The sequence below is a fragment of the Aethalodelphis obliquidens genome, unplaced genomic scaffold (assembly GCF_003676395.1).
Source record: "Aethalodelphis obliquidens isolate GAN/ISIS:26980383/991018 unplaced genomic scaffold, ASM367639v1 scaffold28, whole genome shotgun sequence".
NCBI classification, from domain to species: domain Eukaryota; kingdom Metazoa; phylum Chordata; class Mammalia; order Artiodactyla; family Delphinidae; genus Aethalodelphis; species Aethalodelphis obliquidens.
The window spans coordinates 16,831,903-16,960,057 of record NW_020837972.1 but is presented as its reverse complement, the minus strand read 5'-3'; the positions used below and the strand labels follow the sequence as shown (position 1 = coordinate 16,960,057).

The 128,155-nt window shown below is 50.5% G+C and overlaps 3 protein-coding genes and 1 pseudogene across 11 annotated transcripts in view; all 4 read right to left on the bottom strand.

Annotated features, from left to right (window-relative positions):
- Positions 1–11,477: 11,477 nt before the first annotated feature.
- On the bottom strand, positions 11,478–73,839 carry MLXIP (MLX interacting protein). Of its 4 annotated transcripts, XR_003436753.1 has the most exons (18): positions 73,331–73,837; positions 29,100–29,206; positions 28,352–28,437; positions 26,497–26,586; positions 26,029–26,070; positions 25,506–25,677; positions 24,758–24,847; positions 24,092–24,183; positions 22,474–23,128; positions 21,921–22,042; positions 21,603–21,819; positions 19,555–19,682; positions 18,902–19,003; positions 18,680–18,807; positions 18,360–18,483; positions 16,828–16,957; positions 15,973–16,242; positions 11,478–15,652 (listed from the first exon to the last, which is right to left on the bottom strand). XR_003436753.1 is itself a non-coding variant. In XM_027124892.1 (17 exons), exons 1-17 carry the CDS (start codon positions 73,741–73,743, stop codon positions 16,121–16,123), a joined length of 2,793 nt encoding a protein of 930 aa, XP_026980693.1. In that variant the 5' UTR covers positions 73,744–73,839; the 3' UTR covers positions 11,478–16,120. The 4 variants fall into 4 exon arrangements, 3 of the variants coding, with proteins under 3 accessions (XP_026980693.1, XP_026980695.1, XP_026980692.1); XM_027124892.1 differs by having other exon boundaries at positions 11,478–16,242; positions 25,506–25,650; positions 73,331–73,839; XM_027124894.1 differs by having other exon boundaries at positions 11,478–16,242; positions 21,639–21,819; positions 73,331–73,838.
- A 13,553-nt stretch (positions 73,840–87,392) lies between these two features.
- Positions 87,393–117,927, bottom strand: BCL7A (BAF chromatin remodeling complex subunit BCL7A). Of its 4 annotated transcripts, XM_027124887.1 has the most exons (7): positions 116,691–117,927; positions 116,152–116,247; positions 109,149–109,230; positions 105,514–105,691; positions 100,861–101,028; positions 93,570–93,754; positions 87,393–90,290 (listed from the first exon to the last, which is right to left on the bottom strand). In XM_027124887.1, exons 2-7 carry the CDS (start codon positions 116,241–116,243, stop codon positions 90,219–90,221), a joined length of 777 nt encoding a protein of 258 aa, XP_026980688.1. In that variant the 5' UTR covers positions 116,244–116,247; positions 116,691–117,927; the 3' UTR covers positions 87,393–90,218. The 4 variants fall into 4 exon arrangements, with proteins under 4 accessions (XP_026980688.1, XP_026980689.1, XP_026980690.1 ...); XM_027124888.1 differs by lacking the exon at positions 116,691–117,927 and having other exon boundaries at positions 93,633–93,754; positions 116,152–116,517; XM_027124889.1 differs by lacking the exon at positions 116,691–117,927 and having other exon boundaries at positions 105,595–105,691; positions 116,152–116,496.
- Positions 102,573–102,773, bottom strand: LOC113630090 (uncharacterized; annotated as a pseudogene).
- Positions 117,928–127,165: 9,238 nt separating the features above from the next.
- The window catches only part of CFAP251 (cilia and flagella associated protein 251), a 71,934-nt gene continuing 70,944 nt past the window's right edge, over positions 127,166–128,155 (bottom strand). For all 3 annotated transcript variants that reach the window (XM_027124881.1, XM_027124880.1, XM_027124882.1), the window contains one exon: positions 127,166–128,155. This exon is cut by the window's right edge and continues 2,373 nt beyond it. The gene's annotated coding sequence lies outside the window, so the exon portion shown is untranslated.

Here is a 128,155-nt window from a genome sequence, read left to right as displayed (position 1 = left end):
AGGAGGGCAGGAAGCAGCATCTCACCCTGAGGTGCTTGGCTGAGAGAGATCAGCAAGGCTGTCAGGAAATCCTCCAAGTCACTTGTCAGAGGGACCTCGTACCTCCCAGGAGTGAGGCAGCCTCGGTGTCCCTGCCGCCCTGTCACTGGCTGGGAGGGGCCTGTGGGGGACGAGGGCCCTGCGTGATGGGCCGCTGGGCTTCAGAGCACAGCAGCTGGGACCCCCAGTCCACTAGCTTTTCAAAGTAGGAGATCTGAGAGGCACATTTTCATGGCTGCCATGTGACCCAAATGACTAAAAATAAGGAAATGGCAAAAAAACAAAAAAACCCCTATTGTGTCTCTATAAGATGGTATTATGTGGCTATTCAAAATCATTTCCTCAAAGAATACTTAATGGTATGGTAAAATGCTCCAAATATGATGTTTATAGAAGCAGGATACAAAACTGTATCTATCATCATTCTCATTGAGTTTAAAAACGTGTGTATATACCTATATAGTATAGGGACAGAAAGCAAGACTGGAAAAAAGTATCTTTGGGGACGAGGATAATTTTCTTTATATTTTTATGGACTTTCCAAATTTTCTAAAATTAATATGTATTATTTTAGAAATCAGTAAAATAAACACATTTTAAATTTTGAAATAAATAGCTGTCAGAGAAGAGAGGATGAAAAATGGAGAGCTTTACATATATGGGTAAAGGTAAAATTCTTTGGCTGTTCACCACAGTAGTGGGCTTGTAGAGTTTGTCATTCCTTCTCACTGAACTCTGAAATTAGAGTTCCCTGTTCACAGCTCTTCATCTGCTCTTCAGACTCCCAGCTGAAGGGCACAACCGAAGCAGAGCATCAGGGCGGATTAGTCCTTGCATAGTATAACCGATTTTTCAGTGTAGCCAATATTACTTCTCTCAGCCCTTCTATGGACTCTCCAAAACTATAGTATTTTATAATGAGAAGGAATATTCAAAACGATACTTCTGAGGCTCTGTGACATCTCAACTCTGTTAATTTACTTATTCAAGGGCCCTGGAAACATTCTTCCCCCAACAGCATTGGTGTAAAAGCAGATATTCTTGGGTTCCAGTTTCTGGTCCTCTAGTTAGGACCAGATGTAACTTACATAAACTACTTCATCTCTCTAAAGTATGCAGTTTAGCTGTGTGTGTGTCTGTATGTAAGTATATTCACAGTAAGCAACCATCACCACAATCTGTTTCCAGAACATTTTCATCACCCCCAGAAGAAACCTTGTACCCTGTAGCAGTCACTTCCCATTCACCCTTCAGCCCCTGGTGACCACTAACCTACTTTCTGTCTATGGATTTTCTTATTCTGGACACTTCATAGAAATGGAATAATACAATATGTGACCTTTTTAGTCTGGCTTATTTTACTGAGCATAATGTTTTCAAGATTCATGCATGTTGTAGCCTGTGTCAGTACTTTATCCATTTTTATGGCTGAATAATATTCCACTCCATGGATATGCCACCTTTGGTTTATCCATTCATCACTTCAAGGGCACGTGGGTTGTTTCTGCATTTGGCTATTATGAATAGTGCTGCTATGAATATCTGCACACAGCTATTTCTTTGGAACATGTGCTTAGGAATGGAATTGCTGAGCCACATAGTAACTCTGGAGTTAACTTCTGGAGGAACTACCAAACTCCCCCACAGAGCCCACACCATTTTAACATTCCAACCAGCCTTGTGCAAGGATTCCAATATCGCCCGCCGCATCCTTCACAACACTTCTTATTCTCCATTTGCTTTGTTTTGTTTTGTTTTTATTATCACCAGCTTGGTAGGTGTGAAGAGGCATCTCACAGTGTCCTTTTTTTTTTTTTTTTGCTGTACGCGGGCCTCTCACTGTTGTGGCCTCTCCCGTTGCAGAGCACAGGCTCCAGACGCACAGGCTCAGCTGCCATGGCTCACGGGCCCAGCCGCTCTGCAGCATGTGGGATCCTCCTGGACCGGGTCATGAACCCGCGTCCCCTGCACTGGCAGGCAGACTCTCAACCACTGCGCCACCAGGGAAGCTCTCACAGTGTTCTTTTTTTTATTTTTTAATTTAAAATTTTTAAAAATTTTTTTGTAATAGGCAATGATAAAAACTATCATTTATTGACTGCCTAGTGTTTTACACACATTATCACACTCAATCCTTGGAACAATTTTTGTATTGTCATCAACATTTTATACATGAGAAAATCATGATTCAGAGATTTAAGTAGTTCTTTAGCTGGTGGTGCTACTCCCTAAGCTTAAGAAGCAGCTAAGCTGAGATCAGAACCGAGGTTTCTCCCACTACAGAAACCAGAGAGCTGAAACATTTTGCTCTATTGCCGAAAAAGCTTCTGAGGCCCTTTGTCAGCGGTTTATGGGAGGCTCTGCTTTTTCTCTCTCTCTTTTTTTTTTTAATATTTATTTATTTGGTTGCTCTGGGTCTTAGTTGCGGCAGGTGGGCTCCTTAGTTGCGGCTCATGGGCTCCTTAGTTGCAGCACGTGGGCTCCTTAGTTGGGGCATTCGAACTTTTAGTCGCAGCATGCGTGTGGGATCTAGTTCCCTGACCAGGGATTGAAACTGAGCCCCCTGCACTGGAAGCTTGGAGTCTTAACCACTGCACCACCAGAGAAGGCCCGGGGGCTCTGCTTTAGAAGGACAGATCCAACTAGCATCCCACAGTGACTTGTGCCCTCTGTATTCAAGTTCACTCCATTTTCACCTCTCAACTCTATTTAGGAGAAGATTTTCTTTTCTCCCAAAACCACCTCTTTTTTTCCCCCAAAAATATATAGAAACAGACCCACAGACATAGAAAACAAACTTATAGTTACCAAAGGGGAAGGGGAGGGAAGGATAAATTAGGAGTTTGGGATTAAAATATACACACTGCTATATATACAATAGTTAACCAACAAGAACCTATTGTATAGCACAGGGGACTATACTCAATATCTTGTAATAACCTATAATGGAAAAGAATCTAAAAAAAGAATAGATACATATATATGTGTTTAACTGAATCACTTTGCTGTACACCTGAAACTAACACATCATAAATCAACTATATTTCAATGAAAATTTCTTTAAAAACCCACAAAATATATATATTAACACATTCATATGAAGTGATCCTCCTGATTATTTCCACATCTTGTATCTCAACTTTCCGCCTCTGCCCCTCCACTTCTGAGGGATGCTACAGGCACGTGCTTGCTAGTCGTGGTTCTCCACGTCATCTCCAAATGGAGATAAGGTCAAGGACTCCTATCATTTGAAAAAGACTTTGATTCTGACACTTCTCTCTGATGTCCCCAACTTGAGAATCATTGTTTTATCACTCATGTGTATCTATAAAGGGCTGTCTTTCCTCATTTTTAAAGTTTTTTTAAAAATAAATTTATTTATTTATTTATGGCTGTGTTGGGTCTTCGTTGCTGCGCTCAGGCTTTCTCTAGTTGTGGCGAGCAGGGGCTACTCTTTGTTGCAGTGCGCGGGCTTCTCATTGCGGTGGCTTCTCTTGTTGCGGAGCATGGGTTCTAGGTGCACGGGCTTCAGTAGTTGTGGCACACGGGCTCAGTAGTTGTGGCTTGAGGGCTCTAGAGCGCAGGCTCAGTAGTTGTGGCGCACGGGCTCAGTTGCTCCGCAGCATGTGGGATCTTCCCAGACCAGGGCTTGAACCCATGTCCCCTGCATTGGCAGGCAGGTTTTTAACCACTGTGCCACCAGGGAAGCCCTCACAGTGGTTTTTAATATGCATCTCCATAATGACTGACTAACGATGTTGAGCATCTTTTCTTGTGAAAGATGGCCACTTATTGGCCACTTGTATATTTTCTTTGGATAAAGATCCATTCAAATCCTTTGTCTGTTTTTAAATTGTCTTGTCTTTTTATTATTGAGTTGTAAGAGTTTTTCATATGTTCTGAGTACCAGCCCCTTGTCTTATATATGATTTGCAAAGAGTTTTTCCCATTCTGTGGGTTGTCTTTTCACTTTCTTGATCGTGTCCTTTGACACACAAACATTTTTATTTTTGATGAAGTGTACTCTATTTTTCCTTTGGTTGCTTGTGCTTTTGATGTCATGTCTAAGAAACTGTTGCCCAGTCCAAGGTCATGACGATGTAGACCGGTTTTCTTCTAAGTCCCAACATCATTTACTGAAAAGATTATTCTCTCCCCACAAGAGTCTTGGCATCCCTCTCAAAAATCATTTGATAATAGATTTATAGGTGTATTTCTAGACTTTCTTTCCATTGATCTACATGTCTGTCTTAATGCCAGTATCACCCTGTCTTGATTACTGCAGCTTGGTAGTAAGTTTCTGAATTGGGAAGTGTGAGCCCTCCAACTTTGTACTTCTTTTGCAAGATCGTTTTGGCTATTCTGGGTCCCTTGCATTTCCATATGAATTTTAGGATCAACTTGTTCATTTCTGCAAAAAAAAAATATATAGTTGTAATTCTGATAGGGATTGCACTGCACCCTGTAGGTCACTTTGGGGAGTATTACCATCTTGGCAGTACTGTCTTCCAGTCCATGAACACCGGATGTCTTTCCATTTATTTAGGTCTTCTTTAAATTTTTGTCAACATTAAAAAAAAATTGAGGTGAAATTTACATGAGATTAACCATCTTAAAGTGTACAATTCAGTGGCATTTCGTACACTCACAATGTCACGTGACCACCATGTATATTAAGTCCCAAGAACACTGTCATCCTCCCAAACGGAGACCCCATTAAGTACGCTCCTGCTCTCCCTCCCCCGACTACATCCAATCTGCTTTGTCTCTGTGGATTTGCCTGTTCTGGATATTTCACTTATATGGGCTCGTACAGCGTGTGGCCTTTTGTGTCTGGCTCCTTTCACGGAGCACCATGTTTTTGACGTTTATCCATGTAGTAGCCTGTGTCAGTACTTCATTCCTTTTCATGGCTGAATAATACTCGTCAACAATGCTTTACAATTTTCAGTGTAAAAGCCTTAGACTTCCCTGATTGAATTTATTCCTAAGTATTTTCTTCTCTCTGATGCTATTGTACATGGACTTGTTTCTTCATTTTTGGGTTGTTCATTGCTAGTGTCCAGAAATGCAGCTGATTTTTGTATATTGACCTTGTGTCCTAGGACCTTGCTGAACTCATTTACTAGCTCTTATGTGTATGTGTGTGTGTTTGTGTGTGTGTGCGTGTGTGTGTATCCTTTAGGGTTTTCTATATAAAGCATCGTGTCATCTGCAGAGAGAGAGAGTTTTACTCCTTTTTTCCAGTCAGAATGCCTTGAGTTTCTATGTCTTGTCAATCTGCCCTGACTAGACCCTCTGGGACAGTGTTGTCCAGTCCTAGTGAGAGCAGGCGTCCTTGTCTGCTTCCTCTCTTCGATGGAAAGTATTCAGTCTTTCACCATTAAATATGTTCACTGTGGGGTTTTCGTAGATGCCTTTATCAGGTTGAGGAACTGCCCTTCTACTGCCAGTCTGTTGAGTGCTCTTATCATAGAGGGTAAGCCTTCGGTTTCTCCAGTGTAAAAAGAGGATAATTATCCCCACCATATGGGGTCTTTTGAGGATAACAACAGGTTATGTAAAGATGTCTAGCCTGGGGGCTGGCACATGTCGGCTGTTACCATTTGCAGGAGGTGCTATAATCAGACTCACCTGGGCCTGCAGCTCAGCTTCGCACTCCGTGATGATGCCCTTGGGCAAGTTCTGTGACTCTCTCAGCCTCAACTTCCTTATCTCTACAGTGGGGATAATCACAGTACCTATTTCATAGGGCAGGTAGCAGTAGATATGACTTAGATCATAAGCTCAGGACACCAAAGCTTTGTGCTAGGGTAGATGACTGATAAAACGAGATGTGGTTCCTACCTTAGGAAGAGGTGATGTTATGAACGCAGTACTGACATTTACAGCACCAAGCAAAAAAAGGTAGCATGTGACGTAAGTGACAGAAATGGAGCACCGGTGGTAGTTCAGAGTCCAAAGTGGGGCGGACCAGGCCAGGGCAGGCTACGGAGAGGAGGAAGCACCCGGCCTTCCGGGGGGGCGGGGGGAGTGCTCACGAAGGAACAGAGGGAAGAAGTGCGGGGTGTGACTGCACAACCACAGGGAGTTCGTTTTGCCTGGAACCTGTAATGGCAGACAGTGTCAGTGCTGAGCTGAAGGCCAGGCTAAGGGCGGGGCTTTGTTCTAAAAGAGCAGTAAGTTCTCAAGGGCTGGGAGGGGGCAGATTTTTTGACAAAAGGATGGGTGTGGTGGGAAGCTCCATGCTATTTCCTGAACTTTTCAGGCCAGAGCTGGGAAGTTTCACTGGGGAGTAGCTCAACTCTGACCCGTACCAGCTGGGCCCGCGGCGAGGCCCCGGGACCAGTCAGCGACGTTCTAGAGAAAGAATTCACAGCACAAGATCTGACAAATGAAAAGGGGGCGGACAGGATGCTGTGGGGAAGGAGAACTAGAATGAGTCCAGTGTCCTACAAAGGAGGATGGTCTTATACGACATCACTTATATGTGGAATCTAAAATATGGCACAAAGGACCCATCTACAACACAGAAACAGACTCATAGAGGACAGACTTGTGGTTGCCAAGGGGGAAGGGGGGAGGGAGAGGGATGGACTGGGAGCTTGGGGTTGGTAGATGCAAACTATTACATTTAGAATGGAGAAACAACAAGGTCCTAATGCATAGCACAGGGAACTCTATTCAATATCCTGTAATAAACCATAATGAAAAGAATATGAAAAAGAATGTCTACATGTGTATAACTGAGTCACTTGGCTATACCGCAGAGATTGGCATGACATTGTAAATCAACTACACTTCAATAAAAAAGAAAGGGAGGATGGTCTTAGCAATGCCTTAATAAAAACGGGGAACTTTGGAAGAGGGGACGGGGGAGAAGGTGGGAGGGAAAGAAGAGTAAGAGGAGCTGACACTGGAGATGCTGATTATAAAACAAGCACCCTGAACCCCTACAGTGATCCAGCGGGGCAGGCGGAATTACCGTGGGGATTTTTTTTTTTTTTTTTTTTTTTTGGCCGCGCCTCGAGGCAAGTGGGATCCTAGCTCCCCAGCCAGGGGTCGAACCCACGTCCTCTGCAGCGGAAGCACAGAGCCTTAACCACTGGACCGCCAGGGAAGTCCCCAGGCGTAATTATTGTCCACATCTTACAGATTTTCGGGCCCAGAAATGTTGTCACTCGCAAGGCAGTCGGGAGCTAAAGGGTGAGGAGTTTGGATTTTCCTCTAAATGCGGCAGGAAGCCTCTGGACCGTTAAGCAGGGGAAGGACGGTGAGTGGTAGGTGTCTTTAAAAGGATCGCTCTAGCTCTGGGGGGAACTGATGACAGAGGGCAGCGAGAGGAGGAACCTCGGAATGCACACTGTCCGGACGGGTGGTGGCAGTGGGGGTGGGGAGAAACGGTTGGGTTCGAGCTGGTTTGCGGGACCACTGACAGGACCTCCTGGTAGATCAGAGGTGGGAAGCGAGGGAAAAGGAAGAACAAAGGTGACGTGTGAGTCTCCGGCCTGAGCGACTGGGCAGATGGCAACGCCATGTAGGGAGATGTGGAGTATGTGGGAATGAATGCGTTCTAGGCCGGGGAGGGTGAAAGCTAAAGGAAGGCTGGTTATGAGGAGAGAGACTTGAGACGCTTCTCGGGGGAGAGGAAGGAGTCAACTGGAAAAAGAGAAAACTGCACGGGACGGAAGAGGCCATAGATGAGCAAAAGCCCCAGTGGAGAGGGAGGGAAGGTTCCATGCGAAGGCAGGTGTTGCGTCTGGTCAACGTTTCTTCCCATGAGATGTGCTCTTCCCTACAGGTCTTGCCCCCTCTGCATGGCTGACTCTTGTCCTGCTGGGTCCTGGCTCGGGGGCCACCTTCCAGGGGCCGCTCCCTGACCCCCTCCCCGCCCCCCCCAGCAGTCTCCCTGCCGCTCCTCTACGGCACCCTGGCACCCCGTGCTTCTCCCCACCCCTTGGTACCAAGACAGACTTTTGTCGTGTCTCCAACAAACTCACCGTGTGTCCCCTGAGCTGAGTACAAATTCATCCTTCAGCACATGTGTCTTGATCAAAGTCTGGAGGAAAGAGAGAAAGCTGGGGGAACTTGTGGCAGGTGTTCTGGCGGGGCACGGAACTGGAGGATCCTTTGTCTATGGCGGGTGGGGAGGGTGTTCAGTTATGCTGGGGACTCAGGAGACACCGATAGGTTAGAATCTGGGCTGCGGGACAGATAAGGGGACAGGTGGGAAGGCCCCATCCCCGCCACAAACCTGTAATGGTACCAACCAGCCCTGTTCAGTCACATCCCCCAGGAGCAACAGTCAGTCAGACTAGATCAAGAGGTTAGACTGTTTGCTGTACAAACCCATATAAGGCATGAAAGTACACACTTAGAAAGCTTTTCCCCTTCTCTAAACAATAAGGGTTTTCTAGCTAATGATTCAGTGAAACAGAAAAGCTGATCAACCAGAACTCCCTACGCCCCAGGTTTCTCATCAACTGTGCCTTGGTAGTTTTTCACAAAGCCTTCGGGCGTTTTCAAATGACCAACGTTGCAGGCGTAGATGCAATTCTGGAAACAAAAGCACATTTACTATTCACAGATGAAATCCATATGGTGTCTGGGATTTGCTTCAAAATGATGGCGGTGGGGGTGAGGTATATAGCAAACAAAACTGGCCCTGAGTTGGTCATCGTTACAGTGGATGATGGGTAGGTAGGGGTTCACTGTACTGTTCTACTTGTGTGTGTGCTGGAGATTTTCTGAAGTAAAAAGGTAAAACACGCATTGAGTGTAATCCCAGCAGCCTACACAAGGCTAAATTCAGAGCTTGACGTACAAAACAGAGCTACTAAAGGCGGCAGACTGTGTTCTATAGAATCAAGTCCACATCCAAGATGAAACGCTCTCAAATGCCATTTGGAGACTATTCTAATCATATCTACAACCTGAATTACTGAAGTTGATGTATTAAGTATGTAATCGTAGGAGCCAACCTTAAACCCTGCAGGACACCCACTTGAGCTTGAGCTCTGCACCTGCTGCTTGCCTGCCCCCACCGCCCCGTCTCGTCAGGCTCCCCACACCCTCCGCCTGTCTGACATGGAGGTGCTGAAGGGGCCGCTGGGCTGGTGGAAGGGCCTGGGGCTGAGGGCCACTGGGCAGGTGCCCTGAGCACCTGCCGTGCTGGTTCTGAGCTGGGCACAGCAGTGGCCATGGGCATCTTGTTCTGATGGGCCTCAGAACCTGGCGGGGAAGATAAATGATAATGACAAACATGACCAGCATCCGGAGGAAATACAGCTGCTCTGAGGTCTGACTTGGTGTGTGCACGTGTGTGCGCGTACGTGGGCGAGCGTGCATACACCTGTGTGTTGGTGGGAGGAACATTAGGGCTGCTTTCTGAAGAACTGACGTTTAAGGATTAAAATGGGAAGAAAGAATAGGAGCTATTCAGGAAAAGGGGTGGAGACGGGCAAAGGCTTGGGCAGAGGAAAGAGGCCTTGGGAAAACCTGAAGAGTGAAACAAAACAAAGCATGGAATGTTCAAGGAACTGAAAAGAGCAAAAATGAGCTTGGAAAGGCAAGGAGGGGCAGGATGGGCTCAACGGAGCGGGGTGGACTGACCTTTATCTGGAAACCCTTGAAGGGCTGCGTGGAGTCAGTGCTGTGGCCGGACTAGGACTTCCTCAAGCTCCCACTGACTATAAGGTCGAGGCTACAAGACAGAGAAGGGATGGACGACACCATCGTGTGAACTTGAGAAACAATGGCAACTCGGACTTGGGTGATGATGACTGTGGGGCTGGAGAAAAGTGGATGATGTGTTTGGAAGACATTTGGAGGACAAACTCGACAGGACTTGCTGCTGGAGGAGGGGAAGGGGAGGGGAAGGACGTCACGGATAACCCTCCGGATTCGGTGGATGGAGAGGCCCGTTACAGGATAAAAAATGAACCTTTAGCCTTCTGGCTCTGACCCATGCAGCCTCGCCACCTTGGAAACGACTTTGATTTCTTCCTCTATAAAATGGGAATAACCACACCACCCACTCGAGAACTGTCCAGAGTGGGGCATGTGGCCCAGTGCCCGACACTGAGGCAGGGAAGCTCCAGTGCCCTGGTCTGTCCCTCTAGACACTCCGCTCCTCCCTCCCCACTTCCAAACCCTCCCTTCTTCTCCTAATTACACCCCAACTATCTTTAAGGTCCCATACCTAACACGGGGCTGGGCTCAAAAAGTTAGAAGAACCGGGCTTCCCTGGTGGCGCAGTGGCTGGGAGTCCGCCTGCCGATGCAGGGGACGCGGGTCGTGCCCCGGTCCAGGAAGATCCCACGTGCTGCGGAGCGGCTGAGCCCGTGAGCCATGGCCGCTGAGCCTGCGCGTCCGGAGCCTGTGCTCCGCAACGGGAGAGGCCACAACAGTGAGAGGCCCGCGTACCTCAAAAAAAAAAAAAAAAAATTAGAAGAACCAACTGGACACCCACTGATGAGGTCAATGGAAACTGAGCTCCTTCTAGTCTCAAGGAGTCCATGAGCCACTCACCTCTCTCAGGGGGCCCTGGTTCTCACGGCTCCAAATCTGGCTTTGTGTCATGAAGACTTTTTTCCTCGGGGGAGGCGTGGGGGGTTGATCAAACAAGGGCCTGCATATGAACCCACTGCATCTTAGGAGATATGGATCCGGGCAGTTGCTCAGTGAAACAAGCCAGCAGCTCTGTAGAGGGGCCGGCAGCCTGAAAGGGGACAGCACGGCTCATCTTACAGTCACCCTGCCCAGCCCCAAGGAGCTGGGGGCACAGGAAGATGGTAGGACTGAAAGAAAGGCTTTTAGATTAAACAGAGATCATCAACATCTCAGCACAACAAAGGGACATCTCTGCTGGTCAACTTCCCAGCATTTTCTGTCTACAGTGTCGGGTCAATAGTCAGCAGGGCCCCCCCCTCCCGGGGGGCATCACCGCGACGCAGCCCCCCCCCCCCCCCCAACAGCTCTGTGCTGGGGCCAGTGCTGGCCACACTGGTGATAACCTGTGCTTTCTGGGCACCAGACGCTCGTGACTTCATGTGACCCTCGTGCCCACCCAGTAAAGAGGGCAGGGCGGCTGCTGCTTGCCCGAGTTCCACACGAGGAAACGGGTAGTTTTGTACAAGTACCCCTGGACTCTGTCCACCTGGGAAAAGCCTGGAGCACCTGGCCCTGGTGAGTTCACGGGCAGAATCTGTCCTGTCGGGCCTTTCGGCGGAGGCCTCTCTTTAGGACTGCAGTCTTCTAGGGCCACCTCCGGAGCCCCACTGCCTCAGGCCTGTCTCCTCACTCCCAGCCCTCGGCTCCAGGCTGCACCCACTTCCCCCAAGGCTAGCACGAGTGAGTCAGGCTGAGCATCACTGCTCTGATCTCAGTAACACCTCTTCCACTGCTCAGCAGGGTAGCAAAGACCACACAGCACAGGCTTTTCAAAAAAATACGGCTTTTTATTGTCTTGGATGCAAATATAGTTTTCGAACTGCATTGTAGTGTTGAATACAGCTGGTGGAAACTCGCTTTTCAACAGTGGAGCATGAAGGGCCGTCTCTGGATGGCGCAGGCCTGAGGGAGCCTCCGATTCACAAAACTCTCCTTGGGTTTTGTTTTTCTGCCCACAAGGGGTGACTGTCTCCTACCGGAGGCCTGACACAGTCACCAGAGCTCACAACAGAAAAAATGAACCATTTACACAATGAACTGAAACCCAAAAAAGGAAAAGAACGTGCTGTTTCAGCTGTGGCGTTACAAAACAAGCAAAACAAGCCGTGTGAACAGATTCAGATAAAGCAGCAGCAGGGCACCTCGGGCTGAGGCCGCGGCCCAGCTCCCTCGCAAGAAACATAGCCTGGGCTTCGTGTCTCCCTGGTCGAGCCCTTCCTACCTTTTAACTGCAGGATGTAAACTCTACAGAAATGCATCAGACTTGTTTCTCCCAACCCTCTCCACAACCTCAACTCTTGACAGTGGCGCATCTCCGTTCAGAAACCCAGGAGAGAATTCTTCAAATTAGTGACGCCCAGGGTTGACTCTGGAACCAAAAGTTGGACTGGGAGATGGAGCTGAATTTTGCTACATAATTATAAAAGAATTTCACAAAAATAAAATTCCATTAAGTAAACACCCACAAACACACACACAGGCTTGTGCAAGTGCACACACGCGCGCACACACACACACACGCATAGTGAAAGCCAACATTCAACAGGAAAAGTTCCCTTTTCTTTATCAAAGGCTTATTTTCACAAGCCTCGACAGGAAACAGCCCTGTGTGGTGAGCTGGGAAAGCCAAGGCGTCAGAAGGAAAAGAAAACAGGGCAGGTGATCTGTGTGGAGGCAGCCGGGGGGTCCTGAGGCTTCTCTCTGCTCCTGGAGCCCCTGCGATCCCCACACCTGCCTGCTGAGCGGGTCAAGGATACGCGACCACTGAAATGTACGTGTTGAAGGTCCAAGCTCCTCCACCCTCCACCCTCGCTGTCCTGTCCTGTCATCTGTGCTCAGACGTGGTGACAATCCTCTTTCATGTACGAGGCACCAAGGGCATGGAGCCAAGGACCCCCGCCCACTGCTGCCCTTGAGCCCACACTGGGGCGCCCCAGCTCCCCTCCTCAGCAGGCCCACCACCAAGGAAGCCAAGCTGCTCTGACAAACGGTGTTCCAAGCCTGCCCCCCTGCAGCCCAGGTGAGATAAAAGAACCGAAGTGGGACAGGTTAGCCAGCACGGGGCTGGGTCCACACTGAGCAAGTGTGCAGGCCACGGGCAGACGGGCCCCCTGGACAGCCCCAGCTCCACCCTGATGAGCCCTCGTTCAGCTGGACAGCGAGAACGTGTGATCTTGAAAACAACGACGAGCCTGCCGCTCGGACTCACTCATCCAGGTGGAGAGCCGGCTGTACAGGGAGGGGAGGCCCAGGCTGAGAGGAGGCCACCGCACCCCTTCACCTGGGGAGGGACGAGGGGTTTGGCCCCCACCCTGGGATGCCATGTCCCCTAAGAATCGAAGTTTCTCTTTCTATCGGCCAGAGCAGTAACAAGCTGGAGGGCTGAGCGCTATCTAGAAAGGGAGGCGGGACCAGGTCACAGGGACAGAGTAGAGGGAGCTGGGTGCATGGGGTCACCCGCAGCGCCCTGCCAGTCCCTCCCCAACGAGACCTGGTGCTCACATCGACACTGACTCCTGACGCCGGGGCTGCTTCTTCCCTTGTGCCCTGAAAACCCCAGCCAGGTTGGGGGCCTGGTGGGAGAGGGGTGACAGTTGGATGTCACCCACCTGAGACCGAGGGAGGGACGGGCCAGCCAACTGCGGAAAGCCCCACTCTCCCTGCATCTCCCACATGGTGTCAAACAGCAACCAGCAGTGGGAAGGGAGGTGGCGGCACAGAAAGGTTTCACAGAAACACTTTCAGAGATTACGTGCCAGACGGGCTTTTTTTTTTTTTCCTTCTCAGATTGATTTTCTTATTCTCCAAAGCATCAGCATTTTTAAGTCTCTTTTACAGGAGGAGGGACAGGAGGGGTGAAAGTGAGTGTAAACAAACTACAGCATCCACTGGAGGCGGTCGGCAGGGGGTCCCGGGGTCCCTGCACCCTGGCCTGGGGCCCCAGGACAGAGGTCCAGGCTAGGCCCCCGTCTGGCCAGACTCATCAGGCAAGAATCCACAACAGGAAAACTGCCGGGGCAAGAAACAAACGTGTTTGTAGTAAGAGATACGGCTCTGCAGCCCTACAGCCATGACGGTGAGCACCAAGAGAAACGAATGTAAGGAAACAGCTCAAAACAAAACATGCATCTAGTTAAACGTCTGCTGGGACACACACACACACACACACACACGCACGCACGCACGCACGCACGCACACACACACACGCACGCACGCGCGCACACACACACACACACACACACACACACACAGCCTTCAATGCCTCATACAACCTAACAGCCTTAAATATTTTAAAAAACAGAATCATGAACATTACATCAGCCAAAGGGAGGGAGAGGTAGGCCAGAGAAGGAAGAGGCCAATTTTATATCCCATGGAGCTAAAAAAAAAAAAAAAAAAGATTCCCAGCAAGGGGTGGGGAGAAAGCTAGTGATCTCGGAGAGGTCATGGCCAGGCCGAGCTCCGCGGCCACCACGCGGTTAACGAAGGCACAGGAACGGGGCGAGGCCGAGGGCAGGACCCTCCACAAGGCCTCATGGCTGGAACGTCTCTGGCTTTCCTTTTTCCCTATTGAGCCTCACGGAGTTCTTACCACGGTGCTCTTCCACTTTTGAGGGAGACCTCGTGTCCACTCCGGGGGAAGGCTGAGTTCCTGTCCCTCCTCCCAGTGGAAACGAAGGGCTGGCCCAGCCTCGCTGCGTGCTCGCGCCTCAGGAGAGCGATGCGAAGGCCTGTAAACACGGGTTCTGGGGAGGGGAAGGGGTGCCGCTGAGGCGCCCTTGACGGGGCTGGAGCACGGACGAGGAAGCAGGTGATCGGTCGTGACCCGTGGCAGGGGCAGTGGCACGGCCAGCGGCAAAGAGAGGACCCCGCCTCCGTCCTCCGACAGCCGAGGCTGAGGTGGGGCTGCCTGCACCCCCGAGCACCTTCCACAGGCCTCCGGGATCCAGCAGGAGCCTCCGAAATGATCCAAGCTTCAGAGGGTGGCCCGCAGCGGCCCCTCCTGGGGCCCCTGGGCTCCTGGTCTGCCCAGCGCTTGCCCAGTCTCCATCTCGGGTCCGGAGGACAGAGGTTGAACGGGAAGCCTGCTGGCCTCTGAACTTCACAGCAGGACGTGAAAAGCACATTCTTTCAATGAGGAGGTACCCCTGGCTGGGCTTCCTGAGTGTTAGAGAGCATCCTTCCATCTGGAGCTGCTCTTGCAGACACACCGAGAGGAGGACGGGCCCGGGACCGCCCCTCCTGCCGTGCCCTCCTCTGAACCCTTCCAAGTGCAATTCCCACATCCGGAAACAGCCTGCTGCCCCCTCCACCTGGACCAAATCTGAATACAACTCTTCTACAGTCTGGTCTGGAGCCGCCTAGAGACAGCTCCGAGGCAGCCACCTCGGAGCCTGGTGTCAACATTCAACTTCTGCCTCCAAACACGAGACAGACGCTGGGTGTGGTGGCGTCTTTGGTCCAGGAACTGTTATGATCTGGGGCTCCCAGCTGGACAATCCAGACAAGGCGACCAGGCCGATGGCAGCACTGTGGAGCCTGGTCTTTCACACACTGCACCCGAAGGGCCAGCAGCATCCATCAAACACGGCCGCCCGCCCGGCTGCGGCTCGGAAGCAGGTGGAGAACGAGGAGGCAGGGCCCCAGCTGAGCCCCGCCACGTGATTCTCAGACCGGTGTCACCACGGAGGTGCAACGCCAAGTGGAACCAGATCAGGACAGATCGAAGTCCCGCCCGAGCGGCCCTCCAAGCCAGCAGCAGCTCCGCATCGCTTGTGCTTCCGTTCCTGTCTGCGGGCACGCGCACCCACCACTTTGCACACGTGTGTTGCGGGGTTTCCCCAGCAGCCGGCCCTGCGAAGCCTGAGCAGACGTCCAATCTATCTACAAGGTCAGAGTCGGGGCCGGAAGGAGGATGCCTTCCAACTGCCCCACGGGCGCCTGAGAGGTGACAGGAGGCAGCGTGTGTAAGTCTCTAGACAGGAGCCGGGAAGGACCCTCACGTTTCCTAACTTGGGGGGGCGGGTGATGCCCCCTCTTGCCCCGTCTGCTCCCCGCACTGCCGCCGTGGCCCCGACATCCCACCAGCAGGACAGGACAGGACAGGCCAGGGACGGGCAGCGTTCCCCTTTGTTCCCCTTCACCCGGGCTACCCCGAGGGAAGGGGAGGTCGGTGACAGAGGTCGCTGAGTCAGAGTTCACAGCAAGGGGTTCCCTAAGCTGGGCTACTGCTCTGGGCAGGACCCGAACCTGCTTCAGACCTGAGTGCGGCGTTCTGAGCGGGCTGGGCCGCAGTCGGAGGGAGGCCCGGAAGCTCCGCATCAGGAGAGGTGAGGGCCGCGGCCTCCTCTCCACAGGCGGGAAGGGTCTCCACGGCTTCTCACGCGGCCACGTGCCCGCTAAGCACTGCTAAGACTCCCCAGATCTCTGGCCCATTCTGGTGACGGCCTCCGCCGCCTGCTCTGGCAACTGGGACGGGTCCGTCAGGATGGACGTGGTGGTGCTCAGGTGCCGGAGGGTGTTCAGCACGGCTGCAAGACAGAGGGGGTAGCCTGCAGACACGGCCGGGGTGCGAGCTCCAAGCCCCCAGAGGACACAACACGCGGTTACGTGTGTACATCCCGCGTGGGGATTCTCAGGCCCCCAAAGCAGGAGGCACGGACACCAGGAGAGCCTCTCGCCTGAGGTCTGGACACTCACACCTCTGCCTTTAAGACGACTCCCCCAGTCCCATCTCCTACGCTGCGGGTGGGCGGGGAACGCTGACCTCTTCCTGCTTGTTCCCCTGTCTTAGCATCACACCTCTACAGCCTTTATACATGGCCACAGCTCTTTTCGTTATTACGAGAATTAAACACGAAAATGTATCTGAAAATCCCTGATACGTGGCCTGGTAAGTAGTAGGTGCTCACTAAATGCGAGCTAGATCTGATCAAAAGGGCACACGGAGGTGGCAGGAAGTTGAGGAGAGGCTCTGGGAGCCCTCGCCCCCCACCCTGCAGGGGCGCCTCTGGCTCGGCCTCGCCTCCCTGCCCCAGCTGTCTGCGGGTCACCTGCAGCAGAGCCTGGGTTTTCGGCAGCCCCGCTCGCGTCCAAGCCCACACGGCCCCACTCACTCGGCCTGAGAACCGGCAGGGAGCAGTGCTCGTCTAGCCAGCACAGCGCCGTCCGGTGCAGCTCCTCCAGGCTGCTGCTGGACACCACACCCTTGAAGGACTCAAACAGCGGCTTGATGATGACGCTGAACTGCACAGCACGCAGGTTAAAGAAAAGGGAAGCGAGCGTGGAGAGAACGAAGTCCAGTCACAGGCTTGCCCGTGACCAACTCCCCTCAGGACTGGCAAGTAACTGTGCATAGTTGTGACGGGGCGTGGGGTGGGGAGAGGGGGAAGGAGAGGGAGAGAGAGACAGAGAGAGAGAGAGGGAGGGAGAGACAGAGAGAGAGAGGGAAGGAGAGACAGAGAGACAGAGGGAGACAGAAGCACAGAGAGAGAGAGGGAGAGAGAGAGAGGGAGGGAGAGACAGAGAGAGGGAGAGACAGAGAGAGAGGGAGAGAGACAGAGAGAGAGAGGGAGGGAGAGACAGAGAGAGACAGAGGGATACAGAGAGAGAGAGAGAGAGAGAGAGAGAGGGAGAAACAGAGAGAGGGAGAGACAGAGAGAGAGAGAGAGGGGAGAGAGAGTGAGGGAGAAACAGAGAGAGGTCCCTAACTGTTCCTGAGCCCAGGTGGCGACCACAGTCACCACACTCAGCCTGATGCCAAGGAACCTGCGACTGACCACAGAGGTTCTGACTCATGCCAGCTCCACTCAAGGACCAGGACCAGAGCAAAGTTGGGGGACTGGAGCTGGTGTCTGCCGTCTCTTCCTTTAAAACCCGCCCTTTAGTGCACACAGACACCACCCGCCCTGTCAGAGCTGAGGCTGGAGCATCCGTCCTCCCACGTGACCCCCTCCACAGCCCGTCAGACCCCAGGCCCAGGCACGGCGACCGACCCCACCCCTGTGCACACTGTCCACTCAGAGGCACAGCGGTGGCTGGGTGGGGAGTGACAAGGGCAGAGCCTTCCCCCATAAGGGCCCTGCTGACATCTGGAAGGCCAAGTGCAGGGAGGCCTTGGCCCCAGAGACAGAGCCCAGCACTCAGGTATCCGTGCCTCGTTACAGCAGTCAAGGCCCTGCGGCACAAACGCAGAAAACAGCCTGGAGGGAACTGGCTTCAAATCCAGGCTCTGCCACTTAGTCGCTTTGTGAGCCCTGGTATCGGGTGGTACCACACTCCCCGCCGCAGCCAGGACGGAGCTGGTGCCAGGACGTGTTAGACCAGATCCCACCTCCTTCCCACCTTATTGCTTCTGCCAGTGGCTCCAGCCTTGTCTTTACTTCTCAAGGACTCAGAGCGCAGAGCGGGCCTGCTCCAGGTCCCCAGGGAGCCCCAAGCCTGGGCGGGCACCAAGGACAGCCTGCTCCACACCGTGGGCCCGGCCGGGCCCCTCCCTCTCAAGACAGAAACTAGCATTACCTGTCTTGACAAACTCAACGACAACCGTTTAGAGAGCATCTTTCTAAAGCAACTGAAGGGTCAGTGTCTGCGGTTCTAGTGCACTGCGTGGGGGGATGGGGGATGAGCAAAGAAAACCCAAAGATACAATCCAGAACTTCCAATTCTGCAGAGTCCGGCTTTTCACATATTCGTCAAACATGTCTCGCATGTGATCAAACTGGCGCCGGGTGACGGGGACGCCCGTGGCAGGGAGCAGCTGCTGGCAGGAGCTGAAACGACAGGAAGAGTCCAAGGAAGCTCAGCGTGGCTGGGGGCCAAGTGGGCAGGCCCAGGCGGGGAGCCTGGGGAGAAGGAGGAGGGCAAGGGCTGCAGCGCTGAGCAGAGGCCTCCACCAGCGATGAGTGGCCCCCCTGTGCCGTGCCAGTGAGGGCGGGGTGCCACCTGAGCCCCCAGGCCCAGCCTCACATGATGGTGGTGTTGAGCTCCTCGATTTCCTCTCGCAGCCGCCGGGCCTCCTCCTGCATCTGGCTGCGCTCCTGCTGCAACTTGGTGATGTACTCCACGGTCTTCTGCAGCGTGATGGCGTGGCTGGTCTGCAAGGGGCGGCCGGGTTAGGGCGGCAGCGGGCGCGGCGAGCCCGCCATGTCCGCCCATCCTGTCGGCCCTCCCCGCCCTCCGGCCACTCACCAGCTTGGTGTTATTAGAGATCAAGCTGTTGAGGGTGTCAAAGCCCATCTTGATGTTGAAGCGCCTTTTCTGCTCGGCTGAAATGTGCTTCATCTGCCGGTTCTGTGGGGAAATCGACCCGTCACTGTGACACAGGGACCCCTCCCCTCCCCATCCCACCCCCACCTGCTGCCCAGATTAGGGGCAGATTGGGACCCTGAGGCCTCTAGAGAGCTATGTGGAAGGAGGGGCGACAGGAAGCTAAAAGGCTCCAGCGGGAGCCAGGAGGGGGACGGACGGGACTAGAAAACCATCCCTGCAGGAGAGAGCACAGCAAGGGCCCGAGGCTGCTGCTTCGGCCCCTCCCAGCCACCCTCACACCTGGACCCATTTCTGACAGCTGCCGCCTCCTCCCTCTGCTCCACAGGGCTCAGCGCTGGCTCCTGGGCTGAGGGCCACTGTCACCACGGGGCTGGGGGTAGGTGGGGGGTGGGAGGGGCCACCAGGCTCAAGGTTAAAGCAGCAAACCTCCCTCTTTCTGATGCCGCCCCAGCCTGGCGTGGGACACCCCTCAAGCCCACGGTTCTTTCCAGTGCGTCTCTAGTAAGGGCCGCAGTCATCCCCAAAGCCCTTGCCTCCCCATCCTTCCAAGGGAATCAAGACCCAACAGGTACCTTTAAAGCAGCCACATTTTTGGGGTCTGCAGAAGATTTCCCTGAGCAGTTGTTCTGGGGAGACTGAGGACTGGGGCTCTGTTCTGAAGCACACGGAGAGGCCTGCCCTGAGTTCGGGCAGTCTCGACCTGAGAAGAGCAGAGACTCCCCTTAGGGACCAGGCTGCACCAGCTGCACACGACACCCACCCTGAACCTCCATGGCAGCCCCAGAGCAGAAACAGGAGGAACCCCTGCCAACAGGCGGGGGCAGGGGGTGGGTTCCGTTAGGCCTGACGGACGCCAGCTGGACGCTGCAGTCACAGGTCTGGGGGCTGCGAGGAGGCCTGCCTCCTGGGCCACCAGGGGCCCCTCTGCAAGGCCCCTCAGTGTCTGCAAAGCTGTAGTTCTCACCCTGGGTGGCGAGCACACGGCTACCTGTTCTTTTTTTTTGTTGTTCTTTAATTTCTACATATATGTTTTCTCACAACTTTTTCAATTGTACCCACCCCTGACATTTTTTAATTAAAAAAACCAAAGGAAAAAAAAAAAAAAACCAAAGCGCTATTTTACCCACAAAGTACATGGTGGAAGAAACCTGTGGCCCAGGCTCCAGAGACACCCGCAGGAAGCCCCTCCCTGACCCTCCCGGTCAGTCCCGCTTCACAGCACAGATGCCTCAGGCTCAGTCCCCTCTGCTCGGCTCTTCTCCCCACCCTGCTCTCAAGGCTCTAACCTCCGGGGACCTGCCTCAGTGGACACGGCGCCGTTTCCCTGAGCCGGAGCCCCATACAGTATTCCAGGGCCTGACTCATAGCCAGTCTGCGTCTGTATCTTCCCAGATGAGGGTCCTTATTCTTCAAAGCCTGTCCTGGGACAACTCCCTGTCTGACCCCTGTAAGTAGAGAGCCTTCCCCCTCGTGTCCTGCACTCCACCTCGGGAAGATGCCTCTGCACAGGGTGCCGGGAGCAGCTGCCACGGTTTTACCTGAGACAGGAAGACACCTTGGTCTCCCTCCGACCTGGTACCTGGCTTCTCCCCAACCCGCAGCAGCACAGCCTCGGGAAGATCATCTACCCTGACCTCTCAGCTCTTCAGACGTCACTGGGCAATATCAGTCCTACCCCGGCCACCTCACCGACGGAAGACAAAGCTGGGGAGGAAGGAAGGGGGCTCCCGAGGCGTGGTGCCGGCACACCGTGGGGGAGGGGAAGACCGGCCAGTGCCGGACAAGGCCGGGGGCTCCTGTGGCTATGGCAACACCAGGCTCAGGCTTTCTGGAAACTGTCGACGCGGACCTCTCAATTCCTTTTTTATTTTTAATTTATTTAATTAATTTATTTATTTTTGGCTGTGTTGGGTCTTTGTTGCTGTGCGTGGGCTTTCTCTAGTTGTGGTGAGCGGGGGCTACTCTTCGTTGTGGTGCGTGGGCTTCTCATTGCGGTGGCTTCTCTTGCTGCAGAGCACAGACTCTAGGCACATGGGCTTCAGTAGTTGTGGCTTGCAGCTCTAGAGCGCGGGCTCAGCAGTTGTGGAGCTCAGGCTCAGCTGCTCTGTGGCATGTGGGATCCTCCCGGACCAGGGCTCGAACCCATGTTCCCTGCATTGGCAGGCGGATTCATAACCACTGCGCCACCAGGGAAGCCCCACTCAATCGCTTTTGTGGATCAGAACTGGCAGCTCAGAGCCAGGCCTTTCTTTTTTCTTTTTAAATTTTAAAAATCTTTTTTGGTCACTTCGCATGGCATATGGGATCTTAGTTCCCTGACCAGGGAATGAACCTGCACCCCCTGCGTTGGCAGCACAGAGTCTCCACCACTGGACCCCCAGGGAAATCCCCATCAGAGCCGGGCCTTTCTGAAGGAGGCTGAGCGATGTCTCTGCGAGCACACGAACTGCCTGCACTGCAATGCGCCGGCTGCTTTCCCTGGTTTATTCTGCCCTTTGCCGAGCGTTTCCCTAGCCTGGGCCACTGGCAGCTTCTCACCACCCGGCCTGGAAACCCAGGGTCAATCCCGGGCACCATCGGCAGCCTCCCCAGTCCAGAGCGGGCCCGTCACTCCACTCACGCGGTCCCAACCGTTCCAACCAGACAGCAGACTCACTGGCACCTGTGGCAGGGACCTGGGCGATGCCCCCATGTGGTGGGACCTGCTCGCCCTTTACCAGGGAGTCCGGCACTGTGCTGGGAGAGAAGAGCCGGGAGATGGGAGCAGGCTGGCTGCCCGTGCCGTGGCCAAGGTCTGTCACCAGGATGCCGCTGTGGAACTCTGTGACCCCAGGAGCCTGAGGGGACACAGGGGAGAGAGGTCACCCCCAACCACAGTCATGCTGGGTGAGGGCCACCCAAGGTTATAGGATGCTAAGGGCCTGTCTGGGCCACTCACCCTGGCGATGGCAGCAGGCGTGATGACCATGTTGGACTGGGACACGGTGGAAGCCAACATCCCTTCTCTCTTCAGAGGGCCTGAGGTCATGATCACTGCTTGGGGCTGTCCTGAAAAGGCAGCTGCCAGAACAAGGGGGAGGTGAGGGTGGCGGCCCACCTGGGGGCCCCAGGGCTGACCAGGCTGCACAGGGCGGGGCGGGGGTGCCTAGGAGCAGCACACGACCCCTCTGCTGCCACTGAGACGTCACCTCCTTGCTGCAGGGCATGGAGACAAAGCTACTTTTTTGCAGCTTCTCCTTGGAGGGGACAGATTACAGACCTGGGAAAGAGATGACCAGGACCATGTTTTTTTCAAACTGGGTTGAGACTAACTAAAAGAACAACATAGAATAGAAAAAATAGACTAGATCTACACATGTAGTCTTTCATAACCCTTCTGTCTCCTATCACGATGTGTGTGTCACGAGTTTGCAAGCCTGGGGACGGGAAACATCCCGGCGGGGGATGAGGGCAGGGGGAGATTCCCACTTGCTTCCCTCCACCTGACTCACCTGGGGCGAGGCAAGCATTCTTCAATACCAAGGACATGGGCTCTGGTTTGGGAGCAGGCACTATTTTGGGGGGCTGCTTGTGCCTTCCCCCAGGCAATGATATGGGCTTGGGGTGCACGAAAGTTAAACGGGGTTGAGGAGGCCCAACGGTTGGTGGCCGGCTGACCGGAGACAGTGCCAGGCCACAGGGGGACACGGAGGGGGTGGGATAGTGGGTCGTGATGATGAGGCCCTGGCTCTGGCTGAAGGTGGTGGCAGAGGCGTCGTGGGTGAGGGTGGCAGAGGCCGTGTGGGTGATGACAGGGGGCGACTTGCTGACTTCGGCAAACTTCTGTGGCTGCAGGAAGGCAGGGGGAGTCGGGGGGTTCAGGGCAGTGGCGGGAGGAGGGCCTAATGGCAAGACGGGGGAAGCAGGTGCAGGGGCTGGGCTGGGCGACAGCAAAGGCATGGTGAACACGGGCAAGAAGGGCTGCGGGACACTCAGTGGTGGTGCAGAGGGACCTAAGTCTGCGGGCTGGAGAAAGGGGTCCCCCGGCTGGGAGGTGTGTTCACAGCCCTGCCCACTCGTGGGGTCCAGGGCCGTGGCTGCAGGGGGTGCAATGAAGCCGTCAGGGAGGCTCGGGGTGGGCAGAGCGGTGGTTGGCAGGATGCTCTCCTAAGGAAGGAAGAGAAGAAGTGAGGAACGAACGCTAGAGTCACACTGCTCGCTGTCACTCTCCAGCGCTGCACACCACAAGGTCCGACACAGTACCCGGCGCCTGGGACGATGCCCCGGGCAGAAGGGACAGAGGCGACGTCTCCCAGCCCTGGGACTGCTAATCTGCGGGGGTTGGATCTGGGTCTCCCCAGGCATCTGCAGGGGTCTTGTTTCCATTAGGAACTCAGTGATAACACGGCTCAGACACAGCGACTGTCTGTACACACTTGGCTCTCGGCCTGGGGATATCTTGTTTCTAGAGTCCAGCGGGGTCCCCCCAAAGTCCCTGCCATCTTCTGTTACAGAGCAGGGGCAGCCTGGATCACAGCTGCTCAGGAGGCTCCCCCAGGACAGTTTCACATGTCAACTTCTAGAGAGGTCACTTCTTCCTAAAAGGGAAACGCTACAAGGAATCAATTGTTCGGATCTCAGTCTCTATAGGAGAAACTCTTCACGGAGCCAGATGGAGGGAGAAAGGGTCAGGTCACGGGCGCCTAACTGGATATGGGCACCAGCCCGAGAGTCTCTTAATGGCAGAGAGCCATGCCTCACTCAGCTCAGCCGTCCCAGCAGCTGGTAACCAACTTGCGTTGAGTGCTGAGTAAAAAGTAAAAGAAATACACGGAACTTCCTCTTCTTAGCGATCTGCGTTTTTCTTTGCTGTCTCACTGGCCCAGTCTTAACTGGTCAAGACAGAGCCCGCTGCACACAAGGTTATCTGGGCCTTAGGCAGGAGCATACGTTTACTGATAGAGTCTCCCACCTCACGGACACCTAAGGATGCTTCCAAGGAGGGCTAGGATAACTTCTTTACACATTATATGTGAGTTCACTGCTGGATCTAGTCACCCCTAGCACTTTGCTTATGGCTGCAAAGGTCTGAGGACCAGTCCGGTGCCCCTTCCCCCAAGTTCTCTCTACCTGAGCAGGTGGGCTGTTGTGATCTGGTGCAGGCCCTGAGGCGGGTGCAGGCAGCATGGAGCTGAAAATGGAGCGGCTGGAAGAGAAGAGGTCTGAAAGACAACATCAGGGGCTTGTGAGCTCTGTGCCCATCACTCCACTGCATTAAGACCCAAACAAATCAGGCACTGAACCCCACCTTACCCAGAGGAATGCCATGGCTAGAGGGCATCTCCCCGCCCCCCCACCACGAGGTAACTCTGCAGAAGGAGGCCCTCTGCTTGGAGCTGCACAGGCTGGCAACCAGTGTGGCCTCTGAAACACTCCCAGGCCTGGGTGGCACCCGCTTTTACAGTGGCAAGAGCTCAAGGACCAGTTCTAACTGCAGGAAACGGCGAGGAGGTGGCTGTGTCGTCAGCGCACTCTGCTGCCTAGTGGGAGAACTGCTTACAGTCAAAGCCAAACCAGAGGCTCTGAGACGTGGAGGAGGAGACAGAACGACATCCCAGAAACACTTTCCAGGCCTTGCAGCTACTAGCAAAAAAAAAAAAAAGTTCTGGAAAAATTCTAAGTCCTCTCCCTGGTCCATTCTAACAGTTGCCTCTATGACAGGGAAGCAACATCCACGTTGTCCTGGGTAAAGGAAGATGCAGGTAGCCGTGCTCTTTCTCTGCCCCAAGTCCTCACCCTGGAAAGGCTCAAAAGTGTCCATAAAGTCCAGGTTGGGCTGCAAAGGAATCAGCCCCGGTTGAATCATGTCTGCATTTCCCAGATGTGCTGTAAGAATCAGAAAGGAGACAGAGGAATCATTTTGCCTTCTCAGACCATGTGCTGTAGGAACATACTAAGGGCCTGGAATGCATCTTCCTGGCCCTGCTCGCATTCTAGATTCTTCCGAGGAGAAACGTAGGCCACTGGCTGGGATTTCTCATCAGTTCATGGGCATCGTCCGCCCTCAGAGGGCAGGAAAGCGAGTTTTCGTAGGAAAGGTAAACTGAGTATTTGGGAACAGACACCCCCCAGAAGCCATGAGCAGCTATGCAGAGACCCCGGGTTCTAATTTCAGCCTGTGGGCTCTTCCCTGAGGGGTTAACTGGACAGCTGCACGCTGCCAGGTGAGAGGCCAGCCCAGGAGTGCGAATGATTTTCCTGAGAGTGAGTCACAGGCCCTGTCATGCGCCCCAGGCCCCTGTCCTCTGCTGAGGGACAGTATCAGAAATGTGAAACTGGTTCAGACCAAACCTCCACTGTTCCCTGGCGGTGGCACCACGGGCCTGACGGGGCCCCCACACAGCAAGGAGGCTGGTCAACCCTTCTCCTCACTGATCACCCTAGACACGCGACAGCAGCTCAGGGACGGCCCCGAGGCAGAGCCTGCCCTGGGGGCCCGGTGGAGAAGGCAACGTTTCCAGTCTAGAGTCTAGGGGCGGGTTACCTATTTCGCGCGGGTTGGGCCAGGCCACGGGCGGGTGCGAGGAAAGCGTGGAGAAGAGGGTGTCGCTGAATTCCGACATGAGCATGTCTGTGTTCAGCAGCGTGTCCTCCTCCATGGGGACTGGGGTCTTCCAGCCATCCCCGTGCTTGTGCCAATAAAGCATGTCATCGTCCTGCCACCGACGGGGGGGAGGACAAACCAAAGGGACAAGAGTGACTTAGGGGTTCCCAGCACATCACATCAGGGAAATACGCTGTACTGTTTCACAGAGCAGCCAGGGATCCCATATAAGAGATGAGGTGAGGGGGTGGGGAACTGCAGGGAGAATCCCCCTCCAGCCCCCAGCAGAGAACTGGCTTGTTTCCTTCACATCCTTCACGTGAGGTGGGGGGGGCCCTCCTCTAGCCCCAGGGTGCACAGGGGCTACCTGCTGCTGCAGTGCTGGGCCACCCAAGTCACTGCTGTTTCTTGTCAAAGGGGGAGGGGTCCCATGAGGGTCCTCATGGCCCCCAAGCTCACACACCTGGGCCAGGCTGGAGAGGTCCTCATCCTTGTGCTGCTGGAGCTGCGGAGAAAGGACAGAGAGGACCAAGGTGGTCACTCAGGGCCCAGGCAGGGGACGAGGCCCTCGGCCTCTCCTTCCTGGAAGGGGCTAACCTCCAGAAACATCTAGGCCTTCTCTCTCTGGGAGGCGGGCGGGGAGAGGGATCCTGCCCCTGCCATCCCCAGGCCAACGCTGGACACAGAGGAGATTCCCAGCCAGCGTTTGTGGAATAAAGAGCCCTGGCTCCTAGCTGGAGAAACTGAGAGCAAAGGGGTCACATGACCAAAGCAGGCCACCACTTGGGCTGGGCTAGAATGCTGGGCCAAGGAGAGGGGTGGCCAGCTCCGGGCCGCAGCCTTGGGGGCCAGTGTTCTGAATCCGGGCTCACTTCTTCCCTCCCCTACGGGGCTTCCTGAACGTGCTCTCTTTGGAGCCCGAGCCAGATACCCTTTTCTTGAAGTAGGTTCTCCACTTGTGATACTCCCGGATCACAATCTCAATGCGGCTTTTCCAGTACTTCCCTTCCGTGGTGATGGCCTGTGGGGAGACGCAGGGCAGAGTGAGCAGGGGCGCTGGAAGAGCCGCCCTGCCAAGAAGCAGGTGTCTGTCTCTGGAAGTCGGGTCCGGGCAGTCCAGCTCCGAGAAGCAGGCTGCCTCCCTGCGGCTTCGTCCACAGAGTGCGTCCCGCCTCTGCTGGGCCACGCCCGGCCTCTGAGTGAAGGGGAGCTTTCATTTCATGGCCCACGATAACCCAGGGGGCTTCGGGGGCCCAGGTCCTGGAGGCTGGACCGGAGCAGGGGTCAGACAGAGTGCCTGGCAGGGGAGAAGCACAGAGTTCCCGGCGCTGGAAGAACCTCCAGAGACCCAGGCTAGCTCTCAAATGCCCTTAGCCTCCGCCACGTTTCCAAAGGGTGAAAACAAACAGCCCGTCACAGAAGGTTCCGGTGGAAAGTGACCTCTAAGATACAGTTCAGCCTCCCCACTGTGCAGGGCGGGGAGCCCCTTCCACAGCAGCCTTGAAGACCTCTGGTGACGAGGCGTTCACGACGGCCTCCGAGAGCCCACCTCACTTTCAGATTCCTTTATTTTTTTTAATGGCTAGAAAATATTAAAGCAAGTCCCAGATATCCTATCATAAATCCCACATAATTTCACCCAAGAATACTTCACTGTGTGTTTCTGACAGTGAAGAATGTTCACCGTGAATAATGCAATATTATTACCAGAACAAAAAAAGTGATATTCCTTAATACTAACACCAGATCATGTCCTATGGCTCCCGACTGTCTTTCATTAGGTTACTTTCCAAGTTTTCCCCTTTTCATGGTAACAGTGAGACATGCTTGGACAAAGCTAAAAAGATGCAGAAGAGTAAAAAGTGAAAGAAGAGTCTTTCCTCCTCCTCACTCTAATCCCACGAGGAAACAATTTCTGTATATCCTTCAAGACATTTCCTATGCATGTACAATCACACAGACACACGCTTTAAAAAATTCACCTGAAGATACTCCAATACTGTTGTGCAACTTGCTTTTATTCATTTACTATTTCTTCAACATCTTTCCCTCTCAGTATATAAAGATCTCGAGTTCATTCTTTAAGAGTTAAAGATGTCTGCCTTGTAAGGAGTCAAGATCCCTCCCCGTGGGACATCCCTGGTGGCACAGTGGTTAAGAATCTGCCTGCCAACTCAGGGTCCATGGGTTCGAGCCCTGGTCCGGGAAGATCCCACATGCCGCGGAGCAACTAAGCCCGTGCGCCACAACTACTGAGCCTGTGCTCTAGAGCCCACGAGCCACAGCTACTGAGCCTGCGAGCCACAGCCACTGAAGCCCGCACACCTAGAGCCCGTGCTCCACAACAAGAGAAGCCACCGCAGTGAGAAGCCCGCGCACTACAACGAAAAGTAGCCCCCACTCGCCGCAACTAGAGAAAGCCCGCGCACAGCAACAAAGACCCAACGCAGCCAAAAATAAATAAAAATTTTAAAAAAGAAAAAAAGATTCCCTCCCCGTTGACTTCCAGAGAAATACTGACATTAAAAGAAAGTAGAGGGTAAGTCCCGGTTGGAGGACCCCCTCAGTCCCTGGGTCAGCCCGGTCTGAGAAGGCGGGAGCCTCTGTGGGGTGTCAGAGGCCACCTGCCCTCCGCATCGCCATCGCTTCTCAGGGTCAAAACAGCTGCCAGGACAGCACAGCCCCAGCACCCTGTCCTGCGTCCTCCCTCTGCGGGACCCAGAGCCCTCGGTCCCACCCTTGTGAGTCACCTCCTCCCGAGTGAGGGCCCATCACATGCCAAGTACCTCTGGCCGCCGGTGCTCGTCCACTTCCACAGAGCCGTCCAGCGGAGTGACAAAGTGGCACACAGGGTTCTTGCGCTTCTCCAAATCTGGGCGGGGAGAGGGTGAGACAGCGTCACTGCGGCAGAGACCCCTGCAGGAGCTCCGCCACTTCTGTTCACACCCCGCCCCTCAGGGGGGACCCTTAAGGGTTCTTTCCTTCTCCTTCCCTTGGAAAATGAGATTTCAGGGAAATAAAGGGGTCCAGGTCCAAGGAAAAGAGTCTGGCAGTGATGTGTGGGCGAGAAAGGGAGTCTGGCTGATCAAGAGAAACACCGGCCTGAGCCTAGGGGACCCCGAGCACGCCGATCTCCTGTAGAAGTCACCAGACCCACCTGTACCCAAGCCAGCTGGACACAGGACGCGGCCTGGGCCGGCATCGTCTCAGACCTGCTGAAAACAGGAACTGTTCCCCGACTCTCCAAATGTCACCTCTCGGCTGTACACCCGTCCCTCCTCCTCTGCCTTTACAACACTGAGCTCACTAGGTTGGGAGCAATCGGCCTACACTTCTGCCTCCTGCAGACGCTTGGCTGGGCCCCCAGTGCCGATGGCAATAAGGGTCCAGTTCACTCGGATTTGGACGCACACGGCCCGAGAGAGACTTCTGTTTGACACACAATGTTACAAGAGCAGGCTCCGGGGCCCGAGGTGCAAAGGCCTCCTGGTGGCAGAACCTGGAGGGTCTCCGGCCCAGCCACGCGGCACTTACACTGCATGTACCATGCCCGCCAGATGGCATTGTTGAGCCGGATCTTGTCTCTCCACTGGAGCTTCAGGCCCTTGAAATTCTTCCACTTCGGAGACACCAACTTCCCACTGAAAGGTACAATGAAGAGGGGAAACTCAGTGGTTTCTCTGAAAATGGAATGAAATCACAAAGTGCCTCCCAATCCTTCCAGGCCTCAAAACTCTGGATTAACTCATGCAAGCCACAGGCTAGGCTTGATAGGATACACAAGGCACTTTAGGATTTCTTCAAAGTGATACGGATGGGGTACAGGGGGCAATGGTGTTGGTATGGAGGAATCAGGATCGGCCATGGGTTGGTAACTGCTGGAGTGAGGTGATGCTACACGGGGTTCACTAATCTATTCTGTCTACTTTCTAATATCTTTAAAATTTTCCATAATTAAAAGTTAAAAATCTGCTGATTTTGCCTCATACATGTATCAAATCATCATGTTGTACACCTTAAACTTAAACAACGTTATATGTCAATTTTATCTCAGTAAAGTTGGGGGAAGGAAAAAAGAAATCTGCTGACCACCGAACGAAAGCCAGCCCGCTTGAACCTGGTCTCGGCCACCTCCTTTGCCACCAGTCCCCCTGAGGCACTTACAGTCCAGGCACACAAACGTCCCACTGGCCTCAGAACCTGTGGGGCCCTCTCCTGCCTCCAGGCCCCTGTGCTTGCGTTCCTCACTCTGCACAGACCTCCCTCCGCCCCTGGCCACCCACTCATCCTTCCAAATGATGCTCAAACATCATCCCCTCCCAGCCGGCGCCGGCCTCTCCCAGGCTGCCGCCAATCCCTTCAGGACCCCTGAGCACTGTTCACACCTCAAAGACAGCACTCATCCACTCCCCGTGTAGCAATGTGTCCCCACACCTCCTGCCACTAGACTGCAGCTTCTCGAGGGGAGGGCCCTTCCGGCATCCTCATCTGAAGCACCCAGTACAGAACTTGGCACAAGGCAGGGGCTCGTGTAATAATTCTTCACTGAATGACTTAAACGGCCCTTGCAAACAAAGCTAACGGCAGGCAAGGAATGCTGCCTGGTGGCACAGGCTTCTCAATAGTTTAGTTTTTCAAGGGCTGTGCCAGGAGCCACCTTTGAGCAGCTGGCATAGGGCTTCCCCTCTTCAGATGGCTTGAGATGGGCAAGGCACGGTCACTGGTCCATACAAAGGGGGTTCTGTGGGTTCTACATCACTGCAGGCCACAGCCCTGCCCCTTCTCCAAACCCACCCAGAAATTCCATGTGACAAGCAGTCACAACATCTGGGGTCTTCAAAGACGCACTGCCTGAGCGATAAACACTCCCTGAACCCAAACACCTGGTTTATCAAGCAGAAGCCCCTGGCGGTGCACCTGGCAAACCTCACGCCCCGCCCCGCAACTCAACCCAGCACTGGCCCAGGCTTTGGAGGAAGGCTGTGACCCACCCCCAGAGGAAACGTCACAGCAAGTCCTTTGAGAATCTGAGGGACAGACAGACAGAAGCCACCTCAGCTCAAAGGGTCAGGGGTTTCGAGCCCGTCACACGCCTTCTTCCTCCCACCTCTCCCCGGTCCAAAGGCACTTCCACCCCAGCTGTCACCTACGTTTAACAGCCAGCAGCCCAGTGTTTCTGAGCCTCTGTGGCACGACTGCATACTGACTGTGAACTTTCACAGTCACTTAATTTCTCTAACACACCAGTTTCCTGGGTAAAATTACAATAACACCATTGCCTCCAGAGTGTTTTAATAAGGATTAAATGTACACACACACACACACACACACACGCACACGCACACGTTCTTAGACACACAGGACAGGTAAACCCTAAGGTAAAATGTAAAGGTAAGCTATTAATAACCACCTCAGTGATCTGGATTTAAGTTATTTTCCGAAGGCCTGGCTTTTAACACCTCCTGACTTGAAAAGTCCTCTCTTTCGTGTTTGCCACCACTGTCGTGGGGTGCCTCCTCCCCACAGGAAGAAAAGGTGACACCCACGGGACCCCTCTCGACACCAGCGAGCAGAGACCAGGGCAAAGGTCAGCCTTGACCCCCGCACAGCTGCAGAGCCACTCGCTTCCTCAGGGCCCGGAAGGCAGGCCTGGGTCCATCTACTCACTCAACAAGCGTTGAGGACCTACTGTGTGTCATGCACACGCTAGGAGGGGAGGAAAAGGATGGGTGAGGCGGATGAGGTCCCAGCCCTCATGGAGCACATGAGCTGCTGAGGCATGAGTCCTGCCTACGTGCTGCGTGCCTCGAACAAGAGCAAAGGGCTGTGGGAACACAGTCGGCATAACTAACCCTGTCTGAGCAGTCACAAGAGGCGTTCTGGAGAAGGTAACATCTCAGCTGAGGCCCAGAGGATGAGAAAACTTCAGCTAAACCAAGGAGAGGCAGAAAGGCCTGTGCTGGTCCTTCTGCCTGGCTTGACGGCCCTCAGGACAGCAACACAGGTCCGGTCAAGGCCGTAGAAAACACCCAGAATGGCAGGAGCTGGGGGGAGGGGGAGGCGGGGGGATGCTTCTAGGCCAGTCTGGAGGGCAGAGTATACACCAGAGTATATTGGTCCCGCCTCTGGGCAAACCAACCCTCTTTCCCTTCCGCTGAAAGATCTTCCAGCAACCCGCTGTCTAGCCAGGCAGGGTGTTCCTGCCTGTTCCAGAAGAAAACAAAACAAAACAGAAAACCCTCCCTACTTTTTTATTTCCTTAAGGGAAAACAAAACTTCTCTATAATTGACAGCTTCCTCATGTTGAAGGCCAGGATTCAAACACCACTTTCTCTGTGTGTCTAGCAGGACCAGAATCCTGACCCGGCATCTGCCACCTGCAGACAGCTGCCGAGGACAGAAGCAGGAGAAGAGATGGGATGGAAAACGAGGACTCCTGTGGGGAGAAACTCTGGAGTCCTGCAACGTTCCGTTACTGTGGTTTTTTTTTTTTTTTTGGCCGCACCGCACGGCATGTGGGATCTTAGTTCCCTGACCAGGGATCAAACCCGTGCCCCCTGCAGTGGAAGCGCGGAGTCCTAACCTCTGGACCGCCAGGGAAGTCCCCTGCAACATTCTGTTAAGGACTGACCACCGGGCTTAATATAAACCCACCCTTACTCCTGCTTTGTTATTTAAGACAAAGTGGCTGATGTGAGCATAGAGCATCTTCTCAGAGAAGTCAGACAACAGCAACAGCTTCAATTACTTACCACGAAGGGGGTGGGAAGATTCAGAGAGAGATCAAACCCTGGAGGCTAGAAACCAAATCTGATAGGGTATAGTTTGGGCTTCTCATCTTCTTCCTCCTCAACTGCTGGGATGTTTCCCTCTTCCTTGATGTTTATTTCCAACTGCTATCACCCATCAACTGAGGCTTCTGTAATATCTCAACAGCCAACAGGCGGCGCTCAACCAACGCAAAGAAGTAAGTCTGCAACCAAAGCCAAAACCTAAAGTGCCCGCAGAGGTGGAGAGACGTTTCCTTACTGATGGGCTCCCTGGAGCCTTTGATGTGCTGATGTCACTGTCAATCTTCAATGGGGTGAGGAGACATTCCCTATACAGACATCCGAAGACAAGGACTGGGACCCTTTCTATGGAGGTACCCCAAGTCTAGTTTCCCACGGAACATACAGGAAAGGCTGCTTCAAAGAGTTCTAAAAGGGACCGTGCGGCTCCTTGGTGGAGCTCCCTTGAGCAGGACGCCCACAAAGCAGCCATGATCGGATTCCTGCTCCCCTCAGCCCCGTCCCAGCTTCACTCGGCTTCCAGACACGGCTGATTGGGATACTTCTTAGTCTAACTCAGGGTTCTGCCATATTCCTTCTTTAAAGTGTTACCATTGGGACTTTCCTAGTGGTCCAGTGTTAGGACTTTGCCTTCCAATGCAGGGGGTGAGGGTTCAACCCCTGGTTGGGGAGCTAAGATCCCACATGGCTTGGGGCCAAAAAACCAAAACATAAAACAGAAGCAGTATTGTAACAAATTCAATAAAGACTTGAAAAATGGTCCACATCAAAAAAATCTTTAAAATAAAATAAAGTGTTACCAGAAACACATTATCAAAATTTCTAAGACCACTGGCAAGATCTCCTCCAGCCTTGCCTCCCAACCCCACCTCCTTAAACGCCTGGGAACCCCCACACACACACCAGCTTCCTGATCAGAACAATGACCCTGATTCACCCCCCACTCTCCCAGTCTTACTCTGGGAAGGCCAGGGTCTGGGTCTGACTCATCCCAGCACAGTGCCTGGCACGTGGGAGGTGCGATTAAATATGGAATTACTGAGTACTAAACTTTTCCATAAAGAAAAACCTTCATCCCCACCCTGCCACGGCAGCCCTTCCTAGAAGACAGGTTCATGACATGGGCAGGAAGTCTACAGCACAACAAAAGTCTCTCTCAAAACTGCCATTGGGTGGAACGAGCAAACTGAATTTTTCAGAGGTCTGGCAAGAGACTGCTTTGGAATGAAAATTAAAATGCAAGCCTTGCACAGAGAGGAGCTGGAATTAAGAAGAACGGGGGAGAGTGAGACTGGGGCGGGAATTTGGGGTTCCGTTGGTCCCAGGTAGGATTAGGTCCCAGGTCCTAATTCCTGGCCAGACCATCTCTCCAAAAGAAAGCAGGCAACGGTTCTGGGGTCTACCAGTGTGGGGCCCAGACAGTGGTGGAGTCCTTTCATTTGGTCATGCAACCACATTTGCTTGTGAGGCAATACTTCTTCACCATTCCTGATGCTTCCTGGAAACCCACGGGCAAAATGTTCCAAGGCCTATACTACCCAAAGCACTATACATATTTAATGCAATACCTATCAAAATATCCATGACATTTTTCACAGAACTAGAACAAACAATCCTAAAATTTATATGGAACCATAAAAGACCCAGAATTGCCAAAGCAATCCTGAGGAAAAAGAACAAAGGAAGCATAACCGTCCCTGACTTCAGACAATACTACAAAGCTACAGTAATCAAAACAGCGTGGTATTGGCATAAAAACAGACACATGGATCAATGGAACAGAACAGAGTGCCCAGAAATAACCCATACACCTATGGACAATTAATCTTTGACAAAGGAGGCAAGAATATACAATGGGGAAAAGACAATCTCTTCAGCAAGTGCTGTTGGGAAAGTTGTACAGCCGCATGTAAATCAATGAAGCTAGAACACACCTTCACACCATACACAAAAATAAACTCACAATGCCTTAAAGACTTAAATATAAGACAAGACACCATAAAACTGCTAGAAGAGAGCACAGGCAAAACATTCTCTGACATAAATCATACCAGTGTTTTCCTAGGCCAGTCTCCCAAGGCAATAGAAATAAAAACAAAAATAAACAAATGGGACCTAAACAAACTTATAAGCTTTTGCACCACAAAGAAAACCATAAACAAAACAAAAAGACATCCTACAGGGCTTCCCTGGTGGTGCAGTGGTTGAGAGTCTGCCTGCCAATGAAGAGATACGGGTTCGTGCCCTGGGAAGATCCCACATGCCACGGAACACCTGGTCCCGTGAGCCATGGCCGCTGAGCCTGGGCGTCCGAAGCCTGTGCTCCACAACGGGAGAGGCCACAACAGTGAGAGGCCCTCGTACCGAAAAAAAAAAAAAAAAGACATCCTACAGACTGAGAGAAAATATTTGCAAATGATGTGACTGACAAGGGCTTAATTTCTAAAATATATAAACAGCTCCTACAATTCAATAACAAAAAAACAAACAACCCAATCGAAAAATGGACAGAAGACCTAAACAGACATTTCTCCAAAGAAGACATACAGATGGCCAACAGGCACATGAAAAGATGCTCATCGTCGTTAATTATTAGAGAAATGCAAATCAAAACTACAATGAGGTACGACCTCACACCAGTCAGAATGGTCATCATTAAAAAGTCTACAAATAATAAATGCTGGAGAGGGTGTGGAGAAAAGGGAACCCTCCTACACTGTTGGTGGGAATGTAAATTGGTGCAGCCACTATGTAAAACAGTATGGAGGTTCCTCAAAAAACTAAGAGTAGAACTACCATATGATCCTGCAATCCCACTCCTGGGCATACACTCAGACAAAACTATAATTCGAATAGATACTTACTGGACTTCCCTGGTGGTGCAGTGGTTAAGAATCCGCCTGCCAATGCAGGGGACACGGGTTCGAGCCCTGGTCCAGGAAGATCCCACATGCCGCAGAGCAACTAAGCCCACGTGCCACAACTACTGAGCCTGCGCTCTAGAGCCCACGAGCTACAACTGCTGAGCCCACGTGCCACAACTATTGAAGCCCGTGTGCCTAGAGCCCGTGCACCGCAACAAGAGAAGCCACCGCAATGAGAAGCCCACGCACCGCAACGAAGAGTAGCCCCTGCTCGCCGCAACTAGAGAAAGCCCACAGGCAGCAATGAAGACCCAATGGAGCCAAAAATAAAATAAATAAATTTTTAAAATAATAATAAAATAAAACAAACAAATGAAAACATTCCTAGGCCTGTCTCCCCCTTACTCCCTCCCAGCTAGGTGGAGTGGGTGAGCTACGGAGTGTGGAAAGCAGCACTGACATGGGGGGCCAGGCCCTTCTCCTTTCCTCTTGTGGGAAAGCTGCCCACTGAGGGCCCAGGCCCCTCCTGTTCTGCTCCTACAGAGAGAGCCTGGGGTCAGGGAGGCCTCTCTTAGTCCCGGGCTGCCTGGAAAGACAGTCTGGGGTTCCCTTATAAGCCACATCCTCAGCTTGATCAACAATACGGAGAATAATTTAGCCAGCATCTGCTGAATCTTTTTTGTTGTGTAGAATACATGTAACATAAAAGTTACTATTTTGACCATTTAAAAATGTACAATTCAGTACGTTCACAATGCTGTGCAGCCATAGCTGCTACCTCGTTTCAGTGCTGTTTTCATCACCCCCAAAGGAAGCCCTGTACCTACTAGCGGTCATTCCCCACTACTTTCCCCCTGGCCTCTGGCAACTACTAATCTACTTTCTGTTTCTATGGATTTCTTTCTTCTGGACATTTCACATAAACAGAATGATAAAATATGTGGCCTTTTATGTCTGGCTTCTTTAACGTAGCACAATAGTTTCAAGGGTCATCCACACTGTAGCATGTATCAGTACTTCCTTTTTATGGCTGCATCATATTCCACTGGATGGCGAGACCACATTTTGTTTATTCTTTCATCTGCTGATGGACACTTGGGTTGTATGACATTTTGGCCACAGTGATGAGTGCTGGTGTGAACTGACTCCAGTTTTATTTCCCAATCGGCTCGGAATTCTGGTTAAGGGAGAGAGGTCTGATCATTACATTGGCACTGGGGACATGATGATGGGCAAAAACAACTGTGACCTTTGTTGGAGGGCAAGCGGGCAACTGTCTATCAACATTTCAAAGGCACATCCGTCTGACTCACGATTCCACTGTTAGGAGTTGAGTCTGTAGACGCATTTGCACGTGGGCACAAAGTCATAAATAGAAGACATTAAACTGCAGTAGTGTTTGTGGGAGCAGAAAGCTGGGAACAACACACATTTATATGTGCTGATGTACAGGCAAGATCTGCAAGATGTATTCAGTGAGAAAGAAAAGCAAGGTGCAAGATATACAGGATGGCCACCATTTGTATTTGCAGCAGGGAGATATGCACACACACACACACACACACACACACACAGGAAGGGAGGGAGAAGGAGGGAGGAAGACAACCAGTCACTCTCAGGAAAGATACACAAGAAACAGGTAACAGTGAAGCAGTGATTTCCCGTTGGAGAGCTGAATCGCAGAATTAAGGGGGCTCAGTCAGAGAGTTAGTTTTCACTGTTTACCATTTTTTTAGTGTTTAAATATAACACAGGAATGTATTATTTTTTCAAAATAAACAAGGGAAAAAGACCAGGTATAGTCCAAGACTTTATAGGGCTTCTAGTTAACTGGGGAAGGAAATTAATCACATGAGCAGATATAAAACTTGTATACAAGTCAGTTTTGTGCACCAGATCCAAATATGAGGATAATAGCTAATAAGTGGTTTCTTTAATGAGTGACTGGATGAATAATGCTCAGACTGGTCTCTCTATTCCAGGATTCCGATTCTTTTTCTTCAAAAGAGCGGTCTCTATTGGCTTTCCCTGGGATCTGGGCCTGGTTCCACAGGCTGCTAGGAGCCAAAACTAACAGGCTCCAGACAGACAAAGGTTCATTGAGGAGCCACGGCGTGGGGAGCGGCCCTGCGAGCGGCATGGCAGGAGGAGGGCACCGTGTTCAATGGAACCGCCCTGGAGCCACGGGCCCTCCGCCCTGGGCCACCTGCCCAAGCAGAGTCTCCACCCGGAGAAAGCCTGTGAGGTTTTCAGGCCCTGCTCCCATGCCCAGGCGTGGGTCCTCTCTCCTGCACCCCGAATTCATCCTCCTCCTGGGTCACTTGGCATCTTGTTTTCTTTTTTAACATTCAAAGAAAGTCGTATTGGAGAAGCAGGATCAGAGGGCGCTGGCAGCAAGGCAGGAATGTGGGCTCCCAAGGTCCTCATTCCAGGTCTGTCCTGCTGACAAGGGGTGTGTGCGTGTGGTTTGTGTGTGGGGCATGCATGTGTGTGTGTGTGGGTATGTGGGTACAGTGTGGTGTGTGTGTGTGGTATGTATGGTGTGTGCGTGTGTGGGTGCGCTAGTGTGTCTAGGTGTGTGTCTGCTCACATGTGTGAGCATGTTTGTGAGGACTGTGATTGTCTGTTTTGTGTAAAAAGCAGGGAGTAATCACTTATATGACCATCAAAAATTAGAGCACCATGACGGGGTTGAAAGAGGCAAAATCAGGCTAGCCGCAGCGGTGACCCCCTTTGCCCTGACTGTGAAGGACAGTGACATGTGTCCCTGCTGGGAGTGCTCCCTCCCGTGTCCCAGCCTCCCACCTGGGGACAGACACCGCCATGCTTACACCATTCCCAAGCAAATGAGGAAAGAGAGTGGTGGTGGGAAAGAGAGTGGCACTGGGCTGGTGACAACGGGAGCTGTCAGAGCCCCGCCTTTGGTAAAAAGGGTGCCGATGTCCCCTCCCCGACAGGAGAGCTGGGGACCACAGGAGGCGTGAAAGGACTGGGCCTGGTGCAGAATAAGTGCTGCCCAAATCTGGGGCATGTTGCTGAACACTGAAGTTGAGTCTTGGGCATGTTCCTGAGTGTTAAAGCCTGGAGTTTCCTGTCCGATTCGAGCCACCACTGGCCTTTCAGGCAGGAGCAGGGATGGTGGGCAGGGCACCAGTTAAAGCCATAACCATATGTCTATTTGCCAGGAGAGTAAACTTGAATCCGAACTCAGGGTGTTCCCGACTCCTCTAGACTGAGGATGGGACCAGGCCTACAACGGGAAAAAGTGGTGTCTCACTTCAACTGCATCACTTGGTAATAAAATGCTTTTAAAAATCTGCATATTAGCTATGTGTCTCTTTTACTTTATGAGCTGTCTGTGCCCTCTGTCTTCTAAAAAACTTTTTATTTTGAAATAATTATACACTCACAGGAAGTAAAAAAAAAATAGTACAAAGCGTCCCATGGACCCCTTGCCCAGCCTTCCCCAGTGGTGGCACCTTCTCTAGATGTAGCACAACCTCAAAACCAGGAAACCAGCTTTGGGAACATTGTTACTTAGACGACAGATCTTATTCAGTTTTCACCATCCGTTGAAGTGTCAGTTGTTTTTTTCTTGCTATTTTATATTGGTAATACTATAATATTAATGATATTAACGCTTTGTGATATTTCTGCCAATGTTTCCCCTAGGTTTTGGTTTTTACTTCTTTTTATAGCATGTCTTTGAATAAGTAGGTTATATTTTTGTGTAGTCATATCTACTGGTCTTTAGAATTTCTTTTATTGCTTCCCTGCCTGCCCACCCACCCTATCCAGAGATTTACTTTTCATTTTAATCTCTTTTTTAGCCTTTTTAGTCTTATCTGATTTTTAAATAAATTATATACTCACATTGAAAGAAAATTCAAACAACACAGAACAGTACAAAGAACAAAAGCAAAGTCACGTGCAATTCCACCACCTTGAGATCACTATTGTTTAAATTTTGGTGATAACATTGTGTAGTGAAGAAATAACCTTATTCAAAGAGAAGTCTAGCCCTTGCCCTCATCTCCTGAGGGGTAACCTCTAGGCCGCTGGAATGTCCTGCCCAACAGGAGTATCTGCGTTTGCCTGGGGCTTTGGCCACAGGACAACCTCACTATGTAATTACAATGGGGGCTCTGGAGCAGGGGGTGTCAGTTCCAATCTCCAGAGGAACCCATGACTAAAGGTATCAGCCATCTCTGGAGGGTCTGGAGACTAGAGGCCAGCCACACAGACAGTGATCCGGCCCCCATAGAAACTCTGAAGACCAAAAACTCAGGTGAGCTTCCCTGGTTGACAGCATCACACATCGTGGCCGGAGGGAGGTAACGCCGTCCACTGGGAGAGGACAACCAGATGCACCACATTTGGACCCCTCTTGGACTCTGCCCTACGCATGGCTTCCCTTGGCTGATTTAATCTGAATCTTGTCCCTGAGATAAACTGTAAGCATGAGCATAACAGTGTTCAGTGAGTTCTGTGAGTCCTTCTAGCAATTACAGAACCTGAGGATGGTTTTGGGAACTTGCAATTGGTGTTAGAAGTGAGGGAAGTCTTGGGAAATTCCCCGGCAGTCCAGTGGTTAGGACTCCACGCTTTTATGCCGTGGGCCCAGGTTCAATCCCAGGTCGGGGAACTAAGATCCCACGAGCTGCGACACATGCCCAAAAAAAAAAGGGAGTCTTGTGGACTACTCTCTGCCACTTTGTAGTTGGCCCTAAATCCTTACAATATATATTTATTAGATTATGTATATATGTGTGTATTTATTCAGATTAAAACATATGAAAAAAGTATTTAAATATATGGAATTATTTTGTTTTATAATTCACTTACGGTCATGGACATCTTATTATAGTTGTATACAGCTTTTATTGGTTACAAAATATTCCATTATATACATTTATCACAATCTACTTAACCACTTTTCAATAAATAGGATTCGTTTATATTAATGGACATACATTGTTTCTGTTTTTCACTATAATAAACATACTGCTTCAATGACCATACTGCTACTTACATTTTTGTGCAACTGCACGACTGTTTCTGTGAGATAAATTCCTAGAAATTGGAAAGCTGAATCAGAGGGTATTTGTACATTTATAATTTTGTAATAGTCAAAGAATCTTTCAAGGTTTATACTAATTTACACTCCTAATAGCCGTGAATAGTACCTACTTCCCCAAACAATTACTCAAATTAGTTATTTAAAGATTTTTTTTTTTGATGTGGACCATTTTTAAAGTCTTTACTGAATTTGTTACAATATTGCTTCTGTTTTATGTTTTGGTTTTTTGGTCCTGAGGCATGTGGGATCTCAGCTCCCTGACCAGAGATCCAATCCGTACCCCTTGCATTGGAAGGCGAAGTCTCAACCACTGAACCACCAGGGAAGTCCCAGTGTCTGCTAATCTTACAAACAAAAATTTAGATCACTAATTTTTCGTTCCCACTTATTAGTATTTTTTATGTTTATTGGCCATTGGATTTTTTAATGTTAACTGTCTGCATGTCTTCTGCTCGATTTCTGTCGTTTGAAAGCTCTTAATTTGGTGGAAATGTCTGCCACACACATGGCAGAGTTAATGTGTCCGTCTTGACTATCTTTGCCTCGACTATTTCTGATGTGCTTTATTTCGCTTTTTTACTCTACTTAGCTTTTTAATGTATGGTGAGTTTTTGCTATTGTTTTAGTTGACATTGTTCATTAATGCAATCAAAATTTTAAAGTCCTTTCTTTTATGTTTCTATCTTTTGTGCCATAATTAAAAGGGCTTTTCCATCCCAAGACTGTGAAAACACTTATCTATGTTTTCTTCTAGTTCTTTCATAGCTTCACCTTTTACATCCTTTGCTCCATCTGAAAGTTGTTTTGGTTTCATGAAGATACTGGGATCCTGCTTCAGTCAATGGTTCCCACCTATTTATTCACTCAGTAATTCATCCTTCCCCTGTTAGACTAAAAAACCATCGCCATCATACACCACATTCTCATATATAATACCTGGGACCACTTCTGAGTACCCCAGTTCTTTTGGTGTTTTGTGCCTATGTTTTAAATGGTTTTACTTTTTACATTTAACTCTGACTCATCTGGGGGAAAAATCAATTTAGTTCTTTATACAGCTCACCAAAATAAATTCCGAAAGGCTATCTGATTATCTCATCTTCCCTCACTAATTTATGACACTTCCATTAACATATATTAAATTATAATATAGCCGCCGCCATCTTGAATCGTGGTGTTTCTTCCGCGCTTCTGCAGGTGCCCGCGGAGCTGAGGTGTCGGGGCTACCGTTTTCCACCAGGAACTCTGGTCTGAAGGGCCAGGTGTGAGGCCTCTGCACGCGGCACCCTCTGAGCAAGGGAAAGTAGACAAAGCACAAAGGAGAAAGAAAAAGGTGACCTAATTTTAAGAAGACCTATGTGAGGAGGGGTGACTTCATTGCCTGTGCATTTTTAAAGAGTTTTTGTTTTATTTTATTTTGTTTTCTGTGCCTCGTGGAGATTTGGGGACTAGATTAAGGACCTCAAAATGATTGAAGAGGGACCTTGGCTGAGTTCTTCTTCTACCCAGAAGGATAAGGTCATTTTCTCCTGAGGGAAGTAAAGTGTAAGATGCCACTCCAAGGTCAGGAATGGACTGGCTGCTCTGAAGAGCCATCTTTGCATTGTTCCCGCGTCTGGCTACCCGCATGCCGCAGTCACCTCCGCCGGATGACGGCAGCTTTACAGCCAGCGTCGTCGAACTCCTACTTTCTTTCTTTTTTTTTTTTTTGAACATCTTTGTTGGAGTATAGTTGCTTTGCAGTGGTGTGTTGGTTTCTGCTTTATAGCAAAGTGAATCAGTTATACATGTATATATGTTCCCATGTCTCCTCCCTCTTGTGTCTCCCTCCCACACTCCCTATCCCACCCCTCTAGGTGGTCACAGGGCACCGAGCTGATCTCCCTCTGCTGTGCGGCTGCTTCCCACTAGCTATGTGCCTTGCGTTTGGTAGTGTGTGTGTGTCCATGCCTCTCTCTCGCTTTATCACAGCTTGCCCTCCCCCCTCCCCATATCCTCGGGTCCATGCTCTGGTAGGTCTGTGTCTTCATTCCCATCCTGCCCCAAGGTTCTTCATGACCTTTCTTTCTGTGGATTCCACGTGTATGTGTTGGCATGCGGCGTTTGTTTTTCTCTTTCTGACTTACTTCACTCCTGCTTTCTTCTTAACCCGCTGCGTCGGATCACCGGCCTGCCCATCATGTCAGATGCGGCCGCAGACACCCGCTCCGAAATCACCACTAAGGACTTAAGAAGGAAGTTGTGGAGGAGGCGGAGAGTGGGGAGAGGCACCTGCTCGTAGGAATGCTAGCGAGGGACATGGGGAGCAGGAGGCCGACAACGAGGTAGATGGCAGGGGGAGGGTGACGGTGCGGAGGAGGATGGACGTGACGATGAGGCGGATGACGATGTTGACACCAAGAAGCAGGAGACCGATGAGGAGGACTGGACAGCAAAAAGGAAAACTTAAACTGAGAGGCCACCGTGGCCTAGTCACCCTCCACTTCCCGTCTCAGGATCTAAACGTGGTCCCCTCCGAGGAGGGTCCCGCCTGCCCGCCCGCCCATGCGGGCAGCGCCACCCGCAGGTGACACGCGGTCCCTGCCACCCAGCCAGAACCACAACGCGAACTTGCAAGAGGGGAGGAAAAGAGAACCACAACTTCCAAGGCCCTGCTTTTTTTTCTTAAAGTACTTTGAAGAGGAAATTTTGTTTGTATTTTTAATTTGCGTTTTATATTTTTGCACACATTGGTAGGGGGTCAGGCATTTTTAATGATCTCGGATGACCAAACCAGCCTTCGGAGCGTTCTCAGTCCTACATCTGACTTGACTTGTGGTGTGACCATGTTCATTATAATCTCAAAGGATGAAAAAAAACGTGTAAAAAAAGCAAAAACAACAACCAAAAAGCAATCTTACTCTGAGCATTCCAGTAACTTTTTTTGTGTATGTACTTAGCTGTACGATAAGCAGTTGGTTTGTATGAGATGGTTAAAAAGGCCAAAGATAAAACGTTTCTTTTTTTCCCTTTTCTTGTCTATGAAGTTGCTGTTTATTTATTTGTCCTGTTTGATGTATGTGTGAAACAATGTTGTCCAACAATAAACCAGAATTTCATTTAAAAAAAAAAAATTATAATATACACTAGGGTCTGTTCTGGGGCCTCATATCACTGATTCGTGTCGAATCCTGTCTCAGTATTACAGTGATTTAATAACTATAAATCTGTGATACACTTTACTACCTAGGTAGCGTTAGTCCCCAGCATTTAAAAAAAAATTTTATTTATTTATTTTGGCTGCCCCGGCTCTTAGTTGCAGCATGCAGACTTCTTAGTTGAGGCATGAGGACTTCTTAGTTGTGGCATGTGGACTTCTTAGCTGTGGCATGTGAACTCTTAGTTGTGGCATGCATGTGGGATCTAGTTCCCTGACCAGGGATCGAACCCAGGCCCCCTGCACTGGGAGCGTGGAGTCTTACCCACTGGGCCACCAGGGAAGTCCCTGGCCCCATCATTTTTTAAAACAAATTTTAGAATCTTTGCCTATTTATTCCTCCATGTTCCAACTTTACAATCACGTTGTCAAATCTCAAAAAAAAACTATTCTGGCATTTTGATTGGAGTTGCACTTAACAAATACACTACACAGTGTGTGTCCATCACTGACCATTCCAGCTGGGTCATCTCCATCCTAGACTGGCCTATGTTTCTCTACTTATTCGAACAACTTAACCTATTTAAAAATAGGTTTTTTTAAAAACCTGAAGCTGTCTTCTGTAATTTTCTTCATAAACGTCCTTCGCATTTCTAATCATAATACGCAGAATAATGTCAAAAGAAAGTTTAAAAAGTGAAGCCAGCAAAACAAAACAAAATCACATAGTTACACACCCAAACACAAGCACTATTCACACTTTATTGTATTCAGCACAGCACGGGCAGCTGATATGGTAACTGCCACCCTCACCCGGATCAAACTGGCCAACCCACAGATATAAGTGAGAGGTTTCTATTATATTCAGTACCAGGAATAACCAACTACCTGCAAAGAATACAGCCTTTCCCTAGCACTTTCATCCACGTACAGGAAAAGGTAATTAATAGGTTCAAGTATTCACCAAGGTTAAGATTTTTATGTAAAGAGTGGAAGAACTCCACCCCATCTCAGACACCTGGTGTAAAGAGGAAGTAAATTAACAGAGGTCTCAGGCCAGAGTACACACCTGGAGTCAAGAAACTGGCTGCCAGAGATATAACAGAAATAGATCACGCTTGCAAATGTTTCTGAGTTCCTAGGAAGACTGGCAAGAAACAACTTTGTTAGTATCACCATTATTAGCCATTTTTGAGGCACCGCCAGCTACATAACCTACTTAAAAGGCAGAGAAATCTGAAGCTGTCTGATGCATTTCAAAGGATAAGGTAACATCCTACGGGTAGCCAAGACCTATAAATAGGCTTTAAAAAGCACTGGGTCCTTTTTTAAAAGTCAACGTTGGCTATTAAAAAAAACCATGGAATCTGTTCTTTATTGAATTTGAAACTTCAAACCTTTGACAATAACTTTGACAACGTAACTAGGATCACAGTGACATTACGGGTAAATTAACTGAAGTTGCTCTGGGTACACCTAACAAATTCTAACCTTTCTGGGGCCAGAAGCTGAAGCCAATTGTTAATTCTCTGTAGTACCTACCATAATGCCCTGTGTAAAACAGTGCTTAACACCAGAAACGGGTTGATGATAAGAACTAGAACGTTTTCAGGCTGCACATGGGCTATACACAGCATGAATACTGTAGCCAGATTAATCTGGCTCAGATACCACTTTCTTCGTGACACTACCCTGATTCATCCACCCAAATCTGTTATCTAGGACTGTCCTAGGTGCAGAGCAGTGAACAAAACCAAGTCCCTAGCCTCGTGGAGCTTATATGCTCCGGAGAATGACAGACAGGCAGGCGACCACAGGCCTGTGGTGTCCGGAGGTTCTCAGTGGTGTGGGGCAAAAGCTAGGGGAGGGGGAGCCGGGAGGCAGGGTGTACACGGGTCCCCGCCAAACTCCGCCAGGCTTCCTCTTTGGGCTCCTCCCCTCCTCTCTCCCCCCCCCCCGGCCCCACCCACCCAGGAGGCCAGAATGACCTGGACAACCCGTATCTGTTCATCTCTCTCCCCCACTGAGACTCCTTCAGGGGTTGCCCTGCTTGTTAGAGAGAAGAGAATCCCTGCGTATTCATCCCGGTAGAGCCCCGAAGCTGCACGTGTCTGGGTTAAACAAGAACCTCATTCACCTTCCCTGTCTCCCTCCTGGATGGTTCTCAAGGTAAATGAGTTAGTTGGCTACGACCTCTCACAACACCCTGTACCTACCACAATCTGCGACTGCCTGTGTGTGTGTCTGCTGACGGTGTGTCTCCACAACCGACTGCATTTTCCATGGGGGGGGGTAACAACTCCGTCTGTTTTGCTCACCAGTACCTCCCCCCCGAGCCCAGCAAAACGCCACCGCACAATCGGTGCTGAGGGAACTCCACAGCGAAAACCCTCTTCCTTCGGGCCCCGCCCCCCCCGCCCCACTCCAGCCCCTGGCCCGGCCCACACCTCCCAACGCTTCCAGAACCCTTCCAGGACCCTTCCAGCGGCCCTCCCCCGTCAGCCCCTGCCCCTGCCAGCCCCGCCCCGTCAGCTCCTCCCCTGTGTGTCCCTGCCCCGGCACTCCCTCCCATTTGTCCCTGCCCCGTCAGTCCCTCCCCCCGTCAGCCCCTGCCCCTGCCAGCCCCACCCGTCAGCCCCTCCCCTGTGTGTCCCTGCCCCCGGCACTCCCTCCCATTTGTCCCTGCCCCGTCAGTCCTCTCCCACCCCCGACAGTCCCTCCCCCCGTCAGTACCGCCCCCTGACAGTCCCTTCCCCTCTCAGCCCCGCCCCCCGTCATGCACACTGAAATTCCCCTTGGCCTGAACTCCAGACTCTCACATGGATGTGTTATTGTCCGTTTGTTCTTGGTTTATCTTCCCCCCACATTCCACCTCCCTTCTCTTCCCCCCAACATTCAAAATCAGACCACAGGGCTTTGTAAATTAACTGATTGTTACTTTTTCCAGGCTTGCTTCATTTTAGAGAAGACACCTAGATGAAAATGAAGGGTCTTAATAGAAACCGAACAAGACAAAACCAGGTGGCAGGCCCCAGCGCTGCAGCCCCAGTTCTGACACTGAATAGCAATGTGACGCCATCTCTGCTCCACAAGTCATTTCTTCGCCCTGGCCTCACTTTCCCTTTTTTAGATGAGAGAGAACTGAATTAGCTTACTCCAACTTCCTTTCCAGTTCATAGGGTCTAGAACTGTACCCCTCCCCAGAAAGGGAGAGGCTGGCCCTAAAGAATACACTTGAGAGGCACCCATAGTAGAGGGGTGTTAGGGTAACACCAGCTACCATTAAGCAGAAGAGGGACTAGAAAGGTCTGCAACACCCCACCACAACCACAGACTTCTGGCTTATCTCTGAGGAGGGGGACTTTAAAAAGCAATACAAACAAATAAAAAACTCTGCACAGCCCTCTTCCCCTAAGAGACGTTCCAAAATAAAATCTGTTCTACCTCCGCCAGCTAAAGAGAATTTCCCTTCCGTCTGCTGCTGAGAATCAGTTGTCACCCTAAATCTCTCCCTCTTCTCATCCTTCTCCCATGCCTGCTTTTTAATCAACCTGCTAACCTTCCAACCTTTGGGGATGAGCAGGAGAGCTGGAGACAAACGCACTAAATCGAAGGCAAGCTAGATGATCTCATCAGACTGGTCTCTGCTTCAGTAACGCTGTATATCTCCACACCGACCCAGCTGAGACGAACATCCCTCTGCTGACACTGTCTCCTGAGACATACGTAAATATTACGTCTTTATCACATTCAAAATACCTACATTTTTCCTTTTTGATATACTTATTTTCACTATGCCCTTTCTATACGAAGCAACAACTTGTTACTCATAAAACCAAACTTAAAAACAACGGTGAAAGATAAAAAGAAGTTTTGACTTATTATCATATCCCAATTTTAACCTCAGACCTTTATATGCTGTGAACCCAGCCGCATAGTTATTTCCCATCTTAACTGCTGTTGCAAATGCTTAAAAAGAAAAGAAAAGAAAAGTGTTTTTTATGGCTCCGTGAGAGGGTAGACACACCTTTAGTTACTACAGTGCTATAAAAATCAAGGTCAGGGTAACTTCTCTCTCATTTCCCTGTTTCAAGGCCTCCTGGGAAAACAGACAAAAATAAAATGAGAATATTTAAGGCAAAATAATTCAACAAACTACAGAGCAGGGGAAAAAGTCAACTCAAAAAGTGATGAACATTTTATTTTCTCAAAATTGAAGTCCCTGATACGCTGAGTTATTCCCTCCACATTCACACACAAAATCAACAAATGGGCCAGGTGGGAGCTTGTGCGATAACGACAGACTGAACCAAATGGCAAAGAGATTTTGTGCTTCTTATTCCACAGATCTTTGGGGACCAGTGTACATTTTGGTAGAGGAGGAGTAGGGGGAGAGGTACTTGTGAACGAAACCTAAAGCCAACCATTTACGAGGATTTTTAACTGTAAAGTTGCAGAGTCTTCATATTATTGCAAGGGGCAGCTACACTTTCTTGGCATAAGGAAGAAGGATAACATCTGATTCATCTGATGTCAAAATTCCAGATTTTACTGAGGAAATCTGATCCTGTCCACTGTGCTGTCCTGATGTAATAAAAATTCATCTATCAACAGAATCTCAGGCCAGGCCACCTTCACGGGTGGAAACACCACGTGCCTCCCGATTAGGGCTGACTCTGAAGTACAGTAGAAGCTTTTTACTCAGAAGGACGCTTTCCTAACCACCCTGTGACCTGCCCACCTGCCAGCCATGCCGCCTCGCACAGACATCTGGCCTTTCTGAACTTCACTTTCTTTGGGGAAAAGAAAAACAACCTATTTCACAGAGCTGTGGTAAGAATTAAACAAAGAAGGTATTTAGAATGGACTAACAGGGTCTGGAACACAGGAGGTTCTCAATAAAATGGACTAATGCATCCAGCTGACATTCCCCATGATGTTCGGAACTGTTCTGACCCTGGGCTGTGATAAAGCACAATGAAAGGCCTCTAGGCCACAGCAGCCAAGCCTCCCTCCCAGCAACTCGACTCAGGGGACAAAGAAAGAATGACTGTTAGGGGTGGGTGATGAGCAAAGGTCCTTGAGAGCCAGAGAGAACTACCATTTAGAGATTAGATACGCGGTTCTTCAATGAAAACGCAATCGAATCCCACCAGTATCGGCGGCACAGATACAACTGTCTCTCTTTTTTTATTAGCACTATTTCACTCTCCACCACAGACGAGTATCTACGTAGTAGAAAAGGCTAACAGCTCTTGAACAGGAACTGAAGCCTCCCATTCTCTGCACTCCCAGCCTCCTGAGCAAGAAAAAACACCACCGGGAACTGATCACTCACCCCTAACCGTGGCTCTCAGGCCCCCTTCACAGCAATGTCCCTTATCAAGCACCACTCAGGCAGACCAGCGAGGGGAAACCTGGGAGAGGGCTGGAGGGAGAGAGGAAAAACCCGAGAAGGAATGCTGAGGATGCAGTTCTAAACCCTGCAGGTGCTCCAGGAGAAAGTGGACAGGTCTGTGGGTTTATATTTTAGGTTGTGTTGCTGAAGGGTAAGCCTCTTTCAGTTCAAAGCCCATAATTCTATGACTCTAGAACAATAAAGAATAATGAAAGGTACCAAGTGAGAAACGATTATCCTAGAATGATGAGAAGGCAGCTAGAAGGCAGCTGGAACATTTAAAAAGGGAAAGGCCAGAGTTTTCATTCCTCAGCTCTTTATAAGGTACAGAGAAATACATCTCTCAAAAAAAGCCTGCAGGGCTTCCCTGGTGGTGCAGTGGTTGAGAGTCCGCCTGCCAATGCAGGGGACGAGGGTTCGTGCCCCGGTCCAGGAGGATCCCACATGCCGCGGAGCGGCTGGGCCCGTGAGCCATGGCCGCTGAGCCTGCGTTTCTGGAGCCTGTGCTCTGCAACGGGAGAGGCCACAACAGTGAGGCCCGCGTACCGAAAAAAAAAAAAAAAGGCCTGCAACGCCACTTGCTTTCACACCCAGGAAGCAAATGCATCCATAACTGTACGGGAGAAATCATCTGCAGGCCAGGAAATGAAACCTCCCAGCAACATTTGTCAAGAGCCTGCGATGTGTCAGGCTCTGTGTGGAGGACTCGGCAACAAAGCTAGTCCCGGGCTCTTAATCCTCGGACCTTACAAGCTAATGGGAAAGACAGAAATGTCATCCTTCGAGGGAGCGAAGGCATGTGTGCAGTGTATGGAAACACAGGGCAGGGTACTCGATGGCGGGTCCAGGACAGCTTCCTCAAGAAGGATGCCTGAGCCGAGTCTCCAGGATGGGCAGGAGTTAACCAGGGAAAGGGAATGGAGAGAAAAGGCGTTTCAAGCAGGAGGAATAACGAGGGTCTTTTCTCAAAGTATCAGCAGTTTTGACTTCTGGTCCCCTCCCTCCTCCATCTTTAGCTTTGATGAGAGGAGCTAAGATAAGAGCATGGGTTGTTTGGAGCTTTAAGGACCAAAGTCTCAATCTCACTGTTGCCTCCCCTTTGCCAGAGGGCTGTGATCAGCTACAGCAGTTATGTTCTTGGAAAAATAAGAGACAGCTATGGAAAGTCAGTGCGTCCATACCTCACATTTGGGTTAAGTGCAATTTTCTGGATCTGTAGTCCAAAAAGATGATAGACAAGGAGGAAGAGCTAGCTTCTCATACCAGTTATTTAAATAAAGCAGAATGAGAAAGTGTGGGGGAGAGAGAGAGAGGAAGGAAAAACGGGGAGAGTAGGGTTTAGGAAAGGGACGTTTGGAAAGAAATCTCTTGTACTATTGGGCGTTTAAATATATAAAAGTGAAAAATCCCTTCTAAATCAAAAAAATCAAGAAGCAAAGTTAGAAGATCAGTGCCAAACTGAGACAAAGACTGTGAAAAAAAGTTACTGCATACGGAGTTCTACGCAATCAGTTAAGCTCCCCAAATTCCTAGTAATTGCATGGAGAAAAACATACCTTTACAATGAAGAGATCTGGCAGTTACCTGCAACCAAATGATCAGATTTGGTATCACTAACAGTGGGACACCCTGACACTGTGTACCTTCAACGTGACTATCTGTGAAGCACACTCATCAAAAATGTTGAACCTAAATGTAATCAAGCCTTCGGGGCCTACCATGTGGTTTACAGGAAATACAGGACCCAGAGGAACACGTCAAACAAAACAAAAAACAAATACGGAATGTAGGACGTTTTTCAAGACAACTGGACTGGTCACTTCCAAAAGTCGATGCCAACAGGGAAAAGGTAGAATGATTTTTCTATGTTAAAAGAGACTAAAGAGATGAAAACCAAATGCATAGTATAAGCCTTGACTGAATCCTGATTCAGAAAAACCAGTTACAAAAGACATTTTGACTGGAGAAATTTTAATATAGACTGCATGTTATATAAATTAATATTTTTTGGCATGAATGACATAATGGTTATGAAATGAGGAATAAAATGTCATGATGTCTCCAACTTCTCCTGAGCCATTTGAAAGTAAGAAGACGTATACATAGAGCAAGTACTGCAAAAGCTAGCAAATGTGGGCTGCGTAGGTGGTGGTTAGAAAGGTGACGGCTGCGCCTTTATTTCAACTTTTCTGTTACAATCTTTTTCTAATAAAAAGCTGAAAAAAAATGGAAAAGGAAAGACCCACATCCCAACTACAAAAAGAAAGAGCAAATTGGAAGAACTAAAAGGAAATTCACAAATATAAAATAAATGGTCAAATTCAGGGAACAAAAAACACACTAGAGATCAAAGAAACGCAAATGAAAACACCAGAGAAAGGGCTTCCCTCGTGGCGCAGTGGTTGAGAGTCCGCCTGCCGATGCAGGGGACACAGGTTCATGCCCCGGTCCGCGAAGATCCCACATGCCGCGGAGCGGCTGGGCCCGTGAGCTGTGGCCGCTGAGCCTGCGTGTCTGGAGCCTGTGCTCCGCAACGGGAGAGGCCATAACAGTGAGAGGCCCGCGTACCACAATTTGGCCTATCAGATTAACAGAGTTTTGAATGCACAGTAATAATGGTACACAAAATTTTTGTAAAGGTACAGCTATTTTGAAAAAGGATTTTTAAAAATTAATTTATTTAATTTATTTATTTTTGGCTGCATTGGGTCTTTGTTGCTGTGTGTGGGCTTTCTCTAGTTGCGGTGAGCAGGGGCTTCTCTTGTTGCAGAGCACAGGCTCTAGGTGCCCGGGCTTCAGTAGTTGTGACTCGTGGGCTCTAGAGCGCAGGCTCAGTAGTTGTGGCGCATGGGCTTAGCTGCTCCGTGGCATGTGGGATCTTCCCAGACCGGGGATCAAACCCATGTCCCCCGCATTGGCAGGCGGATTCTTAACCACTGCACCACCAGGGAAGCCCCAAGGTACAGCCATTTTGGAAAACAGTTTGGCAGTTTCTTATGAAGTTAAACATACACTTACAGATGACCCAGCATTTACCCAAGAGAAATAAAAATATACGTCCACATCAAGGCTGGTACAGAAACATTCAAATCCATGCAATAATACTGATACAAGTAGAATCACAGATGAGTCTTAAAAATATGCTGAACAAAAGAAGTCAGGCAAAAAGTGTATATACTGTATGATTCCATTTACACAAAACACAGGACAAATCAAATCTATAGTGAGAGACAGATGGGGAGGAATACCTGGAAAGGGTCTGGGGGAACCTTCTGGGGTGATGGAAATGTCCTGTATCTGGACTGCAGCGATTACACATGTGAATACATTTGTCAAAATTATATAACAGTGCATTTAAAAGGGTGAATTTTATTGTTTACATATTAAACCTCAATAGAGCTGATTTAAAATTTAAAATTACAGCAATGACAACCCAGAGCTGGGGAGAATATGGGGGAATGGGCTCTTGTACACTGCTAGTGGGAATATTAGTTGGTAAACCTTTTCTTTTTAGGGAGTAACAGCTTTATTGGGACATAATTCACAAACAATTCACTCATTTAAAGCATACAATTCAACGGTTTTTAGTGTACTCACAGAGTTGTGCAACTATCACCACAATCAAATTTAGAACATCTTCACCACCTCAAAAAAATATGCTGTACCCCTTAGTCATCAGCTCCCAAACCTAAGCAACTACTAATCCACTTGCTTTTTTTTTTTTTTTTAAGTATTTACTTATTTTATTTAGCTTTTTGGCTGCATTGGGTCTTCGTTGCAGCGCGCAGGCTTCTCTCTAGTTGTGGCGTGTGGGTTTTCTCTCTCTAGTTGTGGCGTGAGGGCTCCAGGGCATATGGGGTCTGTAGTTTGCCGCACGCGGACTCTAGTTGTGGCACGCGAGCTGAATAGTTGCTTAGCTGCCCCGCGGCATGTGGGATCTTAGTTCTCCAACCAGGGATCGAACCCGCATCCCCTGCGTTGGAAGGTGGATTCTTTACCACTGGACTGCCAGGGAAGTCCCCCACTTCCTGTTTCTCTATATGTGCCCATTCTGCACAGTTCATATAACTGGAATCATATAATGTGTGGTTTTTTGTGACTGGCTTCTTCCACTTAGCATGTTTTCAAGGTTCATCCATGTTAGAGCAAGTGCTTCATTCCATTTCATGGCTAATATTCCATTGTATGGATATATCACATTCTGTTGATTTATTCATTAGCTGGTGGGCATTTTAACTGTTTCCACCTTTTGGTTACGACGAATAATGCTACTAAGAACATTGGTGTACAAGTTTTTACATGGACATATGCTGTCATTTCTCTCAGGTACATACCTAGGAGTGAAACTGCTGGGGCAAATGGCACCTCTATGTTCAATTTTTTTTTAAATTTTTGGCCACAGGGCATGTGGGATCTTAGTTCCCCAACCAGGGACTGAACCCACACCCCCTGCAGTGGAAGCGTGAAGTCCTAACCACTGGACCGCCAGGGAAGTCCCTATGTTCAATTCTTTAGGAACTACTAGGCTGTTTTCCACAGAGGCTGCACTATTTTACATTCCCACCAGCAGTGTAGGAAGATTCCAATCTCTCCACACCCTTGCCAACATTTATCACAACCTAGTGGGTGTAAAGCAGTATCTCAGTGTGTGTGTGGGGAGGTTTTTTTGTAAAGCTTTTTTTTGATGTGGACCATTTTTTAAAGTCTTTATTGAATTTGTTACAATACTGTTTCTGCTTTATGTTTTGGTGTTTGGGCTGCAAGGCATATGGGATCCTAGCTCCCCAACCAGGGATTGAACCTGCATTCCCTGCATTGGAAGGCGAAGTCTTAACCACTGGACCGCCAGGGTTCTCTGATGATTAACAGTGTTGAACATCTTTTCATGTGTTTTTTGGTCCTCTGTATATCTTTGGAGAAATATCTATTCAAGTTCTTTTCCTGCTTTTAATTGGGCTGTTTTGTCTTTTTATTTATGAGTTGTAGCGTTCTTTTTTTTTTTTTTTTTTTTGCGGTACGTGGGCCTCTCACTGTGTGGCCTCTCCCGTTGTGGAGCACAGTCTCCAGACGCGCAGGCCCAGCGGCCATGTCTCACAGGCCCAGCCGCTCCGCGGCATGTGGGATCTTCCCGGACCGGGGCACGAACCCGTGTCCCCTGCATCGGCAGGCAGACTCTCAACCACTGCGACACCAGGGAAGTCCTGTAGCGTTCTTTATATACTCTAGATACACATCCCTTATTAGATGTATGATTTGCAAATACTTTCTCCCATTCTGGAGGTTTTCTTTTCCAATTGGTACAACTTCTGAAAACCAGTCTGGCAACATATATCAAAGATTTCAGTGTGAATGCTCTTTGATCTTACAGTTTTACTTTTAAGACTTTATCTTAAGAAAATAGTTAAAGAAGTAGAATGAGAAAAGCTACAAACAAGAACATTCATCAAAGTACTTCTTAAACTGAATCTCAACCCTTACCTCACACCATATTCAAAAATTAACTCAAAATGGAGCATAGTCCTAAATGTAAGAGCTAAAACCATAAAACTTCTTGAAGAAAACATAGGAAAAAATCTTAGAGGCCCTGCGTTTGGCAAGATTTATTAAATAGGACACAAAAAGCATGAACCATTTAAAAAAACATGCATTGGACTTCATCAAAATTAAAAACTTTTGCTCTTCAAAAAACAACTGAAAATGATGGTACAGGTCTATTTTTACCTATACAGGCACAGAAAAAAGTAAAAAGGGCACAGTGACAAAATAAAGTAAATAAATCCAAGAAGAACGTTTCAGAGGATGCTGCTCTTTTCTTTCTATCTTTCTGAAATGTCTGAATTCTCCGTCTGACAATGAGTATGCATTTCTACATAATAAGGAGAAGAGCTGGAGAGGACCCTCCATAAAACTATTTCCATTTTGAAAAGGGGAAAAAGTGATTTTCCTTCTGATAAGTAATAGAAAGTAATATTTAATTAGCCAGGGGACATAGTTTACCATTGTGATTTGGAGTTAACATTTCAGAAATAAGAATAAACTGTAATTTTCTTAAAAGCTTAATATTCTTAAGATTTGCAGATAATTTCTTTCATACAAACAAGTTAGCCTGGTCAACAAATTTCAGTGATGTAACTGGATAATAATGGCTTAAAGTTACACTGTAAAAGAAGTTTATATGTATAGCATTATCTCGCAACTATCTGGAGCTTAATTTAGTTATACCAAAGTAAGTAAAAATAATTCAAGATAGACAGTAAAGGTCTGTGCAATTGACTCAGAGAGTCTCTAAACTCTCACTAAGTTAATTACTTTCATTTTACCCTCAATTTAACAAGTTATGCAAACCAATAGAAAATGAGAGGCACGAGACAAAAAGGGAGAGTAAATGGCAAACTCACTGCAGAACAAGTGGCAGCCAACAGCCTGGAGGAGACGATCATTAAAGATTTGAAAACTCAACTCACAAGAGAGGCTGTGATGGTTGAGTAGAGAAGTAAACATACCTGATCAGTGCAACTTCATCAAGAAGTCACTATGGTACTAATACTACAATAAGTAACATTCAGAAATAGATTCCTAAATAATCAAATGTTATATTAGACTCAGTATGTTCAAGAAAGCAGTGAAGATTATTACGTATTTGAGAGGGATTTCCATTTCCCATTAAGAATGGTTAATTTTATAAAAGAGATGATTAATGAAATAAACAACAGTGATCTGGAAAACTGGCTTCTATCAAAGGAAGCTCTAGTCCTTAAGAGAAGGGCAAATAAATGAGTCATTTTTGCAAACATATTTTAATAGCTATCCACCCAACTTTAATACTACAAAACTCAAAGGACTGAACTAAAGAAGTAATTTAGCTCCACTGACAGATTCTTCTGTGCTCCCCAAAGTACACCATGTAGGTGGTTTCCAATCTCTGAGGAAGAACTAACGCTGTGGACAAGGTCATTTTACATCACCCCCTCCCGTCCGTCTGGCTCTGTCCTCCTCGTAGAATCTCCTTGCCTTTGCATCTCCGTCTCTGAGAAAAATCACTTTAACTTGCCAGTCTGGGGCCAGGGTCATTAAAAAAATGGTTTCTCATACTCTGCATTTCTCCTAAGTTCTTCAAATGTCATATTGCGACCACACTGCATTTGGAGAGCTATCAATTCAGATGCAGGAAAATGAAGTTCCTGACTCTGGAAGCAAATGGAGGAGGCTCAATCTTTCCTATGTGAGCTCCTCCACTGCAATGCAAGTTCCTGTTGTCCTCACCCGAGAGGCTGGGATTTCCACAAACACAGCTGGATCTGACTAATCTGACCACACAAACACGAAACTGAACGAGGGGCAGAGGTAAGACAACGCAACCTAATCAGCATCAGAAAGAACCAAAACACTGAGTGTCTGTCCCAGGCTCAAGCGACTGTGTCTGGGAGTCCAGCCAGAGGAATGATTCGCTCTTTGGATTAACTCCGCAGCTTGAGCTATCATACATGACAGGGACAGACGGCAGGCTAACAGGTCGGCAGGGAGGTCAGCTGGGCAGCAGCGCAGCAGGCAGGGAGCCTGGCCGGGACAGGTGAGCGCCAAGGGAGGTTGAGGCCATGAGCAGGCAGCCTGATTCCTAAAAGCTCCACTCCTCCAAGAGGCCACGATGGCTGCGACCCAGCTGGGGTCCAGGAGTGGCCTGGGATGTCCGCTGACCAGGAGAAGACTGTCTGCTCTGGGTGGTTAACTGATCTGCTGCTGAGCAGAGAGGGCAAAGGAGAGCAGTTTCTCCCCTCTGGATCGGGCAGTCCTCCTTCCACCTCCCCCCAGGGACGCTGCTGAGGTGGAAGAATAACAGCCGTTTCAGAGCACTGAAGCGATGGAGCCATTCAAACCGAACCAACTGGTACTTCATTCCAAACAATGATGGTTTTGTCAGAAGACTGCAACAGCCCACCAAATCCTGCACTCCTCTCCTCACTTCTACCCCTGACTTTGAGACACCATGCTAAAAAGAGGGAAAAAAGTTACACACATAAACTTATCAACAGCGGCCAATGCATGTGACTCAACACGGGCAGGCCAGCTGCCATTCAGTGAGGACACGTCACCGGAGCTGACTGCTGTGCAGCCGTGGAGCTCCTACTCCAGGGACATATTTGAGTCTCACGTACTGAAGCATTGCCAGCAATCCCAGACAACAAAGAACACAGGGCTGAAATGCCAAGTTTTTCTACAGTGCTGCTGGGTCACTGTTCCAGTCGATCAGGGACGGCAGCACACCCAAGACCTCAACTGGAGCTACCGAGCCGAGGTGGCTGCTCCCAGCTTCACAGGAGCCTGAAAGCTGTTACCCTCTAGGATAGGAAGCAGAAGAAATTTTCTCTGCAGGGAAGAACTGAGGGATGAGAGGGACCAGAAGATTACAGTATTTCTCATACCACACCCTTCCCTGCTCACTTCATCCATACTTTACCAATCAGTGGTAATCACGTCACACCCTACCACAAACACACCCATCACTCCAAGGAGCCAGCAATCGGCATAAAAACAGAGATAAGCAAACAAAGTAATGGGGCAAAAAGCAGCTGTCTACATACAGGCTGAGCCAGCTCAACTGTGATCAGCAGGTCCTCCGGTAGGCTGCTCTACCAGAGAAGCATCTGCAGGAGGCCGTGCCCACCACGGGTAAGTTTCCCCAGCACCACCTGCCTGCTGGCTCTCAGGTACTGTGCAAGGACATCACCAAGGACAAGCCAGGGGCTGAGCTCATAAGTGGGTTCCTTGCTTTTCTGAGAAGGCTTTTTTCCCATGGAACAAAGTCTTCTGCCAAGGTTTCTCGTGGGGGAAAAAAAATCATGAATTTCAAAGCCAGAAGGAAATAGAGACTGGTCCAATAAATAGGGAACCAGCCTGGGAGAGCGCTAGGAGGCTGGGGCCAGGCTCTGCTGGGGTAGGAGGTGGAGGCCACAGCAAGGGGCTCTGGGCCAGGATGTAGCCAGCGGACCCGGACGCCACAGGGGCAGCCTAACCTTGCCACTGGGCCGAGGGAGGCATAATGACCTGATCCAGTGTTTAAAACATCACCGAAGGCCTCCTGTCTTGGCTCGGCCCCTCTGCCACCACTCTGTCACCAGTGTGGGTGGTCGGATAAACGGAACCACAGAAGCCCCACCAGTGATCACGCTGACAAGTAAGGCTGCCGAAAAGCCAGAAATCAGCATCTCTGGACTCGATGCGACAGACAGTATTTAAATTGTTTTCCAGAGAGTTGAGTCAGTTTTCCCTTCCATATACCAAGTCACACCAGCGTCTGGTTTGTGACTCGCAGGAACACGCATCCTCGACTCCCCATCTCAGGTGAGCTCGCCACAGCTGGGCAGACTCACAGCTGGAATCACTACCTTTCGTGAAGCTCAACGCTCTCCCTGCCTCTGGAAACACAAAAAGCCAAGCGATGGCATCCACCTGCTGGCGTGAGGGAGGGAGCCCTGGCCTCGGGGCGTGAACATGCAAGCTCAGCCCGGTCCGGGCATGCTACTGAGGGGTGCGTCAGACGCCTTCCGCCGCATCCCCTGCCCTTCTGCAGGCTGAGAATGCAGCCAGCCTTTCTCTCTGCAGCCTGAGGCACAGACAAAGGCTGCTGCTGAGCTGCATACCTGTCACCACCACCTCCACACACACCTTATCCATGCGGGCAGGAGGGTGGGACAGGCCAGGCCAGGTGCCTTTTTTCCAAAGGTTCTCAGGTAAATGGTTCTTTCTGTCAGGAAGAAGAGGCAGAGGGACATTTTCAGAGAAAGTAGGGATATGATAAGGTAAATAGAACAGGGGCTCAGAAACACAAAAATATCATGAAATGTTCTCAATGACCACCCGAGAGGGTTCCAATAAATAACAGTACATTTCACTGTGTGGACAATGAAATACTATTCAGCCACTAAAAAATACTGCAGATGAGTATTTGGGGACTTGGAAAGGTGTTCACAGTCTGTTAAACAGAAAAACAAAATACACTTACCCTGCCAAAAAAACAAAAACCCCACAAGGTCTGGAAGGATAAACACCAGGGAATTGACAATAGTTATCTGTGGGTGTTGGGATTTTTTTTTTTCTTCCCCTGGAAGGAGACCCAGAAATACAGTCAAATTCCAAAAAGTAAGGTGCTAAATAAGCTTTGAAGATTACTTCCCCAATTTCTCAGTGAGCGTGCTTAACTGCACCCCTGAGAAGTACAAATTCTATTTCAATCTGGCTTAGAAGCAAAGTCATGGCCTTTAAGAGCCATAAAGCTATTTGCCAACACCTTTATAGATCAGATCAAATATAGACGGAAAATCCAAGAGCTAGAAAGGCTCAGAACGTGTGCAGGGTGGCTGCATGGGAAGGTGTGTGAGTGTGTGTTGGGGGAAGAGTTCAAAGCAAGCATGTCCATTCCTTTCTTAACCACCTGAAGTACACGTACACACACACGCACGCACACACACAAGTGCACACGCACACACACACACTTAACTGGGGAAGCACACACAAGTGCACACGCTCACATACACACTTAACTGGGGAAGCACACAAAGTGCACACACGCACATACACACTTAACTGGGGAAGCAAAGCCTGAGGCATGAAACGCAACATCAAAAGCGTAGGTTAGAAACTTTAAACAAGAGCCAAGTGAGAGGCCTCCTCAGGCTAACTTCAAGTTATAATTTTGTTTCAACTACAACCAAACCAACTGTCTGGAGTTAAGTCAAGTGATTATCCCTTTCCTCCACCCCAGAATCACCCTATGAAAACAGCCCCACCCCAGGCAGGTACGGTGGTGAAGTTAAGGGGTAACAGTCAGAAATGGAATGTAAAGCTATGAGTAACCTACCGTCCAATAACTTCACAAAATGGAGAGTCAACCCTCCACCTCCAAGTCAGGATTATTTAAAATAATCGCCCTAGTTCCTCATAACTCAGAGTAACTGTCGACCAGGAGCACGTATACCTCTGGGGTTTACCAGGAGGAGAGCCTTAGGTTTTGTATTCAGAAGATGATGGTCCTGTGATCGCATCAACTTCAACACAGCATGAAGGGACCCTAAGAGTAAGAACACCTAACAGGACTTTCCTCGTGCCAGGGCTGACCTGCGGCAAACAGCACCACACACCCCTTCATCTCTTAGGCCAAGACTCACTTCTAAACTAGATGCAACCGAGATTAAACTCATTTCCCCAGAATTCCTAATACCTGAACTCAGACATTAGGTAGAAACTGAAATGTAGAGTTCACATACAAATTCAGATTTCTTCCAATTTTCAAATATGCCAGACCATGTAACACTGAGCTCACATTCCCAAATAGCAAAAGTCGCCTGGAGCTGAGTGATGGCTGCCCCCTTTAGACCACGCACGTACCCTCCAGTTCACGACAGACCCCTCCACTCCCTGTTGCCCTTCCATCAGGGAGGCCCAGTCAACTGCAGTTTATGCTTGCATGATTTTCATAATAAAGAAATGTTTCTCTGTAACCATGACGATATCAAGAGCCAGAAAATAAAAGACAGCAAATGTCCTCTCTGCCTTACCGATGACCACTTTATTTCCTGGTCCTTGTGTGCATTTGACTTTGTGACCCCTGACCCAGACAATGTTAAAAGAAAAAAAGGTCTTATCAGGATAACCTTAGGGTGATTTGCCAAGCTATGAGGTAACTTGGAGAGCCGAATTCCTGAGTCGATTTTAATCTAGGGGAAATGCCCAGGACAGGTCACCTTCCCAACCAGTCTCTCATTTACTGTACACAGAAGAGATGGAAGATAGAGAGTCATGGAATTTCTAGACACTGACATATTTAGGATCTTCAAGATCATATCATCCAGTGCTTCCCAAGTAAGCCTCCCTGAAGATAATGCTGAAAACCTAAACTGTTTGGATTTTTTTTTAAGTAACAGCTTTACTGAGACGTAATTTACACACCATTTTAAAAGACATAATTTACACACCATTTTAAAAGAAATTCACCTTTTAAAAGTGTTCACTGGTTTCTAGTATATTCACAATGTTGTGTAACCATCACCGTTCCCTAATTTTAGAACATTTTCATCACTCCTTCAAAATACCCCATACTTGGGCTTCCCTGGTGACGCAGTGGTTAAGAATCCGCCTGCCAATGCAGGGGACATGGGTTCGAGCCCTGGTCCGGGAAGATCCCACATGCCGCGGAGCAACTAAACCCGTGTGCACAACTACTGAAGCCCGTGCGCCTAGAGCCCGTGCTCCGCAACAAGAGAAGCCAGTGCAATGAGAAGCCCGGGCACAGCAACGAAGAGTAGCCCTCACTCACCACAACTAGAGAAAGCCCGCACACAGCAACGAAGGCCCAACAAACACAGCCAAAAATAAATTAATTAATTAATTAAAAAAAAAAAACCATACCCATTAGCAGTGACCATCCACCCTTCCCTCCCACAGCAACCACTGCTCCACTTTCTGCTTTATGGGTTTGCCTAATCTGGACATTTCATACAAATGGAATCACAGCACGTGGTCCATTGTGACTAGTTTCTTTCATTCAGCAAAATGTTTCCAAGGTTCATCCATGTTGTAGCATGTGTCAGTACTTCATTCCAAAAGTTGTTTTCAATATTTTCAAACATATTTATTTGTCCATGATAAAGCCAGGTGGCCACTGTTTAAATGTGATTTTCTCATTTTTCTAACATTATGAACATTTTCAAACATACAGAAAAATTGAAAGAATCAGATGGTGAACGCCCATGCACCCACCACCTGAATGCTACGATTACCACTTTGATGTGTTTACTTTATCAAAATTCATCTACCCACCCAACAACCCATCTTATTTTGCTTAAGCAGTGGTTCTCAAAGTGTGATTTGGAGACCCCTGAGGGCCCCTGAGACCCCTTCTGGGTCCAGGATATCAAAACTATTTTCAAAATAATACTAAGAGGTTATTTTCCTTTTTCACTCTTATTCTCTCAAGAATGGTGAGGTTTTCCAGACATTCGATATTGCAGCAGACGAATGCAAAAGCAGATATGAGGATCCCGTTGTCTTCGAACTAAGCATTAACTAAGAGATTTGCAAATGGGTAAAACAATGTCATTCTTCTCATTATTTTTTTTGAAGATAGTTGTTCTATATAAAGATATGTTATTTATGTAAACATGGTAAATGGGGTTTATTATTTTTTAAAGTACTTTAACAAATATTTTTACTTTTTCTCAATTTTCATTTCTAATATAGTAAACATCGATATAATCCACAAACAAAAGCTCTTTGGGGTTCTCAATATTTAAGAGCACAAAGAGGTCCTGAGACCAAAAAGTTTGAGAGCCACTATTTTAAAGCATTTCAAAGATAAGATGCTGACATCAGTACACTTCGTCCCTGAGTTCAACATTTGTCAATGGTTCTTTTTGTTTTGGGTGAGATTTACACATAATAAAATGCACAAATCTTGAGTGTACCACTCAGAGAGTTCTGACAAATGTATACACAACCCCTTCATGATATAAAATGTGCCCATCATTCTAAAAGGTTCTCCCCTGCTTCTCACCGACCAGTTCCCTCTTCAACCTCCCTCACAGGCAGGGACTGGTCTGATTTCTTTTCACCGTAGATTAGCTTCGCCTATTCTAGAACTTCATATAAATGGAATCAGTATATAATCTTTTAGGTAAGGCTTGTGTCACTTGACGTAATGTTTCTGAGATTCATCTGTGTTGCTGCATATACCAGTAGTTTGTTCCTTTTAATTGTTGAGTACAATTTGTTTCTAAGGCTTTATCTCTCAAAAACATGAGGTCCGTGGAAGAAAAATAAGCCTGGTAACCATGATTCTAGTCTAACCCCTCCCTTCCCCTCTCACTTTTTTTCTTTCTTTACGGTTAAAGACACCCAGACTTGTGAGGCTAAGGGATATGCTGCCAACCAGTGGCACCACTATCCAGTGGAGTTGAATCCATCATCTTTCCACCATATTCACTGCCATTTCCTGTTCTCACCTTGTAAGGAAGTTCCTAGCTGAATCTGCAAGAGACCTTTACTACAGGAAATGGAAAGTCAACATCCAAATGATGAAGCTACTAGGCTTCCCTCAAAAACTTGCCTGTCAATGAATGGATAAACAAAATGTAGTATATTGACACAATGGAATACCGTCCAGGAATAAAAAGGAACAAAATATGGGTATGTGTTATAAACATGGATGAACCTTGCACACATTACACCAAGTGAAAAAAGCCAGACACAAAAGACCACATACAGTATGATTCCATTTATATGAAATGTCCAGAAAAGGCACAGACAAGCAGATTATAGACACAGAAAGCAGATTAATGGTTGTCTGGGGCTAAAGTGGGAACCGGGATTAAACGTAAAAGTTAGCGGGGTGATGGAATATTCTAAAACTGGATTGTGATAATGACCGCACAACAAAAAATAAATCAATGAACTGCACACTTACAATGACTGCATCTTATGGTACATGAATATATCTTGATAAAGCTGTTAACAACAACAACAACAAAAACTTGTCTGTACAAGTGGAAGAAAGAGTCTTGCTCCAAGGCAGAGAATGATCCGTTTAATAATTTTAAAGAACAAAGGAGGCAATGTAAAAGACCCCGTTACTCAACTGGAAAATAGTTGTTTAAAACAGCAAGCTAATATAATCATATACTGTTTTAAGAATTCACAGAAAGTGTTTCATTTTATAAATTTATTTATTTATTTATTTATTTATTTTTGGCTGTATTGGGACTTTGTTGCTGCGCGCGGGCTTTCCTCTAGTTGTGGCGAGCGGGGGCTACTCTTCGTTGTGGTGCGCAGGCTTCTCATTGCGGTGGCTTCTCTTGTTGCAGAGCACCGGCTCGGCACGTGGGCTTCAGTAATTGTGGCACTTGGGCTCAGTAGCTGTGGCACTCGGGCTTAGCGGCTCCGCGGCATGTGGGATCTTCATGGACCAGGGCTCGAACCCGTGTCCCCTGCACTGGCAGGCGGATTCTTAACTACTGCGCCACCAGGGAAGTCCGAAAGTGTTTCATTTTAATAAATAAGAGGAATTTATAAATTCACTTCCTCTAGAAAGCATAGTATCCAGCTATCTGGGCAGGTCCCATAAGATGAGGTAGTCCATTTGCAAATGGGTCAGTTACCACCTGAGCATATGAAGGGGTTCTTTAGGTTGTTTTTTGTTGTTGTTTTGTTTTTCAATAAATTTATTTATTTTATTTATTTATTTTTGGCTGCATTGGGTCTTCGTTGCTATGCACGGGCTTCTCATTGTGGTGGCTTCTCTTGTTGCGGAGCACAGGCTCTAGGCGCACTGGCTTCAGTAGTTGTGGTGCGTGGGCTCAGTAGTTGTGGCTCGTGGGCTCTAGAGCGCAGGCTCAGTAGTTGTGGCGCACAGGCTTAGTTGCTCCGCGGCATGTGGCATCTTCCCAGACCAGGGCTCGAACCCATGTCCCCTGCATTGGTAGGTGGATTCCTAACCACTGAGCTACCAAGGAAGCCCTTGGTTGTTTTTTAAAAAGCCAGAATATTGGGTAAATATCTAGAAACTAGGTTAATTCTCCTACTTTCTACATAAGAAGCTGTTTTTTGTTTTGATGACTGTTTGTTCCATGGTGACAGAGCAAAAGAGGCTGCCTTCTTCCCTATGCCCACAAGCCACAGAGGGAAGAAGTGGTAACTAGCTTTCAAAATAGACCCTCCTATGCACAGAATATTCCTCAACAGTGTAACTGTGCTAACACAATCCCCACGGGGTCCCCTCTGCACTGCTGTTCCTACCAGCAGCCTGCTTCTCCCTGCTGTCCCTTTATGAGCTCTTTACTCCCTGGCCTCACTCTTCACTGTTCCTCAATCGGATTCTTTATGTTCACTTCTGAGACTCAAAAGCTATTGACAAGGAATTCAGTTTCTGGAATTATTTTTCCAGATCTTGTACGTCCTTCTGGAGCTACCAAATAACCTCTTCCACACTGCCTCCTCCTAGAAGGTTTGTCTGATGGTGCAGTTTGACCCCAAACACATTAGGAATGCTAGATCTGGAGAAGTTTCCTTGTAGGGCGTTCAAGACCAGGCGGTACTCCTCTACCACAACCAGACCCAAGTGAATAAAAAATATCATTCGGGATATGATAGTATACATTTCACAGGAAAAAACAACAACAACAAAACCTGCCATCCCAAATACAAGCTCAAAACGCCAAAACCTCCCACGGCCAACCGGCCCCTCATGAGGCACAACAGGGGTTAGGGAGGCAAGACAGAGCAGCTGGGACAGAAGAAAGAAGCCCGGCGCCTGGACTGGTCTAGACTGGTCGGGGCTAAGTGGAGAACTGCTCTGGAGACAGTGAGGACCTCCCTGGACACCACAGTATCCCCCGACGCTGACAGCCCCTCGCAGCCCCTTCCCGGGGAGCTGCTCCGCCCACGGCCCATGTGGCCAAGTTTAGTGAACAGCGCAACACAGCAGGGTCCTCAGCACCACTCACACCAGCCACGTGGCTGACAGGGCTCCCTCGGCTTCCTCTTTTCACCCACGGCTCAGGCCAAAAGCCTCAGGGTCCCTGCTGATTCTTTCCTTACATCCCCTAGGTCCGATCCACCGGCAAGCCCAAAGCCGCCCTGCATCCACGCACTTCTCACCACCTCCGAGGCTGCCCCCACTCTGGGACCCATGTGCGCTCCCCTTGCCCTCCATCCCCTAATCCCCACTGAGCAGCCTCAACAAGCCAACTCCCCAGAGCAATGAGCAAATATCCTGACCTCTTACCACCCACCAAGGCCCCTTCCCTCCTCTTCTCCTACCACTCACCCTGCCCTCAATGTTCTAGCCACGCTGGCCTTCTTCCTAGCCCCGGAATGTGCCAAATTCATTCCACCTTGGGCCTCTGCCTCAGGCTCTTCCACCGCCTGGAATGACTACCCACGTCTGGTTCCCACTCGCCACTCAGGTTTCAGTTCAACCTGAAATGTCACCTCGTCAGAACACTTCTCCGACCCGCGGAGATACGGTGTCCCCCACCCTGCCCACCCCCATCACTTTCCATCTCCCAGCGTGTTTTATGTTCTTTATTGCAGTAACGATATAAACCTGATTTGCACACTGAATCCCCCAACTGACAACAAACTCCATGATTTTACAATACCTGTAAGTCAGGTCATTGTGCCGTACACCATAAATGTGTACAGGGCTGTATGTCACCTATATCTCAATAAAACTGAAAGGAAAAAAGAATATAAATGCCATGAAAGCAGATGACTAATCGGTCCTGTTTACTACTGTACCCTGAAGGGCTAGAACAGTGCCTGGCACACAAGAGAGGCCTGATTAATACTTCTGGAAGGAAAGGGCATCCTGTCCAAAGGCCATGGCTCGACTCATGCTCTAGGGTCCCTGAGGTGCTGCTCAGAGAGGGAGGGCGCTGCTGGTCTCCTTCTCAAGTACCTGAATTGGAGACGATGGACTAATTTAATTAGACAATTGGCAAAGAGCACTGACAGTAATGGGAAGCTTTAAGCAGGTCTGTGTGCGAAACACAGGCCACGGGCGAGCTCCAGTCAGGCAGACGCAGAAGCTCCCAGAAGCAAGAGCTTGGAAGCAGAGAAGAGCAGGACAGCAGGTGAGAGCGCCAGCTGGAAGCAGAAGATCCCAAAGAAAAGCAGAGCCTGAGAGAGGAGCTGAGTCACTTGATGGGGGTGAACCTTAAGGGAAGGGCAAGCTCCCCCTGCCGAAGGCCCACAGTGCCCTGGGACCCAGCTCCAGTGTGCACTGAAGCCCGGCAGTCCTGGTAACCCTGGAGGCTCACGGGAGTACCAGCACCCTTCCTGACCCCTGCACTAAACCCCCATCACACACGCTAGCACCAGAGGGTCCCTGATCCACGCGGCCAAAAGGGCTCTGCCTAAAACTCAAGCCCTGTGGCCTGGAATTCTAACCACAGACAGAATTCCAACAAGATAGAAAATACCTAAGATATTTGCTGTCTGAACTGCACATTTTATACCGAAGAAGTAACTCAATTCTGGGGAACAGGAGCTCACACTCTGAATTTTTCATCAGCCATATAAGAATCCTTAAAGATAAGTACTATTAACTTTCTACAATACCCTACTCTAGGAACTGTGCTACGGAACCATGATAAGACCACTTTACAGACTTTCTTTTCTATCGAGGGCCCTCCTATCACTAGATCCCCTGAAGTGGTGCCTAATACAGTCAGCACAGCTTGACATAACTGCAGGGTGGGCTGCTATGCTCTCCTGTGGGGGAAGAAGCCTTAAGAAAGACTTTTATACTTGTGTTATGTGCTTAAAAACATCATCTCAAGAAACTTTGAGACCAGTCTGTATTAGTTTCCTATTGCTGCTGTAACAAATGACCACAAAATGAGTGGCTTAGAACAACACAAATTTACTGTCTTACAGTTCTGGAGGTCAGAAGTCTGAAACGGGTCTCTGGGGCTAAAATCAATATGTCAGCAGCACTGGGTCCCGTCTGAGGACTCCGGGGGAGAATCTGTTTCCTTGCCTTTTCAAGCTTCTAAAGGTTGCCCATATTCCTTAGCTCATGGCCCCTTCCTCCATCTTCCAAGTCAGCAACATCAGGCCAAGTCCTTCTCCCGCTGCTCCCTCTCTGGTTCTCTTCTGCTTTCCTCGTCTACTTTTAAGGACGCTTGTGATTGGTTACACTGGGCCCACCCACATAATCCAAAATAATCTCCCCACTTTGAAGGCAGCTGATCAGCAACCCTAGTTCCTCTTTGCCATGTAACCTAACATATTCACAGGCCCCGGGGATTAGGATGTGGACGTCTTGAGGGGCCACTCATCTGCCTACAGCCCCAGTCCGTGTGGGTCACAACACAAACACTACCCAGCAAAACAACACCTCGTTGTCCCACTCCACACCAACACCCCTAAAGCACCGTTCCACAGAGGGTGTATTTGTCTTTGCAGAGCTGAAGATAAACAAGGTTCACCAGAGGCAAGTTTCTGATGTTGGCCGCTTAGGCCCCTGAGCTTCCCTTTTCAATTCCATATATAGTTCTTAGCCACCCAGTACATGCCAGACAACTGTTAGGCTCCGTGGGAAAGTCAAAGGTGAAGAGAGCAGGAGTCTTGGGAAGTCAGGTCTATGGAAGAATACCACACAGAACCAATAAGGTTGTAGATTTGCAGAGGACTGTGGCATTCACTCCCTTCGAGAAAGCCGGCAGGGCCACAGTCTCGAAGGAAGGGCAGGATTTTACCAGTGGGGAAGGGCAGCCCGAGGAAGGGCATGGAGCTGCCTAGGGGCATTTGTTTTCCCCACCTTGGTTTCTCCCGCCTTACATTCCTAGAGGAACTGGCACTTTCACCTCCTCTCTTACAGAACTGCAGGCTTCTGTGAGCAGATGAGGGAGGTGACTTTTCAACTCCTTTTCAGCTCCCAGAGACACCGCCTTGGACAAACTGCCTCACCTCCCAGCAACAGGGCAAATTAACTTCTGTGCTCAGGTTTTCTTTCCTTTTTTTTTTTTTTTTTTTTGGTAAGTTTTAAAAATAGGAATTCCATCATCACCTGCCTGAGAAGGTTATTGTGACTTAGGACAACGCAGAGACCCCAGGAGGGCGGTAGTTGCTCAGCTGGTGCGAATTTTCTTCCCTCCTCCCACCCTAGCAGATGAACTCCCTCCACCCTCCCCTCCAACCCCTTTCCCCGGGCTCTTCCCAATTTGATCACCCTTCTTCGCCCTTCCATCAGGACGGCAATCAGCCATTCAGCCTCTACAGAAAAAGGAAATTTGGTCCTGGACTACCAACAAGGAGAAGATAGGCAAAAGGAACTCTGGGGCTTCCTGCATGATTTTTGACAGTTAACATGGGGAAGGGGAGATAGGTATGAAACCCCAATGTCAGGGGAAACTGTCCACACTGATCCCGATTATGCAAACGCGCACACACACACACGCACGCGCACACACACACACACACACACACACACACACACACTGGCTTCGGCACCCTGCTTGGTGCTGCCGTTGGACCTGGTTCACGTTGTTTATCATAGCCCTTGCTAACTGTTTTACAACTGTCTGTTTATCTGTCCCCCACCCCAGGTTTGTGAGTTCCTGGAGGACAGAGACGGCCTTTTCTCATCTCTGCAGCCCGCACTCCCATCTCAGTGCGGCCCTTTAATGGACACCATATTATGATTAAAGACCAAAGAAAGCGCAAGAGAAGAGAAACTGCTTCTCTTCAGCATGGTTGCAGAAGAATAAAACTAATTTAGTCATTTGTGTAAATGGTTCCCACTTACAGCTAGTTATCGCACCTAGGATTAGAAAGTTCCTCTATGGAAAACTTAAAACTTGAAGGACGAGATGCGCTAAACCTTTAATACTTGGGGATCAGGAACAGAGGGTTGCTTTACATACATATACAGGGTTACATTCTAGAAACTTGTATCCCAAGGCTATCTTACAGGTCCAAATTAAAAGGTCTCCTCAAATATCCACTGGAGCAGAAATCCACTGTCCAGAAAGCTACAGCTTATCTTTAAATACATAAAAGGACTCTCTCTCCCCCCGCCCCCCAGACATTCACACCAAGGCTCCCTAACAAAGAGTTACATAAAAAGAGAAGCGATGGGCTTCCCTCGTGGTGCAGTGGTTGGGAGTCCACCTGACATTGCAAGGGACATGGGTTCGAGCCCTGGTCCGGGAGGATCCCACATGCCGCAGAATAACTGGGCCCGTGAGCCACAACTACTGAGCCTGCTCTCTAGAGCCCATGGGCCACAACTGCTGAGCCAACACTCTAGAGCCCGCGAGCCACAACTACTGAAGCCCGCGCGCCACAACTACTGAAGTCCACATGCCTAGAGCCCGTGCTCCGCAGCAGGAGAGGCCACCGCAATGAGAGGCCCGCGCACCACAATGAAGAGTGGGCCCCTCTGGCCGCAACTAGAGAAAGCCTGTGCGCAGCAACGAAGACCCAACGCAGCCAAAAATAACGTACATTTAAAAAAAGAGAGAGAGAGAGAAGCGAAACCAAAACCAACCACAAAAAGCTATCTACTAGATGTGTTCAGAATCCACGTGGGCGATTTACATGTGTGACATTCCTCACAGTGTTAAGAGGGCAAGGACCATGAACTATGTTCTAGAGTGCACAGCTCCTTTGTGGGGCCTTAGAAAGTATGGACAAACCAAGAATGCATCCATTTAGCATTTGTCAGGCAGGCATTTGAAAGCCACACTAAAGACCCCAGTCAGATACGTTATTTCCCTCAGTTTACAGATGAGAAACTTGGGCTCCTAATAAATGTCAGCTGAATGAGGATGCAGAATGGATTCAGCCCATTAAACCTCCTCTTGCCTCTTATTTGTCAGGTACTAGACACATCCACAGACATTATCTCAGTTAATCCTCACTTCCACCCTGCAGCGGAGCTTTATCCTCCCCATTTTACAGTGGCAGACAGGAAGCCTTAGAGAAGGTAAGCCATGAACTTCTAAGCTCTGCCTTGGGGAGAGGCGACTTCTTCCCCTCCCAAACGTCCCAGTAATTGAACACACACTGTGGGACCAAGGCAAGATGTTTCACTACAGGGCTTCTTAGCATCACAGTGTGGGAAGGACAGGGATGCCAGCTGCATGAAGCTGGAATCCATCCGCACTGTCACTTGCCCAGGTGGACCACGGGGCACATTCACAACCTAGTCCCAACTCCTCAAAGACCCTATTCCCCCACCTGAAGTCAGTCTTGCCAAAGATCCTTCAGGAGTGCATGTTCAGGAACAGATCATATTCAGAGTCCCTAGGCCACTTCACACGACTGGGGAAAAAACAACCACAACTTCCCCTGCACTTAGTTCCTCCCCCAAAGAGCTGTTGAGCCTCATCTGGAAACAGCTGGGAGGCAGCAGTTAACAGGAAACCAACCAAAAAAAAAGCACAGAGTGTACCAGGGAGAGTTAGGCGGCTAGAACGAAGAGGCCAGGGGACAGACAGGAAGTTGAAGTTAGAAAGAGCCTAGGCCACAAACAGTTAGACAGAAGAGGAGGCCCAGCTGGCCTTCCTCTCAGCCCCAGGAGCAGAAAACCTGGAAACCAGCGGTGAAGGCTCACACCGCACTGAAAGGGAAGTCAGGCCACCTCTGGGGTTGACTCTTCTCTCCTCCCTGCCCCCCATATCTCAACCCCCCTTCTCTGAAAGCCAGCTAGTGGTCGTGCAGGACAGCTGAGGTCAGAAACTCACATCTGTTCTCATGCTGCTTTCTGGGCCAGAGGCTACAGCCCAGACAACTGGTTTCGAGTCACTCCTCTGTCAATCTGTACCCGGGTTCCACACTGCCAACTAAACTCTGGGGCCATCCAAACGAGCCCCAGGCGGAGACACAAAGAGCATCTTCATGAGCAATTACTAGGTGGACACATCTCAGGGAGCTGCAGTGGCAGGACTCTACATGGGGAATGACAGCAAAGCAGGAGAGCCAAAGGGGCTGGCGGTCTTGAAGAACCAGGTGAGCCTCAAACCAAACTAAGGGTGCATTTTGCCACCAAGAAAGTTAAATGAGCAATGGACAGCTGCCAAAATATTCTTGAAAGAAGTGAAAAAAAAATACCATTACTAAAATTCTTTGGTGTTATTTAATAATAAGCCTTTAGGTTATCCAAACGGAGGGCAAAGCGGGGAGACTGGTTTATTTTTCCTTTAGCAGAGCTTAGGTGAGTGCTTTCGAGCCCATGCCCCCTGCTACGCAAGCAACCATTCTCTCTTTGTATGCGGAGAAGTTTATATTAAAATAAAGAAGAGGATTAAGTTCGCTTAATAAAGCACATTCCTGTCTTTCACCCCCAATTTTGTTTGAAAGGGCTCTCTCACACTGTAGCATATGCTACAATCTAGTTGCGTTTGATTCCAATGAAGTGCTCAAAACTTGAGACTGGGTAAGCAGGGCTAAACGAGGGCAGAGGGCTGCAATCTCAATGCCGTTTGGTTTTTTTTTAAAAAAAAAAAAAAAAAAAACAGAACATCTTCACAGGCTCAGTGCCAGCTCAAACTGGCAAGACCAGAGAATCAGAGCAGAGCCTAACCAATGTGCCACGCAAGGGGGGTTGGAGGAGAGCTCTGGGTAATGTAATGCAGCCATGTGGCAAACAAACCATCAGGGAAGCCTTCAAGAGAGGAAATGGGGGCGGGAAGAGTGGGGTGCGTTTCAGGAACATAACAAAGGAACAAGTTGACTAATCATTTATTCCAGAGGGGAAAATGCCACCCAGAGCCATGTATATCTAGTGTTTCAACTTCAGGTAAATGTGTACCTTGGATATATTTGGGGTTCCCTACTCTCCAAAAACAGGGGGGAGGGTGAGGGTAACGTTCCTACTCTTCTTTACACTGCTTCTGGAGTCTCCAAGGAAACTTTCCCTGCGCTGCCTGCAGACTAGACCTGAGACAACCCCAGCCAGTCCAGTTACTACTGCAGTAACCTCCACTCTGCGGAGATCCTATCAAGAGCTTTGGGCAGGGCTGGGCTGCTCTGTACTGCAGCTAGTCCACAGAAGTTCTGTTGCTGAGGCAGAAATTATCGGAAGCAAATACCTAAGAAACACACCGAGAAAGGGAGAGTGGAAGGCCACGTTAACCCATGAGGACCACGCATTTCTGTGACTTAGAAAAAAGGGATCTCCGCCTAGAGCCGGAGCCACAGGTCAGGATGGTGCCTGGGATGCCTGCCCTAAACACTGACATCTCCATATAACGTTTCAGAGCCAGCCAAAGAACCCTCCAACTTGCCAGGAGGATAGCCTGCACCTCCAAGAGCTGTGGCTCCAAGTCTTCCTAGGAGGCAGCCAGGGCCCCTCCGAAGTTGGGGGAGGGCTTCCCAATAAAGGGGATGTGAGAGGATCCAGCCTCCCTCTGCTGGGGCAATAAGAAAAGGAGCTCACACTCTTCTGGAGCAACTAATTATGTGCCAGGTACTGGAATAAGCACTTTACCTGCTGTTCCATCCCCACAGCAGCCAATGGAGGCAGACACTACTGTCATCCCCTCTTTATAACGGAGGAAACAGGCTCAGAAATTTGACTCAACCATTAAATACTGGAACCAGCGACTTTAAGCCACCCTGGACAGGTGGTCCTAACCACTACTGGCAATTGCTGGAAACACACAAAGCTTTTGGGGGAAGGGTGGATAAAGTCGGGTAACACAAGGTACAGCCTGTATTTACACCTTTTTCTTACCCGAAATCGGTGGCCTCGGAATTGGAGGTGAGGGCCTGCATGGGGAACGTGAAGCCGGAAGAACCCAAGCCCTGCTGACAGGGAAGAGGCCAGGAACGCCCGCCCCTCTCGCTTCCACTAGGGACCCCAGACCCATAAACCCTCCCGAAGAGGGAAGACCCAAAGGGAATGCCTGAAGCCAAGAGATCCCCGGGCGGCCCAGCCCTCCACGCTTGTTTTGTCAAAGGGAGCTCCGCTCGAGAGGTGGGGCCGGCCGGGTCCTACCTGTAGGCCAGGGTCATGCACTCGAAGAGCTTGGTGAGCGAGGCGTCGATGGACAGGTGGCAGGAGCTGGTCTTGCCGAAGCTGTAGGTCTGGCACGTCTGCTTGTTGACCGTGTCGAAATCGTAGCCCTTCTTGGGCGGGTGCTCGCGGTGCGGCGACGACACCATGAAGTGGCCGCTGTGGATGATCTGCTGGCGGCGCGGAGGCTCTTCGCTGCCCGACCCGGCCTTGGGCGGCAGTGGCGCGGCGCTCGCGTGGCCCCGGGCCGGGGTGGCCGCGCCGGAGGCGGGCGGCGGAGACGGCTCATCCGTGTCCGAGTCGTCGTCGTCCTCGGGCACCTGGGGCTTGAGCAGCACCGCGCGGCCCCGGCTGCGGGGCCGGCGCGGGGAGCACATGAAGACGTCGGCGGCCATGGGGGGGCCCGGCCGGGGGCATCCCCCGGAGCCCGGGGCGACGCGGGCGAGGAAACGTGACGGGGCGCCGGCCCGGCCCGCGCGCCGACTGTCCGCGAGCGCGCGGCGGGGCGGGAGGGGGAGGGCACGGGCCGTCAGGGCCGCCTCGGCGCCGGCCCCGGCGTGACGTCACCGGCGCGTCTCGGCCAATCGGGCGCCCGCTTCGGCCTCTTAAAGGCGCAGGGGAACCTTTCCGTGTCTGGGCGGACAAAAACGGGGGGCAGGGGTAGGCGGAGGCCACGCCTCCAGGCCCCGCCCCTCGCCACCCCCTTCCCTCCGGGGTGCTGCGGGACTTGGTAACCGGGCGGTGCCACTCTCCGGTGTCTTGGCCTAGGAGAGGCGTTGGCCGAGCGGGCCGTGCCGATCCCGCCCCACGCTCCGGGGAATCGTTCTGCTGCCTCGCCGCAGGCCGGGCGGGCGCTCCACGTGGTGGGTGGGGGTGGCGCTCCTTCCGTCTCCCAGGCCCTGCAGGGCCCGGAACTGTGGCTCTTCACAGATGTTGCTGGGCGCTGTGGGTTTTGTCCCCATTTTACTGATAAAACCGAGTCGCTGAATACCAAAGGGGTTTTTCTAACGCGAAATCAAGCTTCACCGGACTTCCCTGGTGGCGCAGTGGTTAAGAACTCGCCTGCCAATGCAGGGCACACGGGTTCGAGCCTTGGTCTGGGAAGATACCGTATGACGCGAAGCAACCAAGCCCGCGAGCCACAACTACTGAGCCCACGTGCCACAACTACTGAAGCCTGGGCGCCTAGAGCCTGTGCTCTGCAGCAAGAAAAGCCGCTGCTTGCCGCAACTAGAGAAAGCCCACGCTCAGCAACGAAGACCCAACGAGCAACCAAAAATTAATTAATTAAAAAAGAAAGAAAGATCACTAACGCTTCTCACCTCCACAAAGGTGGAACCTGCCTTTTTAGTCAACCTTACTTAAGGCACTTTCCCAGGGCATCGCAACTAGTACGTGACAGAGCCACTAAAACTCAAAATACTGTCATTATTGCTAAGATCTTAAATTTGGAGGGCGAACCAGCCCCTAAACAATTCCAATTCTGAGCCACAGTTGTCTTCTCTGACAAGTGGGGAATGATTGCTATGTCTCAGAAAGTTGTGACAGTTAAAAAATGACTATAAAGTACTTAACACAGTGCCTAGCAAAGAATGAGCACTGTGTATTAAATGGACTACGGACTGAAGAGACTGAAGCAGCCAGACCAGAGGCACCTAGAAATTGCCAATACTCAATCACTTTTGACTATAGAAACAGCAATTTCATATGGTCCAACCTAAGAGTTGACATTTATAGAAAGCTGTCAAGGGGCTCAATGCCAGCCTGGGGTGGGGGCCACGTAGGGACAGTAGGGGATGACAGGGCAGCAAGAGGGCCAGTGATGTCCCTGGGGCAGGAGCTCCCACTCTAGTCTCAGCAGGGCCTCCGGTGTCCTCTGCTGCTGCTCCTGTGCTCTGCTTTGAAGCCAGTTTCACTTCCAGATTCGGGTGGAGGCTGAGCTCCCTCCCTCGCCTTCCTCCTGACAAGGGCCTCCTAAAGGGGAGCGTGTTGGGACAAATGTCTCTTACCAAAGTGGCTGCACTAACTCCTTCCCTGGATATCTCCAAGGAGGGATAGGCCAGATGGACTGGCAGCTGGTGTGAGTTTGAGGGTCTCCCCACTTGCCCAAACCACTGCTCCCAACTCTGGCTGCAAACGTCTGAAAGTCCACCCTTTGAGTTGCCTTCCTTTATTCGAAGACTTTTCTCCTTGGTAAACGCTTAAATGCCCAGCCACATTTGATAGAGCGATTCCACCTCTATGATTTTATCCTAAGGCTGTGGGTACAAGGATGGCGAATACAGCATCATTTGTAAAGAGTGGGCATTAGAAACATAATGTCTAACAAGAGGGAATTCATTGAATATATTATAGTCCCCAATATAACAAAACATTGCATTTTAAATTATGCAAATATATATTTATTGACATGGACAGATGTCCATAATATGTTGTTGGGTGGAAAAAGAACTTTTAAAAAGTTAGCCGTGGGGATTCTCTGGCAGTCCAGTGGTTAGGACTCCGCACTTCCACCACAGGGGGCATGGGTTGGATCCCTGGTTGGGAAACTAGGATCCTGCAAGCCACACAGCACAGCCAAAAAAAAAAAAAAGTTAACAGTAGCTTGATATAATTTTTTTTTAATATTTATTTATTTATTTATTTGGCTGAGCCAGGTCTTAGTTGCGGCACGTGGGATATTCATCGTGGCACAGGGGATCTTTAGTTGTGCATGCGGGATCTAGTTCCCCAACCGGGGATCGAACCCGGGCCCCCTGCATTGGGAGTGCGGAGCCTTAGCCACTGCACCTCCAGGGAAGTCCCCAGTTTTTTAAAATTCATAAATTTATGTGTGTATGTCAGAAGTGCACCATAATGTTAACACTGGTTATCTCTGGGGGTTGGGGGGTGACTATTTTCTAATTCCCAAAAGAGACAATTATTACTTGTATACCCTTTTTCTTTGCAGGGCACTCTTTGTTTCTCTTTGGTTTCTTAACACAAAAGGCATTTATGTGGAAGGATACATACTTTTATTTTAAAAGAAATTTTTTTAAGGCCACACTGATCGGCATGTGGGATCTTAGTTCCCTGACCAGGGATCGAACCCGCGCCCCCTGCGGTGGAAGCGTGGAGTCTTAACCATTGGATCACCAGGGAAGTCGCAAGGATATATATTAATACTTTAAAAATATATATAAATAAATATCAATTTCCTGGGAGGAGATAAACTCTTAAAGCTGAAGTTGCAAACTGGCAACGTATAGGCCATATTCCGTGCACACACATGCTTTGTTTAATCCTCACCATAAATTCCTAAAGATTGTATTAGAAGAGAAGCAAGACTTGAGGAAAAGCAGTTAAAAATTCAGTTAAAAGCAGAGGACCACCAAGAGTGAGACCTGGAGGTTGCTCCAGGCTCACAAATCAATGGCTAGAAAGAGGTCTCAAGGGCAGTTTTCTGAAAAATATAGAAGAGTTTGCAGATGACTGCCCGCCCCCACTGAGTAGTGGGCAGCAACAGCAAGTGCCCAGGGGGACACGCAGGGCAGTGCCCCAGGGGAGCCAACAGCTCCCATGAAGGACAAAGAGCTTCCACACCCGACAAACCATAAGAACAGAGAATCTCATAGGACAACCATCTTCTCCCCCAAAATCAGAAGCAGCACTCCATGGTAATCAAACCAGCAAACAGGCAAATAAGAATTCCCAAATACAGGGAATTCCCTGACGGTCCAGCGGTTAGGACTCTGCACTTTCACTGTCAAGGAGGCAGGTTCAACCCCTGGTCGGGGAACCAAGATCTCGCAAGCTTCACGGTGCAGGGGGAAAAAAAAAAAAAGTCCCCAATACAAAGTATTACAGACCAGCAAAAGTCAGCAAACAATTAAGGAAAGCCAACACTCTGGAAGAAAGCTACCTGAGAACTAACAAGTTAAAGGATAAAGTTAACAGAACAAACAGAAGACTTTATAATAATTAATAGCCCTAGAAAGAATGTAGAAGATTCTGCACACATTAAGCAACAACCCATTATGAAAAAGAAGCAAATGGAGGTCCTGGAAAACGATGAATACAAAATTATGATTTTTAAAAAATGCCAGGTTGACTAGCAAAATGAATAAGTCTGGAAAACACAGTCATAAACTGAAAGATTAATCTGAGAATTTCTCCCAGAAAACTGCCAAAAGGACAAAGGGAAGTTAAGTGACGTGGAGGATTCTTCCAACAAAAGTTCCAGCAGCTGCCTGATAGTTCCAGAAAGGAAGAAGTAAAAATGAGAGGAAAAATTGGAGAAAGGAAATAATTAAAGCAGCAATAAAAGAAAATTTCCCAGTGCTAAAAAAGCAAACCTTCTGCATGGGTCAGCATAGGCTGATTGTGCTCTGATAAGAAACCACACCCAAATCTCAAAGGCTTAAAACCACTAAGGCGTGCTTCTGATTTAAGCTACCTGTCTATTGGCTACATGTCCATCACAGGGTGGCAGTGCGCTCTGCTGGTCAGAGTCACTCCCAGACTCTGTTGCCCATCACTGTGGCACGGCGAGAGAGAGCTCAATGGGGTCAACTAAATGGTCTGAGCCAGAAGTGATGCGTACTCGCAACTCACCAGCCAGAACTGATCACATGGCCCCACCCAAGCAGATAGTACAACCTCATCATGAGACCAGAAAACAGATAGCCAGAAATATCTGGTGAACAGCACTGATGACCGATGATGACTATACTTTTGGATTTCAAACGCTTCCATAAATACAATACTCTAGATGACTCTCAAAAGCATTATGCCAAGTAGAAGAAGCCAGACCTAAAAAGCCATATATTGTTTGACTTGATTTATATGACATCTGGAAAAGGCAAAATGATAGGAACAGAAACCAGATTATTGCCTGCCAGGAGCTGGAGGGGTAGGAACTAACTACAAAGAAGAACAAGGGAACTATTTGGGGTGATGAAAATAGCTCTTGATTATGGTGGTGGTTACATGACTGTGTAAGTTTCTCAAAATCCATGGAAGTTTATGCCTGAAAAGGGTGAAGTTTACTTATGTAAATTATACCTCAATAAATCTTGGAGGATACAGGTTCAATCGCCTTTTCATGTGTAGTCCATGTTTGAAAGAATTACTGGAGGTTGTTCTCCAGCAAAACAAAAATTCAAGTAAGAGAAAGATATGGGACACAAGAAACAGCTCAGAGCAAAAAAATAAACTTAAAACTGAATTTTTAAAATTATGATTTTTAAGGTTTTTTTAAATAAAATAACGTTTAAAAATTTAAATCATGTTAGATGGCTTATTAAAAAACTCCCTGCAGGGCTTCCCTGGTGGCGCAGTGGTTGAGAGTCCACCTGCCGATGCAGGGGACATGGGTTTGCTCCTCGGTCTGGGAAGATCCTGCATGCCGCGGAGTGGCTGGGCCCGTGAGCCATGGCCGCTGAGCCTGCGCGTCCGGAGCCTGTGCTCCGCAATGGGAGAGGCCACAACAGTGAGAGGCCCGAGTACCGCAAAAAAAACCACAAAAAAACAAAAAACAACTCCCTGCACGCCTCTGTGCCTACTGCCTCTGATTCTGGAGCTTCTCTGATTTAATTTCTCCAGATGCTAAACCTCCTGTCTACAGCAGAACGGAGAGAGGGGCAGTCAGCAGAGACTGTGCAAGATGGGGGTGTGTGCAGGTTGCAGAGGGTTCGGGGGTGGAGGTCTGACTATCTCACATACAGACTTTCAGCCAAACCCCATTTTCAGTCCCTTGCTTTCTGCAGTCCTGGGGCTTTCTGGGATTCTCGGCAAGGACTGGCCTGCTTCTCTTTGAGATCTACTTCTGCAGCACTTGGGTCTGGTCTTCCTCCACCTCGCAAAGTTCATTTCCATTCCTCCACCCTCCTGTCCACTTTTGTATATGGTGGTTTGGGGCTCCAGATGTTGCCTTGTTTCACTAACTATGGATTTTCTGCTTCTGTATCTGGGTTTCTTGTACTTTGTGGGTGATTTTGGAGGAAAAGAAAGGGATGAACATGCCTTTACAAGAGTAAAAACTAATATCCAAACAAGTTTTTTATTTGCTAACATTATAAAATCATGGGACTTCCCTGGTGGTCCAGTGGATAAGACTCTGCGCTCCCAATGCAGGGGACGCAGGTTTGATCCCTGATTAGGGAACTAAGATGCCACATGCCGCATGCCACACGACGCGGACAAAAAAAAAAAAAAAATCATGACACTTCATATAAATGTGAGGGTGTTAGGATTTTCTTGAACTATCAGAAGATCTGACAACACTGGGCTCTTACTATTTCCACATGGTAGAAACTGGAGCTAAGGAGGGACAGTTCCCTTTACACACAGCATAGCTCTCCAGTTTTCCACAGTCCCCACCACTCCCTGTCATCCCAGTGAGTTTTGCTATTTACATTACCTGCCTGGTTCCAGTAGGCATTTGAGTTTGAAATCTCTGCTAAACCTTATTATTAGCTCTGTGCCCCTCAGTGGAAAAAAGTTAAGTGGAAACCTTTCCTGCTGTGTCTGTGGGAGAGAGAAGACAGCCACAGGAGAAGGTGAAGGTTACAGAAGGGAGAGGGCACTAGGGATCAGACCGAAGGCAAGGAAGTTAAGAAGGTGAGACAGCTCTGGGGACAAAACTTTCACAATCTGGGACTAATTAATACCTACTTCTCCGGGTTATCGTGAGGATTGAGTGAGTTAATATACGTATATGTAAAGAGCTTCAAGAGTGCCCGGCACACAGTAGGCGGCGCTATGTTGGCTATTATTATTCTTGTCTTGTTTTGTTGGGGTATAATTTACACAAATTTCTCTCTTTTTTTATGTACAGTTCCACAAATTTTGACAAACATATACCATCGTGTAATCAGCACGACAATCAAGATGTGGAATAAAAATAATAATAATAATAATAATAATGATGGGACTTCCCTGGCACAAGTTCGATCCCTGGTCAGGGAACTAAGATCCTGAATGCCATGTGGTGTGACCAAAAAAAAAAAAAGTGGAATAGTTCCCAACACTGTCTCACACACAAATTCCGTCTCACCCCTTTGCGGTCAACCCCTCTCCCCACCCCAGCCCCTGGCTACCACTGCTCTGCTTCTTGTCCCTATTGTTTTGCCCTTTCCAGAATGTCATATAAATGGAATCATTCAGTAAGCAGCCTTGAGTCTGGTTTCTTTCACTTAGCATAACGCATCTGAGATGCTTTACTGTTGCCAAGGGTGTCTGTAGTTTATTCCTTTTGGTTGTTGAGTCTACCTTATGACTGTATCACAATTTATTTATCCACTCACCAGTGGAAGGCCAATTTAGTTGTCTCCAGTTTTTGGTGATTACGAAAACAGGCTTTTGTACATTTTAATTTCTCTTAGGTAAGTACCTAGGAGTTGGATGGCCAGGTTGTAGGGTAAGTTTAGGCTTAACTTTATAAGGATCTGCCAGATGATATTCCAGATGGCTGTACCATTTTACCATCCCAGCAGCAGTGGAGGAGAGTTCTCATTGCTCTGCATCGTCACCAGCACTTGGTATTCTGGTCTTTTCAGCTATTCTAGTGGGAGTATAATGGTATCTTGCTGTGGTTTTAATTTGCATTTCCCTAATAATTAATGATGTTCAGCATCTTTCATGTGCTCATTTGCCTTCCGTATATATATATTTTTAAATTTAATTTTATTTATGTTTGGTTGCGTTGGGTCTTCGTTGCAGCACGCGGGCTTTCTCTAGTTGCGGCAAGCGGGGGCCGCTCTTCCTTGCAGTGCACATGCTTCTCATGACAGTGGCTTCTCTTGTTGCAGAGCACAGGCTCTAGGTGCACGGGCTTCAGTAGTTGTGGCTTGCCGGCTTTAGAACTCAGGCTCAGTAGTCGTGGTGCACGGGCTTAGTTGCTCTGTGGCATGTGGGATCTTCCTGGACTAGGGATTGAACCCACGTCCCCTGCACTGGCAGGCAGATTCTTAACCACTGCGCCATCAGGGAAGTCCCCGTATATTTTCTGTGATGAAATGTCTATGCAAATATTTTGCTAGTTTTTGGGGGGCAGGGGTGAGAGCAGGGGGTTTGCTATTTTATTACTGAGTTTTGAGAGTTCTTCATATATTCTAGATACAAGTCCTTTATCAGATAAGCGTTTTGCAAAGATTATCTGCCAGTCCGTGTTTTTTCTTTTTCATTCTCTTAACAATGTCCTTAGCAGAGCGTAAGTTTTATATTTTGATGAAATCCAATTTATCAATTCTTTCTTTTATAGTTAGTCCTTTGATGTCATGTCTAAAAAAGCTTTGCCTAACCCAAGGTCACAAAGATCCTCTCATGTGTTTTCCTCTAGAATTTTTAGAGTGACATTTTGGTCTATGAGCCTTTTGGAGTGAATTTTGCAATAAGATGTAAGGAATGGGCTGAGAGTCACTCCTTTTGCACATGCACGTCCAACTCTTCCAGTGTCCATTGTTGAATATTTGCAGTGATTTCTTTTTTCTTCTTTTCTTTTCTTTCTTTTTTTCTTTTTCTTTTTATGGCTGTGCAGCATGTGGGATCTTAGTTCCCCAACCAAGGATGGAACCCGTGCCCCTGCAGTGGAAGTGTGGAGCCCTAACCACTGGACCACCGGGAATTCCTTGCAATGATTATTAACACTATCAGGATTCCTGTTCTGGGGGCAACAAGGGAGCACTCTGACCCCACACAACCCTCAAACCTATCAGCTGGGGCCTGCTGCCGTTCTCTGCCGGCAGAATAATTGGTCTCAGGTCACTTTACCTCCTCTCTTTCTTCCTGAAATCTCTTGCATAAAACAAATCATGAAAGGGCAGGGGGGGCCTAGCGGTCTGGCAACGTCCCTTTGAAAATAAACAAGTGCAGAAACTGAAAGGCAGCGGCCATCTCTGGGGACTACTTGGAGAAACAGTTTGGGGCCGGTGCATCCGCTGCGCGTGGCTCTCTGACCCCCGCCGGGCGCAGGTCGGATATAGCAAAGCCAAACAGGATCCCCACTGCTTCAGATGAAACCTCTGCGAGGGAGACCCCCGTGCCTTTGCAGGGAGAGGCCAGACTGGTGGGGAGTGACAAGAGTTCCACGGCTCAACAGCTCTGGACAGTTTGCACAGCCATTCTCACACCTCTAGGGAAAATCCAGGCACGGGGGTGAGTGCGGGGGGTGAAGAAATAGATGCCTGTGGGTTTGGGATTTTTTCTTTTTTGAGCTTTATTGAGGTGTAATTTACATCCCATAAACTTCACCAATTTTAAGTGTACAATTCAACGAGCTTTAATAAGTTGATACAGTTGTGTAATTATTCTCACAATTCAGTTGCCCCAAATCATTCCCTCCTGCCTCTTTGTGGTCAGTCTTTTGCTCCCAACCCCAAACAACTCAGCCTCTACCTTCTGTTTCCATAGTTTTGCTTTTTCTAGAAATTTCTTATAAATGGGATCTAACAGTTTGTAGTCACAGCGGGATTCCAAGCCAGAACCTAACAAGGAAGGCAGAGAGCCAGGACGGCAGGGACTCCTGTGCCGAGGGCTTTTCCTACCTGCTGTGTCACCTCACGGGCACCATGGTCTCTAACGTCAGTCTTCACATCTGCACAATGAGGCTAATTGGTCCCCCTCTCATGTTGAAGCCGGGGTGAAATGAGGTCCAATATCTTGCATATTCATAATACTCCATGGAGACTGGAAACAGGCCAAATGCCCATCAGCAGGAGTGTCATGACTCCAATGACATGCAACAATATGGATGAATCTCACAAACACCTTGTTGAGTGGAAGAAGCCAGACACAAAAGAGCACATTCTGGGGCTTCCCTGGTGGCGCAGTGGTTGAGAGTCCGCCTGCCGATGCAGAGGACACGGGTTCGTGCCCCGGTCCCGGAGGATCCCACACGCCGCGGAGCGGCTGAACCCGTGACCCATGGCCGCTGAGCCTGCGCGTCCGGAGCCTGTGCTGTGCTCTGCAATGGGAGAGGCCGCAGGGGTGAGAGGCCCGCGTACCGCAAAAAAAAAAAAAAAAAAAAAAAGAGCACATTCTGTACGATTCCATGAATAGAAAGTTCAGAAAATGTTAAAGTTTAGAAAACATCTGTGAAGAGAGACGTCGGGGTAGTGATTACCCTTCAAGGGGTAGTGACTAGAAGCGGTAGGAGGGGCCATCCAGGGGGTTAGTAATATTGTTTCTTGATCCAGGTGCTGGTTTTGCAGGTGTACTCAGTGAAAATTCATTGAGCTATGCCCTTTCATATCAATAAAAAATTCAGGAAAGTCTTGCTTGGTGCCTGGCACATAGTAGGTAATTATTAGTTATTATCATTAATACCATTATTATTATCATATTCTTTCAGCCACACAGTGTTTCAACAGGAAACTGTGGGCAAGTGCAGGGGTTGGCAGACTTTTTCTGCAAAGGGCCAGGTGGTAAATAGTTTCGACTCTGCAAGCCAGTCTCTGTAGCAACTACTCAATTCTGCTGTTGTATCATGAAAGCAGTTGGGGACAATATGTAAGTGAATGAGCATGGCTGTGTGCCAAAAAAACTTTATTTACAAAAACAGCTGGCAGGCCGGATCTGCTGACCCCTGGTCTAGTGGAAGACAGGCTGGGTTCCAAAGCCTTCTTTACTGAGTCCCTGCAGGACCTTTGTTCAGTCACTTCCCTGGCCTCAGTTTTCTTATCTGTATAATGGGGAGGCTGATCCCTGCTCTAAACTACTATCCAGGGTGACAAGGAGGTCAAATGAGCTCATGACTGAGAGAGCCCTGAGGGAGAAAAGCGGGATTTAAGAGTCTCTTGAGATTCTTTGATGCAAAGCAGATTGTTATCTCTGGCCAAGTCTAAAGAGATCAAGCCACTGACTCCAAGTCATCCAGTGCATCCACGGGCACCAGTGTACCCAGGGGTACCCCAGAGGGAGACAGGATCCACAGGCCTGGCCCCACATTCTGGTTCTTGCCTCCCAGAGGCCTTTCCCCCCCAGAGCCTGTGGAGGGAGAGCAATGGTAAAGGAGAGAGGCTGGAAAAATGAGTCCCCAGTGAGCTGTTCCTCTGAGACCTGGGCCTGAAGCTCCCTGCTTGGGCGTGTCTTACAGAGCAGCCAGTGCCTGCAGCAGGGATGTGTTGTCAAATCTCCAGCCCTTTGCTCAAGCCCTTCCCTCGACCAGGAATGTCTTCCCTTTTGCCTGTTTCCTGGTGGGCTTCTAGTCATCCCACAAGGCACCACTCAGGCTCTGGATCACATGGGGCGAGCTTGGTGGATAACTCCAGTGTCAATCATTTGGGGGAGAGGTGAGTCTTCAGGGAGCAAAGTGTAACTCAGAGCGCAAGCCCAAAGCAGCTGGGAGTGGGCGATTATGCCTGTCCCTGTGCTTCATTTTCTAGCAGCTGGGTTTCTGGAGTCTAGATGTGCCTGAGGATAATAACTACAATGGTAATAACAACAGCAGCTAACACTGAGATTTACTATGTGCCAGGGCTTGTCCTGAGCACTTTACATGTACTTATTAATTTACATGTATTAATCCTCACAGCAACCTGAGCAGGCACAATTATTCTTTCCATTTTACAGATGAGGAAGCTGGGGCCCAGATAGGTTAAGATACTTACCTGAGGTCACACAGCTCTGAAGTGCTGGAGTTCTGAGGATTCTAGAAGGGGCTGCTTCAGAAGTCCAAAACAGGTCCATGTTAGTCTCTGCTTATTTCCTTGTTTGTCATCAGCTGTGAAACTTCCGAGTTCTTCTCATATGGGAGCATTGAAAGGGCAAAGTTTGGAGGAAAGAGACACTCCCTCCAAGAAAATGACACCCAGTCAGGAGTCAGAGCTACCATCTTAGCAACCATCCCTCTTTCTGGATTTGTCCAGGAGACTCTCCAAGCCCTTGGGTGGAGGGGTGGGGGCTCAGGTGGGGAAAGGCCCAGTGAAAACTGACCTAAACTATCATGGGCATTTATTGGCTCACAAAATAGAAAAGTGCAGGAGGAGGGCTGGCTTCAGGGCTGGCTGGGTCCCAGGGCTCAAATGCTGCTCTCAGGAGGCTCACACTCACCATCTTTCAACACTCTCCTGTGTTGGCTTCATTCTCAGGCAGGCTTCTCCCCACCTTGGAGCGAAGGTGGCCCCAGCGGCTCCATTTAACAACTCCAGCCAACACTCTAGCAGAACTCTTTCCCAACAGTTCCCACAAAAATCCCAGGGCTGACTCTCATTGGGCCACTTTAGGTCATGTGATCATCCTTGACCCAATTGCTGTTGCCAGGGGGAGGGGCCTGGGTCACTTGGCCAGACTTGGGACTGAGAGTGGGTGAGAGGGACCCCTACTGGAAGAAGGGAATGCAACTGGCAAAGACAACCAGTGTCTACTATGAGCCTCTGGAGGAAAATATGCATTCCTCACCAGACAGGTGGGGGGGTAGACTTGGTCTTTAGGGATTACAATCCCTCCTCAGCCCAACCATGGACTTCTATGACACTTATCTTGGTCCAGTCTTGGACCTGGACTAGAGCTTTCTCTGCCTGCCTCCTCCCCAACCTGTCCCCACCCTACCTGGCTGCAGTGCTGACTGCCTTCACATCACCTGTGGGCACACGGGCCCTCTTGCCAACTCCTGACCTCCTGCTTGACCTACTGTCCAGTTCCATAGCTGCCCTGCCCCCATCTCCAGCCTGGCTTTTTCCAATCCATGCCATTCACTAGCAACACTGCCCCCAGTCCAGCAGAGCCCTGGCTCAGAAACCTCCAACCACTCCTTAGCGTCCACAAGGAAAAATGAGCTTCTTAGCTCCATGCCTGGATTTCCTCACCATCCCAGGAGCCTCCCTGATCCCTGCCATCAAAATGCACCTCCCCCCCAATTCCAAACTGTGCTGGGCATCCTAATGCACCAGCTTAACTGCCTAGAGAGAAAGGGTCAAGTTTGAGGCACTGCTGCCCAGGGCCCAATACACAGATGGCGCTCAACGAAGGCCTGTAAAGCCTAAATTTCCCGCCCTTGGGCACAACCGCTCCTTGAGGGAGATGAGAAGTCAGACACCTCCACAGAGACAGACAGGGAGCTGAGACAGAGAAGGTAAAGCAGAATGCCTGAGACAGAGACCCACGGGGGTAGAGACAAGAGTGGCAGAGCGAAGGGGGGAGATCCAGAGAGACAAGTCTGGAAGGAAGGGACCTTCATCCAGAGACCGAGACCCAGGGAACAGAGCACAGGAGCACCGGAGAGAGTAAAAGTGTGCCCGCTAAGGCACTTTTCTTTGTTGTTAAGCAAACAAGGCCCCTATAATTTGTGTTTTGTCAGGCTGAACTTTCTGTATCAGTTTATTTTGCTGAGCAACCAATCCCGGTAAAAACACTGGAACATGTTAAAAAGGAATGGGGTGGGGAAGAGAGTCAGACAAAACAAAAAGGAGAGAACACTTGCCTGCAGGTCGGTCAACGGTCAACATGGGTGACTTAGCACAGGCCTCCACTAGAACAATCGTCCCACCCCCAGGGCCCGGTTTCAGGTGCGAGAGTTGGAAGAGGAGAGACTGCACAGAGAAGAAAGGAAAAAGTCCACTGGGGGAGGGAGTCTGAGCTGAGTGGGAGAAAGGGCCTGAGTTGCTGGGGGTGGGCGGTGGGGTGCGGGAGAAGGGCCCTGGGGCAGCTCTGCCTCCAGCCTGACCACGAGTTAAGACAAGTCAAGACAAAGCTGCTTGTGAACTGACACCTCAGAGTCCCTGCCATGGGCCAGAGCCTCCCAAAGTCAGGGACGCAGCAAACTTGTGTCCTGGGCCAGGATCCAGGCTGGGGGGCCAAGCGTGGCTGTAATTTACACCGGGGCGCTGACTCGGCAAGAGGCTGTCTGCATAAGATGGCAAACAACACCCGCCCACAGCATCCAGCTGGTGCTTAATGATGGCAGCTATCACGACAGACCACAGGAGGCGGAGGCCACAGTGCCTGCGTGCAAGTCGTGTACAAAGTCAGGGCCACGTGGCCGTGCAGGAGACGCCAGCCGGTGGGGGACCTTCTCATCATCCACTGGATTTTATTTACTCTGTATCATGATGCTACAAAAATCGCATCGTGTTCATGATTTGAGTTTTTATTTTCTGAAATGGAACCATTGTACATTGTACAAACCATATCTACTGATGGAATAAATAAGTGAAAAATTATACTGCTGTACAACACACCAAAAAAAAAAAATCTTAAGGAAAAAAAATTAGGTAACAGTGAAAAAAGGTCTTTATACCTCTAAGCAGGTCCTTGGCTCATAATGAACATTCCAAACCATGACATCGTTGGTAATGGGAGGTCACCACCCTCTGAGTCGGTCTACCGCCTTCAGGTTATGGGGCTAAGTGCCAGCACTTTGTGGAATGTGTAGCTGCAGCATCCCCAACTTCAAGTTTTTCGGGGAGTAAGTTTGCCCCGGGAGCCCTTTAGGCCGCGGGGCCTGGTGTCCGCGGAAGGCATTCGCTTAGGACCCCCGCCTCTGGCTCGCCGGCTGAAAGGTCTTAGATTCTGTGGTGGGACTGGGGGCGAGGGGTGGGGAACGGCGGCTGAGGAGCGAGCCGCGTCGGGGAAGGAAGCACGTCTGGATTTTTGCAGTCTCATCATCCCGCGTGGAAGGCCTTCCCGGCCGGCGTGGATGGAGTGCAGGGCCGCTGGCGCTCTGCCTGGCATGGCCGTGGAGGGGCCCCGTCGGTCCCAACCCCCGGCCCATTCCTACCTTCAGGCACTTCAGAGAAAAACTAATGACAGCCTCGTATCCTGGGTGTCCTCTTCGTTCATCCTTAACCGTGTCCACTCCCCTTGCCTGTCGAGAGGACCCTGCTGTTTCCACGGATGCGTGTGTGATTCTCCTTCAGCTGTCTTGCTTGTAACCTCTCGTTTCCCAAAAAAGAAGAGGAAATAAATATCCGAATTCATCTTTCATCCAAATGGAGTTTTGCTGCAAAGGAAAAAGTTAACTCTAACTCTATAGGGTCTGGAGGTAAAGCCGCCTTGAGATATGCTGAGAGGTAACGCAGGACACAGTTCTCCGCAGAACTGCCTGCCTGAGGGGCAAAATTGATAAGGATTTTTTTTTTTTTAAGACAGAAACCTTTCGGCATCGCTAACTTCAACATTAAGATTTTCAAAGTTCGTTTTTTTTTTTTTTTCTTCCCTTGTTTCAGGAGACATTTTTGCATGAGGTATTTGAAATTCAGGAACATTTTGATTCTTCTTGAAGTGCAGGAAATAGATTGGCTCCCTTAAAAAACAAACAAGAGCCTCACCCTCAGACACTCTTAGAAATGGAATCTGGCAGACGCTCTCCACGGTGGTCAGGAGAGAAATCCACATGGGAACAAGGTGGTACCTGAATATGCACCAATTAGCCAAAACAAAAACAAACAAACAAACAGAAAAAAAGAATAAAACCACCAACAAACCCCCGAACCCTCCCTCCCCGCCATACAACTCAAAGGGAGTTGGAACTCCAGTGCAGTAAAGAAAGCTCAGGGAAAGGGTTAAGGTCTGAGGAGTCCGTGTAGGAATTAAGAGCACACCAGGCCTCAGAACCCAACAATTAGGCAGTTTGTCCAAGGGGGGGGGGGGCATCTCCATTTTAGTGAGATGAAGCTGTCCCAGTGCAGGCAGGGGATGGAGGCGGGGGAGGGACCCGGCTGCCCCTTTCTGGAGGAGCGCAAAGCTCTCCAGGTCCTCCGTGCCTCGTTTCTGGCCTTCGAGGTCCAACCCTCAAGGCCCGCTCCCCCGTGGCAGCGTCTGGGAGCGTCGGCGCATCCGGGAATGAGACACGATCCAACTGTTGGCTCTGGGAGTCGGAACGGTATGTAGAAGCAAGCGGATTTTGGATTTTGGCCGACTGCAACCTCGCCTCCTCTGCAGGTGGGGACGGGTGGAGCTGGGGGGGAGGGCGGCGAGCAGAGGGCAGCAGGTGACTGTGGATTTGAAATCCAAGCAACGTCCTATGAGAGAAAGTTCAGCACCAGCTATTCCTCCCGTCTGCTCCCAGCCTCCTCCACCCCTTTATCGTCTTAAGGAGACACCCCTGCAGTCAGCGGCAGAAGCCAGTCCGTCCTCGGAGGTGCGGGAGGACGCGGTGTGGTGGCAGCAGAGGGGGAGGTGCCAGGACAATCGAAGGGCTCTGCGGAAGCCCTTAGGGACGGTGCCCAGACATCGGAGACTCCTCGGACCCTGGAGGCTGGTGCTGTCCCCCACTGGGGCTCAGGGTGTGTCCCTCAGCCCCCTGGACCGGGAAGTCAGGCTGCCGGGGAGGTCCTGCTCTTCTGCAGCCTCGGGCTCTCCTTGTCCCTGCCTGGTCCGCTCCAGCTGAAGTCCTGGGGCAGGGAGGGGAGAGATGTGAGGACCGGGGCAATGGCTGCCTGAACTGAACCAAGAGGGCACTTGCAAGGGGAGATGCAAAACAACCAGGAAAACATGCCAGAGGTCACCTCAAGGGCACAAGGCACAAAAAAAGAAAGTGGAAGGAATCAGTTGAACAGTGAAAAGCCCCGATGAAAAAGCGAATTCCTGATCGGTACCACCCTCAGATAGCTTACATCCTTAAATAGAGAAATGGAAAAAAAAAAAAAAATACAGCAGCAACACAAATGTAATCTTGGCTTCAGAGACAGTGTGCAGATGCTCCTGAGCTGTCGACCCCGCCTTCCCCAGGACAGTCACTTCAAGATTCGAGTGTTTTGCTTCACAGCAAGAAGTTCTTCAGTGTCTGAGAAGTTACGCCATTCTAGGTTTTCTTGGATTTGCACTTGGTAAACTTGAAAAGTTAGTAGTTCCCTTCGCACCCAACAGGGATCCGCTCGGGTGAGGTTGTTCTAGAATTAGGCCTGCTGATGCATCTCCCGTGAGAAGTGGATCAGAGGACTGATCTCGGTGTCTACATCTCCTCGGAGTTTTGTTGCGACGCCTCCAGTTTCATCTTTTTGGAGGGTGGCACTCCTTCCAGGTCCTTGCGGGCAGAAGAAGAAAAGAGAAACACAGGTTGAGACCCCAGGAAAGCGACTCAGGTCAGCCGGGAGGTTGCAGATCAGCCCAGGAAGGACCCAAGGGCGGGTGTCCGTGGTTCTGACCCTGTGACCCTTTCGTGGACTTAAAAAGGTTCGTGGACCCACGGGGAGCCTCACACCCAAGCTGCTCCTGTGTCCACCAAGCCCATGTCACTCATGTCTTCCAATCTCTCATTAGCTGCAGGGTAATTATATCCGCAGTTTCAGGTTTACCTCTGCAAGCTCGAAGGCTAGACCAATCTGGCCGTGTTAACAACTGCTCATCCAGGGCTCAGCACAGGTGCCCGGCCCGGGGCAGACACTCAGCACTGTGGAATGTACACAAGTCTGTTATTCTGGGGGAAGGGTCCATCGTTGCCACCAAATTCCCAAGAAGTCCCGGGACTCAAAAAACAGAAAGTTCAGGGCTTCCCTGGTGGCGCAGTGGTTGAGAGTCCGCCTGCCGATGCAGGGGACGTGGGTTCATGCCCCGGTCCCGGAGGATCCCACATGCCACGGAGCGGCTGGGCCCGTGAGCCATGGCCGCTGAGCCTGCGCGTCCGGAGCCTGTGCTCCGCAACGGGAGAGGCCACAACAGTGAGAGGCCCGTGTACCGCAAAAAAAAAAAAAAAGTTCAACGCTCACTCGTCTGCCTCTCCCTCGACCTTCTCACGCCACCATCCCAGGCAGCTCCAACCTGACCCACCACCCGAATCCAGCTCCTGACTTTGCCCGTCCTAACCGGTGCTCCCACAGCTGGCGACAGCACCACTGTCTGCCTGGGATACAGTGGACCCTGGAGCCCTCCCTCCTCTCCATGCCCGCATGCCCAACTCCAACTCCAGAGACCCTTGGTCCACCCCCTCTGCCCTCTGCCTGCCACCCTGTCCACACATGAGCCTCCAACCCTCATCTGGCTGGTGCAGCAGCCGCTCCACGGCCGCCCTACCCGGCCTTGAGCAGAGCCCAAGAGAGCTTCTCAAAGTAGGGATTCTACATAGACTGCTGTCCCACTGGCCTCAGAACAGAAGCCCAGCTCCTCGCCAGGCAGAGGCGGCCTCCCACTCTCCCCTCCGTCCCGCCCTCCTCGTCCAGCCTCCCCTTCCGCTCCTCAGGACGGCTCCTGTCTCCGGGCCTGTGCACCCTCGGTCCCCTCTGCCTAGAAAGCCTGCCCTCGCCTCCCTAACTTCTCAGCCCTCCACTGCCCCCCGCTTACGCCATCCAGGAGGGCACTCTGCTCCTATTAAGCATCTCCTCACTGACCCACTCCCGTCCTCCTGCGGCATGAACCGTGGCCCACCTGTGTCTGCTGTCTCCCAGCTGTGTCTCGCCCCCCCCACACCCGCCAACCCCATCGTGAGCCCCGCGAGGGCTGGGGGACCATGTCTGCTGGCTCACCCGGGCTACCTCGTACCCAGCTTACTGCCCGACACACAGTGGGTACCCAATAAATGTGAAACAGAGAGCCCTGGGCCTTGATGTAGGATGTGTATGAGTTTCTTGAGGAAAACCCTGAGAGCAGGTACGGCAGGGAGGCACCCCTCCCTTTTCCTTATGAAAGTGCTAAAAGCTCGTGCCTTCCGGGGAAGGTGGATCCCGTTCGGGTGAAGTGTCTGCAGAGCACTTGCATGGGGGGCGCGGTGGGGGACAGTATGTGAGTTTGGGAGTGGACTCTGGAGACAAGACAACTGTCCTGCGTAAGGGAGAGGGCAGGAGGGAGGGGCTGAGAAAGGGGACGGGGAGGCTTTGTTCTTTTTTCAGCAGGAATGGCTGCACGCCAATGCCAAGCTGTTTGCCTTAGGGCGGCGCACCCGTCGCCTTGCTCACAAACCTCGCAGCTCTGGAGACAGGTGGCATGTCTATGTGAGCATGAAAACGGCAGAAGAGATCCCATTTCAGGTCTGGGTCCCCGGAAATGGGAGTGGGGGAGGCGTGTTAGAATGCAAGACCCCTGGACTTTTCAGATGTCAGTGGAGAGCGTTACGTGCCCCCAGGGTGTGGATCAAGGTTTCAAGCTATCCTTCCTCCACTGAGTTCAAGAGGCCGGGAGACCCCAGCTGCTTCTTGGTTTTACCAGATCTATCTACATGAGGCTTCGACTTGTATCGTAGTTTTAATCAAATGGGCTCGTGCTATGCTCGAGGCTCTGCCTTGTGTTTTTCACTTCACATTGTGAGAATATTTCTTTGTTCTCTATCTGTACCTGGGTCAACACACTCTTTTTAACAGCTGCATAGCAGGCTGTTTTATCCATGACCCCAGATTTATTGAATCCTTCCAATACACTTAGGTTGTGGCCGATTTTCTGCCACTGCAAAGACATCTTTCATCGACACCACCTCTGGGTCTTTGGGCCTTTGGAAGGGTGTTCTATGGGCTTAACGGGGGCTGCAGATCCAAGGGTTGGCGATGTGAAAATCTGAGAGGCACTTTCCTTTGCGGAAGGCCTGCTTGAAGGCTCCCCAGAGTACAGACAGACAGAAGTATAGACTTCTTTCTGCTACTTGTCAATTTCTCCCCAGGTATGAAAATACTCAGCAAAGTGGAAACAGTCTTATTAGTTGAAGTTTTGATACCTGAGTCCTCAGACCTCTTAGATAAGCACAGAGGGCTGATGGTAAAAAAATCACCATGGAGGCCGAGGCAACACGGGTGCATCTCGTGCGCGCAGCTCTGTGTTAAGTGTGTTAGCCACATTCTCTCCTCTCGCCCGCACCCTGGCCCCAAGACAGTTCCGTGATCCCATTTTAGCAGCTGGAGATACTGAGGCTCATGTGTGCCAAGTGAAGAATCTGGGATTCGAACCCGGGACATTTCCTCCTGTCCACAAAGCCACCTGAGTCTGCACTGTCTGATTCAGACCAGATTGTGGCAAACAGCGATGACCCAGAAAGGGGTCCGAGCAGGGGGAGTGTTGTCGGCCGCGAAATTCCAAAGGATGATTCATCGGGCGTTTAGGATTTTGAAGTCTTATCTTCCCAGCTCTAAGGGAAGTTGACTTTGGGTCACTGAGACCGGGCAGTGCTTTTGTGGACCCGAATAAACAAAGCGGTGAGGCTGAGGCTGGGATAAAGGACCCACCCCAAGGGCCAGACCCGTGTGTCTCCTCGTTCTCCATGGGCCCCAGTGACCAGCTCCGACACAGAAGGAAGCTCACACATCCTGCTCAATGAGTACCAGACAGTTCCAATCGTCCAAAGAGCAAACAACGCAACAGAACAGCAAAACGCCTTTTGACGTACCCCCGACACCCCAGCGGGCTCCTGGCCGATCTGGCTGCCCCTCTGAGACCTCGACCGAGGTACCTGAGAGATTGTGGATGTCTCTGCGGCCAGACCCACATCTCCAGATGGCTGCCGTTCTACTTGCTCTGAACTGTTCATCGAGTTTTCCATTGAAGACTGTGAATTCTGCTCGTCAGAAGCATCTGAGGGAAAAAGCAAGACGACAGAAGCTGTTTTCAGACACGGGAGATGCGGAGCCAGATGGACCAACTACTAAAAATACCTGGAATTGGGTAGTTTTGTGGCCAGGCGGTCTGTCAGGACGGCAAGGAGGCTGGGGGGCTTGGAAAGTGCCTTGCTTATTCTTAGGGATCTCATTTTAAGCAGCCAGGCCCCACTCTAGCCCTGCGGCCTCTGACCCTTCCCCTTGCACACCTATTACCTACCAAGTGCCCTGAGAGGCCACCTAAAGGATGCTACAGGATGCTTTGTGCTGCGTGCACCTGGCGCCCTCTGGTGGACACAGCACGCTCCAACCATCATGGCTGCTGACTCCTCCCTCTTCCTTTAGGGAGCCTGCCTTCTCCAGCTGGGGAATCCACAGAGGTAACTTGCCCCTTTGTAAACATTTCTCTTAATAATATGGATATTTTTCTGATTGTCATTGCAAGAAACAGAAAATACAGAAAAAAATTAAATCACCAACTATCTTGCCATCCACAGCTACCACGCCACTAACATTTTAGAGGATTTAGAAGATCCATCTTTCCAGATGTTTTCTCCCTACATGCATACAGTTCTACACTCTCCCCAACTAGGGATCTCATAGTATTTTGGAAGACTTTCTCCAAAATACATGTCCTCAAAAACTCTGTAAATACAAGAGCCTCCAAGATGGCCACACAGCATTCTATCAAGCAATCGCTTATTTAATGAGTCACGTTTTGCCAGTCATTTGAGCTGTTTCTCATGCATCGGTCTCCCTGCTCCCCCCACCATGTTCCTTCAGCAGAAGGAAGGTGCAGGCCTTAGCGGGTTGTGTGAGGTGACGCGGCTTTGGAAGAAGGGGGAACAGCGGTCGTACCTGAAGCTTATTTTGGGCACAGAGCGCAGGGAGGGAGCAGCCACATCACGCCCAGGGCTCAGCTCTGCTTGCATTCGAGACACCAACAACATATGTCACCCTAATGTGTAAAGAGTGCACTAAAATACTCAAGAACGCCTCACTTTCTGGGGTTTCTGAGGCAGAGGCATAACAAAGGGGAAAAAAAATTCCAGGCTTAAGTTCTAAAGCAGGCAAGCAACATGGGGAAATGGGGGAAAGCAGGCAGCACTCCAGGGCTGGGGACAGGGCGGGAAGGAGCTGCAGCCCTCCTCCCAAGGAGGCTGACCCTCAGCCCATCCATCCCAGGGGAGCCCAGGGGAGCTTCGGTTAACACACGCTCTCACTTCCCCTAAACCAGCAGTCCTGATCGCTCAGGGCAGTGCCAGGAAACCCGACACCCCGCCAGGGTCTGAGCTGGGTTCTCCTGCCACCACGGGGAGGGTCAGGGGTCCACCTCACTGAGGCCCCTGGGCTACACCTACAAGCTGGTGTCTGGGGAGGGGGACACAGGGTCTAGAAACCGGCCTGGGTTCTAATACTGCCTCTGCCCCTTGTTCCTGGGTCTCAGATCCCTCACCCTCCGTCAAGTCAAGGTTGACAGTAGCCGCCCCGTTGAGCCGCTGTGAGGATTAAATGGAAAGACAGAAGTATCCAAGCAGCAAAATAATCCCAGGTGGGAGTAAATGAGGGATTATCTAGGGCAGAGAAACAAACTCCCCATAAACCTGCCATATCTTTGATATTTTTAGTTTTACCTTTAAAATCCATGTAACAGCAGTTCCTCAAAAATTTAAAAATAGAATTCCTGTACGACTCAGCAATTCCATTTGTAGGATAGACCCACAAGAACTGAAAACAGGTCCTCAAACTGACACCTGTACACAAATACAGCGACACTATTCACGACGGCCAAAAGGTGGAAACAGCCCAAATGTCAATTAACGGATGAACGGATAAACAAAATGTGGTCCATCCACACAATGGAATATTATTCAGCCATAAAAAGGAACGAAGCACTGACACAGGCTACAATGTGGACGAACCTTGAAAACATGATGCTGACTGAAAGAAGTCCGCCAAAAATCACATATTCCATGACTCTCTTTATATATATGAAATGTCCAGATAATGTTTCTGTCTCTGTCCACAGAGACAGAAACCAGGCTGGTGGTTGCTAGGGACTGGGGGGAATGGGGAGTGACAGCCAAAAGGTACAGGGTTTCCTTTTAGAGTGATGAGAACAGTTTGGAACTAGACAGAGGTGATGACTGCACAACATTATGAATGTGCTAAATGGTACTGAACTGCTCCCTTTAAAATGCTTCCTTTTATGCTACGGGAATTTCATCTCAATTTAAAAAAAAGAAAATATCCATGTTAATCTTATATTCTAGTTCATAATATATGTTTGCTTTAACAAACCTTTGCAGCTGTTATCGTCCTCCTTCTCTGTGACTACAGATCCTTTTCTGCCCTACCCGGTGGGCTTTGCAGAGTGGAGAGGAAGGTAAGGGCCCCGTCGCAGGCTTAGAAATCATGAAGGTGGCCGGTCACCCAGAAAGTCACACTAATCCCTTGACCGGCCCAAGAGCGCAGTGGGAACTGGCCTTAGAGCTGGCGGAGCGTTCCAGGCCTCGCTGCAGCGGCCTGATTCTCTTAACCCAACAGCACTGGAACCAGCTCAGGGGAAATTATTTTCCGAGGGCCTAAATTTAGTCCAGGGAGTTTGGACATTATGTCATTCCCTGAACTCACTCAGCAGTAAACAAGTTCAAAGCAAGGTCAACAGCTGGCGACCAACCCGCCCTGTCCCGCAGGCAGTAGGCCGCAACCTGGGAAGGCCCGAGGGTCCGCCTCTTGTCCTTCCCGCAGGAGCTCCGCAGCCCCGGGCTGTGGGCAGGCAGGCCTGGCCGCCAGCGCGGTCCCGCCTGGTCAAAGCTGGGCAACTGTGCCGGCCCAGAGGCCTGGCCCGGCCAGGAGGGACCCCGGTGTGGCTCCCACCTGGACCTGTGATGGGGCGTGGGGTTGTGGATGGTAGGGAGAGGTTATGGAAGCACCGACCCCAGACGTAATCCCGCTGCCGAGCTCTACTGGACCCTTTAGGGCAAAGCAGCCGCACACCCCAAACATGGGAGAAACGAGGCTGTGGCCAGAAAGTAAGAAGCCACTGGGACTTCCTGGCGGTCCAGTGGTTAAGACTCCCAATGCAAAAACAAACAAGCAAACAAACAAACCCAGCAAGCAAGAAGCCAGGAGTGGTCCGCACCGGGCCCCGCAGGCCCCGCCCCCACCTCCCCCAGGATCGCTCCGCCCTCCCGCTGCCCCACCCCCGCGAGCCCCGCCTCCTTTCCAGCCTCCTGAGGAGAGGCAACTTTTATTGGTCTCATCTTATGAACAAAGAAGCAGGAAGGCACGCAGGTGATGCCGCTGGCCTGAGGCCACTCGGCCAGCAAGGGTCGGCTCAGATGTGACGAGCTGTCCTGTGTCCACGGCCCCGTCCCAGCACCTCCCCCCGCCAGGCCTGGGCGAGGGGGCCCCATGGGAACGAGAGGGGATGCCCACGTGCTGTACACGGGAGAAGGCGGCGCCAAAGTCCCTGGGACAGAGTTCTCAACTGGGGACGATTCTGTCCCCTGCTCCCCCAGGGGACATTTGGCCCCATCTAGAAACATTTTTGGTGTCACGACTGGGGGTGGGGCATGCCACTGGCATCTAGTGACAGGGGTGCTTCTTAATACCCCGCCACGCACAGGACTCCCCACAGCAAAGACTCATCCGGCCTCACATGCCCACAGTGCCCAGGCTGAAAGGCCCTGCTCTGCCGTTCCGCCCACCGGCTCGCTGGAGGAAGACCCCGCAGGGCCTACAGAGGGCGTGCCCTTCGTCTCCACAGCCCCCTTCCAGGGCCGCGTCCTGCACACCCACTCACACCTGAGCAAAGAAGCAAAGAGGCGTGCACACAAGACTCCCTCCAGCACTGTCGGTGTAGGAAAAAGACAGAAACAACCCAAATGACCACCAACGCGGGGACTATTTAAATAAATCATGGCACATTCACGTCATTCAATGATAGGCTGGTAAAGAAAATAAGACAAACCCGTGTGTCCTAACGTGGAATTATCTCCATGGTGATGGCTAAGCGAAAGCGTTCTAAAGAGAAAGGTTATCATCTTATACAGATGCTTCTAGGTGCAGACTGTCTCTGGAAGGCTACAAAACAGACTCAGCAGTGGTCCGCCCTGAGGAAGGGGACGACCCTGGAGAGCTGGGGGCGCACTTCAATCTGCATCCTAATTCATGGTTGTTTCCCCTGTGTAGGGTTACCTGCACCCCCTTCACAGAGGTGCTCCTGGCACATGGGCATCTTCCCCCGCAGGTCCCCAGGCACTGCCCTGCAGTCCCTTCTGCCTGGGTTGCTCAGTTCCCTCCTATCTCTGCTCATCCTTTAAGACTAAGTCAGACAGCACCTCCTCTGGGAAGCCTTCCAGGCTCCCTTTCCTTACTGCATCTCACTGTGAGCTCAAAAGCCCCCTTAGGGGCCAGGCAGTGCCATGAATGAGACAAATATTTAATTCCGACACAAATAAGCTTTCTAAAGAAAATCTAAAGGAATATTCTCTTCTTCCTCAAAGAAATGTGCATTCCCCCAGCCTCTCAGCCTTTTACTTTTCCACTCCTACTAGAGAAAAAGGTTCAAGAAACATATTAACTTTCCTTTTAAATCAACAATGAGAAAAACAGGGAATTCCCTGGCGGTCCAGTGGTTAGGACTCTGCGCTTTCTCTGCCAAGTGCCCGGGTTCAATCCCTGGCCGGGGAACTAAGATCCCACAAGCCACATAGCCAAAAAAACAAACAAACAAAAACAGAAAACAACAGTGATCTCACGGTGTAATACATGGCAACTGCCTTTGGCCTCAGCGTCAGGGAGACAATAGGGTGTGGTGGGGAGTGTGGTAACTGGTGAATGGAGGTCCTCTTGGCCCTCTCTGGAGAGGCAGACACATCTCTGCTCTAGTTGGTTGCTGCTCAATGGAAGTGCAGGTCCAGTATTGCCAGATCTTCCCACTTTTCAAGAGAGGCTGGAAATCGATCTTATTTTAAGTGAAATCGCTCAACTTTTCGATTTCGGCATCGACAACCTGCTGTAAAGCACAGGGAGCTCAGCTCAGTGCTCTGTGATGACCTAGATGGGGGGGAAGGAGGTCCAAGGAGGGGATACAGGTATACATATAGCTGACTCACTTCACTGTACAGCAGAAACTAACACAACATTGTAAAGCAATTTTACTCCAATAAAAAAAAAATTTCGGCATCGAGTTCCAATTAAAAATAAAAACACCACTGGGCTCCATGGTCACACCCGCACACCACATGCTCGATCTAGTCTGTCTGCGACCTCTGTAGACTGTAATTCTCAGCTTCAGTGCTTGTCTTGCCCATGAGTTCTTGGGAGTCACGAGTGGGACTCAGCTGACTGTCACCCAGGACTGGCATGGAGTTTTGCATGGGGCTGACGTGGGTGAAGTGTGTGGAACAGAACGGAAGGGGATGTGAATGAACTCCGCAACACAGGACGTCCTTCTCCCAAGGAGATGCACGCCCTCCCCAAGCATCTGGAAGCCCGGACTCCAGGCCAGCTGCCTTGCCCCACCAGGTAAGAGCATATCAGCCCGGACCTCTCCCTGGAACCCCCAACTCTGCACTCGGGCATCTGCAGGCACTCCAGATGGCCCTGGCCCTGCCCCTCCACGCTCCACACCCCACTGGCCCAGCCCTTCCACCTCTCCCATCACAGGTGGGGGCAAGGCCGTCCCTCCAGGTGCCGAGAGTCACTCTCCAGTCCCCTCTCTCACAGCCCACACACCGCCCATCGAACACACTCTCACCTCTGCCCCCGAAACACACCTCGATATTAGACAATCAGGGCCTACTGTTCAATTTCTTAGGTGCAATAATGGTCATCGTGACTACCTAAGAGAATGTCCTTATTTTTAAAAGATGCATGCTGAAGTGTTTAGAGACAAAACGTCATAAGGTCTACAACTCAATGTCAAATGGCCTCAGAAAAAAATACTTTTAAGCAAAGCAAAAAAACACAAAAAAACACAAAAAACCAAACCAAACCACAACCCCCCTCCAACAAAAACCAAAACCCCCAAAACATTAAACAGTAACAACTGACGAGTTTGGCTGGTGGGTATACAGGAGAGTATTATACTATTCGTTCAATTTTTCTGTATACTGGAAAATTTTTCACTTAAAGAGAATCCAGAGGGACTTCCCCAGTGGTCCAGTGGCTAAGACTCTGCGCTCCCAACGTACGGGTCCCGGGTTCGATCCCTGGTTGAGGAACTAGATCCCACGTGCCACGAAAGACCCAGTGCAGCCAAATAAACAAACATTAAAATAAACAAATAAACAGAAGACTCAGGATTAAACAAATAAATAGAGAGAAGCCAGAAGCCTCAAAATAAACCAAGCTATAAATACACATGTACACGTATACACACGTCCTCCGCAATCAGACCCCTTCTTACCACCTCATCAGCCACCATCCTCTCCCATCTGGACAACTACAGTAGCCCCCTCGCTGGTCTCCCTGCCTCCGCCCTGGCCTCCCCATCGCCTGATCTCAATCACAGCAACCAAGGTGATCCTTCATATCACGGCATTCAAACTCCCAAGGGCTCCTGTCTCACTCAGCATAAAGACCCGGGTCTGTGAAGTGGCCTATGAGCCCCGACACTCGAGGTCCCGCCTCCTCTCTGACCTCATCTCGCTTGTTGAGACCCTCATGCCTTCTTCCCCAGCCACGCTGAGCACGCTCCTGCCACAGGGCCTTTGCACCGCCCCCAATGTTCTTCTCCCACCTGGCTTGCTCCCTCCCCTAACCTGAGCCTCGTTTGCTCTCATGTCAGCTTCTCAGTGAGGCCTTCCGTGACCATCCTATTTAAAATGCAACCCTAACCCACTGCCCTTTCTTACTTTATAATTCTCCAAAGCACTTATTTTCCAAATATTACATTGTATGATTCTTTTTAATTGCCCCTCAAGAATATGAGCTCCAGGCATTACCTTTCTTCTACCATCACCTTCTGGGGGCCGGCACTTGGCAGGACCTCCTTAAAGACCCTTCCAACTGCCTGGCTGAAGGCTGGCCGGAGAGAGGCCCCCTCTGAGCCCAGCCCCTGAGGGCACATACCTTCGGCCCCGGGGAGCTCCTTCCCGTCGGCCTGGGTCTCATCCGCCTTGGCATCGGTGCCGTCACCGGGCGCGGCCGAGGTGGGCTCAGGGGCGGGGCTGGAGTTGCTGCTGTTCTCCTGTTTGATGGGGGAGGCGTCTGCAATGGAGCTCTGGTTGCTGTTATCATCTGCACGGGGTGGGGTGGGGGGGACAGAACCACAGCATGAAACGCCGCGGCTGCTGACTCAAGGCGTGGGGGGGGGGGGCTCAGTCCCCCCGGCCTTGCTGCCCGCAGCCCTACAGGACGCTCTCCTGGGGGAGGAGACACGTCTTCCTCCTGAGGCCGCTGAGCTGCCCACCCAGGGCCGCCCCACACGTCCTGCGCGGGGTGGAGGCTCATCTGAGCTCCCTCTCCCCGACTCACTGAGGGGACTCCTGTGTTAGCGGCAGCCAACTGCAGACGGTGGCCCGGCACATTGAAAATCTTTGGGCCAAAAAAAAAAAAAAAGGGGACTTCCCTGGCAGTCCAGTGGTTAAGAATGCGAGCTCCCACTGCAGGCAACATGGGTTCGGGTTTGATCCCTGGTCGGGGAACTAAGATCCTACATGCCACGCAGTGTGGCCAAAAATAAATAAATAAAACAAAATCTTTGGGGGTCACGTGAGGTCTCGTTCTGGGTGAAGAAACCAGACATCTTGTGGGCCTGGCTCTGAAGCACTGCAAAGGCCAAAGTGGTCCCACAAGGCAGCATTGTCAAACCGTTTCATCAGATCTGATCCAGCTGTGGACCAATTCCACTTGATACAAAATAAAAGGCAGAGAAAGGGCAACAAGTTCACCACAGAAAGTGGATATTCTACAGGACAACCGGCCCAGGCTTTCCAACAAGTCAACGCAACTAAAGAAAAAAAAAATAAAAGGAGAAGCAGAGAAGACTACTGTCGTATTACAGATTAAAGAAATTTAAGAGACCTCACAACTAGGCATGACGTATGGAATTTATCTGTACCCTGTTTGGAATGTGCCAGCTCTGAGAGACATTTTGGGACAAACGGGGAATCTGAATACAGTCTGGAGTTTAAAAGTAAGGAATTAATTTTTTTAGGAGTGATAATGGTACAGTGGGTAGATAGAAATGTCATTTATCAGTGATGCGTGCTGAAGTGTTTAGGTACAGACTTAAGTATCATGATGTGGGGAAATGTACTTTAAAATCTTCTAGCATGGGCTGCATACAATTGTCAGAATTCCCTGAATTTTACACTCGAGAGCTGTGCATTTTTTTACTTGTAAATTGTAGTTCAATTAAAAAACTTAACACATTCAAAAAAATAGATGAGGCAAATGTGGCATAATGTTATGAAAACCTAGGTGGGTAGGCACATGGGTTTCATCGTACTATTCTCTCTACTATTCTCTATTATGACATTTTTTCATAATAAAAAGGAAAAGGGGAAGAAAGTTAGCTGGGCAAGGGCATTAGGGGTTGAGCTGGGGGGCCAAGCTGGGGATCCTGGGGCACATCCCCCCCTTGCCCTGGACACCCTTTCTTGGGCACAAAGAGTCATTTTATTTTATTATTTTTTTGGCCGCACCGTGAGGCTTGTGGGATCTTAGTTCTCTGACCAGGGATCAAACCCAGGCCCTCAGCAGTGAAAGTGCTGAGTCCTAACCACTGGACCGCCAGGGAAGGCCCCACAGTTTGCCTTTTGATACTGAGTTATTCCCCAAGGGGGTGCACCATTCCTGGGGGTACTGCAATACCAGGTCGATGTGTGGAGGGGACACACATCCACACAGCAAGCTCCTATTCCAACCGCCTGCTCCAAAAATCCATTCAATATATTGTCCTTGGATAGAGGACGTATCAGATATTAAACTGATAAGAACAGATACTACACTCGATCTTAGCCGAAAGGCCGAGAAGCGAGCAAAGAATCATTTTAAACTACAGATACCCATGTGGTGTTACCCTGCTTTCCTGGGCCATGCTGTGCACCTGGGATCAAGGCCATTTTTGTAAAAATGAGAGAGAGAGAAAGAAAGAAACAGACAGGGAAGGAAGGAGAGGAGAGAAAACGAGAAGCACGTCGACACATCCAGGGCACCTACTACATGCCAGGCACCAGGCCAGGGCATTTACAGTCACCTCGTTTAATCTCAACAACCTCCCAGATGGGGAAACTGAGTCCCAGCAGCAGAGCCCCTGGGTCGGGCTGGTCTGCCCAGCCCCAAACCCCGAGTCTTTCCTCTACCTCAACATGGTGAGGAAGCGACAGGCAGCCCTGCAGCCCTGACTTGGTAAATTGCATCTTATTTTAAGTATACTCTGGGGCGCTCATTACACAAACACATCCTCTCGTGAATTCTGGGACTTAAAAAAAAAAAAGATATAAACTCCCTCGATTTACCTCTTGAGAAAATCTCAGCCTCCTTCCTATGCCAAGATACATGGCCGTGTGTGTTGGAAGCACGGAAGGCGGAGGCTCAGCCTCTGGGTCCCAGCGTTAGGTCGTGCTCATTAAGGACAGTAAGTGCTAATGTTTAACAAGTCAGCTGCCCTGAGCCTTGCCTGGTAACCTGGTAACGGCGTGACCCTGATGCTTGGGCTGACCTCAGGTGGATCCTGGAGACAGATGCCCTGTCCCTTCATGTCCTCCTGTGGCCATCCTCCCACCTGTAGCCTTCCAGATAACTCTAACCAGGCCCATAGCTTTCCCTGAGCTTTCACTCCCTGCAGGCGGACTCGGTCTTTCTTGGCTGCACATGTACTAAAATGGAAGGTGAGCATGGTTCCTGAGTCAGGGACCTGGGTTGCTCAGTATTCTAGATTTTTCTGGGCTAGTGGCCGTGAGCTTGAATTCTGCCTCCTCCAAAAGGACTGCAGATGCCAGCACTGGCCTTTATGAACTTCCTAACTCTGCGCAAGTTACTTCGCCTCCTCGAGCCTTAGCTTCACCGTCTGTACAAAGGTGGCTCATCACCAGGATTAAATGAGGTAATGCCCAAAACGGGCTGAGCAAGATGCTTGGCACACTGCGACGGCTCTTAAATGTTAGCTACTGAACGCCAAGGCCTTTAAGGGATTATCTTATTCAATATTCATAACGACCTTGGGAAGTAGGCATTACCACCCCAAGGCTACGTGTTCAATACCTAGCCCAGGATCACGCCATGATGGGTAGATCCTAGGAGAGTCACATTAGAATCCAGGTGGGATCCTGCCCTCTGCTCGAAAAGGTTCTCACCTGTGATTCTATGAATTAACTGAAACTGAGCCAGGCCAGGGGCCTCCTCGGTCCCCAGAGAGTGGGGATGCTAACCAGTGACAGAGGGACAGGGTGCGTCCCAACTCAAATACCTATTTCTGAAAATGAAATGCATCCCGACTAAAATTATACGGCCAGTTGGCGTGTGTGTGTGTAAGACACTTTCTTGACACGTTAACTGTCAGCGAACACCCCCCCTGTGCTTCTCTGAAGCCAATTCAGCAACAAGCAAGACTCCTTGCCCTTGGAGCTTGTGACTGTTTTCCACACTAGTCAGTTTGGGCAAATGGGGAAGTCTGCTGGCCTCCCTCCCCCCAGAGTAAGACGCCCGGATCTGGAGGGCTACACACTAGATGCAACCAGCGCTCCCTCCTGACCTACTTGGGTATTCATTTAACATCACCTTGCTGCGCAAAAAGGCTCGAGTGGTCAGAAGCACAAAGACACTAAAGCTGGGATCAAGACAGAGGAAGGCAAGTGCTGGGAGCTCCTGGACCGGCAGGGCCAGGCTGGGGACGGAACAGGAGGCGAGCCTGGTGGGCCTGGAGAGGCCACGCTCTCCCCGCAGGGGCAGCTGCTCCTGTTGCAGCGGGCTGCGGCCTTGGGGAAGAACACGCCCAAGGGCTGGCAGATCTGATTTCTCAAAGGATGGGAGAAATGCAAATTTTCTGATTTATAAATATCAGAAACTCAATTTTTTAGAAACTTCTGGTTCAACTCTCTGAGGTTAGAAGTCAGGTAGTGGTTTTCCATGGTGGGTTGGGGAATGACCGGGAGGGGACAACACGGGGATTGCCGGGAACATTCTGTCCTGATTTGGGCTGGTGACAAAGGTGTGTGCAGTTTGTGAACATCTCATGGAGCCACACACTGACGATTTGTGCCTTTCCTCTCAGATAAAAAGGTAAAAAAAACCCCACCAGCAGCATCAAAACAACTGCAGACTGGCTAAAGCATGTCAACAGCCTGGATCTGATCAGTGGGACACTGGTTACAACTTTTGAAACGAGACAGCAAAGGAAGTTAGGCAGTCGATGTAGAAGGGAAGGTCCTAGGGCCCCAGACTGATTCACATGAAGTCAGAAATCCAGTTAGAGCTTCCCAGTAGCCCAAGCGAAATAGGAAATAAGAATCATTGATATGATATGTCAGGCCCAGGAGGGAAAAAGATAAGATTCCCCCAAAAAACTTCCTGGGCACATGGGGCTAACAGAACACGTCCTGTGACATTTGTGTCACTGGGTGAGAAGGTCTTATTTAATGTCTCTGGCTCATTTTATGACTCTTGGCTTTGCTGCTCTGGGAAAAGCAGCTTCTTCTCCTCTGCTGAGCCTCCTCCTTGGCACAGAAGCCTCCCGGTCCTGCCCAGCCCTCCTACCCCTCGACTGGAATGTGAACAAACCTGCTGGTAAAACAAAAACACAACCAAGTGCTGCGGGCAGGAGAGGGGCCCGGCTGGCTGGCTGGCTGCGGGGGAGCTCACCGTGCATGTCCATCATTCCCGGGGAGGAGCTGTTCTCCGGGGTGGTCACCTCTGAGCCACACTTCTCATCTTTGCCCTTTTTCTTGTTCTTGTTTTTCTGGAGGAGAAAAATGATGCAGAAACCGAGTCATCAAATTGTGTGTGTGTGTGTGCACGCGTGAGTGAGACCCTGGGGAGCGAGATGAGTATTTTATTCCGCTGACTCATCCTGGAGCCCCCAGGGCTCTGGAGGGCTCCACTGGCCCGCATTTGAACACGTCCCAGGAGGAGCCTCACCTGCTTTGGAATCAAGGAGCCCTGTGGAGGGGAGGCTTCCGGGGCTACGCTGGGAGGCTGGGGGTAAGGCTGCCTTGCTTCTGGGGCCAGCCCCGCAGGTATGCAAACACGCTGGCTGGCGGGAATTTCCTCTGGGGAAAAGGCCATGGTCACCCTGCCCGAAGCAGGTACAGTACAGGGATGCCAGGTAAGGGATGGAAAAGACAGCTCACACATTTCCACCATCTTCAGGCCCCTGGGACTGCCTTCCTCAAAGACAGTCAGCTGACTTCCGGCCCGACACTGGGGACCAGGTGAGGAGGGAAAGCCCAGGGGAGGAGGGAAAGGTCAAGGGGATGTTTTTGTACATGGTTCCATTTTTTACGGATGGAATGGAATTGTGTGGAAACAACCTAACTGTGTCCATTGGTAAAAGACTTGTTAAACACATTACAGTACATTCATTCAACGCAGTGGGATGTGACAATCACAGAGTCCAAGTACAAGCTCTTCCTGTACTAATATGGAAGGATCCGCAGAAATATTCACATATTAAAATATTTCAGTATCTCCAAGATGTATTAAAGAAAGGTGCAGAACACGTGAACAGGATGCTGCCACTGGTGGTAAAGGAAGAGCATAAATGAGCGTGTGTTTGTATTTTTGCGTGCACAAGCTCTCTGGAAGGATAAACAAATACTGGTTGTCTCCAAGGAAAAGAGCTGGATGGGGCTGGAGGTGTTCAGCCGGGATGGGAAGCAGATGTATAAAAAGATAAGACTGTAAAAAAAAAAGTCACATTTGAAGAATATGCAAACCTATAGAAACAGAAAGTAGACTGGTGGTTTCCAGGATCTTGGGGAGGGTATGCGTTTTGTTTTCGGGGTAATGAAAATGTTCTGGAATTATAGCGGTGATGGTTGCACAACTGTAAATATACCAACACTGACTGGCACACTTTAAAAGAGTGAATTTTATGGCATGTGAATCGTTTTAGTTTTAAAAAAGAGTTTTAAAGTAACAATTGAATTTTGTAACGTGTTTTACCTATTTAAGAGAAGACAATTTTCAAGAGTTCTGAAGAAAAAAAAAAATGATGTAACCACGTCATTACTGGGTGTTTGAAAACAAGAAAAGAGGGACTTCTGTTGGCAGTCAGGTAGTTAAGGCTCCACGCTTCCAATGCAGGGGACGTGGGTTTGATCCCTGGTCAGGGAACTAAGATCCCACATGCCGCGCGGCCAAAGATAAACCAACCAAAACCAAAAACATGGAAAGCTATCCCTTCCCACTGAAGATTACCGGCCACAACCATCAGCGATTCGGATCCAGCTATCCAGGGTGAGGCCCAGGAACCTGCATTTTGTTGAGACTCCCAGGGGATCTAAGGCTCAGCCAGGCGCGGGACCCACCACCCTAGAGAAAGGGGGGAGGAGTATTGTACATCTTGGCTCAGAGATGACAGCGAATTAGCATCCGAGCACTGTCTGCACAGCTGTGCTGAGCTAAATTCTTCCCATATGATATACTGCCTTTGCTCTGTTGCAGAAACCCCAGGAGCTGGATGTTACTGTTCTACAGCACAAAAGAGGGAACTAACCCAGCAAGGTGGGGTCACCCGTCTGGCATCACAGGTTAATTGGGGGTAGTCTGTCCAAATCCAAATCTTGAGGTCTTTGCCCAGCCCCAGGCTGCCCTGTCCTTCCTGACAGCCCATATATTACATTCTCTCCTTCGTCACAATCCACTTGGCACTTCCCTGATGTCTGTTTCATGCTATTCTATAATTATCTTCCCCCAACAAGATTATAAATTCCTTGAGAGCAGGGACCACATCTTCTCAAACGCAACCGGCGTTTATACAACACCTAATGATGTGCAAGGCGCAGACGTGGGCAAGAGCCAGGAGCTGCCTTCGAGGAGGCTGGCTGCACTCTGCTCTCCCTCCGGAACGGCCGGCACCAAAGGCCAGGACAGTCTATGTCGGTGCCTCTGGGGAAAGCAGCCCTGGTGGCTCCACGAACCAGCCCAGGCGAGGACCAGAGGGGATGACAAGCCCCCACGTTCTCAGCCCAGCACCGACCCACCCAGGGGCTGCATGTGATCAAAGGGTCAAGAATGGAGCCTCAGCCCTGCCAGGAGACCCACGACTCGTGAGGCAGGTCACTGGAGACTGTGGAGGGAGGCTTTATCCCGCGGTTCTTTTTTTATTCTTGGCCACGCCACACGGCAGGCAGGATCTTAGTTCCCTGACCAGGGATTGAACCCGTGCCCTCTGCAGTGGTACTGTGGAATCTTAACCACTGGACCGCCAGGGAAGTCTCTGCCCCGCTTTATGGCCCCTAGAAACCTACCAATCATGCCCACTGTCACGACTGGAGGCATGTGGTCAGTGTGAACTGAGCCATCCTTGCATAGTAGGGAAGGCACTCAGGCAGGACGAACAGCCCGTGCAAAGGCCTGTCAGTGGGACCATTCTGGATTTTGACTGGAAATGAGAGCAGCTGACCTGGGGGTCTTTGAGGGTAATTGGCCTGGGACCCACCAAGCTAAACACTATCTGTGATGCGGGGCAGGTCTGTCATCAATGCCTCCCTGAGATCAAGCACAGCCACGAGGCCTTCCTCTAGCGGTCATAGTCGCCGCCCCTCCTGGAACCCTCCCCTGTCAATGGCCCCTGCTTCTCCGCACCAAACTTTCACGCTGGGGTCACCCTTCACCAGCAGCTCCAACCACCAGAAGGCTCTCCAAGAGGGGAGAGTATATGCTTTGGAGTCAAAAGACCTGATATTTGCTGTGTGGCTCTGGGGAAACGGCTTTGCCTCTCTGAGCCTGTGTCGTCCCTTGTCCAGAGTGGATGAAGAGCTCACTCCACAAAGTAGTGCCTGGCAGATGGTCAGGTGCCAGGAATGACACCACAACGATGGGGGAGGTACCCGTCTGCAGGTACCGCCAAGCCCACCGCAAAGCCATGGTGCCCAGGGCCTCAGGGAGAGGATAACTCTGCAGTAAGCAGTGTGCCCACTGGCAAACCATGGGGCTGTCAGCCCTGAAGAGGTGACTTACAGGGGACATTCCCCACCTCTCTGAGGGCCAAACTCTGGGGCTGGATGATGGGGGGAGGGGTAGACACAGGTTCAGCAGCCTCTCCAGCCCTAAGCTGGGTCCTTCTGCTGCCCAAGTGGCCTTGGCCCCAGGGTCCCCGCATGGTGGGTGGCAGTGGACAGCCCCCTCTCCCTGTGATGGGAGGGAGTGTGGATGGACAGCCCCACCCCAGGGGACCGGCCCCACATACTCACATCGTCAACCTTTGGCTCCGTCACAGGGACCCACTTGTAGATTCGCAGGGATGTGTCACCCACAGTCACCCACTTCTTCTCCCTGCAGAGGATGAGGAAGAACCCATTACCAGGGGGCTTCGGGGGCAGGCCCTTGCTCACGCCGGCGGGGGGCACAGGCCGCACTCCCTTGGAGCAGCTGTGACGCGGTGACAGCTCCAGGCAGGGCTGAGAGGACATCTCCGGATCACACAGACGAGGGCTTGAATCCCAGCTCTGCCGCTCGCTGGCTGGGGGCCCCTGGGCAAGTCACTTCGCCAGCCTGAGCCTCAGTTTCCCCATCTGCTAGACCACATGGGGTCGTCAATCTCTCCAGGCTGCCGCGAGTGAGACAAAGCATGTCGCATGTCGACTGCTTCCTGTGCCTGGAAGAGTGCCTCGTGAGACCGGAGGGGAGGGCAGGGCTGCCACTGGGATGATTCCTCTGGATGGAGGGAATCAGCCCCGGTTCCTCCAGCCTTCACCCCCCAGAGCCGGCGAACTGGGCCACCCGAGACCCTCTGGGCAGCAGAGAGGGCTTCAGACCAACAGGGCATTTCCTCCGTGGGGGTGGGAGGGTCTTCCCCAAGGGCACCCAGGGGCTCACCCTGCACCCTGCCTCCGAGGTCGTGGGAAGGGAAGCAGGAGCTGACAGCATGAGTAACCACCCCAGGCTCTTCCGGGCAAACGCCAGTTAGATCAGCCCCGGGGAATGGAGAGCAGGGGGGAACCTGGATGCCCAGTGGCCTCGGCCCCGAGGGCAGTCCCCAAATGCTGAAACCGAGGGGCTGCGACAGGGAAGCACAGCCCCGTCTGCGGGCAGCCACGGCCGTGAGGTTGCCTGCCCTGAGACCCTATACGTCGGTTCGGAGACAGGCTTCAGTTCCAGGGTCTCAGCTCCTAACGTCTGCACAGCTGCCTCCGATCCACCCCCAGCCGCATCCTAAACTCCTGGGGCACAGTGCCCAGGGGCCCCCAGCTGCCAAAGGCAGGTTGATGGTGAGAAGCAAATCACACGCCACGAGAAGGAAAGGGGGTGACTGCTTTCCACTAAGGGTAATGATGGTAATTACCACTCTCTCCTCCTACCTCTCTGCTTCGAGCATCGTCCTTCTCTAGCTATATCACCCCAGCCTCCCAACTTCGGTCCTCGACCTCTGGCAGCCTACGAGTCAGGTCCTGTCACCTCCTGCCCCTAACACTAGGAGTGACAGCCAGAGGCCGCGTGCCTGAGGACACCACGGCTAAGGGAGAGCCCCCCTCAGAAGGAAAGCTGGGGTTTCAACCAGGGAGCTGGGCTCTGGAGTCCACGACTGATGGGACAGCCAGACGTACACCTGCTGTAGGTGGCATAGCGGCCGGGAGCCCTCAGCAATGTTAGCGACACGGGGTCCACCAGAGCCGAGAATTACGTGTGGCTGCGGGCACCTCGTCCAGCCTCCCCACCAAGACCTTGGCCTTGGGTCCTCTCCTCCATGGGCAAGTAGCCCTCCCAAGCTGGTGGGACACGTTACCGCCACCTGGCACCCCTTCACCACTGGGGGTTCCGGGTGCCCAAGCACACTCAAAACCAGCTGAGCCAAACCACGGACACTTCCATACCCCAAACTGTGCCTGTGCGGGTCCCAAAGCCCCCGGCTGGCGGAAGCGAGGGCCTGGCTTTTCCTTATTCTACTATGACCATTTCTAGTGCCTTCTGTGTGCTAAGCACTGTACACACTCTAATCATCCCATAACCTCTCGTGGCAGTAACTGTCACCTTTCCTGTCTGACAGATAAAGAAACTGAGGCAGGGGGAGGTGGAGTCATTCTCCCCAGAGCCGGTGTTCAAAGCTCCATGCCGCACTGCTTTTTGGAGTAACCTCCCCTGCCCCATCCCTGCCCCGTTTAGCCCTGAGAGAATTAAACAAAGTCAGGCACCTAAGTCACCACCCACCTGTCCCCAGCCTCTCAGAGGCAGGATGGACGATCCACAACCCCAGTCTTTCCCCACCTTCATGCTGAATAATCAGCAGGTACCTGGAAGGGACAGAGACATTCCAAGAAACAACCTTGGTGACAAAGCAACAATCCTAATGGCCATTGTGCGCTGAGGGCTTCCGTGCCAAGCACTTTACTTACACGCCCTCTCTCCCGACAATTGCCAACAGACCTGTGAGAGGGAGACTACTGTCACCCCACTTTATAGATGGGGAAATGGGAGGCCCAGAGAAGTTATACCAGTAGCTCACGGTCACACAGCTAGTCAATGGCAGAACCAGGACTGGACACGGGCTCTGACCCCTGCTATTCTGTCTCCCATGAAAAACTACTAAGAAATGACTCCACAGAGCACATCGGTGACAAAAGCTGGACAAATCGCCCAAATCCTATGCAAATGGCCAAAGGCACTCATTACTCACAAGCCCCTCAACTGGCTTCTTTGGCCCGGGCCCCAGTAGGTCAGCAAATCCAAGGCTTGATTGTGTTAAAAAAAAAAAAAAGTAATTGACTTGCCATACACAGGACACCTCTCAGGGCAGAAAGTATGCCAGATCTGGGCTTCGCAGCCCACACCTGAGCCAAGAGGAATGTATCAAGTGGCAGGTAGCTTCCCAGAGAGGTTACAGGCCCTGCAGGTTCGGACCTGAACACAGCTAGGTTCTGGTGCCTCCCTCGGTCCGAGTTCCCAACTCACCCCAGGGATTAGAAACCGTTCTCCAGTTGCATTTCTAGGTGTGGGCATTGAGGGGCCATGGGACAGAGGGAAGAGCATTGAGAACCCGACCTCAGCCTGGTATCCGGCCAGCAGCCACCCAGGGAGACACAGGCCCCAGAGCTCAGGGGCGAGTCACTGAGTGAGTAGCCGGTACTTCGGAGACACATCCAGGGAGCGCAGGGTGTGTCATCAAGCCAGCGGCCTGGCAGCGCCTCGGGAAATGACACAGGGACTCCAGAGAGCAGCTGAGAGTTCCCACTACCACCTCCAAATCCATCACCCTAGAACACACAGCCCCCCAAGCCCAAAGGAAGGTATTAAGCTGTACTTAATTACATCCGCAGTGGCAAACAAGTAGCCAACGGGCGTGTTTTGTCTGGCCCGCACGGTACTTTTAAAAATTTGAATCAATTACCAGACTTAAAAAAAAAAAAAAGAAGCCAGACCCCACATTAAGATGCAGATTCCTGGCCACTCTCAAAAACACGTCCTGGCCACGAGGGGCCCACATGCCCCGAGGAGCACTGACTCTCTCCAGATGGGGCCCTGGGGCTCCCTCGGATCCCCCAGGTCTCGCCACCTGCAGGCACTGGGCTCGGATTCACCACAACCACCAGGCCGCAGCCCAACCTTGCCACGAAGCTGCCCTGGGCACGGCCTGAGCCCTCCTGCCTTGCTGGCCCCTGGTAACCAGCCAGGCTTAAGTGCCTCTCTCTTCCCCACCAGGCTTGGGCTCCTGGACAAAAGAAGCAAATGAGGTCCCAGCTGTAGGAATAGAGCCTCAAACGCTCCTCCCCAGCACAGGCTCCTGTGTAAACTGTGCACACCCTTCTCCCCAGATTCTCTAGGCCGAGGGCAATTTCTAATGTTCCCCCAAGGTCAGGTCCAAGGAAGGGCTAGCCAGCCAGGGTGACCTGACTCCCTCAAAGAGGGCTCCGAACCCCTCACTTCCGATCCACTTCTCAGGGCTAGTCCTTGATGCTGCAGGAGGCCTGGCTACAGCTGGCCTCATCCTAACTAGGCCCAGGCCCGCTTGACCTGCCCTGTGCCTGGTAGAAGGGTGCCCCTGGAAGTACCAAGGTGAGGGTTTAGGCACAGTCAAACCTCCCCCCGCCCCCAGAGACAGGCGGGAAGTCTCGGGGAACAGGCCTCTGTCTTCACAAGCCACCGAGGGACACTTCAGACCACGGATCCAGGGGTCCCAGGCCTAAGCCTACTTCGAGGCTCAAGGCTTTGCCTCCCGCCCAGAGACTCCCCCTGCCCTGCTTTTCTCCGCCCACACAGGGCCTCCTAACCCTGCCCCAGCTTCCCCAAAAGGAGCCCACCATTTCGTTCTTCCTTCTTGTTCTAGCTGCCTCTCACTCCACCAACCTTCCTTGCTGGGACACAGAAAGGAGAGGAGAAACGGCCGGCAGCTACCGACAGGGTGGCCACGGCTGGCTGCTGGCTTTTTCCAGGGCAGGGGAAGGGTAGGGCTGCCAGAAGGGGGAATTTTTAGGGGTCCCTGGGACTGAGGAGAAATACCACCCTAGGCTTACAGGCTAAGTGGTATGCCAGGCACCTCCATTCTGGATTTAAAAAAACAAAACAAAACAAAACAGAATGCAGAGTTAAACTGGAATTTCAGATAAATGACGAATAATTTTTTTAGTGTTAAGCATGTCTCAATGAGTGCATGGGACATACTTACACTAAAAAAAAAAAGGAAGTATTTAAAAATATTATTTCTTTGTTTATCTGAAATTCAAATTTAACTGGGTGTCCCATAATTTTATTTGCTAAATCTGGCAACCCAGTGTCCCAGCCAGTGGTGAAATGCACGGTTGGTGGCCACACAGTTAATAAACAACCCCAAACCACAAGGGCTGACTGGAAGACGCATTCTGAAGGCACAGCGAGGGTGAGATTTGGCTTCTCGGGGCTGGGGAAACCCAGGAAACAAGGCGAAGGCTTTTTTTTACTTAGAATGAGCAGGAGAAAAAGAAAAAGAAAGAAAAAAAATATCAGCAAAATGCAAGTTTCTACCCCACAGTAAGGACCGCATTTAACGACTGCTCCTGTGTGCAGGATAAGTGCTTTTCGAGACATGATGCTATTCCAGAAGGGGAGAAGGTAGCACAGGAACCTCTTGTCGTGGTTAGAGAAGTTATGTTCTTAGCCCAAGGTCACACTGGAAGCCCAGCCATGAGATCCCAAAGCCTGAGGTCTTCTAGAGGACTTGACTCGTAGTTTCCCAAGACACAAAAAAGGAAGGGAGACACGTTCTCCTCTCGTCCCCCCAAACACAGGCCTCGCCGGCAGCGGGCTAAGCAACACTGAGGGCCACCAGGCCGGCTGCTCTGGGGCCGGCAGGGTGGAAAACCCCGCACAGCTCCATCTGCCCTCCCAGCAGAGCAGCTGTCAGGGTGCAGGAGCCTCCGCCAGGCTGGGAACCTGGAGCGCAAGGCCCCGCCAAGCCTCCCGCAGCACGGAAAGGCAGCTGGCCCCCACCCCTTTCTCACCTCCAGGCTGCTGACAGAAGGGACTCAGGCCCAGACAACAGCTCTTTCTTTGCACAGGCGTTCAGGCAGGGGACCACTCCAGCCTTCCCTCTGGGAATCCCGCAGGAGAGGGGGTGGTGGGCTTGTTTTCCCGTGTGCGTTTTGGCCTGCAGCTGTTTCTGCCATTTTTAAATGGCTCCAGTCCGGGCACGGGGCGCCCTGCGCACCAGGGGAGCTCCCACGGCAGGGAAGACTTGGATCTCAACTTTGGAAGGCCTTCCCTTCTCACGGTTCTGAAAATTCTTTGTCCCACTAGAGCCAAACCCAGCCCTCGGCCGGGCATCCGGCCATCTGCAGACAGCCCTTTCCATAGGAGGCCCGGGAGCACGTGGACTTTATTGATTTTCCTCTTGCCTTTTTTGTTGGGTTTGACTCAGAAAGGACAGCTAACTTGTGACACGGCTAGACTGGAGGCTAGCCCCCAGTGGTTTTGAGGGACCGAGGCGAGGCGTTACTCAAGAAATGACACCCCTAAACATAAACAGAGCCCGCCACGGGGCCTGCGGGGGTTTGCAGGCTTTAAATAAAGGGTCAGGACGAGCCCGCGGGCGCTGACACTCGAACGGCGCCGCGGCTCATCTCCCTCCCTGACCCTGGTGAGGCCGTGGGAAAAAAATAATAAAGTTGAAATCCGGGAGCTGGGAGTTTTCAACAAGTCCGCCCCAACCTGGCGATCGGCTCGCGCCTCGGGCCTGGCCCTCGGGCTGATTCCGAGACAGACCCGGACGAGGCCGGGGAAACGTTCAGTCGTATTAATTACAACCAGGCCACGCCGGACGGAATCTCACGTGAGCTGGAGAAACCGCACGGCCGACACCGAGTGCCCCTTGCCCCCCGCGCAGAGAACAAAAACAACGGCTGTCTCCGCAAAACAAACGCAAGCTGCCGGGTTCGGACAGGCAGACGCGGCCCAGGACCGGGGTCTGGCCCCCAACATTCGCTTGCCCAGACCCCCGCGCCCGGCTCCGGGCACAGCGGGGCGGGAGGGGGGAGCCCGGAGCCCCGGGCCCCGCGGCCGCCGCCGGCGTTTCCTCCTCGCGCTCGCCCCCATCTTTCTTCCTCGCCAAGAGCCCTCGCTCCAGGCAGCCCAAAGCGCTAAATTTAAACGGCTCGCGCTCTGCAAACTCCGCAGACTCGAGGGCGCCGGGCCTGGGAGGCGGGGAGCGAGCGAGCCAGCCAGCCAGCCGGCCGGGGAGGAGGGAGGGAGGGAGGGAGAGAGGGAGGCCCGGCGCGGGCAAGGGCGCGGGGGCCGGCGCTGCGCCGCCCGGGGCGCGCGGGTAGGAGACGGAGACGGCGGCGGCGGCCCGCTCGGTGCCTGCACAATGGAGCTCGCGCTCTCCCCTCTGCCGCCGGCATCGCGGCCCCGGCGCGCGGGAAGCCGCTTTCATGTGACTTGCACAAAACGAAATGGCTTCTGGGGCCGGCCCCGAGCCCCCCTCCCGGGAGCCGAGCGCCGCGCCGGGGACTGCCCGCCGCTCCACCGCCCGGCCCGGGGCGCCCGCCGCCTCCAGGCTGCCGCCGCCGCGCCAGGTGGGCGACTGGCGCGAGCGCACCTGGGCAGCGGCCGCGGCCCCCGCCGCGCGCAGGTGACCCGGCTCGCGCGCCGCCCGCCCTCTCCAACTCCTGGGCCCGCGGGCGGCCCGGGGCGCTGCGCCCCGCCGGCTTTTTGTATCTGGTCTCGGGGTTCGGGGCGGCCGCGGCGCGAGCCTGCAACCGAACGAGAAAACAAGCCGGCGCCTCCGCTTACCATTTGCGCACTTTCTCGATAGCCGCCATGACCCTCTTGATATCATCTTTGGCCCGGCTCCTGGTCTCGGCTCGAACCGACCTGCCCGACATGGTTCTGGCGGGGAGAGAGAGGCTGGGGGAGCGCGCCCGCCGGGTCCTGCTCGCGCTCCGCGGCGGCCACACTCGCGCCCGCCCGCCCGCCCGCTCACTCACACAGAGACACACACACAGACACACACACACACAGACACACACACACTCGCACACATACACACACACACACACAAAGCCTAGTGCCGCCGCGCGCCCAGGGCCCAGTGCGCAAGCGCCGGGCGGCAGCTGCACCGAGCAGGGGGAGCAGCGCCGCCGCGGCCGCCGGTAGTGCGGCCTCCGGGCGCCGCTGCCGCCGCGGGGCAGCGCCGCGCGCCTCTCCGCCCACCCGGGGGAGGCGTCCGCGACCCCCCGCTCCCCGGGGAGGCGGCGAGGGGTACCCGGCGACCCCCGGCTCCGGGCACGCGGAGGGGAGGCGGGCCGGCGGACGTGCGCGCGGACACTTACTCGGAGGCCGCAGGTGCCGGGGGCTCCCCGGGAGAGGGCGGGCCGGCGGGGCGGCCGGCCGTGGAGGGAGCGCATTCCTGGGGAGCCAGCGCGGCAGCCCATCCGCTGCCCCGGGTGTGTGGCAGCGTCTGCAGTAATGGAAGTTTCCTGTGGGGCTCCCGACTTCTCCGAGTTGAAGGCGCCGATTCGGGACGCGAGGCGCTCTTGGAAAGAGTTGAGAAACGCGGACCTCTGCTGACCCTCTGCCCGGTTTAAATACGCGAGCTAGGACGTCGCTTCCCTATCCTTCGTCCTTTTGGAAAACGAGGGTGGGAGGAAAGGTGCCTGGGGTGACCACTAGAGACATCCGACCTTGCTTATGAAAGAGCTTTCGGCGCAGTAAAAGCTCGATGATTATTTATCAGCATTTCAACAGGGGCTCTTAGATCTTTCCTCCTAGTGATAAGTTGCCCTCGCCATAAATAAGGTCAGGGAGCCCACGCTGGGGTTTCTGTTCGAGAACCACGAGTTGAATTTAAGTCACTCCTGATGTAAGTCTCAGGCTCAGCCCAGGTGCTGCCACCTCACAAATGACCCTGGCAGGTAAAATGGACTGGCCAGCGACAAGGAGGACTTCTGGGCTGGTTTCTTCCCCGTGGTGCCTTACGACAGCTCCGCACGAATCTGCAATTACCAGGATAAGCCAGGGGCCTCAACCTTATGTTCAGCTGCAGCTAAATTATCTTGACCAGAGCCAATTCGTGCCCAGGTGGATGCTGGGGAAAAAGAATGACCCCGTTAGCAAGCCCAGTGCCTTGGAGATCAACTAACCCAACATCAGTCATTTTACATGGAGGGAAACTGAGTCCCAGGGAAGTTCAAGGACACAGCCATGAGCTAGATGTTTGTCTTCCGCTCATTCTAAAACCAAGCCCTTTCCCCTGAGGTTTTGGTTTGGGGGAGAAAAGCTTCTGGCGATACGGAGTGGAAGCTGCACTGCAGGCCTTTTCCTATGCATGTCCTTTTACCATCCCAAACCCCAAGTTCCTGACGTGAGGATTATATGGGAAAACATGTAACAGTGGGTCATAAGACAGCAGTCTCATACCATTGGCCCTCTGACTTACCTGGCCAGCAGATACATGCTTAAGGTTACACAGAACTTTTTAAAGCATATATTTGAATTAAAAATGGGAACATATATTTAAAACTCCAAGTACTGAATGATGAATGGACAAATGGGCATATCTATACAATAGAATATTATTCAGCCATCAAAAAGGAATAAAGTACTGATACACGCCACGGCATGGATGAACTTTGAAAACATCCTAAGTAAAAGAAGCCAGTCACAAAAAGACACATATTGTATGATTCCACTTATATGAGTTATCTAGACTAGGCAAATCCCTAGAGACAGAAAGCCAGACAGACGTATGATGATATCGATGACATCTTAATAGCCGCTCCCTGTGGGGGGGGGGGGATGGGGAGTGACTTCAAATGGGTACAGGTTTTCCTTTTGGGGTAATAAAAAAAGTTCTGAAAGTAGGTAGTGGTGATGGTTGCACAACATTGTGAATGTGCTTTCTGTCGCTGAATCGCACACTTTAAAATTGTTACAGTGGCCAGTTTTACATTATGTGTATTTTGCCACCATACAAAGAAATCCAAATATCCAGCTTCTCTAGAGATAGCAGAAGACCTGCAAACTGGGCCCCACGTGCCACACGGCAACAGTCAGCTGGAGCCGAGAAGCCCTGTGCCCCTCAGATAGAACGCACTAGGTCACCAATGTGTCACCCAGTCACTGTACTCATTTGTGTTACCACATGGCCCCGAAGGTGTTTGTGTGTTTGATCTCCGATTAAACTATAAGGCTCTCTACAAATGTTCTTTATAAATGTAGTACGGCACTTTTTATAGTTTCCTGTCCCCTGTGGATAGTTTTACACTTCTTTCTTTCAACAAAGCACACTTGTTTTATAGTCTGTGTCTGATCATTCTGATATTTGAAGTATCTGAGAGTCTGTTTCTGCTGGTTCTTACTCATGGTGTCCTATTTCTTTGTGATCTGTCTGGTTCTCCTTGACCTTGCTGGACATTGTATTTTAAAATTTATTTATAGGGATAATCTGAGGCCTAGAGTGAAGTTACCTTCCTCTCGAGTGGCTTTACATTTGCTCTGCCGGACTCCTGAGGGCACTGCTAGTGCAGGATGACCAACATCCAAGTTCAGGGCTCGTGGGTCCCTGGACCCCCAGGTGATGCCAATATAGGTTGCCTAAGTGAGTGAGACTGATTTGCTTATTGTACCCAGGGTGGGGTCAGTGATGTGCTGCAGCTGACTGCCAAGCCTGCGCTTCCCAACTCTGTTCAGTGGCCTCCTAGCAATAGTTCTAAATCAGCCATGGCGGAACATTTACGCTATGGAAATTGGCAAATGCTATAATACATCAGGACCCTTTCCCAACCCCACCAAGGGCTGGTGATAAGCATTTACCAGCACACCACTGGGCAAGGTCTCATCTCCCACCCAGTGTGGACCCTGGACTTTGATTTCCGACCTCTTGCCTCAAGAAAACCATTCACACTGAAGTTCAAATATGCCAGACTTGGCAAATATCTACAGGGTTCGAGTGGCTTCCTTGCTGGATTAGCTGTCAGGGTTCTCTTTTTCCTTCAGTTTCACCTATTCCTTGCTATCTTGTCAGCATGTGGTGGCTTTTAGGATTTTTTAAAATATGTTTTCTAGCATATGTTCTAGCATTTTTAGTTGCTTTCAGCTTGAGCGTTGGTCTGAATAACTAGTTACCAGAGACTGGAAGTCAAGCTCTCTCTGAATGTTTGTGATAATCTTAGACACGTTAAAGGAGTGATCGTGGGGTTCCAGAGGTGAGTTACTTAGTCATGGCTTGTGTCTTGACCTAACTGTGCCTCATCTGTAAAATGGGGATGAAAATAAGACCTGCCTCACAGAGTTATGTGAATTAAAAACAGTATTTGTCAGGGAAAGTGGGGGGAGGGATACATTAGGAGTTTGGGATTAACATATACACACTACTATATATAAAATAGATAACCAACAAGTACCTACTGTATAGCACAGGGAACTATACTCAATATTTTGTAATAACCTATAAGGGAAAAGAATCTGAAAAAGAATACATATATATGTATAACTGAATCACTTTGCTGTACATCTGAAACTAACGCGACATTGTCAATCAACTATACTTCAATTAAAAACAACAACAGGGCTTCCCTGGTGGCGCAGTGGTTGAGAGTCCGCCTGCCGATGCAGGGGACACGGGTTCGTGCCCCGGTCCGGAAAGATCCCACCTGCCGCGGAGGGGCTGGGCCCGTGAGCCGTGGCCGCTGAGCCTGCGTGTCCGGAGCCTGTGCTCCGCAGCGGGAGAAGCCACGACAGTGAGGGGCCCGCGTACCGAAAAAAAAACCACCACCGACAACAACAATAACAAAAAACAAAACAGTATTTGTCAAGAATTTAGAACAGCACTTGGCACACAGTAACTGCTAGATACCAGAAAGCATTTGTTAAATAACAGACCTGGACGATCTTTGCATCAGTATGCCCCACACTGGGGTTTGAAGTCACACTACTCTTCCTAGGCTGGTAAATTCAACCCTTACGTCACTCCTCCTCCGGGATGAAGGCTCATTCACCATGGGGTGCGAGGTGTGGGGAGGGGAAGGATAACTCTGGAACAGAGATGGAGATGGGTGATTGTGAGGAAAATGCAGGCCCGGCCCTGGCGCTTCTGGGCACCTTGGTCCTTGCCTAGCAACTTGTGACCGAGCGCTGTTTTCATAAACAGAGGTGCTTTGGTGTTTGGGGAGCAGGTCGTTAGCAAGGCCCAGCCAAGAGGGAAAACTATGAAGGGAACACTCCAACCACAGAATGAAATACAGTCCCTTACTTGGAGACAGGAACAGAAGGGATGAGCTGCGGAGGATGAAGCCTCCCTCCTTTCACAGAAAAGGATGCTCCTGGGACTTCCCTGGTGGCCCAGTGGGTAAGACTCTGTGCTCCCAATGCAGGGGGCCCAGGTTCGATCCTTGTTCAGGGAACTAGATCCCGCATGCGTGCCACAACTAAGAAGTCTGCACGCCGCAACAAAGATGCCACATGCCACAACGAAGAACCACGTGCTGCAACTAAGACCCAGTGCAGCCTACATACATACATAAATAAATAAATAAATAAATAAAATATTAAAAAAAAAAAAAGGGACGCTACCATCCGGTCACACAGCCAGTTAGCAGAGTTCTGGCCAGAGCCCCGCTCTCCTGACTGTGTCTCTGGACCGGTGCTCCCCACTCCACAGTCATCAGGATGTGGAGAGTTGTAAATCAGCCCTGTGGGAGTGCTCTCAGGACCCTCCTGTCCCTCCCCCACCCAGAGAGGACAGGTAAATATATACCAGCACGCCACTGGTGGAGCCCAACGGGATCCCGAATTATCGTAGGGAACGTCTCCCCCACAATGTGGGCCTGATGATGAATTTCAGATAGACTGGGGAGCCATTAAAAAAATTTTCTTTGATAAATCAAATACTCCAATTTGCTTCTCTGCCTACTTTTTCTTGCCTGTAATTACAGCTCTAAAAATGGTCACCAGCTCAAATACTAATAGACTAGCAAGTTGTATATCCATGCATGTAGCCACTGGCTTGCCTAAAAGTTGGGCCACTTGAGGCCATATAGAAACAAAGAGATAGTGGATATAAAGTGCTTCAAGAGACAGATGTGTTCAGAGGTGAGACGGTGTAACGCAGGCTCTTCCAACAATGAATGATTAAACACAGAAGTCCGGTCATGACCCAGTGACCTGGAGCAGAGTTGGAATGCATCTACCAATGTGCTTGGTGAGCTCTTAGGTCAGAAATCCAGGAGGCTGCCCGAATGTCTTCTCTCGCTCCCACGTGTGCAGTCATTTTGGCCGCCCAGCATCTGAATACCCTTCCTAGTTCTGGGTGAGCCTTTGTGGATGGAGGCTGCCCCCCACTACAGAAGCTAGAGGTGGCTTGTCCCTCTTTTTCCCAGGGGGTTAGGTCCTGGGCATGGGTCCCAACCTTACCCAGGTGGATGGTCTAGTAGGTTGATTTTCTTTTTTATTGAGGTATAGTTGATTTACAATATAATATGTTTGAGGAATATAATATAGTGACTGGTTCCTTTTTCTCCGCATCTTCGCCAACATTTGTTATTTGTGGTCTTTTTGATGACAGCCATTCTGACAGATGTGAGGTGATGTCTCTTTGTGGTTTTGATTTGCATTTCCCTGATGATTAGCGATGCTGAGCATCTTTTCATGTGCCTGTTGGCCACCTGTACGTCTTCTTTAGAAAACGCCTATTCAGGTCTTCTGCCCATTTCTTTAATTGGGTTGCCAGTCGATTATTTTTAAATAATAGCTTTATTGAGATATAAATAACATACCATAAAATTCACCCTTTTTTTGGTTGGTTTTTTTTTTTTTTTTTTGATGTGGACCATTTCTAATGTCTCCACTGAACCCGCCAGAATATTGCTTCTGTTTTATGTCTTGGCCTTTTTTTTTTGGCCCCAAGGTATGTGGGATCCCAGCTCCCCAACCAGGGACTGAACCCGCACTTCCTGCGTTGGAAGGCGAAGTCCCAACCACTGGACAGCCAGGTAAGTCCCAAAATTCACCCTTTTAAGGTGTGTGTGTGTGTGTGTGTGTGTGTGTGTGTGTGTGTGTGTTTTGCGGTACGCGGGCCTCTTGCTGTTGTGGCCTCTCCTGTTGCAGAGCACAGGCTCCGGACGCGCAGGCTCAGCGGCCATGGCTCACGGGCCCAGCCGCTCCGTGGCATGTGGGATCTTCCCGGACTGGGGCACGAACCCGTGTCCCCTGCATCGGCAGGCGGACTCTCAACCGCTGTGCCACCAGGGAAGCCCAAGGTGTTTTTTAGTATAGTCGCAGAGCTGTGAAACCATCACCACAATCAATGTTAGAACATTCTTGTCATCTGAAAAAGAAACCCTCTACCCATTTGCTGTCATACTTTCTCCCCCTAGCCTTAGGCAACCAAGAGTCTATTTCCTGTTTCGATGAATTTGCCTATTCTGGACATTTTACATAAATGGAATCATACAATATGTGTCCTTTTGTGCCTAGCTTTTTTTTTTTTTTTGGCGGTACGCAGGCCTCTCACTGCTGGGGCCCCTCCCGTTGCAGAGCACAGGCTCCGGACGCGCAGGCTCAGCGGCCATGGCTCACGGGCCCAGCCGCTCCGCGGCATGTGGGATCTTCCTGGACCGGGGCACGAACCCATGTCCCCTGCATCGGCAGGCAGACTTTCAACCACTGCGCCACCAGGGAAGCCCTCTAGCTTCTTTTATTTAGCATATTTTCAAGGTTCATCCCATGTATTAATACTTCATTCTTTTTATGGATGAATGATATTCCATTACATGGATTTACCACATTTTGTTCATCCATTCATTCATTGATGGACATTGGGTTGTTTCCACTTTTTGGCTATTATGAATAACGTTGCTATGATGATAAGTATACAGGTTTTTGTGCAGATGTATATTTTCATTTCTCTTGGCTACATACCCAGCAGGGGAATTGCTGGGTCATATGGTAACTCTGTACTTAACATGTTGAAAAACTGCCAGACTGTTTTCCAAAGCAGCTGCACCATCTTACATTCCCACCAGCAACGTACAAGGGTTCCAGTTTCTCCACATCCTCACCCACACTTGTTATCGTCTGTCTTTTTCATATTAGTCTTGTGGCGGTGAAGCGGTATCTCATTGTGGTTTTGATTTTGACTTTGATGTCTGAGGGTGTGCAGGGGCAGCGGAGAAATGACTTCCAGCAGAAGTGGCCCTTGGAGAGCCTAAGTATCGGAGGCGCTGAGCTCCCAGTGGTGGCAGCGCCATTGGCATCCTGGCTGCCGTTGGTTCCTGGTCATTTTCAGAGCTTGCTTCTTCAGTCGCTCCATTGAGCCTATGAGTTACCTGATAGTCTTCACATAAGGTCCCTTTTCCCCTGAAGCTAACCAGAGCCAATTTCTATTGCTCCAAACCAAAGATCATGGCTGATACCCTATTTAAGCTGCCTCTCAGTCTGTATACTTATTTATCCTTCCTGAATGTCTTTTCTCTTGTTGCAATCTTTCACTTCTCCCCAAACTACTATAACAATCCCCTCGCCGTGGGCCCTTTCCCCAGCCAATCCCTCTTGCCCATCACCCAGCCCTACGCCTCTGAGATCCAAGTTTGATCCACTTCTCCCCCTTCCCTTTCATATCAAGCCTAACCTCCCTGATTCAGCACACAAGGCCAGCTATAATGTGATCACTGACTTCTCTGGGCTGCTCTCCTGCCACTGCTCCCCGGCACTGCTCAGATGGGCTTAGAGCGCCTCATTTATGTAATGTCTCCTCCACCCGCCCTGATCGCCTCCTCCTTCCTGCCCCATCTGCTCTGGACGCCCCTATGTCATATCACAAAATACTGTATTATTATTGACAGGTCTGTTTCCCTCGCTACAATATAACCTTCTAAAGGGAAAGAAACATGCTTCCCGCCACATTTTATCTTAGGCCTTAGCACCAGGGCACACAGAGTTCAACTGAGGTCACTGTTAGAGGATCTGGCACAAGTTACTGCTATTCTCTCATCTATCCTCGTGAAAGGCAGAGGTGACGGACAGCACACTGAGGGAGGGGTAAGTGGCTAGCTCTGGTGAAGCTTCGCTGTACACCTGGCTGCCTTTGGGATACCACCAGCGACTCAGGGGACTGTGTAGTTAAACATGGTTGTGCACAAAGGGACAACAAGATCACGGAGAAAATTGTGGTTACATCTTTTTAAAATGTCGAAATCCCTGGAAAACTAAGAAGGATGTATTGATGCCGACTCAGGGTTTAAGGTTTACGGGGCTGAAACCCACTGGGAGCTTTCCCACCTTTGTCCAGTGTCACGTGAGAGAACACACCAGCTTCAGGGCTGGTTCCTCACAAGACTTATTTATGGTCTTTCCTGGGAGCCTCTGAGCGGCAGCATACCCCATATCAAGACTCTTTGTTTTGTTTTGTTTTTAAAAGCTTCTCCAAGGTTTTGTAATTAAATTTTTTAAAATTTTATTTATGTATTTATTTTTGGCTGCATTGGGTCTTTGTTGCTGCATACGGGCTTTCTCTACTTGAGGCGAGCAGGGGCTACTCTTTGCTGTGGTGCAGGGCTTCTCACTGCGGTGGCTTCTCTTGTTGCAGAGCACGGGCTCTAGGCGCGCGAGCTTCAGGAGTTGTGGCGCACGGGCTTAGTTGCTCTGCGGCATGTGGGGGTCTTCCCGGACCGGGGCTCGAACCCGTGTCCCCTGCATTGGCAGGTGGATTCTTAACCACTGCACCACCAGGGAAGTCCCATATCAAGACTCTTTGAAAGTGAAGGAATGAGAAAGGCCAGATCATCTTCTTGAAGACTTGGCCTCCCTCCATTCCTCCTGCCCATCGCCCACGTGAAAACATTCCTGTTCGGACTCGAGAGGAAGCACCATGCAACGGCAGTGCTGAAGGAATGCCAGAGGTCGTTCTAGACTCCTGAGGACCCCACCTTGAGCCTACGTCCCTCTCTAGGGTCTGACCACACAAACCTCTGGTTCACTGAATGCTCTGGCCTTGGTGGCACTGTCCCCTCGGTCTGGAAGGTTCTCCCCACTCTTTCCATGACTGTCTCTTAACTTACAAGCCTCATCTTTGGAGAGACCGGCCCTGATCACAACTAAAGCACATTTCCCTCATGATATTCTATCTCATAGGCCCCTGGCTCTTCCTCTATGATCGCAGTTTGCAACGACATAGTTATGTGTTTGTTTAATCAGAGATCCCCGAAGACAAGGGCCATGCCCGTCTTGTCCACCCCTGTACCCCCAGCCCTACCGCAGTGCTGGCGCACACTCACTCTTTGCTGAATTCATGAATGAATGGATGGATGAAGTCCATCTCCGAAGCAATCAGATGCACACGGAGGAGAAGCTGGGTGGCGGCCAGCACTTTAGACAGCGCCTACACCTGATGCTCTCTCTCTGCATCAGAACCAGGGTCCACAATACCGCCCACTGCTCCCTCCGGCAGGACAGACACGCTGTGGGGACTACCCTTCACAGCACACGCTGTGTGTCGTCTGAAGTGCTGGCAAAGAGCTTGTCGTGGTTGTTGGAACTAAACTCGCCCCCGCCCAAAGGAAAAAAACCCACTTGCTTTAACGACTAAGATCTAAAAAAATAAATACCATGTTTACATTGAAGTGTTTTGTGACTTCCCATCAACAAATAAGGAGAGAACAAGAGGGGGTGCAGGGCCAAACACAATGGCTCGTTCCCTTCCATGGGGGCGACCTTGGTATTGAGCTTCCCCACTCACAGCTGGTGATTTCAAACTATGGAGAAAAAGGCAGGGTTGCCAACAGTGGCGAGTGATTTTCGGGGCCTGATGCCTCTCACCTGGGCACTGATAAATACCCATGGTTATCGGCGGGGGCGAGAGGCCTGCCTCGGGCATCAGCAGCTCAGGAAACACGGTAAAGAACCCCGCGACGGGTTTACTGTCCCGCGAGCTTGGGCCCTACACTCAGTATCACACTGCCCTGGAAGAATGTTGCATCAACTCGGGTTGTGTGCCTGTGTGTGTGTGTGTGTGTGTGTGATATTCCTTTAAGCTAAGCTAGCAGAGGATGTTATATGACATATGAATAGGGTGGCAACTTACTGTTGAGTCCCAGTGTCCTGTGTCTATTCATTATAGTCAGTTTTGAGCCACTGCCTGCAGGGGAACCTCTGTCATCCAGATCTCTCAAGAACATGGTCAGGCCAAAAACCCCAGGGTCTAGGGCAGCCATGGCTTTAGGACACAGATCTTTCTGGAAAAAAAAAAAAAAAGCCCCTTTTTGTCTACACTGTCGCGAAGCACAGCGGGTTCACAGAGGACAGCTGGCACGTGAGGCAACCCACGAGCCGGGGCCCGGACTGGCTTCAAGAGCATTGGCTTGAGAGCTGTGGGGCACAGGGCAGCTCGTGGAAACAACTCAGGGGTGGCTGAGGCAGAAAGGTGGTACAGGAATTTTTTTTTTTTTTTTTTTTTGGCCGCGCTGCGAGGCATGTGGGATCCTAGTTTCCTGACCAGGGATCGAATCCGGGCCCCGGCAGTAAAAGCACGGAGTCTTAACCACTGGACTGCCAGGGAATTCCCTCATTTTTAAATATAGTTTTGATTTTGAAATATTTTAGATTTGCAAAGGTAGTATGGAGAGTTAACACAGACCCTTTGCCCAGCTTCCCTCGTGTGCACTTTTAGGCAACCAAGATACATTGATCGAAACTAAGAAATTAAGTTTGGCCCAATGCTATCAGTTGAACCACAGACTTCCTCTGGGTTTCACCGGGTTCTTCCTAGTGTCCTTTTTCCGTTCCAGAAACCCAGGATCCTGCTTCACATTTAGTCATCGTGTCGCCTTAGTCTCCTCCGACCTGGGACAGTTTCTCAGCCTTTTCTTGTTTGTCATGACCTGGGCTTTTTTGAAGAGTACTAGTCAGGTGTTTTACACATACGTCGTATTTGTAAAACTCCGTTGGAAAGAGTCATCCTGGCCTAGAAGGTGGAGCAAACTCCAACCTGCGGGACAGATCCGGGCTGCTGTGTCCGTGTGGTCCGCAAGCTAAGACTGGCTTTCACATTTTTGAGTGGTTGAAAAAAATCTCAGAAGAATAAGATTTCACGGTATGTGGAAATTCTCATGAAATCCAAATTAGTTTCAGTGTCCACAAATTAAGTTTGATTGGAAGGGGGCCACGTTCGTTCTTTCCTGGACCAGAGTCTGTGTGGCTGCGTTTGTGCTCCAACGGCCGAGGTGAGGCATCCACCAGCCCACTCGGCCCACAGATCCCCACTGTTTACCCTCTGGCCCTTTCCAGAGAGTCTGCTGACCCTGATGCAGATGGCCTGTGGGGGCCGGATTCACTTTGATTCAAAAGCTAAGTCAGCTATTAAAAGAGCACTGAAGCTTCACGTTCTTTCATTCAGTCGTTCCACAAATATTTATCAAGGGTCCTTTGTCAAAGCTTGCAGAGACCCCTATTTGAGCAAGTATTAACAGATGCTAAAACCCTGGAGTCGGGAGAGATTAATTCTCATCAAACGTCTTCCCCAGTCTCAGGCACAGTTTCTGCCTGCAGTGATAATAGCTGCTGTCCTACTTTGAGCACTACGTTATGCCAGGAACACTTTTATTTGCAATATCTCTTTTAATCCTCACCACCACCCCAGGAGTTGTTCCAGGGGGAAACTGAGGTTTAAGAGATTAGCCACACCCAAGGGCACACAGGGTGCTACTAAATGGCAGAGGCAGGATGCAAGCCCAGGCCGGCCCGGCCCTTGGGCTGGTGCTGTGCAAACAAGACACTCATCCTGCCCAGGAGGGGCCTGGGGGTC

What these genes read in the sequence shown, in the direction of transcription:
- MLXIP (XM_027124891.1), bottom strand. Translation starts at nt 73,743, where the DNA reads ATGGCCGCCGACGTCTTCATGTGCTCCCCGCGCCGGCCCCGCAGCCGG. An exon ending in GCGGGCATGGTACATGCAGT is followed by an intron (nt 28,438 to 29,099) that starts GTAAGTGCCGCG and finishes CTCCCCGCCCAG; the next exon opens with ATTTGGAGAAGCGCAAGAAC. An exon ending in GAGCTCAACACCACCATCAT is followed by an intron (nt 18,484 to 18,679) that starts GTGAGGCTGGGC and finishes CTGTCGTTTCAG; the next exon opens with CTCCTGCCAGCAGCTGCTCC.
- BCL7A (XM_027124887.1), bottom strand. Translation starts at nt 116,243, where the DNA reads ATGTCGGGCAGGTCGGTTCGAGCCGAGACCAGGAGCCGGGCCAAAGAT. An exon ending in TGTTTTTGTTTTACCAGCAG is followed by an intron (nt 101,029 to 105,513) that starts GTTTGTTCACAT and finishes CACCCCGTGCAG; the next exon opens with ATGATAACAGCAACCAGAGC. An exon ending in AGCCCGCTGGGGTGTCGGGG is followed by an intron (nt 90,291 to 93,569) that starts GTACGTCAAAAG and finishes TCTGCCCGCAAG; the next exon opens with GACCTGGAAGGAGTGCCACC.